This window comes from Polyodon spathula, chromosome 23 (genome assembly GCF_017654505.1).
Source record: "Polyodon spathula isolate WHYD16114869_AA chromosome 23, ASM1765450v1, whole genome shotgun sequence".
Lineage (NCBI taxonomy): Eukaryota > Metazoa > Chordata > Actinopteri > Acipenseriformes > Polyodontidae > Polyodon > Polyodon spathula.
Window position 1 is genome coordinate 19,635,486 of NC_054556.1, and position 144,179 is coordinate 19,779,664.

The window sequence follows — 144,179 nt, forward strand, 5'->3', positions numbered from 1 at the left end:
TAGCCTCTGAATGAAAATCAATAGGAATGTCTACTGGCTTCTTCTCTTATACACTCACACTTGTACAGCAGTCTGGACTTCGTTGCCATGGCGGCGTAGTGAACACACGATTTCAAAGGCCAAAATTGTAAACCACAACCATTCATAAATAACCCAGAAATCTGCAGAGCATAGCAGCAAGCTGGATTGCATCTGCCGGCAGGCAATTTATATTAAGTCAGTACATTAACCAGTAAAGCAATGGAAGGAGACCCCCCCCCCCCCCCTCCAGTACAACTGGTTTAATATTACTTATTTATCAAGCACTGAGCATTCAAGCATTTCATTAACATTACTGAAGGGATGCTTATAGAAGTGAACTTCGTTTTTCTACTGTACTTATTCACTTTAGTTGCCCCCTAACACTCTATGGATTTGTGTTAAATAATCCTGGAATACCTACAATGTTAATTAAAACTAAAAAAAAAAATGTTCAAATGAAACTGGTATGCAAGCAGCCCACCAAAACCAGCTCAGTCTCCACCCCTGTCTCTCTCCTGTCCCAGGCTGACTAACCCCAGGAAACTGACTCATGTCTCAGAGGAACCCGATTTCAGATTTAGACGGCATGTCTGGTCCTTAGAAGTGAAACTTTCTTCTTTATTGTTGGTTTGTGTTTGGGTATTTCTTGTTTATTTTATGCTCACATCCACTAGAGATTTCCTACAAGAAGGTTTGTATTGTCCTACCTCTGAGGTACAACCTCATTCTCCCATCGATCTATATCCCATCCTAGAGGTGGCCACCAAACACTCAGAAACATACAGGAAGGTAAAGCATATCAAGAAACACGAGAAACCATGGTAAAATATGACAAATGCATAGTATTACCATGGACAACTACAAAATGACTGTGCACATTTACCATAGTGAACTTATATAAGGGAATAGTTTAAAGAGGAGCTTTGTAAAGGAGTATGCACTTTTTACAACTGACCTGAAATGAAAAATAGAAATTAAGATATGTTCCATGTTATTGGCCCTTCAGTTGTGGTTACTGTTGAACTACAGTATAAAAGAGTCCTGTTATGCATGTATTCCTGAGCGATTGCTCTAAATATACCTCTTGTTATTATTATTATTATTATTATTATTATTATTATTATTATTATTATCAATTGCGTGAAAAATTTGACTACATTTCCAAATCTTTTGCAACGTTTGATGAAAAAAATAGCTTTTTGTTTCAGTTACAGATATGAACAGTTCAGGATGTTTTTGTTACCAGGGTTGGAAATGTAACTGTTTTTAATTCCACTTAGCTTTTTTTAACAAATCTCACCCACTGCTGTGAACATTTTACTATGAAACAAAAGGTTACATTATACGTGATACAGGATGTACATATGTTGGTGTACATTACTATCTTTGTACTACTGAAAATCTGGTATAATCATATTTACTGAAAAAGGGCTGCGTTTGACTCACAATGTATCTACATACACATGAAGAAAAAAGCAAGTCTAAGTAGACTTATTCTTTTCTTTATAGAGAGTGATGTAATAATGAGGGACTTCCTTAACACAGGGTTCATTCAGAAATTACTCGTCGCGCCACAAGAGTTGGGATCCAAACATGTGGTTGCCTAACAACGGGGAAGCACTACAGCCTCCTTGTTGTTATTTGTTTGAGGAAAATTGCTGCCTCTGGCCCTGGTGGTGACACAAACGTTTTTGTGTTTTTTCAAACGTGAATGTCTCCAGCTGCACTGCTTCCCCAGACTGAGGGCACTGGGGAGCAAACTGACTCACAGGCTCCGATGTCAGCTAGGCCTGTTTTCCTAAACACACACACAAAAAGCCATGAGCGCTTTCAAGCGAGCAGCTATTTCTCTGAAGGCGGGCACACTGCCATTCCTCAGAAGACATCACTGACATATTTAAGAACTACAAACACTGGTTCCCATAGAAATATTTAATGCATTACAAATATGTGCAGGCCTCTCAGATGCGAGCAGGCCTCTCTCTGTGTTGGTCTGAAAGTGTTATGGCCTGCTGATGCTCCCTGTGCAGGAGAGCGTCTCTTTTGCTGAGGAAATATTTAACTCTTTCCCCTGTGGTTTCAGCAATGAATCAGAAGGTCACACCATCTGTTAAATATTCTCTATGGGTTTGGGACTCTTTAGACAGAAAAGAAACCACTGAGGACTCTAATGTGTGCAAACAAATATGAATTATAAGGGTGCTCTTTTGGAGGAGGGGTAGGGTCTCCTAACTCTCCCAGAAGACCTTTCCTGCTCTACCGGCTTTCAGCCTGGAAGAGGTCTTCAGCTCAATGTGTCGTCAGTTGCCATGGTGCTGGCTACAAGTGTAACCCCCTTCTGAGCATTTCTTTGGGGAGCCTTGGCTGGAAGCAGCAGCACTTTGCCCGTGCAGGCAAAGGAATAGCCCCGAAGTCAGCTCCCTTTTACAGTTACATTAACTAGGGCCAGAGTGTTGCAGGGGGACAGATTAATGGTTACACTTCTGAGTTTTAAAAGGTCACCAGGATGAGATAACTGAACCATATACAAGGTGGACCTAAAATCTTTTCAATGTAATACATTAGCACATAATATCCATATGGAGTTAAAAGGGATCCTTACTGCCAGTAGCATTGAATATGAAAAACAGTTGTGTAAATTAAAGAAAACAGTTGACAGACACATTGCAAATGCATTTTTTTTTCTTTTATTGCCAAATGATATAGATACAAGGTTTTTAAATTTGTATTACAGAAATAAATGCATTCCAAAATTAGCAGTAGCTGTATAGTTTGCACAGGAAAATTAAAAAAACAAAAACAAAGCATGGCTTATATTTCAACCTCCTCAAGATATTATTAAAAATGCTTTTTTTTTAATTTTGTATAAAAACAATAACAACAACAATGTGAATCTGTGTGCCAGATGACAGAATGACATTGAAGTGGCCAGGAAGAGGGCAGACAAATTGCTTTAAACAACTGATGCAGTTTGTAAAAAATATAACTTTTCTATACTTTTAATAACATGCTTTTCAAATAGGACATTTGAGAACTTTTTGTACAAAGTGAAGCTGCAAACATATATACAATAGAAAATATAGATACATTCAGAGAACCTATTGCTTCTATAGAATATTATCTGGTACATACATCACAGATACAAACACACAGTGCTTTGCTCATTAGAGCAAACCAGTTCCCTTTTACTTTGAAGATCTGAATGTCACTATGTATTTTTGTCATGGCACCAAAGACAGTAAAATATACTAATTTACTTTTCTGCCTAATAATTTCATTTTTAACATTTTGATATAAAGTTTTTTATAGTACAATTAACACCTCGTTAAACTGTTTGAAAAAAAAAAAAAAAAGATTAATGAAGGACCCCAAATTTAGCTAACATTCTGCTAATCAGCAAACTTAATACTGTGACTGAGTTTACACATTTGAAAATGTGAAATTAATTTCTAATCCCACCCATTTAAATTTCAAACAAGTTTTGGAATTTCTAATCCAAACACTAAAATACCTGACAGGCTCAAGTGCAATGGACGGCCGGTTTGAAAAGCAGAAAAATTAAAGGACAATCTGAACAATCCATTTCTCACATTACAGGATTGCTATGGGTAGCTGCTTTTCAGAATATGACACTTGGCTGTGAATGATACAACTTTTTATTTTCTTTGGATGTCGATGGAAACATTCAACACCGAAGCATGTCCGGCGATGGATTTGGGGATCTTTGGTACAATGGCAGGAAAGCACTGAGCAAAATATTTAGATTTGTGAGGAAAGACATCGTTTCCTCAAGTGCAATCATGGCTTCTGCCCAAATGAAGCGAGAAGCACTTCACACATTGACAGCACTTTTCACTAGAACAGATCATCTTCTTTTTAAATATTGAGCCCCCCCCCCCCCAATTCTGCATTCTCACTGTCAGTAATAGATGTGATTACTGCACATGCTTTGGTACTTAGACATTTTTCTACAGTTACATATTTATTGAGTTTCCTAGGACTGTGGCAATCTCAAATTCAAAAGTGCCCTGGCAAAAAGTGGGTTCAGATTTTTTTTTCAGGTTAAAAAATCTGGTTACATAATTTTAAGAAACACGATTAATCAGGATTTTAGGGAGATTGGGTTAAAAACAAGTAATCCATTTTTAAATAGTTTCAATTAATGCAGTTTAACTCCTATCCAGTTCAGTCTATCTATGTATAGCACACATATGTGATATATTCTGTTAAAAGCAGGCAGAGTAGGTGTTGCGCACTGCAGAACAAATACTGTACACCATTTGCGAAAAATATATATATATAAAAAAACAAGTCTCTAGAAAACTTTAATGAAAGGACCCTGTTACAATCTTTGGATTTTTTTTCTCACATAATATAATTACACAAAGCCATTTAAAAAATCATAGAACTTAAAACATATTATGTAAGCTATAATTTAATGCGCTACATTCAATGCCTTAACATGTTAAATTTATTCAAAAAGAGCATTTTAATGATATATTGCTCGTCACGAAGCTGCTAAATTATGGTTTCATTTCCACAGTTGCTACACACAGCTTTTTTGTTTTATTAGCAGGAGCAAAAATATCTAAAACAGTCACTTTAGATTCTTACAATAAAATAAGTACAAAATAGGACTGTTATTGTAGCAAAAAGAAACACCTAAAATATTCATGAGCTTCCAGGCCACGTTTCGTGACAGGTGTACACGTGGTAGGGAAATGTTATTGCATATTTTATTGGTAAGACGTTATAATTAGTGGCAATATAATACCCATTTTGTATGTCATTGAAATACTGCCACGACTGTAATGTGCCAGCTGTTTTATTTTACAGTTACTGAAATGGCAATATTCGGAAACCAATATGAAATAAAGCTGAAATAATAACTATACTGTATATCTCAAAGCTACTGTACTGTATGCGTGTGTGGTTATGAGTTGTTGCATGAATCTTTAACATGCATACGAACAATATAAAAAAACAAATCTAGACTTTATTAAAAGGTAAGTGATCTGTTTTTCTTTCTTTTTCTTTTAAGTACAGCAAAGCAAATAATTCTTTAAGAAGATACTCTATTTTATAGCATTTGTATATATCACCTTCTCTGAGAAGAAAAACAGTTCTTAATGAAGTGAAATGCATGCAGACATTTAGCTCTGCTGGTAATCGGCTGGTCATGTAATTGCTATTTCAATTCTACAGCGAAAGCATTAATAAACACACAGTATCACCTTTTTTTTTTTTTTTTTTTTTTTGCTAAGTGCAAGTCATTTTTCGCATTATCATAACATTTGCTTTCTGTTTTATTTACATAATAGTCTGCTTCAGCTAACAAACCTAAAGCTTTTTGAATACAGTGGTTGCACGTCTCCTAAACAAACCAAACAGGAGTCCTCTTGTTATTCATTCTAACCACTGAAAACCACCAGCATTTCTTCAGCAACTGTTAAGCATGTTACTCGGTCCCCACAGGGTTAACTCTAAAGGTGAATTCAAGAGACAAGACAATGGGAAGCTTAGCCTGGATGACTTCAGACACCAGGCCCGGGCCCGGGCCCAGCTGTCTTTGAAAAGTACCCTTTTGGGTTGAGGCCTGACACCACTGGCTGGAAGTCATGGTGGCAGACTGTGGGTCATTATCCTGGCTCTTAATCACAAGTAGCTTAAACACAAAGGGACTGACATCATTGTGTAAATGATCGAAAACAAGGCAGCATTAAATGGAAAAACAATAACAGCTTCAATTGGCAAAAAGCTTTTGTGTACCAGTACAGGTGATGGACAAAGACCAATGATGAAAATGTCTGTATTTAGCAGATTTCATAATAAATGTAATTTAAATGCAGTTTGTTTTCAACTGTAATTCAGATTCTTTTTGGAACATTAATTCAAGGAGCAGTGCACACTTGCTCATACAGGTGACACTTAACAATAACCGGTCATATAGAATGAATTTTTTTTTGGGTTAAAGGTTAAATATGTACCTAAAGGCTTTCAATGCATTAGCTTTCAAAGTCTGATATCAGTTTTGGGTGACATTGTTTTTCCTAGACTACTATACAGGTCTACTGCATTGAAAGAGGCACTCTTTACCTGGATGAATGTCACATAAATTCAATACAAAATCATATTATAGCTGATATGAAATTTCAAGGCAAAAAAAGTCTACTAGAAAAATGTATTAATAAAATCTACTAGGCCTCGATACCAATGTGATATAGCCATGTTGCTTTGTATCAAACGGAGGGAAATGATATCATGTTAAAATTAGCGATACTGTATAATTATTCTTATTCACCTTTATATATTACAGTGTGCCGTTGAAGATACATGCTGATTTTCATCTGCTCAAGGTCCGAGCAGCCAGTAAGCCCACTCTTAGCAAAGTGGATATGCAGCACCCTATATATATACCTACCAGGCTAATGAATAAACAGCTATTTAATGTCTGTTGAAATAAATACAGTTTGATATCCATGAATCTATGAAAATATATTTTAGTTAACACAATCTGTTACTATAACCTATCCTGTAGAGATTTTGGTCTTTATCCATCATGTATATGTACACAAAGGTGTGACAAATTTCCTGCTGTACAGAGGACAGTTCTTCCTAACAGTGAAGTGCTCAGGCCCTGCACTGGGAATGCTGTAAGGAACATCACTACATGATAACTGCAGGAAAGAGGTCAACAGCCCGGAGATTCTTGCCAATGCATTGTTGTGAGTCCAAAGCGTGGCGGCAGGGGGAAGATGGGGCGCTGCCTTGGTGCAGGGAGTGTCCTGGGCGAGGGGTGGAAAAGTACTTTGAGAAGAATTTCTTCACAGATCCAGGGCCTAGGTTTGGCCCCTGCCCTGGACTGCAGTCAAATCCTTCCTTATGATTTCGTTGACTGAAAAAAAAAAAATACAACCGAGTTAAAGAGATGGTAACCGACTTCTCATTAGCAATGGTACCCTGATCACTGTTTCATGAGCTTATCACGTGAATTACTTTCATATTGGGAACTGTACCCTTATCCTCTTTTGCTGTTTCTGTGATATTCTGGGTTTTCACTGATGTAAACAGCTTCATTTGTTCAGCTTTCCCCTTACTTTATGATGCTTGTAATCCTTCTAAACAATAATCTTGGATTACCTTATTTTTCCTAGATTAGTGCTACCCAGGGTCACATATATTTAGAAAGTTGCTGCAGACTTCCAGGACCTTTCAATTCCTGTGCGACAGCTCACTCTAACCTGCATGACAACAGACTCATATAAAGGGTTAAAAGAAAGAATATTTTTGAGGTCTTGAAAAATACATTTGTGTTGAAATGTCTACAAGACTAGAAATGTACCACTTTGGTTTTCAGTTTTATCTTAAAAAAAAAAGGGATAGTGTTGCTAATGGACCTTCACTCTAAAAGGGAAAGTGCATGATGACTGCAGTCATTTTTCTTTGTTACTTCATGCAGTAGCTACAGTTGTCCATGGAGAGGCGGAGTTATTTCCTGACACATTCGCCAGCCCCATTTGATTTTGTAACCCTTCCTGTTGTTTCAACAGGGGAAATGACAAGAGGGTATAAATGGAAACTTTTACCGCCTCATCATTCTAAAAACAGATGTTAGACAAACGGGTGTGTGTGTGTGTGTGTGTGTGTGTGTGTGTGTGTGTGTGCGTTTGTGTGTTTCTCCTAAACATGAGGGAACAGCTAAACCACAAACTTCACTAGTCCTTTTAGCTAATGTTGAGTTTTACTGACCGACAAATGTCAACAGTTTCAAGACACAAGCTTATCTACAATGTGCACTTGATTAAAAGGGAGCAAGTAAGAAAAAAAATAAGTTAAAATCTAGATTGTAAATGTGGTTGACACAAACCAAACATATACATTAATAAAAAAAAAATGCAATTACTGATATCATGTATCAGTGGTTTACTTAAGCATTCATACAAATAACCAGTTACCTGTGTTTTATTCATCTTATAGTCTGTGCACGGTTTAATCAAAGTCAGACAATTGGGGAGTACAGATGGTTAACTTTATATTGAGTACAGGGGTGTCTTTAATATGATGGTGACTTCATGTTACCATCAAAAGGAGGAAATCGAGACTGTAAAAATAACTAAGGTGCACATTTTATTCCAAATCAAGGATTTACTGTAACATTCACTAGATTAAAAAATCAGAGGCTTAAACTAATGCAAAATTGTTCACCATGCAGGAAACCAATGCCTCCCTCAAAATGCACAGGAATGCACAGACTATGCTTTAGCACTCTGAGCGGTTCTCAAGATGCAGCTAATAATAAAAGTGTAATGTTTGCACGTATTCTAAACACTTATCTTTATGCTTATTAGCAATTCCTTTCCCATCTATGTTTTTCTGATTCATAGTAAGTTAATCTGTTTTGTGTTAATACAGTAATAGAGTTGAATTGTTATTATTCAGTAATTCCCCACTAATCTAATACAGATACAGCTGTTTTCTTTGAGTCTGTGCTCTGATGAAATCTACGGAAGCAGCGAAGAATGCCTTGAATGTTTAACGTTCTTTCACTCTTTATCCAGCCCAACACTATGCACTTCCTGATGCACGTTTCCGGTCCTGAGCTATTCATCATGCAGTTATCCACCCAGGCACTAAATGATTTAGCTATCTCATCGTATACACTGGCACACGGACACAATTCTCTGGCGCCACTGGTTTGTTATGGATGGCACATCTGAATTCATTCAGGCAAGAGGAAGTGTTTTGCGAGTGACAGAAAACAATAGCTCACAAAGTACATCACCAATTAAACAAAGAGTTTGCCTAGAAGTGCAGTATCCCTTTAAAACAGACTAAAGAGAAGAACGAAACCTAGAACCAGAGGCCAATAAGAGTTTCCTCCATTCCTCCTTTAATGAACTCCTATTTTTTGAAAGGAGAAACAAATCACGTAAATGTTACAAAAAAAAAAAAAAACCTTGAGAGAGCTTAAAAGAACTTGAAATACATATCTTGGTGGTTTTGTTCTAGTTTTGTAGAAATAACAATAATGTTTTACCTCTTTCAACAAAGTAAGAGTTAATTAAAGACTGGAGTACATGCGCCAATGTATCTGGATGGCAGAAATCCTTTCCACTGCAAAGTGTTGAGTTAATATGAGTTAATTTGTGTAAATTACTTTTATAAAAAAAATCTATATATATTTGGTATATAGATTTTAAGAGCAGTGGTATCCCAAATATGATCCATTCACAATGCAGAACTACTGGAAAGATTTCTTTCCAGTGGTGACTGCCAAGACTGGTACTGCATTCATAGATCTATTAATATAATATGGAATGAGTGGTAATATTGGCACAACAGAACCCTTGGAATGACTGCAAACAAAATCAGCAATATAAAAAAGAAATTCAAATGACATTGGCAGCTGCTTCCTATTCAAAGCCAGCTAGAACAGTTGAATTTGTCTTTGTTAATTGCTCTAGCCCACCACATCTCAGGACCAGCTTGCTTTCAACAGCCTATTAAAAGCTCTGACCTAAATTCAGTGAGAAGTGAAAGACCACAAGCACCCACTAGCTGAGGAGAGAGGGCTAGATTCACAATGTGTGTGCTCTGGTGCTGAGTGGAATAGAATATCTTAATAAACAGGTGGTGATTGCAGGTTAGTGGCCTGCATAATATTCTTTCATTCACTTGTTTTGGAAAATGAACATTATACGTAGGTGTTTTTTTTAAATTTAAAGTTAAACAAACGAGAGTAAGTACATAACAACGCTGAAGGAGAATTTTATATATATATATAAATTTATATATAAACAGACACACATTACTGTGCAAATTTATTAGAACACCCCATTATTTCTATAGTTTTGATTTATTGTGCATATTGTGCCTTTTGAAACCTCTGTCATAAAGAAAAGAAGAATACAGGGTTAATTTGGGAACTGCGTGTGACTTCCTGTTCTGCTGCCTGGTATTAGTACTTTTACCACTTGGTTCTTATCTGAAGATGTTAAGATATGCAGGAGCACTGCCTACGCCAGGCTTACAAATGAGTGTCAGCCAACTGGTGAGCATGCTTTTTCAGTACAAAAGCCCTTCTGTACTTTCCCAGGGGAGATGCGAGAGGCCCCACTTATAACACCATTTGTGTATAGAAATGTTATACATTAAAACGAATCCCTGCATATATAGCACACGCTTTTGTTTAAATTAGCTCACATGACTATGTGATCATTATTTTTTATGCAAACAGCACCTCTGATATCTGTTCTGTATTATATGAAAAGTGGAGTCTCTCACTTTCATTAGGATCCTGTCAGTGTCAGCAAGATAATCCACTGACATATTACATACTGTACACATGGTTGTGTATTGTGTTCATTTGTATGTAAAAACAATACTGCAAAGCTACTGTCTTATCCCAAAGTGATATAAGCTGGTATGGAAAGTTGTGTAATTGTATCCCTCTAGAACAATTTCCCTGAGCGCTGTCCTGTCTCGAATACAGCAGTTGTTGCGGGTTTCCGGATGTTTACGAGTTAGTTGGGGACACACTTATTCACTGTACAGCGCTACACATTGACCACTCACCTCGTTTGGCTTGTAAAAAAAAAAAAAAAAGACTCAAAAATAGCAACACCAGACAGACAGTAAAAACCACACAGGGTTCACTTCTCTTCTCTTAATACAATTTCATCAGACTGTAAGGAAAGTTTATGAGAAGGAGGGTGAGGAGGAAACAGAAACACACGCTTGCAAAAGTCAAGGCTGCTCAAGCACAGTACTCATCTGGGCAAGTTCTCAGCACCAGCGTGTTAGATGCATGTTATCTGTACCTTACTGAACATGCTTTGCCTGGTTTTATAATTAGGGTAAGCAAGTGAGTTGTTAGTATCATTGTAAAGAATTTACAGTACGTGGAATAACTTCTATGTCCTAAGATACATATACAAAGTGTGACATACAGACGGATGAATGTACAGACACAATGACATTTATACGTATCCCCACAATCTGATAATCCCAATAATTTATATAATGTTAATACCACATTTCATCAGAGTTTAACAAGGTTTTCCAGATATACGACCGTCTCTTTCTCAATCGCCATTCCATAGTGAGCTTCTATCATGCTTGATGCGCAATACGGTTGACATTACCTGTATAACAAAACCAACTTTTCATCACCTTAACTGCAAAGTCAGTTATAGAACATTGGTTCATTAAAATGATAGAATTTGCAACTTGAATTTTACATACAAGTTTTATTTTATTTTGCGGGTTGCACAACTACTGCAGGTTTTAATGTCATTTTGCGGGTCACTTGGGGGGTCTGTTATGGGAATACTGGCAGGAGCAAAAGTGAAGGGATGAGGTTGAAAACATGATTTGGATTTGGTTCAGACTGAAGGTGTTCAGAGTAGAGAGGGTCTGCTGTAATACAGAACTGGAGTAGGAATTGGGGGTTCATCGAATAGTCCAATAATACAGTGATGAGCCCACTTCAGAAACTAGTAATCTACTAATTGCACATCACGTGATTGTGATGCTTGCGGTTTTACATGGACAGAACTTCAGCGGGGTTAGAACACTGATAAATAGGTTTAAAAATCCCAAGCAGTTTTAAAATATAGTGCACTTACAGGAACGTGTTTTACGAAACAGTATGTTCACAAGTACCAGACAAATACATGATTTATTCATATTGTTTTTCAGGTGTCGACTACTCAACCTGTTTCACTGTTTTTACCTCAGCTATTCAACTGTCAAACCAGTACTTATTCTACGTGGAAATGACACATTTACATGAGCCCTTATTTCCGATCATGTATCTAATTTAGCAGCTCCCTCATTTCTTGTTAATTATTTCTTTCAGATCTACAGAAAAAGGGATTGAACCGAAACGAACAACCCCGAGTCGTTCTCTTTATAGTCTGCTGGTAGTTTTGTGTGCTTTATCTCAGTCAAGGGGTGCTAGCTGGAATAATCCTACCCTTAATTTAACTGTATATTCTTTCACGGTCTGTATTTACCATACGTACAGTAACAAACTGGTTGTTGAACTCCAGAGTACAGTCATTGGACTTTGTACAAATCAGCTGCTAACATTGTTATTTACTATTTTACACCTTCTTTACTGCACAGCATCCTATGAGAAGCAACTGCACCTACACATTTCTTAAGAGCACACATGTTGAGGTTACAATGGATGTACAGAACGTGACTCCATTTGCAATATGTATTCCTAATCCACACAAAATTAATGCTTAGAATACAGTAGAAGGAGGCATTAAACTTAGATACATTATCAAACTTGAAACTGTAACAAAAAAAATACTTGCAACTAAAAGTAGGGTATGAAAGCAGCTAGAACAGGAGTGCTTGAATCTGGGGTTTCAAGAACCAAAAAAAAATGTAATCCTGTTCCTGTTAAACCAAAAGATTTTCACTTTGAATAAGTATCAATAAATACCAGTCATTTAATAATGCAATTTCTGTGAAACCTGAAGGCCACACCTCCATTTTAACCACAAGCAGGGGCTGTGGGTGTAACTGTACGCTTTGCTTACAAACTTGGAAGAGATAAGAGTTTTAACAGTTTTAAATTAGCTCATCAGCTAGGGTGGTCCATGTTTGAACTGTGAAGTCAAAGTAAAGTAGAAAAGGGTAATGAATGAGGGGATTACCATTCTAATAACACTACATGGTATAAAGCATGGTATTTTGCCGTCCGTCATGAAATAATTGCTGTAAGCCACCATTCTTTTTTTTTTATTATTTAGTCATCGCCAAAGATTTTTACCCTGGTTTTCTCCCCAATTTGCAATGCCCAATTATTATTTTTATCCCGGTTCTCCGCTGAAACTCCCGCGCCGACTTGGAAAACGGCAGCAGAAACATGTGTCCTACGAACCGTGTCTTGCCAAGCTGTCTTTTTTCGTGCTACAGGTCTACTGCGAAGCCACCAGACCCATAGTGTCAGAGGACAACATAGATCTGAGGTGTCCTATCAGCCACAGGGGTCTCTGGTGCGCGGTGAACCGAGAAATACCCTGCCGACCTGATCCCTCCCCACCCGGGTGGCACTCGGCCAATTGTGCGCCACCCCCTGGGAACACCTGGCCACGATCGGCGTTGACATAACCTGGACTTGAACCAGCGATCTCCAGGCTACAGGGCGCATCCAGCACTCCACGTGGAGCACCTTTACTGGTAAACCATCATTCTGGTAAAAATAAATACATTATTCGATTATTTAAAATCAACTGCTCTTACCAGCCAGTAGCATACCAGAATGGTTTTTCTCCAGAACTCCTTATTCCTGTACTATTAATCTTTTAAGCCACGTTTACATGTGATACTAGTCTAAATGTAAGCCTAATCGTATCGTAGAAATAAAACATGTCTAAATGTCTAAATGTTTTGTATTTGTACTTTATAAATCACACTAGAATCACTACTGACAGTGACAGTTGCTGTGGTGAGGAAGAAACAGGAGACCCAGTCTCCCAAAGAAGTGATGTGCCCGATCAGGAAACAGAATTGCATAAAGGGATCCGTTTATGTTTATGTTCTTGCAAATCTGACAGGATTTGTTAAAGATCAACCAGAAGTGTCACCCTCAGTGAGCAGACGAAGGAGGTTTAGAAGAGGATAGTATGCAACCTACTCGTTACATGAATATAGTCCCGCACTGGTGAACCATTTCATTTACCATGTCGTTTATTTGGTGTAGGTGGGTGCACAGAGGAAACGCTTTGTATAAAAGGCTTTGCAAATATGAAAAATACAACCGAAGAAAGTAGTGATCACCAAAAAGGTTTCGTTAGTTGTGAATTTTTTGATTGCATCCCACCTATGGTAAAATGTTAACTCCCACACATTGCAACAATGCATATTCTATATAGGGGTTGGAACAAATGAGGAAAAGAAAAACACACCATCTGTAGCACACACTTTTGTATAAACGGATTGTCCCTTGCATAACTGATAGAATCTGTTCCAACTTTATTCTCTTTCTTCGAGAAAAAATGTATCAGTCTGTAAAAAAAAAAAAAAAAAAAAAAAAAAAATCATTTTCAAATCAAATCTCTTAAAAGTCTGAAGCTGTGGGATCTGAATCAAGCAGAAACTCTAACAACATGAATAGTTCTTTCAGAAATGTGTTTTATGTTTAAGATTTCTCAGATGAAATCAAGCCTCATACTGCTAGCTCCAAACTGACAGTCCTCTGAGAACAGACTGGAGAGCTGGGAAGTGAAATGCTTTTATCCTCAGCTTCAAGTGGATGCAGCAAACAAAATGGATTCCATGAACATAATTTCTCGTGCACTTCCATGAACTACTGTATATAGGTCTCAAATCCATGACTTATACCATTCTACATTTTAAAACATGATATCTGGTTAAAGAAATCTGTTTTCAAGCCATTCAAGACCTTTCCTCTGAAGAAAATGGTTTTGTTGTTTGTTGTTCATGAAATGGTTCTAGACGAGTCTCAAAGAGTTTCTTGCATTAAAAAAAAACAAAAATAAAAAAAAAAAAAAACCCTTATTTAATCCAATTTAATTAAAACAAAAAAACAACATAATTTGAATCTTTGTGAAAAGGTCCCCAACAATAATTTCCAATGTTGAATGAAATAAAAAATATGTTACAGATTGAAGATTAAAGGGGATCGCCCCCAGTACACAGGTGTAGATTAAAAAAAAAAAAAAATATATATATATATATATATATATATATATATATATATATATATATATATATATATACATATATATTATAAAACAAAACAACCACCTTTGTAATTCGGAAATCATATATTATGTGCCTGTTTTGTGTGCTGTTGCCTGTTTATTAAGCAGTGCAGGTCGTCTACTTTCTTCTTTGTGCGTTCCTAGGAAAAACAGACGGTCCACGTTTCTTTGAAGCTGGTGTGGGGGATTCGAAGAATCTGATTTGATTTCCTTGAACACATCAAATTACAAATAAACAGAAGCAGCACAAGAAAATAACGAAACATATATTACCGCATATAGGAAAACCCTTGCTTATTGTTTTAATAAAAAGATCAACAGAGTTCAACAGGACATGCAACCCTGGTAACTGGATGTTAATTTGTTAACAGCACAGTAGCTGAAAAACACAGTTGCTGTTTTTAGAGGGAAACCCTAGTAAATGATCCAAGCGAAATCCAGTGCAAGCCCATTTTGGTGTTTCAATGTTTCCATCCCTTGCTATCTATAGAAGATCAGACAAGTTTGGAGAGGGAACAGCTGCAAATAGAAGGGATGGTCTGTGCCAGATTGGCAGAATTGCTGGTATGGAAAATCAAATTTTCTCACTGGGTCCCCCTCCCGCTGTATCCAGGAGTACGAGGCCAAGGGACCCCCAGCCAAAAATAACAAACAAAGCGGCTTTCCCCAACTCTCCTGGCCCGGCCGTTCCACTGTTTGACAATGGTTGCCATAGAACTTGTTTTCATATCATAACAGTGTTGACATATCCAGGCAAAAAGGTGAAAACTCAGTTTTGCAGATAAGAAATTGAATTTCCTGGTTTGTCACCGCACCAAGGTCTGTCTGTATGGGTACCACGTAAGGGGACTCCGAACTTTAACTGCTACCTTACCAGTATTGAGCAAGAGGTTTAGAACGGCTCCCACATTCATATTCCTGAGAATTAAAAAAAAGCAATAAGATCTCGAGGGTCTGGTAGTTGATCAAATCGAAAAGGTCAACAACCAAGGTTATGCCCGATAATGAGGGTTTACTGCCTTTACAGTTTTAAACATTTTAAATATTTAATTTAAAAGAGGGGTTGGGCAGCTCAGGCCACTGCAGACCCATTCTTTGTTCCATCTATCCCCGTTCCACCTTGTGTGGAATGGCTCTCCAGGGATTGGCTTCCCTTTGGTTTTTTAAAGCTAGCCATTTGATCTGAATGTTCCTCGTTTCTCTGCTGTGTGAGTGCCCTAGAATGGAGCTCCCTGATTGGTGGACAAGTTAATCTGCTGTGTGGAAGTGCCCTGGATTGGAGCTCTCTGATTGGTGGACAGGTTTCTGATGTTCATGAAAGGTGAAGGACTACAAGTCAGGTGCCAGCAAGGTGAAAGCTTCTCAATCACAATACAAGGAGCTTCCAGCTTTACCTACAGCTAATGATACAAGAGCCCATGTCACTAACAGCACAAGCAAAACTCCAGACCGTGTCAACCAGTAATCCACCAGCAATCACATGAGTTGAGTGGATTGCACAATTTAGGTATAGTAGTCTAGACAGGGTGCAGAAGAGTAGGAAACTAGAGGCAGTTTAAAAGTTTTGTTCTCACTTCATAAGGCGCTTTGAGACTTGGATTCCCAATGAGGCTGCACTGTGCTGCTATGGATTCCTTCAGATCGAGTGCCATTGCTCTGCAAGGTCTGTCACAACCATTTACGTGCCTGCACTGAAGACCACTTAAACAATTAAGGTCAAGCAGAGTTTTGCAATAGGCTGCAAGAGTCAATGTTGCCTACCCTGCTGCACAGACTTTGATAAGGAACGTACCCCACAACCTTGGTGCCACTTTAAACAACCAGCTACAAAGAAAAGGCTGTGCTTTTTACAAACATGGCAGTTTACTCCCAAAAGATACCCATCTATTATGAATTGAGGTTCCATATTTAAAACCAAACAGAAGGCATACAGTGCTCCTAACTAGATTACTCCTACTCCTAGATTGCTCCTAACTAAACTACTTTAACATTAACAGTTTGATTTTCCTTTCACAGTACAAATATACAATATTTAACTTCAACCTTATGCCCTATGGTCTATTACAACCACCATACAGTACAGTACGTCCCCTACCTTACTCGAAATGTAAGTTGCTGTGAGACTCCGATGTTCACACGCCCCTAAACTGTGTCTGTAAAATGAGCACCATCCTCTCTGTCTCTGAGAAACAGAATGCTACAAACACTGGTGCACTTCAGCAAGCTTCACCAGACTTTTGTAACCTTTGTGCCTTCATCATTCAGATAGATTATGACATATCAGGGTTACAACGACCACTAATTTGAACAGTTGAGGTAAAAATAGTAGAAAAGATCGACTAGTCCCCACTTTAAATAAATAAATACATTAATAATAATAATAATAATAATAATAATAATAATAATAATAATAATAATAATAATAATAAAAACATACTATTAAATCATGTATTTGATACATGATGCTGTATTTGTGAACGTACTGTTCTGTAACACCTTTCTGTGTGCACACTATGTTTTAAAACTAACTGGAGTTGCGGTTGCAATCTTACCTGCAGAGACAGGCTTATTAATGACTTTTTCTGCCACCCAAGCTGCCTTCTCGAACAGCCTTGTTCAGTTACGCTGTTGCTTTACCTTACTACAGAAGCATATAAAAAGGGCCCTGTCCCCGCTCCTGTGCTTACTGGAAACGCACGACTTTGAAGCCACTTTAAACAACCAGCTTACAAAGAAGAGGCTGTGCTCTTCACAAACATGGCAGCTTTCCTTACTCCCAAACGGTCTGTTATGAGGTTCCACATTTAAACAAACAAAAGTGGCTTTTCCGAGCAGTTGCTTTAGAATGTCAGAAATTGGTACCCATTTATTGATCATTATTATTATTATTATTATTATTATCATTATTATTATTATTATTATTATTATTTAGAAATTCAGAAATAACCCTTTTTATGGGGTGCAATCTTGAGCCTAGAGTCAAAAATTTTCTTGCTATTTCAAAAAAGGAAAATTGCTGCTAAATGCCAAAAGGGATTGTAAGGTTTTTAAAAAGGTTTTCAAAAGTCCCTATCTGCTCAACTCTCCTAGAAGCTGTGGGTAAAACCTTAAGGGCAGTAAGCCACTATTATTAGCTGTGCTTACAGAAAAGCACAACAATATACAACAGTCAAGCATGTTTAAAATTACTCCTGCTAATGCCCTTGCCCATTGCTTCACTCTCACACTCCGTTTAGTTATCAATGGTACAACTGTTGGCCTGTTGCAGAGAATAGGTTTATAGCTACTCTCTGGTGTTTCTGCTGTAATAGGAGACACTTGAGAGCTGTACTGAGGCCATAGGGGTTAAAAAGTCACCAGAATGTCATGACTGAAGCAGAACAATGACATACAAAGAAGAAGACTACAGTTGATATAACTGATATTTCAGACCCAGGTTGTTCTTTAAGGTCTTAGAGCAGAGGTGATGGAATACAATGCAGATTGAGATCTCATTTATATGAAAGAAAGGGGACACCTGAGGTTAGAATTAGGTTGCTCATAAAATTTTCTACAAATGAATGACTGGCCACAAAATTCAATCCAGCTAGGGATGACTAGGCTCTGTTGGAAAGGAAATTCGTAAGACGAGGCCAGACATTCACTACGTCAATAGCCATGGCCTGGAACAGTGGTATTAAGTTGGAAACAATTCCTAAAATGACTGACAGCATGTTGAAAACATCAAATGCCTTGGCTGCAATAAACCAAATTTAACTTTTATTTAAAAAAAAAAAAAAAAAAAAAAAAAACGAGCTAGGACCCAAAACGTTATAGTGCACTGTATCTGTTTTAATTATACTGCTCGGAACAGAACTGGCAGGCTTCCAAACCATTCTGATAAACAATACTATTTATATAGAGTTTATATGCAATATGGTTTTAATAACATTTAATGAGGTGTTGAATATACTACTGAGAACTGGCCTGACTCATTTCTGTTTAGCCAGCACTCTGGAATATTTAGTATCGGTGAAGGAAATGTTTTGTAAGCCTAACTAAGCAAAGTTTGAATATGATACCCAACACTGCATTTTAACCCTATTGTTTAACTAATGGATCATGCTTAACTTTAAAAACTCAACACAAGGACAAACTGTGTCATTCACACTATTGCTGGTGACAATATAAGTAAAAGGGTTTATAGATGTAAATATTAAAATTACACAGAAGCATAAACGCCTGCTTTGGCTACCTAAACCTAAACTTATAACACTAGGAACCGAATCAGTTTTAAGGATCCTCTGTCTTGGATAAAGGGAACCCTTACACCCTGATTGCGTCCTTCCATTTGTCTGTCTGTCACACTCTGAAAGGTGAAATCAATAACACCAACCTTCTCATACACTCCTAGCCTCCTGCAGAGGTTTCAAATTGCACTGGGCTACAATGCAATTACCTCTCAATTGTATACAAATATGTATAACCTTTTTGTCTGGCGCACGGAATCTTTCAAGACTGGCTCTGCTTTGATACACACGAAAATAGCCCTAAAAAAACCCCTCAAAAACAAAGACAGTCTGTAACTAGAGCAGGAGACACAGACACACACCTAGACTACAGCACTAAGTAGCCACACAACACAATGTACACATCATCACTTGGATGAGTGCCCAAACACTTCACTTACATTTCTTATTGGTCAATTACATGCTACCACCAACCCTCAGCAATCAGAGAAACCACAGAAATGTAGCCGACACAATGCAGTCACAGCTAGAACTGTGGACTCATTCATAGAACAGAGTGTGAGCTTCCAGTGCGTTGGAACTTATTCATTTTTTTCTACCTGCGGATGACTTTGCTTCAGTAGACAGAGTATGCTGCTGCAATATTGTACTGTGCAATATCTGTTCCAAACCCAGTGTGTTGCAATTACTGTTATTTTTCAAATGTGTCTGTAAACTACTACAGGAAAGGACTTCAAAGTGCTCTGGAAATCCATGCAGTTTATTGAAAACTTTAACCATAATTAATAAACACGCAATAGTGTTGAATTTAAAAATACTAAAATAAAAGAAGTGGAAACGATTGTAATGAGTAATGGTTACCTTTCTTGAATAATAATGCAGTGTCTATTATACAAAGACCCCCCAGTAGAGTACAATGAGACTTAAAATAAAAATCCAGCTTGCTCACCATCATCCAGATACAACTGGTCCAAGTTCTCCTCTTTGACGGTGACTCTCGAAGCCCCAGACCTATCCTTTGGATTGTCAGAAGACCTCTGTTCTTCTAGTTGGCTGGGAGAAGACCTGTTTTTTAGCATCTTCTGAACATAGGGCTGCTGCTGAATCACCGTTGGGTAGTGACTGGGGCTCATCCTCTGAGCCTGGCTGGCCGGCGGAGCTGGAGAGCAAGCGGGAGATGTCTGGTAGTTTTCACAATATATGATGCGTTGGTGCTCCTGCAGGACCCCTCCCCTCAGTTGGTGATTGGTGGGGGAGAACTGGATGATGGACGAGGTGGGGTGATGGTTGGGTGAGGATGACTGCTGCTGGTGGATTATGGTGGACTGCACTGGAGAGCTGGCGTGGACCAACACTGAGCGCTGGCCGTCTGCCATCGGAGGGACCGGGGAAGCCATCAGGCTACCCTGCTGGTAGAGCAGTGGGCTGGTGCTCAGGCTTTTGCTCCGGGAATAGATGACTGCTGAGGTCTGCTGCTGGTAACTGGAATCTGGGGGAGACAGCCCCGAGCGGAGCTGCTGACATGAAGCCATGCTAGCTATCAGGCAGCTGTCTGGAGTCATCATTCCCTGGGGGTGGTAATAGGGCTGCGGCAGTGTTCCCAGACTGTGGGACATTTTAGCTGTCATCAGGTTGGGTTCATACTCGTCAATAGGTTCTGTTTTAATGGCTGGACCTGCAACATATACATGAGAGAGAATTAGTTTTTGCTCCTAGGGTAGTATTTTATTAAGCTGAGCTGGTTTAAAGACCAGGACTTTCTGGTCTCTGCTGATTGTAGTTGACATTACTATCATTTTTGTTTTCTCCAGCAGAAAGAAAAAATAAGCTAACCTGATATTTAAAGGGTTAAGATATGGCCACTGTTACAAACCACTCCATGGTTATAATGTTAAAAGTTACAAAGCCTTGTTATTCCATGATTCAGTGATCCTTTAATTTGGCTTATTCACAGTTAATCAACATTGACAGCACTTTTTCATGTATGGTAATATGCTAATTTACACACAAAGTGTCTGCCATATCTTGCAGGTGTGTCCAGTGTTTTGACCACCTCCCACATTGCAAGCAACCCTGTGGTAAATCCGTACCTGGCAGTGGCATGAAGGTGAAGTGCTGAGGCTGGCTTCGTTTTCTCTTTCCATTGATCACGTAGAAGTTCACTTTGACTGCATGGCGCATTGACAGGTCACGATATGGAGGAACTTCCACAAACAGCATGTTCTGGAAATATGGATCAATTCCGCTTTATTAATCTAATCACTCCAACAGTTATACCTAATATCATCTACAGATGAAAAACATATTTTTATGCCTGACATTATGTGTTATGTTTGATTCTCCAGGTCCTGGAAAGACTCCTCAATGCTGATTTTCTGAACTGAAGAGGGGGAAGCATATTAGCTTTGCACAAGCTTCAGTGCACAATGCTTCACTTTTTGCCTTTAGTGCAATACTAATATACCTTCCCATCGAACTGCCCCCACTTAGCTTTAACGGGAACTTTGTCAGCTGAACAAATTGAATCCAACTTTAATCTATCAAGCTACGGATACTGAGAGGGCAACTGTCTGAATATTACTACCAGAAATCAAGTGATGAAGCAGAGGTCAGAGAATGACATCTCTAAAGCTTATGATGAATATACAGGACACAGTATCTTTCGTCAACCTACTGTACAGAATAAGCATCCTTCCTACACTAGATCCTATAATGGAGTCTGGTGGGTGAGCAAGATGCATGAATGAATAAGGGTTCTACTGTACAAGACGCTTTACAATTTGGATAGCTCAGTGTAGTTGGGTTGTTTATGTGTGCGAATAGGCTACTGCTATGTCGACTTACAGCCTGACTCTTATCTTTGTCCACACTGGCCTCTGATTCCCAAATCTGCTGCCCATCTGGGAAACAAACCAAAAAAACAGTTAGAATGACATATACAGGACAAGACAAAGTTTCAATGCAATGTTTGTGTGATGTTACAACAAACAGTTCTGAAGTTATTACCACAGCTATATAGTGTCCAGAAAACAAGACCTTTAATAGCATGTACTGAGGAATGCCCATCACAAGTTCAATCCCAAATGGATGAGCAGTTCTCAAGATACAGCTAATAATATGAAGATGACATAATAATCACATTACACCATTGCATGGGTAAATATGATTAAGAATCAGTAAATATCCCATTTACAGAGTATATTATTATCATTAACTATTAAAACATCAAACACTTTTAAAATCTTAATTAAATAATTGCTGCTTAAAAAATAAATGATGCAAGTTTTAGTTTCTCAAATTATACTGTATATATTTTTTGGTGTGCAACATTTTTTTTTGCATTTTCTAGCATGTGAGAATACATGGGTACATGTTTCCAGTTTCTCTGGTAGAATCTGTGTACAATCCCCATAGGTGTCATAGAGTTTATTCACTTTCTTAGCTCTTATTTACAGTAGATTATTCCTTGTAAAACATTTGTGATGTGTGTTGCTTTGGCTATGGAAGCCGAGAGCCCTTTTTCAAAGACTGCCATATCTGCTGTGTGGCCCAGCGTGGCTAAAATTGACATACCACAGGGAGATAAGCTTTCTTATTATAGAATACAGGACGTTACTGGGCTCCCTAACAACAAAATATAATAAATACCAAACTTGATTTAATTAACAAAAAAAACAGATTCTTCAAACAACTTGTGAAACCTCACTAGACACATATCAATACATCCATTCCATTGTGGGGTAGTTAGAGGCTAAAAGGTCAAGGCAGAGACAAGTCTGTACTGCCAGTTACAGATCCAGTAGGCAGCTTTTTTAACAGTCAAAGGATGAAAAAAAACAGCGCTAGAGAATTAATTTAATATGAGCTGACATTACTGGGCTTGATCAGTTTTCTGTAAATAAAATGTCAGGCAACTACTTAGCCAAAAAAAAAAAAAAAAAAATACTAAATTCTAGTCTAGGGTTCAGCCCTATGTGTGAGGAGTCCCGCAATGACTAGGAGCTGTGGGGCCAGTGTCCATGCCCATGCCCATGCCCAGCAAGCAAACACACCAGCACTGAGAGAAGAAAGCTGTGCCCTGTCCAATTATAACAAAGAGGGGGCACCAAGGGATGCCCTATTCCACTGACCAGTGTCAGGGTGTGTAGAGAGCCTAAAGGGAGTGTCTGTTTAAAAATTATAAAGGAGACGGTTATGATAGACACGCTTTTCTTCCTGTTTTTCTGTGAAATTATAGGAAACAGACAAACCCAGTGATGTTGGCAGACCAAATATAAAATCTACTATAAACTATCGTTTTATTTAATACATATTTAAAAACACAAATAAGTTATTATAACACCGTGTTTGATTTTGTAAAAAAAAAAAAACCTAACCATTCATTGTATATCAAACTAAGCAGAATAAATCCCTTTGCAGCAGCTACAATGGTACTCTATCTGTGAGACTGCCAATGGTAGTGGAAACCTTTTCATATTTTCAGATACTACAACAGTATGAATTTTTTTCAGCGTTATACGCTGGCGGTCGTAATATTACATTGTGAGAATATTGACTTTACACACACATTACAATCATTAACCTCTTTCAGTATAAACCCACTCCGCATAAATATTTGGTATAGGCCATCTGTTTGCAGGGTTCACTGTATTTGTCAAACTCATGCAATTGTAAATATTTACAAAGAAAACAAAAGACTTAGAAGCAGACATCAGGAAGCATGGCAACAAGGCTAGGTGTTCGGTGTGTTTAATCTGTTCTCAGGCTCAGGGTCAGTACTGCCGGGGTCTGCTAGGTGGTGTGTCTGCGAGGCTTCACTGCATCTGGGAAACAGTTCTGAGGATGTAGGGTGCATATTTTGAAGAGGCAGATGCAACAGAAACTAGTCAAGAAAATATTTTACTGCTCCTCATTTATACTGTTGCATCAGCTGTACTTTATAAAGGTTACAGCACTTTTAATTCAACGTGTTTCTAGCTGGTTTTATTATCAGTCCTTCAAGGTTTATAGAAAGGAGAGGCTCACTGAACACAGTAAAGGCAGTCTGCAGTGTTTATCTTTAAGGAGCGCACACACTTTGTATTAAAAGTATTTGTTCTTTGTTGAAACCTGCATGCTGTCAGATTTCATCACCTGGTGCAACAATGACTTAGCGCCGCAAAGTAAACACATCACTCCAAAAGATGAACGCTCCTTACAGTATTTTGTGTGCTCCTTAAAAATAAACACTGCAATTGTGTATGCAATAGTCCTGATGGTCTATAATGATATCTGCAGAAAACAGGGAAAAGTGAAATGAGAGGCAGAACATCTATAAATCAAATGTATCCATCATTCAAGAGCCATTGAGAGGACTATAGGTAGTTATGTAGTGTCTTAGGTATCTGTCAGTAAATGACTTCAACAGAAGGCATAGAGCTGGACATAAGAACATGCGTCAAGTCAAGAAAACAACCCCCCCCTGTGCAGTTTACCATCAGAAGACAAAGTAAGACCTTGTCACTTATTTAAACTACCTTAGAACATTTTAAACCATTGTTGTCCTTTTTTTTAAAAGTGGGAGTTATCAAGTAATTGCACTGAGTGGCTTGATTGTTAACCCCCTTTGTACAAATCTAGTGGCATAATCAAAGACTCCCTGTTCAGCTGGTTCAGATCTGGAGGGGAGGGAGGCTCTGAAAATTGAACAGCATTAATAGACTAGCTTTGAAGCCCAGATTAAATCACAAACACATGTAACTATAAACATTACGCACAATATTTCATGGCATATATACTCATGAGATGTAAAGGTTCCAGTCACCACAATAGATTATGCGGGAACTCCCCTGTTATGAAGAGAATGAATGGCATATGGATGCAATGAGTCATGCAGGCGAAAGGGAAATTTCACAACCATTGCCAGCTTTTATTGTTTTGTTTTTATGATCAATTTACTCCCCTTTTGTAGCAACAGGTGATTGTTTAATTGCTTTATTCTAGAACGACTGAAAACCTCTTAAAGTAATTAGCCATTAAAGCCTGTTGATTGAATCCAGGCTCTGCTCCATTTTTGCCCCCGTATAGAGAGGAGAGCCAATGAACTTCAGCCAAAAGAAGCTGCCTGAAAACTGTGTGTCATCCAGGGAAACCTTCCAAAACAATGGTTGTCCCTCTTTTATTATGAGCTTTTGCAGAGGTTTTATAAGTTAACTATATAATGGACAACTAATTTAAGATTGCTTAAACCAGGTCTGCACTGGGGCAATTTTTGTTGGCCAGCATTGTAGACTAACCAAATTGTGAATGTGTTGGGCTGTCTTTAGTTTGTTGGCCAATCAAGATGGCAAAGTAGACCAGTGTCTGTTGGCATACTATTTTCATTCTACAGCAGATATATACTTTTTCTTTTTTTTTTTTTTAACAAATATTATTCATATTTTGTTGTTTTGCAAAACATCTTACAGGATTAGTTCTAGTTTCTTTTTATGAGTTGGGATATATGCTTGTTTGGTGTGGATGCATAAAGTTGACAGATTTTTGCAGTAGTGTAACAGGACCCAACCAGACTCTCTTGAACAAAGGAAACTACTGTTATGTGTGGCCGGGCGAGGTGGAACACAGGGAACGAATGGGGAGAGAAACAGACTTGCATGACACATAAATTCAAATAATCTCAATGGGGAGAGATCTAAATATCACCATCATTTAAATATACCAACATTTGATCTGAATAGGACCCTGAGTATATATATATATAATAGGGATATATATATATATATATATATATATATATATATATATATTATATATATATATCACACCACCGTGTGTGTGTGTGTGTTAAAAAGGTTCACACAAAGTTTTTGCTCAAAAGAAATGCAAAAAAGAGAACGTTAGATGTAATTTAATTGCAATTAGCATTACAGTCCATCTGTATTTAGGTTCGTCCACCCAATACCATTGGAACAGGATAAAGAGACACTACACTAGCTCTATAAACTATATAGAGGATACAGCTCGACCGCTCAAGGAGTCCTGCAGCTCCATCACTGTCCATACCCATGAGTGAAACACCATATACATCATTTTGTAATGTACATGGTACAAAAAATCATGTATGTTTAAACCTACATTAAAACATCTGAATTTAGAGAATGGCTTTCCTTAGATCAAGCTCTGTAACTGCTTCGCAATGTGGCGTCACTTGGAACAGTGCGATTCGCCAGGTCAATCTGCTGTTGAACTTAAATGAATACAAGATTCCAAAATGAGATCTGGTAAAAGATCTCTTAACATAACTCTTTATTATCCCAAAATCCAATTCTAACAAATACCATGCCTACTTACAGCAGGGTTGCTAACTGTCCAGTTTTGGATCGGACATCCGGTTTTAAGGGAATTTGTGCCATGTACGGGCAGAAACACTGACGGGATAGCAGAAGTCTGTTACTCACCGTCGTTACTCACCATTCGTTACCATTTGGGTATTTCCATTCTCGCCGAGTCAGTCTACTGTGCTAACTTTTTAAATTATTATTGTTATCGGTTCATTCAGTTTGAGAACTACAGTGAAATGTATTGTGAAAAATTGAAAGGTGGCAACCCTAAGTTACAGTATAGTATAATCTGTTCAGTATAACGAGAAGTACTTTTTATTTCTTAAGTTTTCATTTATTTTAAAATTATTATTATTTATTTTTTGATTAAAATTATTTCTTTTTTTTTACCTGTCTTAATTTTCATTTTGAATGGTTACTCTTCTTCAGACGAGAAGTGAAAATTGAAGGTGAAGAAACTTTCTTTCTCCTGAAGAACAAACCTTTATGGTCTTCAAAGCCTCTCTCATTTTTTTTTATGTACATATTCAACTGATCCTAGTAAATGGTATAACCCCAAAACTTTGTTATGCTGTCTTATACAAACGTATACAGTGTAAGTATATTCAATGCAACCTCAATTATCTGAAATCTGAACACAATGAGTACTGCCAGATGAACTGTGAAAACAAACAGTACCAGCTTTGTAGGAGTTTCTTTTAAACTGACATCAATAATAATAATTTTTTAAAAATCTGTTTTGCTTTTTTATCTATAATAGATCAATTTGTTCACAGAGTTGCAAGCAGGTTTTATAGTTGGAATGTAAACCAACTCGGCTGTCTTTGTTTCTGATAAAGAGCACACAGATATGTGGTGTGATACATTTAAAAAAAGACACAAAATAATTTTATTTTAATGTGAACATGAATTGCGAGACATGTTTATTTTAAGGAAGAGATATGCAAACTTTATGCACTTGAAAAATGCTATTAAATAGAAGGGGTCGTATTAATCTGATAACTTCAGATGAAATTCAAACAGAGTTGTAGATGGACATTCCTTTAGCATATGAAAAACAACACTCAGTGATAATCTGGCATTGAGGGGAGGATACAGTGTGATAAATGGACTGTGAGGTTAGTTAAATGCCAAGGTTGCATACCAAGCATTCACTTTACTTTATTTATTTAATAAGATATGATTCCTGGTCGACTGTTAAATTCTTACCATCATCCCTAACTTTACTAAATATGTTGTAAACAAGACCCTTGTTTAAATGCTTCTTCTGTGTACTTAATGCGAACTCAGACCTGGTTGGCATTCCAGTTTGTTTACATCCCCTAAATGTATTTTCAGCTGCCGACGAACAAGCCCTCTTTGATGCCTTGTCACTCTGCGAACTAAACACACACGTTCCTGCTATCACTTTCAGCAGCAGGAGGTTATGAGGGGAATCTGCAAGCTCCGTTCTAGCTCAGAAAGCATACATCTATGCATTAAAAATGGATACAGGTCCTTAAGAGAAGCTTGGTATGAATATGAAATGTCACATTTGTCTTCACTGATGTATACTTCTTTCATTAGATAACTTTCAACATCACTGTGGCTTGGAGAGTTCTGCCAGGCCGCAATCTTAACTGGGGTTGACATAGTCTTAATTAAAATAAACTGGATCTCAATCTGCTGTTGCTGACGTATTTGGACAAGCCTCATTTCAGATAAAGTCAGTCCCAGTGTCAGATAAGGCATTTCATTCTGTCTCTTGCTATTGGAGCCAAAGCAAGAAGGATGAGGGGTTTAAAAGGGTTTGAACTCAGTAGATTACAGATCTGAGTTGTAGAAGGCACATTAAATAATTTCTCCTACTGTGCATGTGCGCATGTGTGTGGTAGATTTTCTGCTTTGTGATTTGCTGGTGATAGCTTAATGTCACGGTGTTTATCTCGCATCTCAACTTCATGCAAACTAAATGCTTCCCTGATTAGTATAAAGGCCAGAATGCAAATGCAAACCAGTCCTGTGCTTCTCTACTCAGATAATAATTTGAGATACAGGACACACGGGGCTGCTGTTTTATTGTGTGATTTTTTTCATGACGTAATTAAAGCTGCAGTGCCCAAAAAACGTGTCCAGTGGTCCTTATTTGAACTGTGTTGTCATGGTAAGGCATATGCTGCATTATAAGAAGCATTTTCTGACTATTTCATAGTTTATTTTTTAATCTTAGATTACTTTATTTTCATATTTTGGGTTACTTAAACTAGCATTAAACAAAAGAACATCTTTAACTTGTATTAATAAGAGAAAATGGAAAATCTAGCTCAAGCTATTCATTTAAACTTCTTTATCATGCTGAAAACATTTAAACTAAAACATAGCACTGCAACGGATTAACAGTGTGTATTGTACCATTATAGATATCAATATGCCACTACATACAACAATTACTGATCATTGTAATGGTGGTTACTTTTACTTTTTCCTGCCCTGAAGTAAAAGCACAGCATGCTGGCTCCTTGCTTCAAGACTGAAAGACCGTGGCAGATATGAATCTAGCACTCAATAACTTTGACGGGAATCTACAGACCACATTTTTGTTTTAATGGATTTTCCCTGGCATGTCTGATTATCATGCGAATGGTATCCCACACATAAGAAGTTCTAGAATGAGAAAAGGCCATTCAGCCCACCTATGCTCACTCGTTTAATGCAAGCGTGGTCCGAGAGGAAAAACAAAAAAACCCTAACCACTCTATAATGTAAAAATAATTGTCTGTCACCAGTCAGACAACACCTCTAACCCTCTGATTGATAACTGATGTTTCACAAGGAACAGTGTGAAAAAGCGGTGACAACAGACCATGCTCCATTCAAGAGAACAGATTTGCTTTGCCTTGCTCTGATATCACTTGATAGATCTCTCATACTATAATAGCCTATCTTACAATATTACATGTTATATCTGAGCTTGTTATAACATGCTTACCATGTGTCTTCTCTGTGAACACCACCTTGGAGTCGGAAGTGAAGTTCTGTCCGGTCAGGATCATCTGCTGGCCTCCCAGCACGGAGCAGCCTTCCACATCCTGCTTCTCCACCATTGGCAACTCGTGGGCTGATCTCTGAGCTGTGGATCAAACAGGAGACAGCTTACATTTTTAGCACCTTCACCAATGTGGAAGCTATCTTGCTAACCAAGTTTTTAAAACCCACGTTCTTACCTGTAGCTCTAACAGCGCTATTGCTGCTCACATTTTCCCAAGATCTTTTGGCTTTTTAAATGTTCTTATTTGGGATATATGCATTTATTTGAAATACAACCCTATAGGTTAAATATACATTAGTACTTTATGTGTTGTTGTTTAAGCTAATTATTTAGCTTTAATAAAACTACGTGACCTGCAGTGGGGGTACCAGGATGCAGCACTTTATCTATAGTTTTGTATTTTAAATATTTTCATATCCTGAATTAATATAAAAAAGAGTTATAAGCTTATTTTTACCAGTATATTTTCATCTGATTTCACAGACCCAGATTAGCACTAATATTAGACTACCTAATGTTATTTCAAGTAAGGTGATCAAAGATTAGGGACTGTGAAAACTTAAAAGAATGTACCAGTGCATTTGCACTGTAAATTTGTAGTTTACCATACTTGTACTGTGCATTTACTGAGCTTAACCACTTGCCCTTTTCTCCATATTTTCTCCATGCAACTTTTTTAACAGGCTAAAACTGGAACTGAATAACTGCCTCTGTTTATTTGGAATAAATAAAGCAAACATGCATTCATAACTAGTTACATAAACAAACAAGCTGTGAGTCATTAACAGCTTTCTTCTCAATTCTGCTGTGTGCTTCTGCAGCATCTTTCTATTTACATCCCACTTGCATGGGCAGGTGTGTCTGTGTGTGCATGACCACTATGACTTGTTTGGTGGTTCGCATGACCTTATATTATCTCGACGTTTCCCACGGAAAGTCTTCCTGTCCCAGAGAGCTTCATGTAATAAGAGACTGTAAAGGACAGGGGGAGAACATAGCCTTGTCTGTGTCACACCAGTGGGCATGTTGTTTGGGGAAAATACCAGTGAGTCAGTATGATGGATTGAAAACCCTTAAAAATGAATAACTGCTGATCAGGGACCAACCCTTTCTCTTAAGGGCTGAGGGGGGATTTCAGTCACCAAGCACATCCATTTCTAGCCTCTCTGCAAGAAATGTAATTATCTTTTTTCTAAGCACTATTTAGCCTAAGAGAATGTTCAAAAAATGGGCCTTAAAAATGATTTCAAACACTCCTTGTCTAGCGCCTGGGAGCTGTTATCGTGGGGGAATAAGACATTCTACATTGTGGCAGGGTAAAAAGGATCTACCCAAATCTTTTGTATTTAGGACGGCAATTCTAGATCACAGAAGCTAATTTATGCAATGCGTTGGTTAAATACTTGATGAAGCCAATTGTTGTGCAGTGTACATGTGTCTATGAGCAGAGACTTTGTGGAAAGTATGGTGCATATAACCATAATGAGTGGTGACAGCTTAACGTGCTAGAACTGTGTTTATTGTCTATCTCTAGGGGAGAAAACCTGGCAGGTACCACTGTGGCCTTTTTGCCAAACCACTGGGAACAAAATTGTAGCTCTCCAATCAATGAAGGATAATACCAATAATTCAATTCATGCTTTGGACTGGGCTGTACAATATGTACAGTGCCGAGCAAAAGTTTGTGAACCCCAATAATAATTATGGAAATTCCATAGTTTTACCATGATAGCATTCTTGAATCAAAACCAGTCTTTTCTTAAATATCCAATAGGGTTTATATTAACCAATTCCATGTCTTTTGAAACAAAATGATGTATGAATTAAAAAAAAACAATGAGTAATTAAGATTCAGGGTATGTGAAAAAGTAAGTGAACCCCTGGTTTTACCAGCTCAATTAAGGGGATAATTAGAATCTGGTGTTTAAACAATTAAGTAGATCTTCAGGGGTGAGTGGGAGGCCCTACCCTATATAAAGATCAGAAACTTTGTGAGTTTATTCTTCACCATACAGGTGTGTGGAAACACTTCATGCCACGATCAAAAGAAATCTCTGAGGACCTCAGAAAAACAGTTATTGATGCTTTCTAAGGATTTGGGGCTCCATCAATCCACTGTCAGACAGTCTACAAATGGAGAAGATTCAAGACCACAGTCACTCTACCCAGGAGTGGTTGTCCTACCAAAATCTCTCCAAGAACAAACCGGAAAATCATCAAGGAAGTCACAAAGAACCCCAGAGCAACATTCAAGGATCTGCAGGCCAATCTCGCCTTGGCTAATAGAAGTGTTCATGACTCAACTATCAGAAAAAGACTGAACAAGAATGGTGGTCATGGAAGGATAGCCAGGAGGAAACCACTGCTCTCTAAAGAGAACATTGCTGCCTGTCTGAAGTTCGCCAAGGAGCACTAAATGTTCTCTAGACAGACGAGTCAAAGGTAGAACTTTTTGGCCTCAATGAGAAACGTTATGTTTGGCGAAAACCAAACACTGCGTTCGAACAGAAAAACCTCTTTCTACCAGTCAAGGATGGTGGTGGGAGTGTGATGGTTTGGGGCTGCTTTGCTGCCATTACGTTTTTTAACCCGTGACCCATTTGAAAATGACATCAATCGTCGAAGGAGTTCAAAGAACTTTATTTATTTCCATACAGGACTCATTTATAACCAACACACATAATCTGTCACCCAAAGAAAGCACCCTTGAAAAAAAATAAAAATTGAGTAGTAATTTATGCAGATTTTATACAAAATCTTACAACCAACAAATAATTCCAGGGGAAACATCTGGACAAATCATGAATTTGTGCAGACGGTGTTTTATTTCTTTTCATGCTCTTACTGTATGTTTTAAAACACTTTTTTTTTTTTTTTAATGACCTGGTAAGTATTAGGGGTTTGATCCATTTTTGACCAAGTTTGCTGTTTTGAAGAATGCATTTTAAAAATACATAATAAACTTTTTTTTTTCATCCAAATTGATAAGTGCACCCTATGCATCTAAATGTGGGATGAAACCAGAATTGAACCCAGGTCTCTAGGGGTTTTACAAGGCTAGTGAATTAGCCTGCTTTATCTCCCTGCAATATAACTTATATTTAGATAGGTTACTGCTTAAAAAACAGATTTTAACTTTTTAAAATCACTTTTATTGTGTGGGACCAAAACATGATTGCGTGTAATTTGACATAAAATGTGACTAGTTTCTGATTTCACTTCAGAACAGTTCTGGTATCAGTAACAATCAGTGGAGGCTCCCGTATAGTCTAACAGTGTGAATGTCACCTATCCATCCATAAGAGGATGGTGCGTCACTTTCAACGGTTACATCATCACCATGCAGACACAACAATCCTTTATGAGAAAATGAGTTGTATTACTAGAAATGAGGAAGGAGTGGGTTTTTAAAGTGCTTTAAATGTACGTATGCACACAATGCAAAGCTATTTTTTTTTTGTATCTGACCTTTACTGAACAGTTTCTTTATATATAGTACAGTGTAACAGTTATTATGGGAAAACAGCATACAGCAGTAGTTCTTAGCAATGACTTTAATTTCAGACAAAAAACAAAACAAAAAAAAACTTGGTGTTTACCATATTCCTAGTTTAGAATTTTTTTTTGTGGACATTCGCACAAAGGTAGAGTCATTCACGCCAGTTTTAACTTGCCTTATTTTCTTGTTGCATAGAATCAGTGGTATTCTTTATTGGATTTGGGTTTGTGTTGCTGGGCAGATTCCAGCTGCTCATCTGTACATTTATTTATTTTTTTTTCTGCTTTAATTTGAAATTTGATTTTTCCACGCCATACGACTAAGCAATACCACAGAACCAATTGCATGTACAGAGAGTGGATAAAATCCGAGATAAGGGAGGGAGAAAATTGTTTGTTGAAACACTAGGTGAAACGCTTGACTACTTTACGTGTGTTGGTAAAAAGGACTAGCACTGGTTACAGTCTATGCTCTCAGGATTCTTTTCATACGGCTGTTTCAAGGGTTTGTACACACTTGGGAGAATTATCTTTTTGCTGTAAGTATCGGATTTGGGATTGCTTACAACCTTTGCTTTACCTTCAGTCCACATTAGAAAACAGTCATGTCTGACTTAGTTCTATCATATCTGTGCTCTGCTGACTGAGTGTTAACCACAGATGTATTTATTGTGTTTGTCTTGTATTTATCCTTTATTGTTTTCTAGGACTCCCTTGTAAATGAGGCCTCAATGGGTAAATCTCCTAGTTAAATAAACAAACAAATAAATAAGTTACGCAGGTTTTAGCTTAATTTTTGATTGGGTGTTTTTGAAGTTATAGATGAAGTGTCTACACGTGAGGCATGGTAGACACTTAGAGATACCTCAAATTAATCTGTAGATATCTCTAAATATTTTAAGATATCTCTAAATCATTTTAAGATATCTAAAATACATTTAGAGATATCTTTAAATCATTTTCAGATATCTTTAAATCACTGAGACATCTCTAAAAAACGTCCTGTTCATTTAGAGCTATCTATGAATAAGTTAGAGATATCCCTAAATAACTTCCTGTTCATTTAAAGATGTCTTGAAATAGCTTCTTGTTCATTTAGCGATATCTTTAAATGGGCAGGAAGTCCATTGAAAACATAGACCATTTTCACAGGAAGTCGTTTAGAGATATCTTGATATTTAAAGATAAAGTAAACCTGTTAATCTGTGTTTCAATAATTCGAGCTTCGATAATCTGTGCGGTTTAATACAGTACATCATCAAAATGCATTAGTACAGAAATCATCTGATCTATGTGGAGGCGGGTATTCACACGCTTTATTAGCGCAGAAATCATCTGATTTATGTGGAGGCAGGTATTCACATGTTTTATTAGTACAGAAGTCATCTGATCTATGCGATGGCGGGTATTCACACGCTTTATTAGTGCAGAAATCATCTGATCTATGTGGAGGCAGCTATTCACACGCTTTATTAGTGCAGAAATCATCTGATCTATGTGGAGGCAGCTATTCACACGCTTTATTAGTGCAGAAATCATCTGATCTATGTAGAGGCAGGTATTCACATGTTTTATTAGTACAGAAGTCATCTGATCTATGCGATGGCGGGTATTCACACGCTTTATTAGTGCAGAAATCATCTGATCTATGTGGAGGCAGCTATTCACATGCTTTATTAGTGCAGAAATCATCTGATCTATGTGGAGGCAGCTATTCACATGCTTTATTAGTGCAGAAATCATCTGATTTATGTGGAGGCAGGTATTCACACGCTTTATTAGTGCAGAAATCTGCATATCTGTGCAGAAGCGGACGGTCATTGTTTAATTGAATTCAATTAAATTGAGTACAGTCTAGTGCAAGCCAACGGATAGTACTGTCTTGTAGCTACTGAAACCAGTGACAAGCGAGTAGAAAGCAGGCTTAAGACTCTTTTAGTCTGGCAGCCTGAATATGAAGAGCAGTTAAGACAATTAAAGACTCAGAGCAAGATCAGTGATTTTTTTAAACCAGCTCTCTCTGCCTCTGAACAACGCTGATTATGTACATAATATATTTTGACTAACATCGTATTTTATTTGTATTATTGCATTTTTCGAGTTTTAAATTAATAGCGCAAGGATTTCCCAAGCAGTAAACTCAATTTCAGCTAATCGGTGTTTTTCACTAATTTGATTCCACTGTCTCCAGTTACAGCTGTTATGTTAAAAGTGCTGTGGACTTTTCTTTTATAAGGTCCTACTACACAATGATGCAGTATAAATATGAAATGGGTATATAGTGAACAAATGTCATCAGATAACACTGCACTGTATAGCACAATTACTGTACCATGCAGTGCACGTGTGCTGATCACAACTCACTTTTATTAAGATGTAGCATGCAGAAAAGAAAATTGAACTTTGTACAGTTAAAGCCTACACCGTTCTGACTATGTCAACAACCCATGATATGCAGTATGTGCTTACAGGTCTCTTTAAATACTATATAACACCAATAATCCACGCACTAGCTGTTCATGTTGGATGATGTAAACAACTTGCTCAAAAACAGCAACACAAATGTTGCAGAAGCACACGGCTGCAAGGAAATCAGTTTTGTATAATGATTCAATCTGTATATCAAATGTGTGGGAACAATGCAAGGAACAAGATCTTATCAAACCCCCCAGAAACACAATGGCCAACACTTCTTCACTATAACTGTAAAGCTGAAGCTGGGCTTGGCCTTACTCCAAGGGCAGTTTTAAAAGCAGCCTGTGCTGTTGGGCTGAGAACTGAAAGGAACTGAGCTTTCAAGTTTTATGGTTGCAGACTCACTTTTTAAGGACATATGTAGAGCCCTGTGAAATTATTTTTAATTTTCATTTAATTTTTCATAAATGTTGTTTTATTACAGATGCAAATTAAAAAAAAAAAAAAAATACTGAAATAGATTTATATCAAAAACAGTACAGTATACATCCTGTTTTAACTACATACATAAATTTTATTAAACATGATCCGTTTTTTTTTACCCATTAAAAAAAAAACAAAAAAAACCTGATAGGATTTGTATTGCAATCCCATTGCATTGAAGCTTTATGCGCATTTTAGACATTTGAGAAACAAACGTCTCTTCTCTTCCATCACAATTTTAATTCCCAAACGACTCACTTCAAATTATGCATCTGCGCAAGTGCTGCTCAGAGCTTCCGTTTCCCTTCAGACCGTGTCCATGGTAACGGCTGAGCCTTGACAACTACGATTCCAAGTATTTATTTAAAGTATTTTCTGTATAAACCTCCCAATTTAAAACTGCCACTCTATGTTTGTTTTATAACGATTATTCATGTTATTTCTTTTTATATTTGCATTTCATTTTATATGCTACATTTTGTGTTATTTTGTATGTGTGAAAAACATGGGGCTGTGGATATATGCAATGTCAGCTCACTCCCACAGTTAAGTTGTTTGGGTTTCGGAGATGTTTATATAAAAAGCGAGTATTGCACAGACACAGCTTCAGTGTGTTTGTGCTCATTACATATAGTGTAGCCCTTTTCAAGCCCATTAGGAGTCTTGAATGGGATACTTCACCTTCTAATCAAGAGAGCAATATTTGGGAGCTCAGCTCTGGGCAACACTGGCTTACATCAGTTACTAATAACGTTCTAAACAAAAACAGCCACAGAGAATGAAGGAAACACACATAATGGGATATTACACATACAAAGCGAAATACTAAGACAATGCAGATGGTGTTAACATATCCCTTTTCAAATAGCCGTGTAAAATGCTACTTACAGCACTCAATAGGAGTGGATGCAACCTGCAGTGACACCACCCCACCTCCTGGTTGTGGTATATGAACCCGGAATACCATCCGCACTCTGGTGTTCTTCCTCCCAATGTCAGTCTCCCCTTTCCTGAGCTCAATGTCAGCATTCCTTAGCTTCAGGATTCCAGCACAGTCAATACTGCAGGGAACATAATGGAAGTAGCTAAGGTGCTATAGACATAGCTACCATGGTTTTCTATTAGTATTCTAGGGATATCGTACAATAGTTACTCCAGCCACGTTAGGAAAAGAGGAGTAAACACAGGATCAAACTTTATAGCAAATCTAGAATATTGCCACAGCTTTTCCAAATGTCCTAAAAGGCTGGGGTCTAGTAACTGGTTGTGAAAATGATGAATACAAATGAAATCTGGTGATAATACATCTGGATATGATTTTAAATGCCCCTACCGCACAGGTGTACAAACTTTTTCTACTGTACGTGAGACCACTCAGACACAGCATGTATCATTTGATTCAGCTTGATTCAGTTAAATATCCCAATCTTAAGGGCAGTCAAAGTGCAAATAAATGTTACCAAAAAGAAGTAAAAGGAAATATTACAGAAAGTGTGATTATAGCATCACTAAATTGATGCTTACTAAATTGAATCATTGCAGAACGTGTGAAACTAAATGGACTAGGTCTAATGGGCTTGGTCTAATAGACTAGGTCTAATGGGCTTGGTCTAAAAGACTAGGTCTAATAGACTAGCTCTAATGGGCTAGATCAAGCCTCGCTTGGGTGTGGTGGAAGCAATGGCTGGTTCTAGTCTTTCTTACATGGCTTTCATGTTGTTTTTGGGCTCCAGTGGGATTTCCAGGACCTTTGAGCTCCCAATGACTTTCTCGTAACTGGTGGTGGTGACAGTTTTGCCGGTGATGCGGTGGACCTGGTAGAAAGCATGGGGTTTGAGGATTCGCTCGTCTGCCGTGCCGATGAAGATGTGCAGGCTCAGAGGCTCCTTCCCCCTGTAGCCATGGAGCTGACAAAAGAGAAGGCATGTAGTTACAAAATATGCAAACAGTAACGTTTCCTAACTGGCTTAGGCAAATGAATGCAGTCCCATGTACTGTAACAGAGAGAAAGCAGGTGATCATGCATGCATACCTTCATTTTGATCAGATAAAGGAGGTGGATTTTGTATCGGGTGAATAGCAATGGGAACCTTTTGATTGTTATATAATTAGCAAACGATTCTATTAAGCTTTTTTTTTTTTTTTTTTTTTTTTTTTTTAAATGCACTGCTGATAGTTCATTCCTGAAGCACACGGCTGTGGTTTTTAATGGCAATTCTGCACTGCACTTAGTATAGAGGGGCTGTACAGGAAATTAGAAACACAAATGTTGCACAGTTTTGTGTACAGTTTAAGTTTACACGAAAATGCCAACATATAAAAATGAATCCATACACAGTCTATGGGAATCTTTAATCCTCAGATGTCATAATGAACAAAGAAAGGCCTATTCAATACAATTCGACCACAGACAAGCACAAAGGTAGTGATAAAACTTTACGGCGTCTAGTGCCAAAGCAGGCGGACTGTTTAAAACATTAGCATCCCTCTTAAACCTTGAAACACTAATGACTCCTACGAGTCTTCTGGTAGGAGGAGACAGTCTGGGGTCCCATTGTGAAGCACGCTATCGATATGCCCCCAGCCAAATGCTCCAGGAAAATCTAAAATCAGGCATCTTTACAGAAACCTCATTCCTCAATCACAGTTTCGCCCAAAACCTTCATCCTAACTTTAAACTGACAGTCAGTTTTCAGGATTGATTTTCAGTCCCCCAGCTGGAGGATTGAATATTTTTCCCTGTACTCCAGATAGCTATTCAAAGTGTAGATGACCACGGAGCATTCAGAACTGCACAATTTGTAAAGAGATCTTATATAAAATAACAGGAGACTGGTCGGGGACCATCATAATGGTTGCTGGAGATCGAATCCTGGAATCCTCTTAAAAGCCCTGCTAACAACAGAAAGTACTATACATAGGCCAACTTTCTGAAGTGCCTTCAATGGCAATTTGAAATGCAGAGCTCAACATTATCGCCATTACCTTTTTTTCCTGTGCTGAGACTCTTTCACTTCTTTATTTGTTTTATGGTCTGCCAATATTTAAAATTGAATACTATACATAAGCTGCTGAATGTTGGTACCTCACTGGAGTGAATTTTTACCCGTTTTTGAAATAATAGATACAAAAAAAAGAAAAAGGATTCCACTGCTGCCAGAGCTATGGGTATTCATCTATTGATTTGCTGGTGGCACAGTGGTTTAGAGCACTAGCCTTTCATCTAGAAAAATTAAGATCCGGGTTCAAATCTGTTTTGTGCACAAGGACAGACAGACAATTCTACAAAATAACTGACAAGTTGGAGAGGCCCAGGACTGAGTTATCTAGGGTGGTGCATTTGAAATATCTGCAGAGTTAAGAAGAAGCTTACAGTATATGGGCCTCGCTGGCACGGTGCCTGTCTATATCTTTTAGCAGGGTTCACAGTAGCGTTGCCTCCTGTCGCTGTTTTCCCTGGATCCTGGATCATCCTGATTTTGGGGAAGGTGTGCCAGGATTCCAATGCCTTCCTGGGACACTGAAAGATCCTGTTTTTTAAGCCTATACCAGTTTTTTTTTATTATGCTTCCACATCCATGTAGTGGAAATCTAATATTAAACTACAGCAACCCTGCAATGCCAGCATTGTGAATTGAGCACAGGTTAGATAAATCAAGATGCAATATTACTGCAACTGACACACAATATGAATCGTTTGTCAATTTAAAGCAGCCAGCGGGTGCTCTTTGGTTTCACTCTGGTGACTAGGTGTGGTAAGAGCAAGAAGAAAAAATGCAAAGCATATGGAAAAAAGCCAGGCTTATTTTTAACTGTCCACAGAATGAATAATGCACAACACATGTACTACGAGCCAGAAAGGAAACAGCACAGTGGTGGGTTTGTTAAAAAAAATGAAGTTACATTAGTAAATATCACATGACCAGCAATTCTCTTAATAGGAGGATATAGATAGATAGATACCTGTGGTGTCTATATATATATATATATATATATATATATATATATATATATATATATATATATATATATATATATATATATATCAGTTACATCAGGTTTCCAACCCCAAAACACTTCTACTTTCCCCATACTAGACAGGCTTCAAGAAAAAGCAAACTCTGCTAGATCCAGGCTAGAATAGTCCAGGTGTATCAAGGTCTAAAACCTGTCAGTGTTTTTATTAAAAATGGTTTAAACATCCAAAACATTTAAGCAGTTGAATGATTAAAGTGCCATTTTATTTTTTCTATTTTACAAATAGCTAAGTAAAAGGTGATCATGTATGGACCAAACTACCAACATCTATTTGACAAACATAATCGGCGAGTTCAGAAGTTCAGTACATTTTGGACACTGCATAGAGATAAGAGTCTGTGCTGTGTTTATGAATGAGGACTGCCACTTTCACCCTTGTGTGTTGTGGTAGAAGACTATTAAAACAGGCTGGGCTTGAAGCACTGAAGGCAGCTTGCTCATGCATATTGTGCTCACTGAGGATCATAGATCATCTGGACTACAGGTGTCACGATTCCCTCTCAGCCACTGACACAGTAAGCTCTTCACACTACAGAAATAGCGGTTTCTGCCTGCTGGCTTGAAGAAGACACCAGGCAAAAACAAGACAGGTTCACTGGCCTTCACAGGGAGGTAAGGCTCTAGATTATAAGGCTTTTCCTAATCAATCTGCACAGGCATACAACTGCACAGCAAGCGTGCAGCATGCCAGTATTCTAACAAGCCAGCTATTCTTCTCTCGTCACACAGCACAAACACAGGCTGTTTGCAGAGCGCTCTGCTCAACCCTGGCCAGCAGCCCCAGCGAAAGGAAGCATGCACAAACCGCAAGGTCTGAACCAAAGGATATGAGCACAATATGTGTGTGTGTGTCTGTATCGGTTTGAATGCAGACAGCAAACAAATAGCATGCACAAATATAGGGCAGACAGAACAATATATTACCAAATGTTTGAAGAACATTTAGGAGTGTTACAGTACCAGTGACAAATATGGTAATAGGGTAACAAGCATACCTGTGTATAGTGGTTCTTGACACTGTGAAACCATTGGTATGTCAAAAATGTGTCCATATATATGCAGTTTACAATATGTGTGATCCTAATCACGTGCATGTATTCAACCCAGTATGAACTGCTGCTGCAGCCTACTCCCTGCATCGTTAAACTCAAAAGCCCTTAATCCTCCTCAGTTGTTAATAGGTGTGCCCTCTTCAGATCTAAGCTCAGAGGCTGTAACTAAAAGCTTGCTGATCTCTAACATGCTGTGCAACACACACAGACCCCCAGGAAGACAACGTATGTTAAAATTAAACGGACAAATTCTGAGAATTCACTTCCTGAGATCAAGTTCAGCCTCTGCTTTGGAACACAGTGTAATTCGGAACCATGCGATCTGATCCAAGTTCAATGTGGTAAATGTGCAAAGTTAATTATGGTACATTTCAGTAACCAGTTTGGTGTCCATGAGTTCTGACATAGTGTATAGCCTGCAGTGTATTATTCCACACTTACAATCAAACCTGTTTAATAATCTCTCCTGCAACTTGTCCTCTGCTTATTATCACCACATTGTCCAAGAGAAGACAGGGTCCTGGTAGTATCACTTTGTTTAGCATCACATTCTGCTTACTATCACATGTTTATAAGTGTTCTGTGGCTACAGTATCTCTAATCAAATTGAGAGTGTATTTATCACCCACTCTTTGCTTTGTCAGATTGCTCTGTTATATAGAGAACCAGAGAAAGTGAACTCTCAGCTCTCAAAACATATTGTAAGTCATTAATTCTAAATAAAAAAAAAAAAAAACCCTGACATTAATGTTTATATAGACCTCTTTGAGGTATAAACGTTTTGAGTGCTTTGTCATTGACATTCTAAGTGCGAAATCTACTCTCTCAGCGGTATTATAAGCATAGAGATTGCTAAAACAGTAGCTTCCAATGGGGGGGCATGACTTATAAATTACATTTATCATGTATGGCTTGCTCAGAATTGTGAATGTTTTTTTTACTGTGTTCTGGAGGGAATTGATTATTAATATAGTTTTTCTTACATGTCCCCAGAGAATAATTTGTTCCACATGTGGCAGCATGTGAGACACAGAACTAAACCACTTCAGTCTTTGATGGGGTAGAAAGTCTTTGTAGGGCGGCAGTAACACAGAGCACAACTCTGGGGAAGGCAGGGGCAAGACAATGGCAATGGTTCTGTACTGAGAGGCGAGGGGGCTATAGTTACAGTTGGCGAATTGTTGAATAACACCTTGGTATAATGTATGCGATTGTGAATAAAGTGAATCAGAAGTCAAGCAGACAAAGTCTGTTTCTTCATTAGTATGCAGATTAACATGTGGGGGTGTTGGTGATAGGAAGGGCTGGCACTTTCCTGTGATAACTAGGTGTAAACGGTACCAATGATTATGATCAGGAGTGGGTTAGAGATGTGAAAGATGTGAAAAATTGGGAGGGGTAGAAATGACGGGTGACTTTTCAACAGAATAAAAAAAAAGCGAAAAAAGGAAAGAAAGCAAAGCAAGAGGAAAAAAGAGTTTTAAGAGAAAAATAAAAATGAAAGGTTAGACAGATTTTTTTTTTTTTTTTTGCAAAGCAGTTTGATTCAATTCATTAACGCAATTCATCCTCATGCAGGACTTCACCATAAAAAAGCTCAGAATAAAAGGAATGGCCTATAAGAAACGAAATAAGTAGACATGTGTTTCAGCTCCTGCTTACATCAGTGTGACATCACGACAAGAACCCCCTTGTGAAAGAGATGATGCATAGCAATTTTTACATTGGCTCATTGAGGACATGGGGAAAACATGTCAAGATCACAAGATCTTTTTATAAGGGTTTGAAATGCGATCCCAAGATAATGTGCACAATGAGTGAAATGTGAAGATTCTGAGATAACAATCTTGTGCTCGCAAAAACAAATCTGAATTGAATCTCCCTTAATTAGCCCCTTTAGTTAGCATCCTGAAGAGCAAGACGCTCCACCATTGCCATGCTGTACACAGCTGATGCAAGGCCTAGCTTATATGATCGAAGAAAACAAATTCTAACAAACCAGATACTTTCCTTGCTAATGTCACAATAAGAAAGTATTATCGTCGTGGTACCAGTACAAAATATCAGAACAAAGTCTATCTCTTTAATCAGAATTGTCACGAACTTTTAGAATGGAAAAACAACACATCCTGTAAAGGTGCTGACTGACTGCTTGTATGTCCAATATGCCACACTTCCTTTTCAAATACAACTGGAGAACCGCTTGTGTGATTGTGATGAAACCTGAAAAGGACTTCCTTGAGTATCACAATCTGAAAGTACTGTACTGCATATAGAGGCTCCTTGTCTGTCTGTATGTCAGTACACAGAGTTGATATAGGGCAGTGACCAAAAACTATGAAAGGTTAATCTGAAGCTAATTACTCTCATGGCTGGTTTCACAGACCCCCCATAGCACTAATCTGGGAATACCTAATGTTACTTTAGATAAGGCAGTCCAAGACTAGTGCTAATCAGGGCCTGTGAAACCAGCCGTTCATTTTTAAGTATTTAGTGTAGCTTCCAACTAGTGTACTGAGATTTCAGATTTTTAAGGTGTAGTATCCCGTCTAAAAACAAAGCTTCTTGCTGCAGCTAGGACACAGCGATGACACTCACAGGTAAATTTCCATAGCACTAACACGGAAGCTAAACCAATACGAGATATGACTCAATTAAATTTTTGCAATTGCAGTTGCATGCATTTTTGGGGACAGCATCTGTACTTTGCAAGCGAAAGCGTCACACAAACACCCATTTTAAAAAGCGGCAAAAAATGTGTGAAAAAAATAAAGATTTTTTTTTTTTTGGGTTTTAAAAGTAAAATTGCTTTATATAATATATTACATGAAGCTTTATATAACACGGTATATTAACTGTATTTAGAGTTTTCCATTGTATTGTGTGGTCTATATATTTTAAAAGTGTTTTTTATAAAGTTACATTGATTAGACAACAGTGGAAGCCAACATACATGATATGTAAGAACTAAACTGGATCCTATTTATGAACAGAAATCTAAAAACTCCACGCAAATTCAACACTACCACAAAAGGGCAAAGCAGCTTGAATTAATCTTCAGAATTAACGCAGTCGAGAGCAAAATCAGGATTCAAATACTCCTGGAATAATCAATTTGCCTGCTGAAAATACACCTGTTAACTTTAGCCAGTTCCTTAAGCACAGCACAGAAACCAGGTCTAGAAGACACAGTTGGAAACGAAATGGAGACAGAGGGTAGAATGAGGGTATGAAATGAGTTACCAAGCCACAACGTTGATGCAGAATCATTAGGATTCTTTAAGACCAAATTAGGAACAGGATGGCCAGTGGAGATCCAAAAAGCCTCCTCTTGTTTGTAGATTTTTTCATGTTCAAATAGAGGGAACACTATTTACCTACAGAGAAAACTACCTTTGGGAAATGTATGCAAAACCTAATCTGCTTTTTGATAAAAGCAGACAGCACAGATGATCCAAGTACACAATAATTTTGGAAACAGACACAAACTCATTGTATTTCAACATTTAATATTAAGATCTTGAACAGTAGGTCAGTTGTACGTTACCAGGCAAACAGCAGAGAGCAGTTAGGAGAGTTTTCTGATATCAACTGTGCACATGGTTGCCTTAGTGATAGGGTGAGTGGCAAAGGAAAAAAACAGAATACAGCCAAATGGCTTGCCGCTGTCCTGCTATGCACTGTACTTGCTGTTGGCACTATATTGACGGCAACAATGTTATAGAAACTCTCAAATACTACAGTCTTGGACCCTGCCAGTCAAGCCATCAGTGGAAGTGGAACTTAAACAAGGAACAGACAGACAAGACCCAGGAAATACGACTCTGCTATATAAAACCAGGGATCATCAGAGAAAGAAAGCCACCAGAGCTATTTGTTTTCCTATTTGGCTGATGATGAAGGCATTTGCCAAAACTCCCCTTAACTTTATTCTCATGGTCTTTCATTTCCACATTTCGATCATCTCAATGGATTTCTCCCTCAGAGGAAAGGTCAAATCTGTCTGGCATCAGCAGGTAATGATAACCACTAAAATCTGCAGTTCATAGAAAAATAAAAGTTCTCCAGGTATTACAATAATAGAAATAATAACCATCAGTATTCTTTGTAAAATTAATTTTTTTTTCTTAAACAATTAAAAAAACACAATGACGTTCCTAAATACAGCTCCATCTTCTAACTATAGAAGAACAACAGATGCCCAGAGTTCTGGAGCCAAGCTGGATTATTTCCTAAAACTGCAAACCTCTATCATATTAAACATTACATAACAACGTGAAGTAGTTAATGTTTGGAGGAGCACACGTAATGGCTGCACCACAAGATGTGACTCAATGTTGGCCTCACTTGCTAGGAAACAATGCGGTTTCACTACTAATGCTGGGGTGAAACTCTGTTCCCTCTCCCAGCATCCAGTGTGTATTGACTGAGCATTAAACATCCTCTGCAGCTCTTGCCACCGCCTGTGCTAAGCCCTTTCAGAGTAGTTAGCCATGCCTTTCAATCTACTTGACCAATGAACAGTTCAGTGCTCTCTAGGGCTTATATAACTGATTAACTCTGCCTCATAGTTTGCCTCATGTATTCCTATCAGATCCTAACAAGTAGACATACAAGGTATTTTACTTTCTCGTTTCTATGACACCATTTATATTTAGTGAAGAGGCTGTCCTAAGGCTGTTGAAAGGACATGTCACCCCCCGCCACAATGTATTTTCACAGCCTGCACACAGGACTTTAGGTACAATTGTAATAGCTGCTGAACAGAGAGTGCCTCTAGAAGGTTCTGGGAATATAAATGGGATTTTCAAAGTTAAAATAGAGCATTCAATTCAATGTTAAAATACAGCAAAAACTTAAAAGACAGGTGTTACACTAATGAGAGGGAATCTGTTTTTTAAAGTTTAGGTAAAGCAAACAACTCATACATTAACAATCTCTAAGTTTTTGAAATTGCACAATAATAACAACTGATAAGCCTTTTTTTAAATCTGCGTACAAAACCCAGCACTGCCATGTCATCAATTTTTAGAAAAGCACCTGCTTCCTATTGTGTCTAAAAAGCAGAACTGGCTGCATGTTTCTCTCTATGTACAGAAACAAACCCTTTGTTATATACCTAACTACATTAATACTTATTATTATCCCTGCATATATGAAGGATCAACATGAAACATTTTATAGAAAAACACTTCTTTTTAGTGTCATTTATTTTGAACGATATGATTTTTTTGTGCACTTGGACACCCAAATAATAGGGTTAAGTTATTCAAAAACTACCAAAAATAAAAACTTACAACGAGACCCGTAGCCTCATACTTTGACACTATGAAATAAAAACCTGCTCCAATATCTTACTGGTAGTACAAGCACTGCTTTGTTAAAAGCAAACACCCAGACAGAGATGCACATGACATTTCCATAGCACCAGCCTGGCTGTGACATTGCTGCATATTACATAAGAGCAAGATGCTGTCTCTTGCATGGCAGCTAATAATGAAATGAGTTACCTGTATGATGGGATGCCCTCCTGTGGAAGCTTTCACTGCCCCTCGACTTCCTTCGGTTTCGTAGTGAGCTCGATGGTGAGGTTTGGGCTGAACCTCAATTTGAAGATGGTACTGGTCCACTTTGCTTGGCACAGGCCACTCAAGGGAAGGAAGAGAGGCAACTGGTATACTGCACAGAAAAGAAAGAGAGCACCATATTTACCTTAGCCCTCTAAGTGTGTGTAGTAACTTTGTCAACCAAGCTCAGCTTTAGCATACTTCTCTGTTCTTTTACAACTGTATTTGTCTAATAGACCTAGATGCTTGTTTAGTTTTTGTATGATGATTATGGTGTTCTTCATATGTCCCGAATATGCATTTGCCTGTCTTGTTGTGTGTTTTGTATGATTCTGTATTGCTGTTTCTACTTTATTTGCCATGCTTACTAAATATTTATTTAGTAATGAGTTTTACTTTCACTAAGGACTGGGAAGACCGGTTACATTTTTTCAAACAGCAATATTAAAGATCTTTAAGAAAACCGGCACTGTATTGATATCTTGGTTTTCTGATTGCGAGGTTAAGCTTCCTGTTGAGATAGAAAGACCATATTCTTGAAGTATGTTTTTTTTTTTTTTTTTTGTACACAGTAAAGTAGTAGTTTGTTTGCCTGGCAATCTAATTAGCTAACAGAAACACACACATGCACACGGAAACACATAACACCACACGCACACACACATACACGCACGCACGGACACACAGACACTATAACACTACACACAACAAACGCATGTACATAACACATAACACCACACACACACACACACACACATGCATATAACACAACATGCATAAACACACATACACATATCGATACAACAAAGTGATGCATCCTGAACTTATTACCATGGGGTAATACCAGCAGAACCATTCTGCAATCAACAGCTTTGACCTCTGAATACCTTGTTGGATTGATCTGAACATGTGCTTATGGGGTTATTATAATGGTGAGGAATGAAACATGTACAGCTACAAATTATTATAGTTGGATGAAACTAAAGATTCATCCAAAGAATAATAAAATGCCGATTAACAGATCTACAAGCTTAATAGGCAAACACTTTAAATTTATTATTATTATTATTATTATTATTATTATTATTATTATTAGTTGTAGTAGTAGTAGTATTATTAATAATCGTAATAGTAGTATAAGTAAACTAGTATTAGTATTATGATTATTAATACACCATTTTAAAATGGATTGTATTCAGTGTTTTGTCTGAGCTTTAGCATTGTATTTTCATGTCTGACAAAGTGCAACAGATCATGAAAAACATGATCAGAAGTTTTCATTTTTGCAGGAGGCACATTTATTTGCATATATTCAAATTATTAGCGGACAGTAAACATAGCTGTATGGAAAGTGGGGCCAGCACTGGGGGCGGTGCAATCAGAAGCACACTGGAAGATAATAACTAAGATATGTAGTGCAAATGTAGACCAAACCTTTCACTATCTTTTTTCAATAGTAGAAGGATGTCTGTTGAATGACTCACATACTGGTGGATCTATATACCACACTAGGTTAAAGAAAGCTCTGTCTGAATGCCTTACGTTCATGTAGTCTTGCACTTCCTTGGTCATTTCACCTGGAGAGTGAAACTGTCCCCTTTCAATGCCATCTTTCCTGTCATTGACCAGTCAGCTGTTTCCTCTAATGACTGTCATGCTTGGCAGCCAGGTGCAGCCAGCTGCATGCTTCACCCCAGAGGCACCAGTGAAGTGACCAAAGAAGTGAAACTGTACCAAACTTTCCCTAACCATTATAGATGTTATTTCGTTAGACCAGACAGAGCTGAACTATCTGATTCCATTCCACTTTCCTTTACTGATACCTGCTGAACAGCCCAGTCTGCTCAAGGAGCCGTTCCAAAAACCTGCTCCTGGTGACATCAAACAAAGGGAACACGTCCTGGTCTGTGCGTATCACAAAATTACATCGATATTTTTGTAAACAGCTACAACCAGGATGTTGTTATTAAGGGTGATGGTTGTTTTTTTTGTTTTTTTTAAAGAACAAAAAAACATTACCTGTACAATGGTATCCCAGGCACCAGCTGTTTACTCCAGTTTGGAGGCACGAGAAAGACTTGCTCCGATCCAGGTTTCTTCTTCACATCCTGCTCGCCAGAACCCAGGTAGTTCTCCTGGTGTAGCTCCACAGATGTGTAGAGTGGATACGATGTGTTGGTTTTGACAATCTTGGACGGGACGCTGCAGGAAGATCCGGTGTTGAGGCTATTCATGGCGTCAGCGAGGCTAGACGAGTAGGGAGACTGATGAAGGTTGAAAGCATTGGGGGTGCTGTTATCTCTGAACCTCTGGGGAGAAGGGCTTCGTGAACGGTGTTTGGCGACCGGCGTGTTCTGATTGGTGTGTTCATCGTAGGTCCTTTTCCCCACTGGAGACGTGGACCGGGAGTTGGGGCATGGGGAAGAGGAGCTAAAACCCAAGCAGCTCTCCTCTGTGACACTCGTCCTAGGGGAAGTGCCGGGGGAGGTCCTGGGGGATGTGAGGGTCTGGATGTGCTGGAACCGTGGGCACAAGTCATCCGCTTGGCCATTGTTAGGAGACACGCAGGGTGAAGCCCAGGGAGAATAGGTTTCGGAATGCCAGCTAGTGGAGGAGTTGCTGCTAGCTGGACTGAGGCAAGTTGGTTCCCGATAGGCGCTCTCGTAGCCAGGCACCGGCAGTGTCGACCGGGGGCTGGTGTTAGCTGGATTCATGGAGTGCCCCAGATTAAGCTCTCTGCCGTACGAGTGAATCAGTTCGTGAGAAGGGGTGATCTCGATTCGTGGGCTCATGGCAGAGGGACCTGCTTGTCTGGCGGGGTCCAGGTAGTATCTGTCTCCCAAATGTTCATATCCACCGATGCCATCTGGAGGCTCTGCATAGGTGGACGAGTTGCATGATTTGGGGCCATAATGGGACACCTCCCCATGTCCGTATGGGACTCCAGATGGGTTGAGGACTTTGTGAGCTATATCTAGTTCTTCTGAGGGAGAAAAAAGAACACACTCATTCCACATGGTAAACAAGAAAAAAAACGCTTTTGCATAGCTATTTGAAAACCAACTCTATTCTAATTGAAACAAATTGTAACGTTAGTTACATGTGTAAACTGTTAGTAGTTTTAATAAACCCATTATATGTGTTAGGTGACTGAAATAAAAAAAAAAAAAAAAAAAAAAAAAACCCGACTGATGTGGCTTTCTCTGCATTTAAAAAGTCGTCATTTTGTTCATGTCACAAGGTATTTTGTGTCGTATTCACAGCTCTAACTTCAGGATTAAGCATTTGTCTTGCTTTTTCTCTACAGACATAAACGCGGCTTTCTCTGGGACGTGTCACGGCACACGGCAGTTGAAACTGTCACTCTGATTGGCAGAAAGATTCTCAGCCATCTGTAATGATGTACTCACACTTAAAAACACAGAACTTCCCTCAGTTTGGATTGTATTTCACTTACCAAAACCTTGGTCGCATCCTGTGACATTATAAAATCCAGCTACAAATGAGCAAAGAAAGGGTCAATATAGATAGATCTATTCTATACACGGGTACCCAAAGCAAAACAAACAGTTTTTAATCAAAAAACCCAATAAGATAAACATGCAGCCTGCTCTGCCAGCTGCTACAAACCTTGTGCAAATAGTGCTGCTTAATGAAGCCACAATCTATAGATAAATGAAGTAATAGGTGAATTAGGCCACTACTACGGACACAACAAGCACACTTCGGTTTGCAACGACCTACTGGGTTTGGACAAAAAAATAGAAACATCTGCATTGTGTAGCAGACACTTTTGTGCACAGTATTCTTTATATGACAGACTCATTTGTTGTTATTTGTTATGATCCCTGTAATATCTAAAAGCTGCAACTCCCTAGGTATGTAAGACTTTGCTGGCAGGTGCTTCCGTGTCCGGCACAAAATAAGTGATACTTCATTTCAGAAATTAGAGACAACAGTCACAGAGGATAGAGAAAAACCCTGCGTACTGAAAGTGACTGTAGCTAACTGATTGCACTCTTTCATTAGCTACACAGGTCTCTGTTGTGCAGTTTTGAAAGACATACACATCTATTTTCATTTTGAAACATGATATCTGGTAGACTAAAGAACATTTCCAGTTTCCATGCCTTATTCTCAGTAAACCTGTTATACTTGCACTTCCTAGGTTATTTGACCTCAGCAAGGTTTCTTCAGTTGCTGGCAAAACAAGCGTTGAAAGATGCTGTTGATTGGGTGGGGATGATTTCAAACTCCAGGTAAAATGACAGTGAAAATGTAACAGTACCTGGAAGCAAGGCTTGCAAGCTGATTTTTAAAAAAAATGTATTCTAGTGTAGTACCAGATCAGGTTTTAAAATAAAAAAAAAATACATGTTTACTATTTTTTGTGACAGGGGTTTGTAGTTTTCGGTCCATTTACAAAATCGCATCTATCCAGCAATCCTGGGACTCCTTGGTGTCCTGTGGCAGGATGCCTGTGTAACTCAAGCCAAGCAAGCAAGAGCTCTTTATTGAGATCAGCACTGGAACTACAGTAACTGGTATTATTATTTAATGCCTCGCTCTGCCTTCTTATATATGTGTGTGTGTGTGTGTGTGTGTGTGTGTGTGTGTGTGTGTGTGTGTGTGTGTGTGTATCTGAACCTTGCACTGGCCTTATTTAGGGTTATTTGGCAGTGGTTTATGTTTAAAGTTGTAGTGGCACTCGCAGTTTAAAAAAGGAGAAAAACTAATTTTAAGGTTGATAGACCACTGAACTAACCAAAAACCAAAAGTGACCCCCCTACACTTTTTTTTTTTTTTTTTTTTTTTTTAAATAGCCAGATAGAAAATGAATGATGTAGGCCTACTTGTATTACAGCAAGTAGTGTACTGTGACTATTGAGGCCACTAAGACGTTTCAAATTCAGTTATGTCACCACCATTGTTATGGCGACTTCGAAAAAACCAACAAAAAAAACAAAAAAAAAAAAAAAAAAAAACAAGTAACAGCACCTACAAGGAAAATGGTAACTGCAGTTTTGTGGTAAGCATTTGTTGCATTAAATAATCGCACACAGCTGCCACCGTTTTAGGGTTTTTTGGTACTTTTTAAAAGGATGGTAGTCACATTAAATTAAGATTTCATTTAAGGGTCCTTACAAAACTATGCAAACAAGCTAGACAATCAACAAAGACTACTTGCTGATAGCAGAGGTTCACATAACAAACAAACAAGAAGGACGCGGTGTGGACAGGCACCAATAAACAGTTCTAGAGCACACTTGAAAACGTGTTTGGGAAACTTCAGCTTTAACGAAAGGTGCACTGCGCTTCAAATAGTTTGCCCCGCCTGGTATGTAGAGAAAATAGTTATCTGAAAGAATATAAAACTAAAAATGTAATTAGCAACACTTTTTTTTATTCATTCCATTATATTTTTTCTTTAGGTCAAAGTATTAAGATAATTTCATTTGGTTTTATTAGAGCCACAATTGTTTTTTATCAGCTTCAGCGGTATAGTTGCCCCATGTTTTGTCTGCGTGTCTTTACAAGTGCTTGGTATTTACATATTTCACGCTTCTGTTAGCAAATGGTTCCGTTCGGGCTATAATTGCACACCCTGGAAGCATATAGGACGACCCCCGACAATTATTACACTGTGTAACACAATTTCTGTTCCTGGGTAGTAAGTGTTATTTCCTAATTGCTAATGCCTCAGAAAAAGTAGTTTTTCGAGATTTACGATTATACTGTAAATACAGTATAATCGTAAATCTTGAAAAACTACTCACTTCTAAATCTTTTGTATTCATTTTTGTATTACTTTAGTATAAATACATGTTAATTTGCATTCATATGTTGTTTTTTTCTGACTTTATGTGAACGAAAAGACACACATTTGCCAGTTTTCCCATTGGAAATAGTGGTATTTTGAAACATCACTGTCCTGGTCACAAAAGCAAAGTTTGTGGGGAATAATAGCCATTTTCTATACTTTTGAGGCACAAGCAATTAGAAAATAACACTTACTACCCAGGAACAAAAATAAATAAATAAATAAATTGTTACACGGTGATCAGTTCAGTACTGTTTAAACACCTGACACACCTACTCTACTTAGGGTTAAGATGCAATGCAATGTGGCTTAAAGTTTCAGCCTAACTACAAAAACAGGAAAAGAAACGATTTAAAATTAAACTAGGCGTGTATAGTGTATATTTAAACCATAGTGACGTCAATTAAGAAAATATAACTTAATACGAGACTGACAGTTAATTGCACGCATTATTATATATATATATATTATATATATATATATATATATATATATATATATATATATATATATATATATATATATATATATAAAACTATAGCACCGCTCAAAAACAAAACAAAAATATTACAAATCCTAAATATTAGTATGTACTACAGTATACTAGGAAACTATAGGGAGTGCTGGCAACGCTGTAGTATTTTCTTTTTCATATGGGACGGCATGTGGTTAGGACAAGTAGCAAACTCATGCAGACTAGGTGTATGCGGTATATAACTGTGCACATGTGGTATACTAGCTTTGATAAGACACACACACACACACACACACACACACACAAAGAAAGCTGTACAAGAGCATCGTGTAAATCAAAGTTAGTAACGGTGTGTCACTGTGTAACGCTCACAAACCTTGCTCAGAAGTCTGATAATCATTGCAGAGGGGATATTCAAAGAGAATTGAGAAATCTAACTCCTCATCTGGACAGCTCCCTTGGTTCAGCTCCCCGCTAATCCCTACGGTGTTAGGGTCCTTGTCTGTGTAAACGGAGGTCATCTGTTCTGGTGTATAATTATTATTTCCTACGCAGCCAGGTTAATAAAAAAAAAAAGGGATTTTCTTTTCAAAATGTATCAAGCAGTGTGCTTCATTCAAAGAAATCCAAGCCAGCTTGTGTACGGTGGTACATTAGAAGTTGTCTCATCCAAAATAAACGGTTAGAAAATAACAATAATAAAAAAAAAATAATAATAATAATAATAATAATAATAATAATAATAATAATAATAATAATAAAAGTGTTGTGCTTATAGTCGCCAGATAGAAGTCTCGTGACATGCACTTTCCAGCCGGTCTCTACAGTGACAAAAGAGTGTGAAATTGACAAGCAGCACTATGGCAACTTCCTGTTCAAAATAAACCACGTAAAAGCAGGCGTGCCCTTTTCATAAAGTAAATTAAGTATATACAGGCTATAAAAAGCAGCATAAACACGCCTCCTAATGTCCATATGCAGAAAGGCTTTCGGATCTTTTGTATGGTTACACACGAATGCCTGTATTTAACAAATAAAAGGCAACCGATAATGAGTCAAATATTGGACAAACAACATAAAGTTTGTAGAAGTCAAATCCCCGTGCAACATGTGTATTTAGTTGGCCAACAGGTGACTGGTAGACAGTTATTATAGTCTGCGTACCAACCTTGATTATTTTCAATTATACATGGTACTGTAACCCAAGGACAGGGCTGGAACACGAGCATAACCAGAGCCTGAACAGAATTCCTAGGAAATCGCGGAATTTACAGGGTCCCACAGATTCCCATATTCTGCAGCTACATCGTCATCATACTTATCACAAACTAAAGTGACATGAAATATATCACTTGGTTGTCCGGTTCTACTTTTATTAATTTATCAGATGTTATGTCTCCTTCAAAAAGTAGGAGTTAATTGGAGTTAAGGCTTTGAAAATGTGGCGCAATATGAAGTCTCGCGATGTGATGTTTTTGTTTGACAATTTCTTAAGATTTTACTGACAAAATGCAGGCTATATATTAAATTGGAAGTACTTAGCCCATTCCTTTTTAAAATATGATTATGTTTACTTGATTTAGATTTTTCCAAGCCATTATAATACACATACTAAACAAATAAGATACTCTGCAGAACACTCCACAGATATCTACTTTACATTTCCACAGTTCTTTGCATATTTTCCTGCAGATTTGGACTGTCTCTCCAGATAAGCCAAGTGGCTGCATTCCCTGTGTAAGAATCATCTAGGAGAGTCTCTGCAATACTTAGAATTGGGTTTTTTTTTCACAGTAACGTTGCCACCAGGTGTCAGTGATAGATCATGCAAAGCTGGAAGTGTTTCAGGAAAGCTGTTCAATTACCCGTTTAGTCTCTGTGAAGTTAGCTCATGTAGGATATCATGCAATTTAACGGACTTACTTCAAGTACATGTGATTCAGAAACAATTATATTATACTGCCCTGCATTAAAAACAATATCATTTGTTTAATGTATTTTTAAACCTACATTTTAATTTAGTTAGTGGCTGGAGTTACATTTTAAGTAAATCACACGATTATATGCTATATATATATATATATATATATATATATATATATATATATATACACACACACACACACACACACACACACACACACACACACACACACACACACACACACACACAGTAATTTTGCAGTTTTCCGATGGTTTCCCTATGGTTATACTATGCATTTACTATAGTTTACCCTGGTTTGTCATGTTTATTAATATTTACCTGTCTGGGCTTTACAATGCTTAATTACACCTCGCCATGCTTTTACTGTGGTGATCCTTTATGAGGGTAAACAGACCTGACAGCATTTGGTAAGCCTTGTTACTACTATTATATTGCACATTTAGTCAGGACAACGCTTGCATTACAGATGAAAATCAACGGGCACAAACATGTATTAGAGCATTTTGACTCGCTTGGTTTTAGCGCTCGGTCGTGTCTTTTGGGGCATTTGGTGCTGCCTCGAAATTTTAATTGGCAAGAGAGTCGACCGTTCCTCCGGCAAGGAAGTCTTAATGCCAGCCCCCCCCCCCCCCCCCCCCCCCCCCTCCTGGCGCTCCGGTCTTCACTCCACCTCAAAGTTTCGGGGAGGAGGAAGTCACCTCCTTAATTCAGTGTCTGCTTGCTTTTCGGTGGTGGTTAGAGGATTGTCCTGTCAATCAATAATCCTCTTTGCAGGTGTGTTCGTTTTTCTGCCTGAAACATTTCATAGCATGTTAGCTTTTTTTGCCCTGTTTTAAAATACAGTCAGTGTTTTTTTAAAAACAGTCAGTGTTCTTTGTAAGAGGTGTCATCCCAAACAAGTTCTGCGATAGGAGCAGTTCAAACAATGTTACACTTTTCCACTCTTTTCACCTGTATTTTCTACATCATTAGTATTATGGTTCTGAACCTAATATATATGGATCTTGAAAACAGTTATTTAAAAAGGAACAGGGGTCTATTGGCCAATAACATGCAAATGTCATAATTTCTAAACTTCTGATTGATATTAATGAATGACACACTGGCTAAAAATAGTCAAATGTTGAAGGTTGTGTAACAAAAGCAACTGTACTTCTTCCAGTGTTCACAAAAGAGTAGAATTTGCAATCTACAAAGGGTTAAAATCACAAAACTGCAAATTTCACTATCTGAGTAATTAAGAACCACTCAGATTAAAAATGGAAAAGATAAAACTTTAAAAACTTTTCAAGTGTTAGTACTGAATAAAATATAATTATTGTGACATCATTACTCTCAGTATAACTGTGTCCATGGAGTTAGAGTGTGACATCACAATGGACTTCTAAAGCAGTTCTCAAGATATTGCAAAAAGTATGATGTATTTTTCAATGACAGTGAACTATAAATTGCATTCTTATATGGAATCTTATATGGCTACATAATTTATCACAATGATAAATGTAATTATTGGTCAAACAGCACATAACTCACCTGAAACGACCACACCATACCAAATTATCCTATGGCTTAAATACGTTGTGTTACTTCCAGTTAAATGTATTCATACATTGCGATTGCTTTTAAAACTGCCAAAGTAATGTTTACAAACCAGTCCAGAACCAGTAGAAATTAGACTTTGCAGGAAGCCTCATATTCATGAGATGTGTCACAAAGAAGGACCTGCCAAGACAGGCCTTCTGGTCTTAACTCTATATCTGCAGTATAGTTTAACTCACAAGCTGGATGATGAATAAGTGTCGGGGAAAACATGCCGAAATCTGTAAACTATTATAAATGTGTGTTATTATAAGCTTAGACTGTAAGCAAAAAAAAAAAAAAAAAAGTTAAAAAAGTTTAATATAAGAGACAATATACGTAGAAACATGCTTAATAATAATAATAATAATAATAATAATAATAATAATAATAATAATAAATAATAAGCTATAAAGTCAGTATGCAAGTCTAAAATCTAAATCATAGAAAAGCAGAAATAATTGAAAAAAATGGTACGGCAAAACTTTTAAATATGTAATCAATGAATTAAAGACACAATTCAATTTTTTTTTTTTTTTTATCATACCTTGATTCGTGGACCTCATGATGCGATAAGGTACAAACCTCCAAGCGGATTCTCTGTACATTTGAAGAAAACAAAACAAAAAAAACAACTCAGTAACAAAATAAAAATCTTCGAATGAAACCTATTAAACTCATAATTAAATTATATGACTCTTATAAAACTTTTTTTTTTTCTCTCAAAGCAGAAACAGACAGGCGTTAGAAACAGACTAGAACATCAGTTTGCAATGGTATGAGTCCCTTTCCTTGCGCTGCAGATTAGCAGAGTAGGACAACTTCCTTCCCTGCTTTGAATGTTTATAGTGGACGAATGCTGTAAAATAACGGGATTCCCTCAGTGTTTCCTCCTGTTTATTCGTTTCACCATGGCAACCCTGGAGCGGCTCCATCTCCGAGACGCAGGGCTTTCCTGCAAGCTCCACTCTCAGGAATCCATGACAACTGCAATCGCAGAGCCAAGGCATTTCTGCGGCTTCTCGCGGACACAAGAACTTCATTGTAGCCGTGTAGTTACTGAAAAAAGGGACTGCTGTTGAAATATATATAAAAAACATTTTATTGATACTGCTGCGTTTTAATAAACAGACAGTTACGGTTAACTTTAAAAGATAACGGGCTGTACTTTCTGTTTACCTTTAAAATGACACGGCGAGACGACGAGAATCGTCTGCTTTTGAAAATACATCCACTCAATCTATGTAACATTGTCTTCGATGGCTTTTTAAAATTATTCGTGTATGTAAAATCTCTATATTAAACGGTTTCTAAAGATGCTACCCCCAGCAACTATTTTAAAAAGTCACACTTTTTATTTTCTTCAGATACCCCAATGTTCATGATTAACACATTAAAAAAAAAAAACAAACAAACAAAAAAAAAAGTAGCATTTAAAAAGCATTTAACACATAGCCCTGGTCTATTTCAGACCAGTGTCATGCTTGAAATGTATTTCAAATATCAAAGTGCTCAAAAATTTTACCCATATAATTTTATACACTGCCATCCAAGAAGTAGCAGCATGTAATGAATTTATGTTGCCCCCATACACTTTTGCACAAAGTCTGTATAAACTAACATCAGTTAGCTACAATGCTTGTGTTGTTTTTACACAGGGCAATGATAAAATAAAGTGACTATGTCAAATACACAATAATACAGGGTTATAGTCCTGCAACATTGCTAGCATTAGGTGCATACTTCAATCCCCAGGAAATCTCTCCAGCATTTTACCATTGGAATGTCGGGACATGCCATTTTGTACAAGTCAACAAACCAGTAGGTATGCAGTTTTACAGTAGGCCAGAAAAGGAAACAGAATTTCTTTAAACAGCATCCTGTGATTGAAGTTTCATTTTTCTTACCACTATGTCACTTCCCAAAGCTTGTTACCCATGGGCGGAAATACCAGCAACAGTAAAAAATAAAACTCTATTGTAAACGTGCACAAATCCGATTATGTGATTAAAAAGACTCAGAGATTGATAACTAGAGCAAAAATTCTGGAGTGGCCTCTAGGACCAAATGTGGCCCCTGACAGACTTGTGAGTGGCCCCAATGCAAACCCTACAATTGACAGAAAGATGTGTATTAAAGGAATGGTAGCCAAGGTTTAAAATCTTACCTCTTTTTGTTAAGAACACGTTTTTGCTCATTTTATACTTGTGACTGGCAGATATTTGAAATGCAACGGTATAAAGTTGCTGTTGTTTTTCAAACTCCCTCTAATGGACAAGCTGCAATAAGACAAGACTACAGATAAGAGTTTATAGTGTTATATTTAAAATATTTTCAGCATTATAAAGAGAGACCAGTAATAATGTTAATCAAGCTGTTAGAAGACATGAAAATTGATGTCAATGCATCACTTAGCAATCCTTTAATGGACTTTATATCCATTATAAACTAATATCCAAATGGCTTGTGTGCAAATGTATTTGAATCATCAGTTTGTTGTAGTTAGCATGTGAATAAACCTATTGCTTGAATCTGTTTAATTATTAAAAAAAAATAAAATATTGCCCTGATAGTAAAAATGAATACATACAAGCTGAACATTTTGAGCAACTATATTTTAAGTACTGAAATATGAAGGATTTAATTAATAACAGTATTTAAATGTGCCTCTGTTTAGATCACTTGAACATACTCCACTCTATGCTACACAGGACTGGGAAATTCATATTCTGACCCCACACAATTTCCTCTTGTATTTCCCTGGTACTAATTAGCAATGATGTCCCATGGGTGCTGATCTACTCTGATTTGAAGATTGACCACTAAATAATGTACATTAGGAGTGTAGCTTGCAGTTGGGTATATTTCATGTATCAATGTTTAAAACTGAGAGTTCATGACTGACATGATTATACAGAGGAGCCATAAATATGATATAACTTCAGCTGCTTAACTATTGCATGTGACCTCATTCCTTGTGATCACTATCAGTGAACAAAGGGCATATTCAAGCAGAAATTATCCAATCAACTGTTACATAACCAAACTGCAAACTGAAATGAAGAATGATTTGTTATTCCTTTTTTATGGGATGAAAACCAAAACAAACAAACAAAGAAATGACGATATTTTGGCTTTTTTATTGCAACCATCCATAAATCACCAATATGGTTTTCTCAAAAGTCCAGTACATCTTCTCCACATAGATGTGACCCTCTACATAGAACACACAGCACACATTAAAACTCCTTTTTATGGTTAACAGTAGTTCCTGAGTCTGAACTTTCCTTCTGTGATTCATAATATGTTTCTGTGTAGGATGTGTTGTTGACTAATTTAGCACAGTTTGAGAAGCCAGAACTGATCAAAACGAGCAATAAGGCAGGCTATACATAGAAGCTTTAAGTAGACCTAGCGAAACAAACATTGCATATGCTCAATGTACTGAAACACTGAACACCCCGAGCATCCTGTTCTCCAGAGGTGAACCCAGTGAATTCGCTTTCTGCTCCAGCTAATGATAAAAACTGCTGCCCTTTACCTCTATATAAATGCTAATGGCGTTCACATTCAGGTTAGATTTAATAGATCCATTTATTAACATCGCAAACTACAACAGAAGTAAAGAGAAAAGAGGGTCATGTTAAAGCAAGTTTATTAGAGGAATTTAGTTCATAATCTCTATGTATGTACCTGCTATTGCACTACATTAATCCATTAAACACTAGTTAATTTATGGAGAAAACACAGTGGAAATAGCAGAGTTTTAAGCCCATCCAAATTATTTAAAAATTTATATAATCCATGTATTTATCATGCTTTACCATAGTTACATATGAATAGTCATACCTGTTTGTGCTGTACCATGATTTTTATACAGATTTACTCCACTTTACTAGACTTTTACCACAGTACACTGCTGTTTTCTAAAGAGAATTAGCCACACTGCATCACCTGGTTACCCATTTTGACCAGGTAGGCCTAACCTTACATGTTGTCAGTTTTTTGCCATTAGAAAGCTCTGCATGTCAAGACACATGTTTGCACCTCGGTTTTATGAGGAGGGCTTTCTTTATTTTCTTCCATAGCTTTAAAGCTAATTGAAGAACACGTCTGGGTTATTGCGGGCACTTTTTCCAAGGACACTGCTTGCTCCCTAGTGGCAGTGCTTTGATGCTGAAGCACAGCCATATTCTTTGGTTACATTTCCAAATTTGAAGGAGGTGAGGGTATGGAGAGCGCTACAAGCAACTTCCTTTTTTAGACTCCAGACCAATTAGATTCACTTTCATTCACAGTGAAGCATCAGTAGTAGACTCCACTTACATGCCCTTGAAGATGTCACTGCTGCTTGAACCAGAAGGGTAGCAGTCAAAATACAGCAGTTACAGTAAGACCCTTTTATTTCCCTTCAAAGGGACTGCACAAGAAGCGTTACAACACATGATACAATAAACATGCCTGCTTTGCTGTGGAAGTGGAAAGCTCTAGTCATTTTAAAGACTGTTTTAAGGAATGTTTCTTTGGGACGGTTTGTTTTTATACATTCCCTTATGTTAAACATGAAATCAAATGCATGTCTGATAAATGTGATTAATATTAAAGAATGTTTTAATAATCCAAAAAATCCCAACAGTAGCAGATCTAAATACCGTAATTTATTAACTCTATATAATAATCCTGCTGGGTCCTTTATCAATAACATCCCCTAATTCAAAAAATACATTCTATAAAAAAATCAGGTTTTAAAATGGTAGGATGGCAGTATTAATTGTTTAGATTGCTACATTAAACTCCATTATGAAGAACTGCTTCCCATTGACTCCCATTATCTTTTGGCCAGGGACATTTCAATCTGGTGACAATAAAATGATGATAATAATAATAATAATAATAATCTTTGTTTTTATATAGTGCCTTTCATGGACCACCACCACACAGCGCTTGCAAGATACGAGACTAGGGTGTGCACTATGCATCAGTTGCAGAGTTACTTATAACAACATCTCAGCTGAAAGATGGAGCACAAGGAGGTTAAGTGATTTGCTCAGGGTCACACAATGAGTCCATGGCTGAGCTAAGATTTGAAACAAGGACCTTCTGGTTACAAGCCCTTTTTTTAACCACTAGACCACACAGCCTCTTTGGATTATATTCAGAGCAGCATGTCTTGTAGAAAGAGAAAGTCTGCTGTATATGAAAAGAAAATATCCACTGCCTGGCCATTTTAGAAGCACCTGTTCCTCATATCAGATTGGGCCATTGTTTGCCCTGATTGCAGTCTTGAAAACAATGCGGTATAGTTCACAAGTTGCTGGAAGGTGCTAATCCTGTCCTTCATATTTCAGGCAAGAGAGGTATGCAGAATTGAAATCTTGGAAAAATGAGACTCGGTTGAGCTAAGTTGGCACCCACGGACGTAAGGAGTTGAGCAAAGTTAAGAAGTAAAAAGCAAACTGTGAAATGTAATGATCCCTATGTGATTGTGTCAGTACTGTAAAGCATCCTCTAGAATCTCGCTGCACATTCTGTCGTGTCTACCTGCTGAGTTTCACTGCTGTTTTTTTCCATAGCTGCATTCTGAAGTGGCTACCTGGCTTCATACCTCCCTTGTGCACCCAGGTCAGGGAAATCCAGAATCGAGGAGAACCCTGTTTAATGAAAGTTTGGAGGCTGACGGAAACGAGGACCTTTACAGCTTGACTTAATTGTCATGGAGCTCGTTCATAGAAAACAGAGGCTGAAAAGGGGGAAGAGATGGGAAAACTGCATTAGCGGCTAAACTTTTCCACATCGGAAATGGGTCAGCATTTTAAGATCATATGAAACAATAATAGTTCAACGTGTTTGAATTGCTTAAAAAAAGCTAACCCCCCAGAAATAGAAAGCTTCCCTATGTTTCCACACGAATCCTGCACCTAGTAATTATTCTCAAAATAGGTAGCAGGTACACAATGTATAAATATAGGCAACTGGTGGAAATTGCTTCAAAAAAGACTTAATCGGCATGGAAACACTGAAAACAAAAACAAGCGCTTTAATCTGATGATTTTTGTCTTCTCATTGCAGCGCTCAAAGTTGCCCAACAGGCAAACATCACAGATGAAGCAAGACTATAAATAGAACCCACCCACGGTGCAGCAGCCAGGTACTGAGTACAAGGTATGTAAGCATTTATTTAAAGATTACAATAAGGAAAACGGTTTGCAGCCTGCCCCTGCATAGCCAAGCTTGCATTATGTATAATTAAAGGCTTAGTAATGCTGCAAGGCTAAAATAGAAGTGAAAGGGTAGATGTGTACATATACAAAGTGAATAAACACTTAACAAATCCCTTAGAGGACAGGATACTGGTTACACCTACACAGACAAGTTAGATACACTGTTACATGGGAAGTTTAAATCACAAATGGCCAGGTTCTCGGTGCACACACTGTTTTAAGAAGCCTATTACAGTACGTTCAGACTTTGGTTCCATTGGCTATGCTTGCACGAATAATCAGTCTAAGGAAATACCAAACATGGTCGTTGTGATTTTCTGTGGATTGGTTCATCACATCAAGTTAATAAAAGTCATAAAATGTCATGATGGAAAAAAAAATAATCATTGCAAAACAGGGGAACCTCCACTGGGTCAAAAAGACATGGCTGCATGGTTAGTCTAGATCAGGGCTGGGGACCCCCTTGTCTGCTGGTTTTCATTCCAGCTGAGCTCTCAATTACTTAACTATACCCTTAATTGAACTGATAATTTGCTTAATTAGATCTTTTAACTTGTTTTCAGCTCTTAACAGTTGCAGAGTTCAAGTTAGCGATAACATTTTATAAGTAACTTGAACTATGCCCGGCTCTCTTGCATTGTGGTTAAGATGCTCTCTTGTGGTGTGCAGGGTCGCTGGTTCACACCCAGCTACTGCTCTGTTACAAATGCACAATCACAGAATCACAAAAAAAAAGACATAATACATAATCAATGGTATTATCCATGTCTAGAATGTCAGTCAGTAGTCTAATGCAAGAGATGACATGGTCAAAAAAAATGATGACTGACTGTTTTTTTTTACAGTAGATATTAGTAAATACCTACATATAGTTAATGTACCTGTATTTTGATGCGTATTTGTTCATTATGATGACTATTTGATTCAAGGTTTTTTCTGTAAGGAATCATGCAGATTTGAACCAGTTCAAGCCAGTTTGTGGGGCTGGGTAGGGTTTTGGCTGTGTTCTCTCTGTGATACAGTTGGGTTGTTGACTGTAGCACAGCTCTGACTGCTGGAATTCTGAGGGAGGGAGAGAGCCTGTCCAGTATGGCCCTTGTTTATAAAACAGAACCCATAGGCACGGCTTGAGGAAAGCTGCCAACGCAATATTTAAAATGGCAGAGATTCACAACAGTGAACACAACCTAACTAGAGTCTCGCAGTCATTTAAAATTTTATACTAAATAAAATAGATGAATTGGTGCCTGTTTACTACATTCCTCTGCTGTTCACAATCCAGTTTTGAAGCTGAAGAGACATGAAACCGAATATCTTCTACAAGCTATGTTGTTCCTTATAGAAGCTTCCCATAGTAAAAACATTGCAAAGTGTAATAAAGCACAGTGAAAGCATCAAAGCTTAGTATAACCATAAGGAAACTGGATATGTACAGTCAGAAAATGACAAGGAAAAGGAGATCATTTTCAGAGGTGGCTTATAACATAAATACACACACAATAATAGCTCCCTTTAAACCAACCTCATTAAAAAGACCACTTTTTTGCCCCCACAGTCCAGATTGGCTCCTATTGATGGCACTATTAGCAGTTCCAAGCACATCAGACCATTCTCAAATGTGGCAATAGACAAGTCAATTTCCATATCCTTTGTGTGAGCGATTCCCAACACACAGACTGCAGTAACCCAGCTGAGTCTGGTAGAACACAGGACAAGTATTTTACTATGATCTTACTTCTAAAATTCTCACTTTTACTTTACTGAAGCTAAAATATTGTAATGAATCACCCACAAATGTTACCATGCTGACTTGTATTTCTTAGCCTACCTATAGGTTCCTTGAAAGCACTGCAGGAGAACCTAGGCAGATATTTCAGCTAATGCTTTCATCAGGGTTATAAGCATCAGCCGAAACTTTTGTCTACTTCGTATGCTCGTATTCCTCAAAGCATTTACTCCAGTCTTTAATGAACGTCTGTTTTTTGAAGAAGAGGTCTGATAATTTCATAAAACTAGAACCAAACCACTAAATAACGTAATCCAAGTTCTAAGCACTTCTAATGTGTTTTGCGTCTCATTTTGTAACATTCATCATTTTTCCTCCTTTGAAAATATAGCCCGTATTGTCTTATAGTTCATGTCAGAGGCGCCATTTGTTCATTTCAAGCAGAGGTCGTTTTATGGTTTGGATTATTCTTCATATACGTCCCCCTTTGAGAATTCAACATTTTTAAGTGTCTGTTACATCATTTGGTGTGAAGCCACAAATGTGCATCTGTTTTATAATCAGAAAGGCCTGTCATTATACCATAATTGAAATACTTGCTCACGATTCCCAATTGATATGGTAGGCACACATGCTGATGCCACTGTGTACCGAGCAATATCAATTTAATACCAAGCTTCAAACTTCCAGTACTCTGACTTGAAAGGAAATACAATTATCTAGCACTGTGTAGTATTAGCTTTCATTTCCAAATGTCCTTTAATGTCGATCCAGTTGTGTTACAATGTCAAAGCAATGGTTCTGCACGGAGGAGCTACCACAGGCAGCTGCAGTGCGATCAGATATTGGTAGAAAGTTCACAATATGATATGCATCATTGATGTTATGGTCCTGTGGGCTACTTTATATAAAATTATCATTAATGATCTATTTAGATACACCCTCTCTTAAACAGTTGAAAGTTTCAAAATGGGATTAAAAAAAATAATAATAAAGAAAAAATAAAAGAAGAAAACACCAAGTTCTTTAAAAGCAGCAAAATGAAAGGCTGAACTAAAGCAGAATGCAGAAAACAAAAAAAGACTTCTAAAATGGAAATTCAATTTGACATGGCAGAAAAAAGGGAATGAGCCATGAAATCCTGTTTATAACGATTTAATTGTTTTGCCTATTGTTTTTAAAACTTTGATTACTGACCAAAAATAATATGCAGGTAGGTATTTAAAATTACAAATATTGAGGTGTTCTAATACATTTGCACACTACTGTATATTACAGGAAAATTTCACATATAGGGCCTTGCCTATAGCTACGTTATAGAGGTATATTTGAGACTTGAATATGAATATCAAACAAATCTAAAACTCAATATTTCAGGCGAAACAATACTTTTTACCTGTAATGTGAGGAAATGTATTTTTTTTTTGTTTTGTTTTTGTTTTTTGGAATTGAGAAGTCAGTCTGTTCTAACTTTCACTAAATTAATTTGGAAAAAGAATGAACCAGTGCTGTAGTGCCATCTACTGGACACATATGCAACATGTTCAGCAGATTCCAGTGTACTGTACCTGGAAAATAAGAGTTGATAGAATCTTCCCTTTGTTGAAACATTACCATTCCCACTTTTACTGTGCTGAGAGTCTTGTGCATCGCTATAAATAAGCTCAGACATCCTGGTGCTTTTGCTGTTAGTCACAATGTTGATTTGTAGCGAGACCCACTGGAGTGTCACAAGGAAGACGCAGCTTTTCATCAATATCACTGTCTTTGAAATATCTGTAAATTGATGTATAAAGCAGAAGCAAAAAAAAAAAAAAGATCTTCAACAGAAGAAAAGGGGAACCATTGATAGTCTTGCTGGTGCTAATAAGAGGAAAGACATGGGTGTTACAGCGTGGGCTAGCCCTCCTTTATTAACTGCGATTCTAACAATACATACCAAATAACCGAGATATACAGTACTGTATATATGTTAACTACATGCTGTCAATCCTTGATACCTACAATAATAATAATGCTAGATGATACCGTAAATGTTACTGTAGGTGTAGCTGACATTACTTCTGAAGTATATAGGAGTAGAGCTTTATGCCAATCTGCACCAAAGAATCTGTTAAAATTAAAAGAAAACAGGAACACACATGACAAGTTATTGATATCGTTCGCAATTACAAATGACATAAAAATAACATACGATGAAATATACAACGCGTTAATAAAGAGGCAGATCATATTGCAAGAAACAACATTTATTTATTAGAATTTTTATTTATTAATACAACTTTGCCCTTTTTTTTAGTTCTTAAAACATTTGGTGTGGAACATACATCAACACAAGGAGAAACATTAACCAAGCTTTGAAAAGAATATATACACCTGGTCTGATCACTTCACAGTGGGGTACAAAAAAAAAAAACTGGGCATCACAAGAAACAGAGTCATTCAGACAAATGCAACTTTTGAGCTTTAGACTTCAGTACAACATTTCTGAACACACACACCCAATCAATGAACAACATATGGACAAGGATTACAGTATGCCCCTTACTGGTACACCTCTAGGATGCCTCCCCTTTCTGAACCAAGCCCTGCATCTTTTAAAAAATGGGGTTGTTATGAAGCTCATTTATATTGTGTTTATCTGTTGAGAAGTTGTTCAGTTTGGTTGTTGAGTTTCCACTCGCACTCAGTACTGTGTTTTTCATGTGCTTTATTCACATTTAGAGGATGGGCAATTGGAACCCCTTTTCCAAGAACATTTGTTTCCCCCCCTTTCGCATAAACACCACTGTGTTGGTCAAAGTGGACCAGCAATACGCAGAAAAATAAGGGCCAACAAGTGTTAGAAAAAGTGTTTAAAACAAGTGCTCAGAAATACCTGAAAGAATAGGAAAATAAAAAATACCAGATCAAATTTGGCTAAAAGCATTTCCCTTTTATGGATCACTCTTAAGTTATGATGGCATTTAAAATGTACCGCATGTTTATTCTACATGCTCTGTACATGAATTCTGGAATTATTCCATGCTTTGATCACTATCTGACTCAGATACAGGGTAAGCTATGGTGCCAGTATTGACTATGGTTGTTTCACAGTCACGCATCATAAAGCAATACCTGCAATAAGCGAGTTTGCCCCACATACCAAACATAGTCTGGAAGTTATAAACCACAGTAGATCGAGATTGACAGTGTTAATAGTTCAGTTTAATAGAGATTGACCATGTTAATAGTTCAGTTTAATAGAGATTGACAATGTTAATAGTTCAGTTTAATAGTTTGTGGTACATGGTTTTAACACAATACAAATATATGGGAGTGTCTGTTCATTGTAAACTATTGTGACTTGACAATCAACCAAACCGGAAAGTGGCACTGAGATGGATTGTTCATCCACAATATTCAAGCACTAACAGTGAGGTAACAGTGGAGGTGTTCTCTAAACTATTCTAGTGCAGTCTCATTATACAAAAAGTGTCCTGATCCAAAGTTGATTCTGTTTAGACCTTTGAGACAGATCAAAGCACACAGTGTATTTTTACGACAGACCCACTGCTGCTGTCTACGGACATATATGGTGGGTGTCACTGCTGTAGTTTTGTTTTAAAAGATTTATAAAATGTTTCTCCCAGACTTTCAGCTTGCTTGAAGAATCCTAGTCACTTGGCCATTGCGTTTGCTATAGTGCTACCTTTAACCTGGCTCCGCCTGTTCTGTGGTAGGTGGAGCCAAGAGAGTCAAAAGGTCACAAAGTTGCACAGGACTGCTCTGGAATCAGGAAGTAAAGACAATGGCTGTGCGCATATACTTCTTCTAGTAAGGTCAAAGCAAGGCACTGTAGAAAATAATGAAATCTCAATACAGAACTCAAGAACCACTCTTTATTGTTATTGAAAATTCCATACAAGGTAAAACAAGGAATAGCAATTTATTTGATCTAAAAGCAATATATGGAAATAACTTAGCAACTGAATTCTTATGAAATAAATATGCATTGAGTACGCTCCAGTTACTCATGAACAACAAGTTGAATTCAAGCAGTTTACTTGTAACTGTATTGTTATTAATGGAACATAAAATAAATCGATACCAAAACAAATAAATAAATATTAAAATGACATGTACCATTTAGCTTAACCGTGCTTACATCATGAAAGAAGGCTTCAGGCTGCCTGAAGAAAATAAATAAATAAATAAATAAAATCACAGGAAACTGTGCAGCTTCTGCCCCGACATTCCAATTTTCAGAACTAGACAACTGTATTACTTTGTTTAGTGTTAAGGTTTGTTACATAATGCAATACACCAGCATTTGGTTTTAAAATCAGATTAAATTGTGACATATCATGACGCTCGTCTGTCTACATAGCAACCAATTCTTCAGCGGAACGGGTTCTGCTGGCCCCTGGACAATCACATTCAATATAATTCATAGTGTGGAGAGAGGGGATCCGTTTAATCTGTTCTGTATGTAAACTAAGTACTGCTGAGCTGACCAACCTACTGTACATCAGTGTATTGAATGCGACAGCTGTAAAGATCTCTTAAAGAGCAACTTGGTAGGGTCCCAGCTGTCTTAACTAGGCTGGTTAATGGTTACAGTTAGAGAGAAGGCACGTGTGAGGGCTCTGCTGAGGCCAAGACTAAACACAATGAAACTTCTGAGCTGCAATGACTGAAACGGAAATGATACACAAAGGGAATCAAAACAAAAAAACAGAACACAGCACGATATTCATCTCCACACCAAGCTGCTCTTTAGGTGATAACCAAGGCTTTAAAATCCATTTTCTTGCCACTTATTGGCTGTCAAATCCCCATGAGCAGTACCTCCACTTACAATATCACTATGTCAACCACAAAGCGTTGAAAATGTTTAAACCCCAACAGCTTCTATACAAAACCCAGATGAAGTATGTTAATATCAGGGGTTCTCCTGTTTTTTATTTAGATTGAATGACTTGTAATAAATATGCTTTGAAATACGTTCACTGGCTGCCTCTAATCAAGTTGCATGACAGACAGCGAACAGTGTGCGAGAAATATTGAATATTGAAATATCCATAAGTGGATGAGAGGTAGCCACTGAACACTTCTAAACATACAAGATAGATAGAAATATACTTAAGTAAATCACAACAGATCAGTGAGATGGGACCAGTGATAAGGGAATGCTAACCAGAAGCATGACAATGTATTTACAGCATATTTGTATGCATTACATTGGTCACACAGGCGTGTATAAAACTGCACAAGACATCATATAGCTGTCATACATTATTCTGATGCAGCAGGGCCATACAGTAGTGTGTTTGCACCTCCTGCTCCATTTACTGTAAATCTGAAACCACACTTTGAAGATCACCAATGCATGATTATTATAGCACTGTTGGTAGTAGTCAAGCACAGCTTTCACATGTTAAATCTGATCCAACAAGACCATGGGCTTTCCCTTCTCGTAAAATCAGAACTCAGTGCTGGGTCAGTGTTTATGAGGTAAGCTTGGAGTAGCTCGGAGGAGAGAATCTTCTTCGCAGGTATTTCAGGATGTAAAGAGGTAGACAGCTCACAAGTGTGATGACAGTCACCTTCCAGAGAAACGACAATGTGGCGAGAAAGTAGACATCTGTGACGAGAGGAAACAGAAATCCATGTGAAATACAAGGAATCAGACACTAATCTGTCACGAAGAGAGGAAACAGGAGAAATTCATGTGAAATGCAAGGAATCTGGAGGCGGTTCTACACTGGAGGCGAACAACTTTTGTATCTACATCAAAGGTGAACGTTTTAAGCCCAGAAACTTTCACATGACCCTACCCGTATATATTTCCCATATTATTTATTGACAGCTAGTACAAACATGGACATTGACAGACACAGAACTGCTGCAATACTTCTCCTGCTTTATATTTCCAGGGTAAAAGCCACCCCAGTATATTCATTAAATTCATTCACCAGACATACTAGTAATAATGTCCTAAATGTTCTGCCAGGCATTGTCATTTTTACTGTTGTCTTTGAATGAATTTAATAAACAATCGTAGAGCTTCTCGCTTCACCCAGGCTGGCTGCTCACTTTTTGGTATGGCCTGGACTGTTTTGAAATGCCCAGCTCCTTATCCAAGTTGCCTTGGCGTCAAATTTCTCTTGCTCTTCCTCAATCATGTAGACAGTACTATATCTCCATAACAACCAGAAACAAATCTTTAAACTCAATATTTGAGCAATGTCATGCTGCAAACGTTATAAAAAGGATTCACTTTTTTTTTTGTAAGATGTAATTACAAATACATACGATTTTTACATTAGATATAAGGATGTCTGCAACGATACTATGTTCAATACAAAAATATATATATATATATTTTTTTTTTTTAAATGTGGGTGAGCCTTGGGTATTAAGCGACTGCTCCACCTCACCTCCCCTGGCTGTGTCTCTATTTCTAATTCCTAGAATACCCTGCGCAAGACCCGCAGACACTGGAGCACAGAAGGAACTTCCTCTTAGATATTACTCTCCGGCTGTCTGTTCAATCATATTCAAAAGCTGATGGCAAACTGTAAATGTGATTCAACTTGGAGTAGTCTCCCCACACAATTTTAAAAATAGTTTTACAGTGTTTCAATGTGGAGAAAAGGTGATCCCTTTTTTCAATGTCTGATATTGTACAGCAGCGTTCATCATTTGCATAACGATCCAGTACAAGTGTTAAGATAACTATGACATCACTCGCCCATACCAAGTTCTTTAAGCAATGTTGACATCCTATATTCTTTTATATAATATTGATACAACCAGGCTGAAATGAAGATATATGGGTTACACTAACCAGAAATTCCTCTGAATTCCGGGGCACTAGCTACTATTCGTGTGGTGTTCCACTTGAATTCATTAGGAATTTGTAGCCTTTTTCTACATTATCCTCAGGACTAGAGAAATCCTTACAGAATAATAAAACATTTGCTACTCTGATGTTACTCCTACACAATCATGTGAAACTCTATTGAAATCCGTATGAGTTTGCGGCCAAAGATTTTAAAATGTCAGCACCATGGGTGAATGTCCATCAGATGTATCCTGTTGTGTGTTGCATTCATTAAAAGTTGCCTAACCATGAAGAAATTATCCAATGAAATATCACTGTTGTGGAGCATCTGATTCTAACATATGCTTTTGATTTTGGTTGCTTGTGCTTCTTGTTTAGGGAGCCTTACCAATGAATTCGTGCAAGAAGACGAGGGAGGCGACGTAGCAGGCCAGGCTGAGCAGCTCTGCCACGATCATGAGCCAGTGCCAGGTCTGGATGGTGAGAGCCACCATCAGCAGCTCCGTGAGGATCAGAGAGGTGAAGGAGATGGCAACGATGTGGACAAACTCAGACTCAAACAGGAGCAGCGCTCCATACATTATAATACTGCCTGCAAAGAAGCACAGACAGAGCACCGTCCCAGATGTCAGGGGCTGAAAGAGCAGGCAGCAACACACCACATGGTTTACTGACGCCTTACCTTTTACTAACGTTTTCAATCCTTCGGAGTGGCTCCAATTATAATTACGCACATTTGTTTTCATGTAGTCTGTGTTGCTTGGAGTTTAGGAGCAGCTCACTTCTAGCTGCCTGCCATAGACATGTGTAACTTTATCAGCTGAAGAGCTATCAGAATCTTTTTAACAGGTCCTGAGGAGAAAGCTTCCTTTTGATTTTTCTGGCAATACAGAGCTGTGCACTAGACTGCTCTTACTTCTGTAAAGACACACTGGCCGATCTAGCCTGCGTTCCATATATCTGTGGCAGACAACTAGAACTGAAGACTTGCTCCTGAACACAGAGTCAAAGCACATTAGCAAAGAAAACATTACAAAATGTCAAAGAAAAAAGGGGGTTTGGTTCATTTACACATATGGCTCATTAGTTTATCATTCTGACATACAGGCAAGCGTGTCTGGGTGATTTCTCGCTTTAAAACAAAGCAGTTTTAATAAAACACAAAGAATGACGGAATGGAGGTTTTTTCTTTAATAACTATAACATTGTTTTTTTTTGCTTTTTTTTTTTTAAATTGCACACTAAAATGTTAAAACGTTTATAAAAGATACACTTGTATACTGTACTTGTGTACGCTCAATCTTGTGTATTAAACACACATCAATACAGCCACCTACCTTGATAGATGCTTATTAGAACCCACAGTAAAAATGTCTTGAAAGAAAGAGGACGACCCTGGAAGAACCAAAAGAAAGAAAATGACTTATTACACAAAGTGAGTATCCCTAGAATTAGATTTTAACTATAATACCACTATACTGATAAGAGCTTTGAAAACATACCAAACAATACAAACTTTTACAGCTGCCTCTGTATGTGGGGGTCTCAGACAGCCCCAAAACATTGTCTGCTCATTAAGCCCAGCATACACAAGGTCAACCATGTATTAAAATAGTGATGTCCTTTGTATGGGTTCCACTGTCCACTGTATTTACATATCTGTTCATTACATTCACATTCTGTTAAATATTAAGGAGTTTGTCCTGAAATAGTTTTTGAGCATGTTTTTTAAATTGTTAAAATAAAAGATCAAAGTATTTTCTTAGTTTTTAATTTAATTTAGTGCTGTATTGCAATTTTTTTAAACTATTTTCCTAATACACTGAGGTAATCAGCAGAACATGTTTAGTGATGGCTTGGGTAAATGCTTGAATATCTGTGATGCAAGAGCACCCAGTTCTTGTACTTTTCAGTGATAAAGTCGTGTTTCAGAACAGCTACAATGACTGAGACATACAATCCTTCCACAAGCAGGCCCCCCTGCCACGGGAATCCAAACCTACCTTGAGAAGGTCCTTGTAGAGCTCAGGATACAACATGGCCACCTCTGACTTGACATCCTTGTCTAAAACCAGGGAGAATACTGGGAACATGGTGTACAGAGTGGAGTACCTGGGGGAGGGGAAGCAAGGAGAACACATTTGTTTACCAGGCTTATTTGTTTTTTCATTTTTCAATCTAGTACTCTACAGCCCAAAGCACGGTTCTGGACTGTTCTGGACTGTTGTCCAGATAAAGCAAATCAAATAACAGCAGAGACGGAAATCACAAAGCAAGCTGTACAGATATTGCTTGTCAGAGTAACACTGGTATAATTTTATTTTAAACAGTTTGCTTCAAATTCAGTATTAGAGCAACTGAGCTCACTCAGAATGACTAAAAATTTCATAAAAAGCCAAGTGAAAGACCAAATAAACTAAATGCATTTGCAGCACTTGGCACTGTGAGAGAAAGCTCTCATGGGGCCTGACTGCAGCCAGTAACACTGTCTCTCACCTTTTTACGAGTATTACATTCACAATAAATCCAATTAGAACACACTTTGAAACACTCACCCTATAATGAGGAAACCTTGGTACAGAGGAATTGAGGCGAAGTAGAAGACTGAAGAAAAGACAGCCTGAGGGAGGAACACAGTGCTTTATTACACACGGCCACCGCAGCAGCTTCATTGCTCAGCCTGGAATTATTATGATAACAAATACTTGGAGTGGAGGCAAAATTCAAGCCAGGCAAGAAAAATGATGGCCGATGTTGAATTGATAAAGGTTAAATTGCCCGTTTTATTTATATACCAAGGTTTTGAATTTCAAGTTATGATACGACTGAGTTTTTCATGAACACACCCCACAGAAATATTTAAAAAATGTTCAGCTTGCGTGTTAACAAAAACTATAAAGCAAAACTATAAAACTATATTAAAACTATTTGCAATTCTTGCATCTGTACAAGAGAACATAATTATCTAGGCCCTGGTTATTTTAAATAAAACTGCATGTAATCAAGTGTCTTAAGACAGAAGGCCCACGTGCTTATATAAACTCAGAAGGCCTTGTGTTGCTAACGAAAAAAGATTACACGAAACAATGTGTAGCAGTTCCTATGATTAATAGACACGTGTAAATGTGGAAAGTAACATTAATTATTGGTTTTATTTCTCGACTAAACCTTTTTTTTTTAAAAAAAGACCATTTTATAAATAAAATAACCACACATAAGTAGGCAGTTGGGCATCTTTGTACACTGGGTTTTCAAATTTGAGGCCTTCAGTCATGCAAAGCCTGGGGGATCAATTTCAGGTCTAGCTGTCTCTAGAGTGGTGAGCAAACTTCCATGAGCCTTGGAAAATAACTGCAACCACAATCCTGCTATCCCAATCCCTGGACTAACAGACCTATAGCTCAAGGCTGGCCCTGCTTTCCCAGGAATATAGAGAAGCTCTCAACAACGTCTCCACACACATTAGGACTGTATTCACACATCTTCAAGTTGTTTCACAACTGTTTTAATGAATACAATATTGAGCTATAAAACCTCCTCCACTGTGCAGTGTTTTGCAATGCAGTTACAGATTTGGACTCCTAGCCTTCTATATGCTTGCCACCTGGGATTTCATCCCTTGTGGAGGCAAATAAGAGCTAAGAAAATACATTTAAAGCATTGGTTAGAACTACTGGTATAAATCTACATATAAAAGATTAAACATTTAGACCTGTGCAAACTATCATACATACTATCAGACAAATATTCAACTTCATTTTGTATTTTAAGAGTTATTGTTATTTATTTCCACACATTATTCAATTACAGTGGTTTACATACTTTAAATTATTACACTTTTTAAAATGTGAAAATCAACGTAAGATCCCCATAAAATATTTTCGGTATTGTACTATGCTATTAAAAACAGATGTAGCCTAGCTTCCCTTGTAAAGCACCTCCACAAATACTGTGGTTGTAAGGCCCTGTACATTAAGTCCTGAAGTCGTCTATTAGAATAACAGACCACGCTTCAGTTAATAAATGTTACTTCATCTTGGCAGCAAACCTGAGCCATATGGTGGTCGTGTGACTGAGTTCTTAGCAAGCGACTGAGAGCCCGCTCAAGCCTACCAGCTGAATTGGATTGGTTACCTGCATTGTACTGATGCAGAGACTCCTGTGAATCACAAACTGACTGAGGGCGGCTGACCTCTTGTAGCTGTTTCTCCCGTGGACCATCAGCAACCTGCCCAAGTGTTTGAACTCAGTGACAGAAAAATCAGCAGCCAAGGACGCCTGCTTTCCTTCCTACAACAGCAGAAACAAATACAGGGCATTTCTTATTATTTACCATTCAAACACAAAAGCCCCCAAAACTGAATACTATGCTGTTGGTCAGCTTTGACTAAACTGAAATGACACTCAGTGAATTTAAGGATTTATGCTTAATTATATTGTATATAAATGTGACACACTAAACTGAGCATTTCTTCATCCCCTCTGAAACTGAGTTTGTCAAATATTCCCTGACAAGCTGTTTCACGGGGGAAAAAAATTACTGATGCACAACCCAAGTGTGCCCTCTAGTGGTCCTTTTTATAGCGGCCTCATTAGAGAGATATTGTTCATTTGTGGTCAGAGACAAAATAGGTATCAAATATTCATGAGTACTGAATAAGTAATACATGACAATTAAGAACACAGATTAATGGATATGAAGTATAAAAGTATGCATATGCAGGGGTATTCCTTTAACATGGAAACGGTTTCTCAATGAAACAGAAGTCTTACTTTGCCTTCCACTCCAACTCCACAGTCTGCTTCCTGGATCATACTGACATCATTTCCTCCATCCCCTGCATCAATAATAAAACACAATCAATTGCACAGTCTTTGTAATAAGAGTAAAGGCTAGTTGTTTAACACATAATCCTGTACATCTTTGGAAACCAGGCACTGTTGACTTTCCAGTTTGTTTACTTTCTGTAAAGGAAGATTCGGTAGTCCACGTACAAGCTTTCCCTTTGTAATTTACACAAACAGCTGTGAATCTAAACCCAGCCAGCTTTTCTTTTCACATTATATTAATCGTGCTGTGTTTACACAATGAACTAAATTCTTCTAATGACTTCAGTCAACAACAGCTACAGTATTACTCACAGTAAAACACCTTAGTGATTCAAGCATCCTTCTGCCATCGCAAGGCAGACATGCAAGCATGAGACAGCACTCTTAATCCTGCAGCGTGTACAAAGATATGAAACGAACGCTGCAGAGTGAATACTCACCGACTGCACAGGTGAGCTTGCCAGTGCGCTGCTTTAGCAGTCTGACAATCTGGGCCTTCTGAGTGGGGGCACAGCGGCAGCAAACCACAGTGGGGCACTGACAGGCCAGTTCCATGAATTCATATTCGTAGAACTTCAGACAAATCTGTTGCAAGCAAAACACAGCTGAGGCGCGCATTAAAACGTCCACTGGTCTGATTAAATTAAATATTATTTCCATTCAAATCCCATTCAGGTCTGTAACCTTACAAATTACCATATGAAAAACATGCATTGTTTCTTACCCTAAAAAACAAAACAAGTGTGAACTTTTGTTAGCTTCAGGATTTTTTTAAATTTATTTTTTTAATATTTTAATTGTGTATTTTAATCCCTAACCAACTTCCCTTGGACTTGCTTTGTGCTAGGAGCAGTAGGTGCAGATGAAGCACAGGGAAGTTCTTATAATATACTAGTTAAAAAGGCTTTCATTTATGCTATACTGTATGAAATTGGTGTTTTTGGTTACTTTCCAAAATGCTTCAGCATTTTTTTTTTCCAGTCAAAATATGTATAGTAGTAACTCGACAGTACTGGCACACTTAAGTTGTACCTTCTTCCACAATGAAATCCCTCTGGTCACAGGCACATTATTCTGGGGTTTTTGTGTGTAGGCATGTTTGTACATTTCGCCACAATTCTACTTTAAATCCTCTGTATTTTAACTGTAAAGCTTTAAATCCCGCTAACCAGCCTCCATCTTGATTGTAATCTCGCTTTAAATCTCGCAAGCGGAGTCTCCAATAGAAATGTAGGAATGTGCTGTCACTCAGTAGTTGGGGCGGGTTTAAAGTATTCAGAACAAATCAATGATAAACACAAGTCAGGAAGGCGGGACATTGCCCAGCAGCACTGAGAAATGTATTTATTATTATTTTTGTAGTCAGTTTTATTTTTTAATGGAAAAAGGGTAAAGTCAACGTGAATTGATTAGCCATTTCCGCAGTTTTTCCAGTGTTTTCCGGGGTCTATTGGCTATCCACCAATTTCATTTTTTTGTATCGGGAGTGTTTTATCGGTTAAAACCGTAAATCAGAAGCATGTCAGACAATAAAGGAAGCACCTGATTGGTTAATCATCAAGTAGTGCAATGCTACTGAAAAACAATACTTGCAAATATAAATGTCTTGTGTTCAAAATAAAGTTTGCTGTAAAATGGGTTTCATTCAAAGATGTACATCAGAGATGTATATAGTGCAGGAAGTGCATAACATATACAGCCTGCCTCACCTCTAGAGAGTCACCCGATATAACCAGGGCACAGTCATGCTTTCTTCGGAAGGCATTCAGCTCCAAATGGGCTTCACCTCGCGTGGTCACCTGATGTAAAACAAACAAACAAAAGATTTAAGAGATTCAATTTAAGTTTGACACACAGTACTTTAGGTGTAACAGTGCCCCCTGCTGCTTGCACACATGAAATACACAACCAGATACTTCTCAGTTGTTTTGTTTTTTTTCAAATCTGATTTTAAAATGTGCATTTTGCTGCACACTATATACAGCTTTAAAGAATACCAGAGTCAGAAAAAATAAATTAACAAAAAGCCTTGGACTATAAAAGTCCTTGACCATCCCATTATTATATGTGAACACACACACACACACACACATCTGCTAGCTAGATAGCCATACCCTATGGAGTTCAGTATCTGGTTTCATGCCGTGCCAGTCATTGTTATCCATTTCCAGGAACCTTCGACTCTTCCTACGCAAACTGTAACCTTTCATGGCATTTCACTTTGGAAATGGAAGGCATCCAAAGGCAAGTGGACCAAGTATCAAAAGTGATTTTGCAGGTAGAGCCTGGTAAAGTCATCAGGGAGCCTCTCTTTTGTTTGTCGGACTCCAAGCTCTGTGATTTCTTCAGGTTGTGTCAAAACACATTTCTAAGTATAAAATCGTATCCTTACATACTTTAAAAGTGGAATTTCAAATTGTGTATTTTATATATATATATTATAATTTTTGTGTGTGTGCGTTTTGAGATGTTTGCAGTTACTCGGAGAGGTTCTTTTTGCATTTACTCGTATTGTTTGTATGTGTTTTTTTGTAGTACGTTAAGGTGGCTAGGAATTCAGGAGCCACTCTTTAGTTCCAGCCTGCCAATGACATAGTGGACTACATCAAAGAGTCTTGATAGAAGTACACCTTCTGGTGCACAGGAGTATATTGCCAGGAACTTCAATCCAAAGAGGCAGTTTGTTTGGACACTGGCTGGTCTTGCCTAGGCTACATGACAGGCAGCTAGAACTGAAGAACAGCTCCTGAACTCCAGGGAAAGCCCCTGAAACAGAATAATAATAATAATAATAATAATAATAATAATAATAATAATAATAATAATAATAATAAAAAAATAGCCATCTTAAGGATTTTAGTCAATAGTATCAAGACAAAAATCAGTATGGAGGTAGGTTAAACTCCAACTTGACCTTTGAAATTTTTGCGTGGAGCCACAACAGAAATCTGTCGAGAGTTTTACACAGGAAGAAGATCTTGTTGACCATGTGGTCTCACCTTGGGGTTGTGACAGGGGGTGACGTTTGGACGGGGTCACGAACTTTATTAGTGTCGTGAACAAGGTAAGGGTGGCACCATACAAAATTGGGTCTTTCCCCGTTTTAAGGTACAACATGTTTAGTGGTAAAACAGAGTGGTGACAAAATCACCAGGATGTGATGACAAACAGAAGATGACATACAAAGTTCATGTAAAGAAGAACCAAGATATTTCAAACCCGTACCAAAGCTGAAGTAACCAAGACTTGTAAAAAACAAAACCTTCCCTCTAATTAGTATCATGACACTCTCAAGCATTATGCTGACCAAGTATTAAACTGTAATGCTAAGAATATCGCTATCTTTTTGACAGTCACAGGTTTATTACACTTACCTGTCTGAATAGATGAATATCTTGGGTCCTGGTAACAAGATGAGCATTCTTTGCAGTACAGGTTGCCGTTTCAAGTTTGTCCCCTGTCAGCATCCATACCTGAGGAATACATAGGGGGAGAGTGGAAGATTTGAAAAGTTTTTGATACAGAACAAGCTACGCAGCACGGTATCTTGGTATGATTTAAAACACATAACCGATAATTCCGTAAGAGAAAGCAGTTCCTGTCTCGCGGAATGTTTCATTGGTTTTTATGTGAGCTTGCATATCATGGTTTTGATGATCTAGCATTTCACTGGATGACGGGCGAATGTTAATGTATGTACCACCTTCCTGTCCCAAGTTTCTGTCACCTTGATGCCAGCGTTGCGCAGTATCTCCAGAGTGGGTCTCACGTCTGTCTGTAGCTGGTCCTCCACCCCAGTAAGACACAGCAGCTCCATCTCCATCTCCAGGCTCTCGATCACCGTGGCAACCTTCAGAGAGCGGTCGTGCACACTCAGCTTGGCCTGAACATACCGGGCCTGAACCAATGTACCAAGGAAGGGGGCATTAATTCAAATACTGATTCAAATAACTCCCAAAAGCTTCATGCATTGGTTGTCTTTGAGTACCAATCACTACTTTTCCTGTGACTGATATGTTTTCAAATTCACCTTTAGCACAAAGTGTGCACTTGTCACATTAGGTAAGATTTACTGGAATTATTTTGATAGCACCAGGTACTTTAATGTGTTTTACGACCTACAATACATATAAGCTGCAGCTCTCTGTAGTCAGTTTCAGTCTCGATGGACAAGACAGCAGATCTGACAGACTTTGATAAAGGGCTTGTATTAGGAGCTTGGTTGGAAGGTGCTTCCAAGACTGAACAGAGGATTCAAAGGACCAGGAACAGTCTGAGGGTCATTCTGGAAAACAATTTCTACCACTAACTTCCCTGCAGGAATTAGAGGTAGTAATCTTTGAGGAATGGCCAGGTATCCCTCCAGAACATTTAAAATCATGTCGCGTAAGTGCGGTCCAGACTGCACGTAGTAAACTCTACATTCAGCTTAAATAATTTCTTTTAAACTTCAAACTTAAAAAGTCAACTGAAGTACGTTAAACTGAGATGGCTTTTTTTTTTTTTATGAATAAACCACCGCTGCAAAAGTGAGATTTAAAAAACAACCCCCTTTTTCAATGATTCATGGCATCTGTGACTCAGACTGAGCCAAAGTTACCCACATTATACACAATGTATCATTAGGGTCTGGGATGTCAGGGACGAGGCGGGTAGCTGAAACGAGTCACAGTTGTGTTTATTTTTTAAACTGAGACTTCTGTAGCATCTCTCAGAACTTCCAAGGCATTTAACTGTAAGGCCAAGAAAACAAGGCAGGGCTGGGTTTCAATGTGAGCAGTCTGAATCACCAGTACTCAGGACAGGAAATCCTCTCCATCATGTTGTTTGAGGTATACATGAATCCAAAATTAATTCAAAGTAGTTCTCTTAATAAACATGTCTTTGCACAAATATTTGGTACTGAAGGACCCACAGACGTTTACTGCAAGTCTCTGATGAAAATGCATGGTTAACACACGATTTAAAGAGGTCTTTCCTTTGTGCATTACCCACACATAATCATAACAGTTTCTATAGTACAGTTATATAACTGTCTGTATAGCGTATAGCCTGACAGCTTTACACTGCCCTTGACTCAATGCCATTGACTCTTGTCATGAAACTTGAAGGTACTGTAAGACATGCCAACACTTTTTCAGTCAGGCTTCTTTGTAAACAGATGAATATTGCTTATAATACAACAGACTGGGCAAAGTAGATTTTGAATGACAGTTTTTTTTAACCTGGGAAATATCCTTACCTCAAAATCCTGATACTGCTCCTCAGATAGAGATTTCTTCGCCACCACCAAAACTCTGAGTCCTTCTCTCGCCATGTTGCCACACTGTAATAACAATGGTAAATTCCACAAATACAATGTATACATTTCCATTTCGTTTTATCTTTCTTTGAAACATGGAAATGATAGTGACATTTGAAGTGTATGACATTCTGAGAGATGGGTAATATGACACTAGTAATGACAATCAAAAGCAAGATGTACTCATGAATTCTTCTTCTTGTCTCTCTTTGTATCATGGTGACTTCGAAGTTTAAAGTAGACGCCTATACATTCAAGAGAGTATTACACATTTATAAATGTTATACATACTGTTTGAAGTATGATCGTGGGAAGATTGTTATAAAATACTGGATGCAGTTAGCCTGCAAAACTCAAGAGATTTCAACAATACCTGTCTTTAAAGAGGCCGCACTGTTACACCCTTTATGCTTAACAATACTTCTACAATGAGACCTCTTGTCTGGTTCTGCGGTAGTTTTGTAACACTTAAATATAGCCATTAATGTGTGTGGTGTGTTCTAGGCCTACTAGAAGTCACTCCCCACCTCCTCTTCCAGCCAGTCGTTGTACTGGACAATGCCAGCCATGACAACGTCAGCCCCCTTCATGTAAAAAGCGATCTCTCCGCTGGAGTCATCCTGAAGAAAACATCAAAGAGTTTAGTAGAGAACAAAGAATCAAGTACAATCTCAACTGCTCTGTTATCATTAACTACAAAAAACGTATAGTATCTAGGACTTGAAAACACAGGGATGGATGGATAGACAAAACAAACAAAAAACCTTTCCTGATCCAAAGTTGGAGTTTGGATTCAAATCTCTGTTCCGCACATTCAAAGACGTCCCTAACCTTAAAGAACAATGTATTTCTAGCATATCCAACCACAGCTGACCTTGTATTTCTTATGATATCTGTCACAGAAAAGATGTGTTTGTTAATTGTTTTCTGTTGTATAACTTTGGGGGATGTCCCTTCTTACATATACTGCACATACTGTATTCAACCAACTAAAGCATACGCTTCAATTCACACATGGCATGTTTATATGTACAAATCTTGTGGGGTCTGTTGTTTTTATACTGACTGATCTTTAAAAGGTGTCATTTTGGGAAGCCAAGAGCAAACTTTGTCTATTCAGTGCTTCAAAATGCAAAATGAAGGACTCAGCTGAGAATTGGAGTTAGTCAATTCCTTTCTCAAAAGTTCAAAGCAGGGTTAGCACTCTCTCAGATACCACACCTGTGCTTGATTACGCTGCAGAGGAATCCAATGGGGTTTTTCTTTCTCAGCCAAATTCAGGATTCAGAATCCAAAAATGCAGTGATACCTCTCTCTGACAATGGGCATTGCATGTCATAGAAATCTCATTTGTAAAAACACAAATAGTGTTTAGGGGCTTGGTCACGCTAATGAGGACAATTTGAGCTCTAGTATTCAAATTATTTTAATTATTTCAAGTCTGATACTGCACATATTGGATTATTGGAGCCTGATTGGGACACTATCCAAGCATGGTTAATACACTTTAAAGATGTAAATCAAAAGAGATCCACATTTTTATATCATCATTATAAGTAATTATGAGCCTACCAGTGATCATACGAGTTCAGAATTAAACAAAAGTGTTTGTGGCAGAGCAAAGCTCTGCCCTTTAAAAATTGGCAAGGATGGGGTTAATTTCCCCTACCTGCCTGGGTTTATTATGTTCAGGTGGCTGGGGTTGATTAGTTGATTAGGTTAATTAACGATGAATCAGCGCCCAGCCACCTGACATAAAAGGAGGCCTCTGCTTCTCATTTGGGAGGAGGGAGCTGAGGAAGCGTGTTGGTGTTGGTGTTGGTGTTGGTGTTGGTGTTGGTGTTGGTGTTGGTGTTGGTGTTGGTGTTGGTGTTGGTGTTGGTGTTGGTGTTTCCAGTGAAGGCATTGCCCAGCCTGGAAACCTTGTTTTTGTAAGTTTGTTTTTGTATTGGTTTTTTTTGTGTTTAAATCCCTTTATTTTGCCATTGTGCACTTTTGTTTTGTGTTATTTATAATAAATTAGGTTTTTTTTTACCTGCAGATTGTCTCTGGGCCTCTACCACTCGCCAGCCTGCCACAGTTGGTGTCAACTGTGGGATAGTGCCACCTAGAGGCTCAGAGCAGTATTTATTTTTTTTGGAATTTTTGGGATAATTTTTTTTTTTTTTTTTTTTTTGAAAAAAAAAATGGGAAAGAAGAGCAGACAGTGGCAAAGGCAGGACACGCAGCAGCTGAAGAAATGTAAGCTGCTGCAGCCACCGCTGGAGGACCCGGCCAGCCTCTTCCCTTGGTGTTCCTGGTGTGGGAAGGAGGACCATCGTTGGCGGTCCTGCCCAGATGTGCCACCGGCAAACTGGTGTGGTCGGTGTGAGGAGGACGGCCACAACTGAGCAGGATGCCCCTACAACCAGGCCCAGGAAGAGGTGCAGTATTCATCCCGGGCATCAGGGGCCACCCCACTACCTCCAGCACCACCACCTTCACCACCGTCCCAGGAGATCTGGGACTGGTTGATGCACCCTGAGGCAGACCTCGTCCACGATCTCCCCATAGTTATCAACACGCTGTGGCGTTGAGATGGGGAGAGGTGGGAACAGTGGGAGGAACACCACCCAGCGTCCTTCCCAGAGGTTGCCCTCATGGTGGTTAATTACCTGGCGGTAAGACATGGGAGATGCTGCCGCCGCTCCCAGAGCCAGAGAGGGAGGAGGAGCTGCCGCCGCTCCCAGAGCCAGAGAGGGAGGAGGAGCTGCCGCTGCTACCAGAGCCAGAGAGGGAGGAGCTATGGCCCAAGGATGCCTGCTTTGCACCGCCCAGGGATGACACATTCGCATTGCCTGGGGTTGCCTGCTGCTCCGCATCGCTTGGGACTGCTGGTGTCTCCTTTTTGTTTTCTAGGGTTGCCGAGGGTCCATCTCCGCCACTAGAGGGAGCCGGGCCGCCTCCGCCACTAGAGGGAGCCGGGCCGCCGTCGCCGTACTACCTTGGAGATCCGGGGCCCCCTCAACCAAAGAAGGCTTGGGGGCTCCGCCCACCACCAACTACCATAACAGCCCACCCAAGGGACATAATTGGACTCGAGGGGGGTGGGGGGGTGTTGGCAGATTGCGGCCGGTGTACGTTGTACATGGGGGGAGGTGTGTGGCAGAGCAAAGCTCTGCCCTTTTTAAATTGGCAAGGATGGGGTTAATTTCCCCTACCTGCCTGGGTTTATTATGTTCAGGTGGCTGGGGTTGATTAGTTGATTAGGTTAATTAACAATCAATCAGCGCCCAGCCACCTGACATAAAAGGAGGCCTCTGCTTCTCATTTGGGAGGAGGGAGTTGAGGAAGCAGGTTGGTGTTTTGTTGGTTTTGGTTTGGTAAATTTGAATCCAGTGAAGGCATTGCCCAGCCTGGAAACCTTGTTTTTGTAAGTTTGTTTTTGTATTGGTTTTTTTTGTGTTTAAATCCCTTTATGTTGCCATTATGCACTTTTGTTTTGTGTTATTTATAATAAAATTAGTATCTTTAACTGCAGACTGTCTCTGGGCCTCTATCCACTCGCCAGCCTGCCACAGTGTCATTTCCTCTATTCTCAGAATTGAGTAACTTTGTCTTTGCAAACGCACATTATAATGCACACACATTTACATTTATAGATGTTTCTCAACTCAAACAAATTAGTGCTGCAATCTTTTATCCCTATTATTTCAAAAATACATATATTGTATCTATGTTCAATGAATGCTATGTCATCAGTTTAATTAAAAAAATAAATCCATGACTGATCAATAAGACAAGTGTATCTTTGTTAACAGTCATCAAATCTCTTTCTATTCTGGATTAGAACATTAGCCTGGCTTACTCGAGTCCTGTTGTTTATCTCTGCATTTTTACTGCAGTAGGAGTCACTTTTCTGAATCCCATTTGAAGACACTTACCCTGACAATAACTCCCATGCGCCTGCTTTCATAAGTGAAAGGGAAAATCTGCAGGATGGTGAAATTCAAAATCTGGCCACCAGGGGTCCTCAGCTGCATGGAGGCCTGATCCCGGCCTACAAGTGTTAGACCCACACTCTCAGTCCACTGTACCAGGGCCACCTAAAAACAGGAAGGGTGAGAGGTCAGCTAGACTGCTGGGTTTAAAGGTCATTCAAAATGAACAAAGAAGGGGGAGGGATAGTTTATTAGTTGAAGGAAGCCAACTTTTACTAGGATGGTCACGCTAATATATAGTATAAATCACACCTGTTAAATCACACAGATCAGCTGTTTATCGAAATAAAATTAAGACCAACTTAAAAAGCTAACTTGGCTGGTGGCACTGGCAAGATACCATTTTAAAAAGCTAGACACGGTCCAGGAAGTTAAGAATATGAATTAAAAGCATAATTATAATTACTACATACAAGATCTGGAAGATTGTTTATTTTTGTTTTTGAAAGGTGATAACACAACCTAATAAATTACTTGCTGAGCACACTGCTACAGTTTCATAATTGAGTACAATAGCAAAACCAGGACAAATTAACAATGTTACGGTTTCTGACTGGGACAAAGAAAAAAAAAAAAACGATGGCTGAAAACTGGGACAATCCCAGTTTTTCCAGGACATCTGCTAACCCTAGCTGGCATGGGAACAGGCCAAAACTCATACTTCATATTTCTGAAAACAGAACATGAAAAGCACATGGTGATGGCTAAACTACTGCATACTTCAGCATGGTGTAAGGGGGCGCTGTGTTGTAGAAGGTGCTTTCCATAAGTGAGAAGTTAAACCAGATCCCTGTTTTAAAGAAGTACAACACAACTGGGAGGTGAAGTGTGGAGGTTTACAAGCACGTACGTTTCTGTACAATTCTGAAATGCTCTAAAGCATCACAATGCAGCACACTATAGGTTTCAAAACACTGCAACGTATTCTTATGTGGTGTACATGTATGATATAGATGATGTGATGACACTGAAGGAACACTGTTGTAATCAATGCAGTACCTAGTATTATACACCAAGTTCCACAGCAAAACAGGAGTGATGGGGTTTAAAAGCTGATTTTGCCAACTTCTGCTAAAGTGAGCTCTGCTTACCGCTCTTTTGAAGTGACATTAAAAGGATCTGGACTGATTCTCTGTAGTTCCTAGTCTTTACTGCTAACTACTAAAAGGTCTGCCTGCTAATGTACAGAAAGCAATTTCAAAAGACCTTTAAAAAACAAAAGCAGTGTACAGTGCTTGGAAAAATCTTAGATCATTTCCTGAAACCTTCGTCCCTTTAAAATGTGCCTCTGTACTCCCAGTCCAGCCGTCTGCAGTCTGCACTCAACATCTCCAAATCTCCTTGTCTTCATGATGACAAGCAATACCCTGCATTCATGAACACAATATTTCACAAGGAACCGACGGCGCCCTGGCATTAAATGGGGACGGACAGACGGGGGACTGGACTTTCTAAATGTAAGTGTTTTTTTTTTTTTTGAGGCACTGAGAGTTTGTAACTCATACCTCGTATGCTCTGTTCTGAATCCAGGATGGCATTAGTTATAATTAATGTTTTTTTTTTTTTTAACCTAGTGTATTTTTGGATTGTATTCAAACCCATGTAGAAAGTAAACACATCTAAGTAGGATGTACCAATTATAGTTACAGATGGGCCCAATTCGAGCTTAACTCGTTTTTTTTAATAACGTAAAAAAAAAAAACCTAGGACATGAACTGTCAGTGTGAATAACTCGAAGCTTTACATCTTTATCATCAGAAAAACAAAAACCCAAATGACCCCATTGTGGTGGTCATCTTAAGTCACAGGTCAAAAAGTGAAGGGTGCCATTATATTCTACTCAAAACACAAACAATACGAAGTTGCCAGTTTGAATGGTTATGAAGATATTAGCAGTAGTAGGTCGGCTACAAGGGCGTCTCAATATATATATATATATATATATATATGTGTGTATACACCTATATATAATCATATATATATATATATATATATATATATATATATATATATATATATATATATATATATCAACTACCTTTTTTGGAAAAATATTTTTATTACAATAGATCTCCAACTGCTGTCAACTTTTTATTTTTTTTAGGTGAAGCGTCTGGCATTTTTAAAAGATACTGGGAAGCAGGTTTTATGTTCTATAATGTTGGGAGAACATTTTGTTGCCGTTTATAGCCCAATCACTCTCTGAGGTTGTGGAGAGATCAAAGAGCTTGCCCACTTATCCTTCGGTCTCAAACTCTTTAAAGCCATTTCTTAAAACATCCAGATGTCGATGCGAGGGGATCAATTCCATCTAGCCAGCCTCCCTCCAGTCCAGAGAACAAGCAGCTTTGACCTTTGCTCTTAGCCCTGACCGCAAGCCTGTCCCAGGATACCACAATGAAAGGTCAAGTCAACAGAGGCTATCTTAAATCTTTACACTGTCAGTTCTGCCCCTTTACTGGAAGTGAGTTTACACTTTAAGGGTGTGTACTGTATCACAACTGCCTCTGACTTGTTACATCCCTGCATATGGCCAGTCACCCACCAATGACAATCCTTCAAGATACAGCGCATGTCTACTTGAAACAAAACTGGGCCTATGTGATAGCATACAAGTCAACCGTCCTTACCAGGACAATCCCAATTTACCAGTATAGTAAATAGCTTACTGAATGATTACCCATTTTAAAAACACACAGCGTCAGTATGTGCTCAATAAACATGTGTTATGCTTAAACACAAATCAATTTTACTTTGTTTTGACTGGACTGAACTTCTACTGATTGCAGTTGTAGTCTTTTCAACCTCATTGGGAGAACTGAATGGGATACCATGTATGACTCGAGCAATCTGTGGACCTGGTTTAATATGATTGGTATAAAAAAATACTCCTTACTTCCTTGTAGATTTAGTTGAAAAAACAAAACAAAAAGGAGTTAGTGTCTCTAAGCTGATATTTTCAATCATGGATCCATTAATGATGACAGATATATTGAAGTCAAATCTAATAGCGAAAACCAGGACCTCTGTGGTGAGCATTACAATATCAAATCCAAAAACTACATCTTGTAATCTGAATTCAACTCGTATAACCAGATTCTAAAAATGTCAGAGCCACCATTTAAATCAGTACACAGCTGTCAAGACATGTGAACATGGCACAGACAAGCACACGTTCGCACAGGATTTTTCTGATTAGCAATTTAACTAGTTATGTTTAAAGATAAGATCATATATACATATATTTTTATTTCCTTTAATCTTGAATAATTGAATAATTCATCAGTCATTGTATGTTTATTTTAGCTTGTACTTGATTAGGAAGATACCTACGATATCAATAAAAAAACGTTTATGACTGACATTCCCCATTTTCTTCCTTACTTGACCAACTATGGCACACAGTTTCACTTGATCCCTTAAGACGCGTTACAAATATGTGTCTGGATCCACTTAGGTTTAGTGAGAGTTACTGTAAGCCTAATTAACCCTTCAAGAAAGCCAGAGGCGGTAAACTGATATGCAGACAGTTTTTTTTTTTTTAAGCTGGAACTGGCACCAAAATAAACTTAGGAAATCCTACTTTGTGCAATCGCTTTGTGAAACTAAAGTGGGTCTCATTCAAAATTGGATTTATCCAAGCTGAATTTTGCTACACTTCTAAACTATTCTATCTACAGTAGGTATGCCCATTGCGGTTTCAGTTTGTGTGAATGAATGCACCGTACAGCCCCCAGTGAACCCCTGCTGGCTGCCATGAGAAACAGCCGACTGCTTCTCCTTCTCAGAATCCCACTGAGCAATGACGCTGTAGTGCGGTCGAGAGCTCATCATCAAACACAGCTGAAACCGTCCAATCCGATTTCATTGGCTCCAAGGGACCAAAAACTATGGATATGTGAAAATAGTGTATCTCAGAGAGCGAGCCGTAGTTGTTTAAAATCTTATGTACATCAGCGTGTCAAACTCCAAAGAATGCTACTCTATGTATACTACAGAAAGAGAAGCAGTGACAATGACTGCAAAACAAAGAATTGTAAAGCAGCATTACAAAAACTGTTCTTACCGTGCCTTCTCAGCCCAAGCCAAAGTAATCCACACTGTAAGAGTATGTTAACCCAAGAGAAATAGGGTTTAAAACAACAACAAAGCGAGCACACAAACTGGGTTTGGAGGTATAAAAATATCTCATTTCAGCTTTTTAACAGTTCAGCAATCATGAATCCCTTGCTTTACTTTCTTGAATATGGATAAACTGGGCAGTTCATTTTACAGGAAGTGACAGCGTGTAAAAAGTGCAACTGAATTGCAAAACGCACCTTCATTTTATCTGTAACTGCATCCATTCTGTCCTGCTAAGAGCTGAATTTATTGTTTTAGTCTTGTAATAAAATGTGTATCAATCAGATTCCATCAGTAGTGTTCAGCTGGCAGCAGAATGTGTAAATGATGGTTAATGGGGTGTATCGTATCTTACAGGACTGGATAGGACAGCTTCTACTGTATATGTATCTGTACCTCACAATCGGGCCGACCACTGGACGGACCTGAGAGAGGGATACTATAACTACACAAAACAAGCCCATTGAAAAGCATTGGCTCCCCACTCAAACCAACACAAAACACTGCGAAAAAACATCGATTTAAAAATCGTCTGCAATCATTCAAAATGCTTCCAGGAATCCTTTGCTGACATATAATTGACTTAGAATGGCTATACCCTAGCTCTATTCTTTACTGACAAAACAAATGGAAAAAAGCAACCACAATCAAGATAAGAAAAACACGTCTGTAATTGTGGAAGCTGGTATGAGATCTTTTCAAACAGGACAGCGACACATGCTGGGGTTCAAACTACAAATTATCATTCCAGTCTGTTTAGCATTCATGCCCAACAGATGTCCTTGTCACACTTTTAAATTTTTTTTTTTTTTTTTTTTTTTTTTAAAGTACAGTTTCTTGCATTAAATTATCATCAAAGACAAAACAATCTCACTGACCTTAAGACACCCGGTGCCTAAACACTAAAAAAAACGCGTCTCCAAGCACAGGAACGTCTTCTCCACTCCGGCCCCTAGCCTCTGACCTCTGAACCCCCACTGACCATGCTGCAAATTAGCCTGGCCTGCTCCCCTCCTCTCCACACGCACGCATTGAAGTCTTCACGATAGACACTAGCTAATGTCAAGCTTACTTTATGATATCACTGTAATCTGCCTTGAAGACACTGGGGACGTACTGCATTTCCGACACACTGATTGTAGAAGACGACTGAACAGTCAATGAGGCCCTTCTGCTTTTCCAAAGGTGCCGCGATTCATTTCCTGACAGCGGTCAGGTGATTCAAAGCCTGTTTGAAAACACTCTCTCCTCCACTCTCCTTTTTAAAAGGTATGCCAACAACTTGTCGATAAAGACACGAATGATGCAGTATTTGCCACTTTATTTCACATGCAAAGGATACAGCATGCATGTAGTGTAGGTATTCAAAGAGGGTGAGCATAATCAATTGAATAATCAATGAGCCCCCACAGTTCTCATGAATGAAATAGCCACTGCACTCCATGGACTATTGTGGAGTATTCTGTTTATATAACAAGTACAGTGTATGGAAAAAAAAAGTTATGTTTAACGTAAGAGAGACAACAGGATTTGGAGAATTATTTTCTTTGATCAGGCTCTTTATCTGCTTAGCAAGGTGATGTACTTTGGAACTGTGCCATTTGGCCAGTCATTCTGTCATTGGATTTAACCCCATTGCAGCCTTGTGGTTGTTGGGTAGCCAGCATTGGCTATGTTCGATTTTTGTGCTAAGTTTCCCTTTTACGCAGTGTAACGTTCACGACTTGCTTGACAAACAGTACAAAAAATAAACTTTTTTTTTTTTTTTAAATGTTTACAAAAAATGAAATGCTTTTTTAGGAATGCAAATTTAATAAGTTACGATGACAAGGGTTTGGAAAAATGAAATGATAACTCTACTGTCTCTAAGTCTTTTACAGTGCTAACAATCGTCATACAATGCTTGACTGTGGAGTTACACCTACGGCAAAAACGCTGTAAAAAGATTAAACTGGTGCCAGATCTCAAAACACGAAATAAGAGTTATTCAGCCCCTAGTCTTTACATATTTTGTGAATGCCCCACTATAGCGTGGAAAATTATCTACAGTCAGAGACAAGAAGAAAACATTAAAGGCATGCCTTGGAAATTAATAAAACAAAAAAGTTGCTTGAATGTTGGCAAGAAGGACAAGGCTAATATGTGTTAATATACAGCAATACAAATTTACACATACAATTTGCAAGGTGGTGGAGGTTTTGTGAAGCTTGTGTCCACATCTAAGTTCACAGCACGTTAAATGAAGTGCAAGTGAATGCCAGGAACAAAAAACTGCCGAGTCAGTTTTTGAACGGCATGCCAGGCGCACTGCAATCCATTTAAATGCATTGAAGACGAATGCCTTTTTAGACAAACATGGAGTCTCCATTCCAGTTAATGTCATAGCACAGTCCACCTCAAGATACTGCAGGACGGTCTTTTCCTTCAAATGCCAGTCACACTAAATGATGACTGATCACTAGCAGCCTCCAGCAAAACCAGCTAACAGTAGAGATACCTGCCCTGTCATCTTGAAATCCTTTCCATCTGAAACTCGTTTACAGAAGGCTTAAGATACCTTTATTTCATTTTTTATTACTAGCCTCCAGGTATACACAGGCTGAAGAGGAACATTCAGAGGAATTTATAGTCGTGTAACCTATTGGGCTAAACCCGAACACAAATCTTTATTCAGATTCGTAATAAGTAGATCTCGAATATGAGTAAAAACATTGCGTAAACAATTTTGAAAAACAATAGACACACACACATTTAAACATCGTCATCCTGCTGGAAAGAATAGACTGAGACGCTCTGTATTGGTGTCATTTAAGAATGCTTAGTATTCGTTATTGTATTAATTTTGAAATTACACAGTCCGTTTAAAAAGGTGCATCCTGTTTTAAAGCACTTGATTTTGAATTTGCAGTTTCTGCAGCTAAAGATGTCTCCCAGCCCAGAGTTAAAAGAAGGAATTATTTAGATTCAGCCCTGTTTCAATCTTTCAAGTAGACCTAGGAGGTTTCAAACGCTGTCATTTCATCCTGGAGATCTGGTGAGGATTCTTGTTTTTTAATTACTCCATCAGATCACCTCGATGAAATCACACAGCACAATAAACACACTCCTCGCCATCAACCATTCTCTATTCACATGTATGTCAGCAGGCATGCATCATTTCTCTTGAGAAGGCACAGAGAAGAACGACCAGCTAATCTCAGGATTTATGATGTGAGCAACGAGGACAGATTACAATCCATTAAAGACTGCTAACAGGGGACTCAATGGAAGTTTCTCAAATCCTTAATTGTAACAATAAAAACTGAACCAAATTCACTATTTCAAACTGAACACAGAGCGTAGGGCTAAAGGGCTCAAATGGCGTTGAAAACAAAAACAGAACTTACTAGATGAAGCTGTAAAAGCTGAAAAACAAGGAACATTAAAACAGTAAAACGCCTCACTACTGCAGTGCAGTTCAATTGTTTCCTCAATTGTCGCCAGAGCTTACACTTTGTAATGGCCAGGAGAGGGCAGCACTGACGCATCAGTACAGTTTGCACGCCGCACTCTGAGGAGTCATTTGCTCTGTTGGCATCACAACGATAAACAAAGCCTTCCTAAAGTTTGTTCGTATTTAATTAATTTTTTGTCGAAATGTACCATTTATTTTTTGATTGAGAGTGTACCGGACAACCACATGCTTTCACAAAATGCTAAAGTGTTCAGGAGTTTCATTTTGGGAGAGCTAAATGCGTCCCTTGTTTAAACAATTAAAAGAAGGCAACTTTGACAAAACCAACTTCTCCAACAGTATGCAGGAGTCTCTTTAGTGCATGCTCATCTGTAAAATGAATTAGAAACTTCAGAACTTTCATCCACCAATCAGGAAGCCAGCATTGTAGGGTGCTATCACACTGCAGTGGACTGTGGAACTCAGACAGAATGTCTAGCAAAACATTAAAACGATAAATAAATCTGAACATTACAGGTTTAAAAACTAAACAATAAAAGCACTGTTAAATGACAGGATTGGTCCTAATTTAATTTTAAAACAGTGACCACTGTTAATCAATTGATCACACCCATATTAAGGCTTACCACAGAACACAGACACAGAAGTTAAGCAGGTTTCTCATTCTTAATGCTTTATTACACCTCTCTTCGCTTTAAACGGTTACCTATACTTTACCATGCCTTCACGATGCTGCATTAAACTTTCCTAAGCTGTTACTATGGTAACCCTTTATAAAGGCTTTTTTTAAATGGTCAGTCCAACACAGTCCTACCTCGTCTGGGCTGGAGGCCTGGTAGACCCTGCAGGCATCTTCATAGTGCTGCTCTGCTTCAGCCTGGTCAGTGACCCCATTGGATTCGTACACAGGGGTGACGTTGTGGCACAGGGCAATGGCTTTCACCGCATCGTGAACCCGGCTGCTGATGCTTTTACGCACTTTCGTAGCTGCCGGGGCTCTGGAAGCTGGCAGATCATGTGAAGGCTAAGAAAAGAAATACATGTATACTCCTCAATACTGAATGAACTGATATGATATACATCTACAATACAAGAGCTAGGTCGTGAAACAGTAAATCACCACAAACTACATCCACTGTGAGAAGTGTGGCATACAGAGAGACGGATGGACACTTGGTCTCCACATAAATAAAGTGTGATGTCCATATGCATAATACTACTAATAATAATAATCAGAATACTATTACTAGTAATAATCCCCTCCTTGAATTGGGTAATGTACTTGTTGCTTAGCTATATGGATAACAACCTGGTTAATTCCGTTCAAAGCTTACAGAAAGAACTGTAAACACAAACTATTATAAGCTACATTATTGTAAGTCAATTAATTGTGCAACACAAGAGCAATTAAAAACATTTTAGGTTCAATTTTTAAACAGCAGATTCATTTCAGGCAATACTTCAGTGATTAAACTGCTGCTCTATTTACAATTGTGCAACAGACCAAAGGGAATTAAACAAACACCATGTAACAAAAACAGTGTAAGTGAAACGGCATTGAAAATAGATAACCAGATATTTTGAAAGATATTTAAATAAAGTTTTTTTAAAACAGCACTTATATTCATTTTTAAAACCACAGGCTTCCACTACAGTCTTGTTTAGCTATTGCTGGGCCTTTTAAAACACAGCCATCTATAAATTACGCAAATACATAAATTAAAACAGATGTATGAAAGTTATTAGCACTCTGAACTCTCAGAATGGGTTTTCATTTTCCCTAGCTATTTTTAGCATTGCATCCCCAGAGCTAATGATGTTAAATTATTAAATTGTCCGAGTCAGAACCGGGATGCAGGGTAATCCTGTTTCCTGCTCCAGTAACCTCTGGTGTCCTTCCGGGTCAAAGGGCATACACAGGAAGAGTAATTAGGGCTAATTGGTTGGATAACAATATCTTCACTGGTTTTTACAGCACTGCCTGCCAGGCAAACTTTGTTATTACCACTATTCAAAGAAATCTGTGTTTACATGCGTTTTCTGAATCCATCATATTTGGCTGACCACAGTGAAAGATAAATTGACGGGTCAGTGTGCAATTAGGGTTATTTAGTTTGCCAGTCTCTTCTTGCCTGTGTTATTGGTACTGCCTATCCAGTTTTTGCTGGACAGTCAACATTTTTCCTGTATCTGGGCTGGATAGCTGGAGGTTGTGTTTTTCAGTGGCAGTTGGTCATCATTAAATGTTGCCATATTACATGATATTTAATGTTTTTAATTCCGTCTCTATCTTGCCTGTTTGTCTTATTTTTAAAATCATCTTTTACTTTTACAGTTTTAGTTTATATCCGGGGTAGAACTTTGTTTTTTGTTTTACCTCATCTTTTGTCACTTCGGTACCCAGGTTTAGAACTACAGATGGGACTGGTTCAGTGGCTTAGCGGGCTAAGATTGGCGGCAGGGTTTGAATCTGGTTCCTCTAGCTCCAATGTGGCCCAACTGTCATTCTTTCTTTGTAAGGGATATCAGCTTAAAACTTTGGTGCAGGTTTCAATGAAACTGTCAGCCTTACCTGTGTGTACGCACTGAAAACATGGCTTTGCACCTCGTCCATTGAGTCCATTCCATAGGCTACAGTCCCCAGGTGGAGACGTCTAAACACCATCTCGTTCTGAGTGAGGGTCCCTACACAACATCACACACAAGTTAGCTTTATCAATCTTTAATGATCAGTGACACATTTACTTTTACTAAAGACAGTACATTCTGATTAAAATGAACTCAGACAAATTTAGCAGTCGCTTATTGTAAATGACTTTTTATAATATGAATTCGTTTAACACAAATTTCCTGTTAGGGCAAATTATTTCAGAAGGGAAACGAATTGCCCTAGTTCAGACAGCTGAGTGTAAATGTATTAACTTGCATCCAGATCAACGTCTACGTTCTGTGTTTTAGAGCGGTTTTGAGTCTGCCGGCCCTGTGATGCCTTTCGAGTTGCCATAGAGACTCACGCATCAATGCCATTTCCATGAAGCAGCGCAAAAACGGGCACTATCCTTGCAGATAAAAGTGAAGGTGTTGAAAGCGGTGGAAAACACATCACCGTATAAGAGACAGAACCTGCTGCAGATTTCAATTTTCCCGCTGACACTTTGTCAACCATTTCAGATTTGCTCAATAGCCTGATGTTGTGGACACCTTGTTTTTGTGGTTTAAATGCCCGTGATCAGAACTGGGCATGCAGGTTTTAAGTGCAGTTCATTTGCAATGTATAACTGCAATTTCAATACAATGCACAGTACTTTTAAAATGATAACACTTTTTACAGTACTGTAACCAATAAAAACTAACAGGATGCATTTGGCTTAGACTCCTGATAATATGAATTAGAGATAAGACACTTTTTGGGGTGGGTTTCTTGAAATTCAGATTAAAAGAGTTGACTGTATGTAAAACGTGCACAAAGACATTTGGCCATTTTGCAAAGCAAGACCAAAGTTTACCCACACTTAAGGAATATACAGTAGCGGCATTATAACAACTTAAATTGCTCTTATCAAGTTGTCTCTGATAGAGTGGTATCCAGATTACTGGTCTGTTTACATTGTTCCTTTTTCTCCTAATATACACATACAGCAGTGAGCATATTTATTAGAACACCCCATAGCTTCTGTTTTGATTTGTTGTGCATATGAAATCAAACCACTGTCACTGAAAATCTTGGAAACGTGACGGTCTAATATACCCGAGGAGAAGAGAAGCAAGACAAAAGGAGCACAGAGCCACATATGCTAAAATGCAGGAGTCTTTTAAATGGTTGTTAAGATGTCTAATTAAAAGCCCAAAGTGCACCCTATTGACAAGGCCATTGCTGATGTTATAATGTGTTGTGCAAGCCCAGTACATAAACATATCCTGCAATACACACTTCTATAAAGCACATGGATGTCATTCCCTTCCTGACCCTGCAAGTGAGAGAGAGAACACAAAACCTGGCAGGCTCTTAGCAGGGCTAAAAGCTGCTTCTTTCACAGCAGGGTGGGCATAAAACGCTCAGCAACACATACCCAAGGCAACGTTTTTATATGCCTTCTGATTCCCAGCGTCCTGTGTGATTCTTAACACTTGGTTGAAAGCACAAGGTCTATATATTATCAGGATCTAAAAGGACTGTGATTAAAGGCTTTGATCTCTGTTCAGTGACATTTAACCTGTAAACCTTTCTAATTCCAATAAAGCAACAAAATAAACCCAAAAAGGTCATCAAGTCAGACCGTGGATAAATTCAAAGCTTAACAGTAAAGTCAAATATGCTTAATATCACGCCTGTTAATGTGCACTTATTATCACATTGAACTGAACAGTCATAATATCACTTTCGTTACTGGTTAATGTCAATCACATTTATCATCCCTAACACTCAATGGTGCTTTATGTAGGAAAACTAAAACAGCATTTAAAATGCTATGACAAATATGAAGAAATGGAAGACTTCTTGTCAAAATATTCCTCATAGAATTTTGTCTAGTGATCAGTTTTATTCAGTTTGCACTTTCTTCCACTAAGCACCTTACCACCAGACTTATCAGAAACATACAACACAATACTGAAGTTACTGCAACAAAAACCCAGTGGAATGATTGCAAACATCCAAAATTGTTTTTACAAAACTAACAAAATATAATTTGATGCTTTAAATTTACATTTCATGTCCTATGGGCATGAAGTGAATTGAGCCCAGTATATCTGAACCCCAGGTTAGTTAATCCCATTGACACTGGAATAAGGCCGTGCAGAAGCATGGTTTTATACGCGATAATGAGGTTCAGGGAATTGCTTCGTTTGAAATGGTTCCTGCTCTGCAAGGATAATAGGCCTTGGTCAAAATCCAAGCGGTAAACCTCATGCAAAACACCCTGCAACTATCAAAGACAACTACACATGACAACCAAGCAAACAACAACACATACTTTCAACATACGCAGAGATGCAAAAATTTATAAACTTACTGTACTATTTTTACATGAACCTATAGGATTCCTGTACATGCATATAGTCAAATACAATAAATATACTGGAGATTATACATACATATTTTTTAAATACAGTACTACGATTGGCTTTTCATCATGTAGTATACTTAAACAGCCAAATTAGAAAAAATGTCTCAGCGATATAGTGAAATCTACAAAAAAAGAACACATTACAAATGAAAAGTTAAACATGAGCTACACAGACTTTAAAATGTAACTCTGATACTTCGATACAGTACAGTGGTTTTCAATACTGGGGAATACACAGAAGAACTGAATGCATTTCAACTTTCTCCTGTTTCTGGTGGAAATGTTGTTCTATCTTAATAGCTGTACAGTACTTAGTATATCCCAAATTTATTTTTATGCCCTAATATTAAATTGCCACGTTTTATCACAAATGTATTTATTATCGTCCATACAGAATGCTTAACACCAGTAGCACATAGAACTCAAAATGATCATTTTCTCTCTTTTGGTTTAAATCTATGAAGCCCATAGTAAGAAATTATAAGTTAAACAGTTCTTCCTTAAGCTTAACCTTAGGGGATCGCTAATGACCTAATGTGCTGCACGATTACAGACTTCAAAGAAACCTTCACTTGATCCTTTAATAGAACGGCAGGAAATGGCAGGGCTTAGACACTGGGGTATCACAGGTGAACCACATTCAAACCCTTTCAAACCTTACCTCTCTTCTATTAGACACTGGGGTATCATAGGTGAAGCCACATTCAAACCCTTTCACTGCCTTACCTACCTTCTGTGAGACACTGGGATATCACAGGTGACGCCACATTCAAACCCTTTCAAACCTTACCTCTCTTCTATTAGACACTGGGGTATCACAGGTGAACCACATTCAAACCCTTTCAAACCTTACCTCTCTTCTATTAGACACTGGGGTATCACAGGTGAACCACATTCAAACCTTACCTCTCTTCTATTAGACACTGGGATATCATAGGTGAAGCTACATTCAAACCCTATCACTGCCTTACCTCTCTTCTGAAAACCTGTGGTAAACAAAACAAGTAGATGGCCATAGGTAGTACCCATGTAGATACTGGCATTGTAAAGTCCCCACTGAACAACTGTGTAATCGTGTTGCTGTTTTAACACAAAGTGCACAGAGCACCATGGTTTCCCACAACTGCAGCTGTCATATGCCCCCTTGTGGTGAAACTGAAAACATGATTACCTGACTTCCTTGCTCTCACCACCTTTAAAAATGTTCCCACTACCTCGAACTCTGACAGGCCATGTAATAAACTGGATATTGCTTCCGTCATGGGCTGTTACCCATTAGGCTGGCTTGTTCAAGCTGGACCGGCTAGCCCTTTTAAAATCCTGTTATACACTTCATTAGTGATATCGATTTTCACTCCTCCCTCAACACCTAAGGAATATGACAGTATATTATAAATAGCCCTTTGATGAAAAGAGGCAACATGCTCATAAAGAATGCACCAAAGTGATTTAACTGTAACGGGCTGTAGCTGTTATGTTGACTTAAACATGCATACCAATTTTAATGGTACCCCTGTGGTATTATTCTGCAAGGGTTTGGACAAGCGAAAGAGCCCTTTGGCCATTACTATGTGATCATTTCCCTGGGGTGCTGCGAGTGGGAGTGTTAATATTCCTACCTGTTTTATCTGTTAGGAGATAGGAAATCCTCCCCAGCTGCTCAGGAATGGTGCTGGCTTTCACCACGGTCCCGGGAATCTTGGAATCCCGACGGATCATCCAGCTGTAGACCATCTTTCCCATGTCCAGGTTCACTCGTAAACTGCAGGCAAAAGTCAGGAATGCATCAAGCGATAAAGTGGATGGGCCAGAGACATGAAAAAACAGGTCCCATTGCGCTAGGTTCACAACATGCAAAACAGCACAGAATGAACTATACTGAGGCAAAACGTATGTATATTAGCGGGTTCTTAAACATTTATCATAAAAAAAAAGAAAAGAATCTCATTAACAGACACAAACACAGATAATACAATTCTACTGTAACTTAAAGAGCAACTTGTTATAGGTATAAATATCCGAGTCATCTGAATAATGTTTTCTTCTTGTCTAGTCATATAATTTTCTGTTTCAGTTATCAGATCCTAGGGAGTTTTTAAACTCAGAGCTCAATAGAGCTCTCGGAATCAAGTCTAACCTCCATGTACACATAGTATTCCAGGGTGGAACCATTAAAGTGTCCTCCTGTTTCAGGGGGACTGGTTAATGGTTACACTTTGGTGTACCAGCTGTACTAAGAGATTAGACGTGTTTGAGAACTCTGCTGAGACCACATTACAATTCTAAAGTCACCACCAGGATGTGACGACTGAAACACAAAATGACACAAAGTGAATTTAACAAAATAGATTAGGTGAAGCATACTGGTATTTCACACCCACACACAGTTGCTCTTAAAAGTCCTTCAATATGACAGCTAGGTAATATCAGTGAGCAAGTCTTAAAATAATTGAACAATTTGTATTGTTCAGTTTATCACCCATGGAAATTGTGAATGACACAGATGTCAGCCTTGCTGGTAGAATGAATGTCTTTTCTGTGACAGACATAGCACTGGTAATGGGCTCTGACAGTCTGGCGGTGGAAGCTCAGTGGAAAGCTGAAGGGAGTGCGCTCACTCTGTTCATGCCCATTAGAAGAGCTATATATCACGCTTGTAAAAACCAACGGCAGACACTTCTGAGCTGTGCTGAATCAGAGGCTGCAAACTGCATCTCACCTCCAAATTACCAAACAACCATATCTATTCTGACTTGCATGTCTATTGATCAGTTCTGAGTAGGCACTTTTCCGTTGTTCCAATAAAATCTTTGTTTAAGCGTTTTTCAAATACACATCCCAAAATTGTTAGTATAATCTATGAGAAAATACTAGTGTGAGTGTTGCCATTTTTATTAAGAAGATCACACCAAAAATTCACCTGATGGGAACAATGTTTGAGAAGAGGAGAATGAAGCGAAGGATCTGGAGATACCAACGTCCAGCAAAGTGCTGCAGGGCCACCATGACCAGAGAGACCACCACCAGCGCGCCGAACAGGATCTTCGTCAAGCAGTTCACTTCCAGGTCAAACAGGCCAATCTATTGGTAGAAGCACATCAACATGTATCTTCAAGTTGTTATAAACAGGCCAAAAGTGAAGCACTTCTGTACTGTAAGATTACTGGTCGTACTTTTCAATCTTACACGAAACACTGAATACAAAAAAAAAAATCAGCCTTAGGCAGATATCTGGCTAAGACTGGAATCTGCGCTATCCACCACCATTAAGATTATTAAAATAGACAGACTGATCTCCTACAATACGCGCTTATTGAAACAGTTCTGTAAACATGCTGTAGTATTTGGTATTTGTTCATCAACAAACTGTCCTCAACAATGTACAGCTGTACTGTTAGAGATAACAAGTAAACTGGAAGCCTGCAGAGGGGACTGAAAACAAAGGAGAAGCACACCTTGTTTCTGGGGTTTGACGTGTTCATAACACTACGCAGCTCCTTGCCTGTGTAAATCACCACTCCCACAACCGTACCTAGAACAGATCAAATAAAGAAACGAACGAGTGTACAGGAAGAAAGAGCAGCATTAGCTTTCATCTACAGGCGTGTGCAGCTTTATTACAACACCACAGTGCTTCTGTTTTGACTTGCTGTCAAGTCTTAAAAGCTCCAAGCTATTATTGCACAGTTTATATTTTTTTATTTATTTATTTTTTGTTATGTTTTACCAGGTAAACCTGAGATAAAACAACATAAACTCAACACCAGGGAACAGAATTTATTTTGTGTTTGCTCGCAATGCAATGGTAAAGTCTCACAAATTAAAATATTTATCTAAATGAAGACGCTTTATGAAGCAATGGGTTTCTATATGACCAGATGTCTTTACCAGAGGCAATCACTGTGCTGGCCCACAGAGCGTTCTCAATACTGAGGCTCTCATTCACTGGAGGGTCCCCATCCTCCTGTAACAAAACAAGAAGTCACTAATTAGTTATTCATGCCAGGCACCTTCTTATGATCCCTACTGGAACCCAAAGCAACACGCTTATTATGTGAAGACTTCTGGTTGGGTTTTTCAAGATTTAGTTGATAAAGCACTTCTACTATACACTCTCTGGTTTGGTAGTATCAGAGGCTGGGAAATTGCATGGAATGAAACTGGTGTGAAAATGAAAATGTTGCCGGTTCCAGAAAGCAAGTTGCTGTTTTTGGGAATAGCAGGGATAAATAAGTGTATGGATTCTATTGTCATACTGCAGTTCTAGGGTTACAATACTACAAATGCATTGGTTTTGGGGGAACAAAATGGCCTTAGACATTCAAATTGGCATTTCATAAGAATTTATCCAGAATTTCAAAAAAGGTGGGACTTTAATAGTTTTGCCTCTGACTTTTATTAGAATAACAGCACAATAGCTCAATTTCCTCCTAAATTCACAATGAATTCAATGTAAAATTGGGTTAATAATAACAGCTACTCCATTGTTCTACCTTTTTTATTTATATAACTAACTGCTTGCATATTTAACTGTCCATTCTGTGTGCAGAGAGTGGTCAAACCAGAACTGCAGTAAAGACCACTCCAGTTACAATCACTCACATACAATTGTCATTATATAATGAATTACTGAACATAACACTATAGTGAATATCCTAACAGCAGGCCTGATTTTATTTTGCTTAAGAAAATCTGTGTTAAAAACTAAGAAACAATGCAGGATGCTACTGCAATTAGCATGTCACGAAGTTGCGTCTTGTTTTGCTCCTTCCAGAATAAATGGGGAACAAACAGAAAGAAAACCCAGTTAATGGTCTGCAAGGCTTCTGTTTTGTCTGCCACGCCACAGCACCTAAATTGGCCAGCAGAAAGCGGTGTTATGAATTTAAAGATTGTGACAAGCAAAGGGGAAATGTGCCCACACAGCAATACAAATAACAATGACAGAGTACACAGTGAGGCTTCTCTCGGTTTGTCAGTTAAACCCACAGTGACTCACACCTAAAGCCCTTTGGGACAGAGGCCCTCCACATTTAATTACCAGGTCCCTGGGCTTACTGAGAACCCCAAATCACTTTTAAATCAACCTCATTTTCAGAGCAATCATGTTCAATTTCAAACCAAAATCCCAGCCCCGGCCATGGGTCTCTGTCAAGCATAGACTGCCATTGCACTGAATTGTGTGGCGCTCTTGTGATGGGGAGACCACCAATACACTTCGCTCGTGTCCTGGGCTTCATTTTAACCCAGGCCTATACAGGTGAAAGGCACTGCCTGCTAAAGAATGTCCTGACCAAGTTTCTCTAGCTATATGCCAAAATGTGTATTAAAACACAGACCTACCGTCCCCAGACTAAGAATGCCCTAAGCAGTTTTCACACTTGGATAAGCAGTTCTCTCTATATATGTAAAGCTCAGTAGTAGAACACATGTAGGTATATAGTAGAGGTGAAATCTGCATCGCACAGCACTTACTCTGGTGAAGGTCCCAATGAAATTGTGAATGTCGATATTTGGCTCCTCTGCATAAACAAACGAGCGGATCTGGAGAAGGTCCTGAGGATAACATTTAAAAGAAAAATAGAAATTAGGAGTATCTGCTATAAAAGAAACTGAACATTGTTCGTTTCAAAAGTATATAAACAGTGCTAAAATTTAAAATCCCCAAATATCAAGGAGAATCTTGTGAATGTTTTTAATTCTCCTCACCATTTCACTACCTTGCTTTACAGGGACGTCACAATAGGATTGTTGGTCCTGTATTGTCCTTAGTACCACACTATATCGATTTGGTTATTTTTCTCTGACATATGTGCGCTAACATTACAACTGTACATCTGGCAACCTACAATGGAACTATTGCTTTCAAATAAAAACTGACAGGCATGAACTGGCTAAACTTGTTGTACACCCAACTATTTGTTAGGTACACACGCCCATTGGTTTTCATTTTGGAAAAATACCTTGGGAAATGAGATGCAAGATAAATCCTGTGTCTGTGTGTGTGTGTGTGGAGTTGTGTTTCTGTATGCCTGGTACACGTGACAGAAAGATCCCCTGTGTGTGTGGAGTTGTGTTTCTGTATGCCTGGTACACGTGTTGGAAAGATCCCCTGTGTGTGTGGAGTTGTGTTTCTGTATGCCTGGTACACGTGTTGGAAAGCTGAACTCACCGCTGCTGTGGGTAGCCTTTGAGTGCAAGCCACCGGTAACCTCAGCTTCCAGTCAGTCTCACCGTCCAGCTGATCCGTGCGCAAGAAACAAGACCCTGCAGGGGACAGGACAAGGAGACAAGTCTGTCTGTTTCACTTTTCAAACACTTGAGTAAATGTCCAGGAGTGTGCACATGTATTAGAACACCCCATTGCTACTGTATATAATACTGCAGTGTGCACATGTATTATAACACAACATTGCTTCTGCATATAATACAGCAGTGTGCACATGTATTAGAACACCCCACTGCTTCTGTATATAATACAGCAGTGTGTACATGTATTAGAACACCCCATTGTTTGTGTATATAATACAGCAGTGTGCACATGTATTAGAACACCCCACTGCTTCTGTATATAATACAGCAGTGTGTACATGTATTAGAACACCCCATTGTTTGTGTATATAATACAGCAGTGTGCACATGTATTAGAACACCCCACTGCTTCTGTATATAATACAGCAGTGTGCACATGTATTAGAACACCCCATTGTTTGTGTATATAATACAGCAGTGTGCACATGTATTAGAACACCCCACTGCTTGTGTATATAATACAGCAGTGTGCACATGTATTAGAACACCCCATTGCTTCTGTATATAATACAGCAGTGTGCACATGTATTAGAACACCCCATTGCTTGTGTATATAATACAGCAGTGTGCACATGTATTAGAACACCCCATTGCTTGTGTATATAATACAGCAGTGTGCACATGTATTAGAACACCCCATTGCTTGTGTATATAATACAGCAGTGTGCACATGTATTAGAACACTGCATTGCTTCTGAAGGTACTGCAGTCTACCCTGGGTAGAAAGGGGGGTGGGTACTGCACTCTACCATGGGTAGAGAGGGGGGTGGGTACTGCAGTGTACCCTGGGCAGAGAGAGGGATGGGTACTGCAGACCTCAGGCTTTTTCAAATGACCTAATGGCCTCCAGCTGTGCAGTGGCTTGTGATGCAAGAATTCCCGTAAGAATAACTTAACTTAATTTACTAACAACTTAAGAAAGATTATATTTCAGGTATATAATACTGGGAACTGCGGGATTCCCAATAGGAAACTATGATATATGAGCAATATGTGTAAATATGATTATATACTATATATATAATATATATATAAAATATAATATATATATATATATATATATATATATATATATATATATATATATATATATATATGAGAGAGGGAGAGAGAGAGAGTTTTTAATTTATTTTAGTGCTAGTGAAATAAATATTTGTGTTTAAAGGTTTAAAGTCATACATCATAAAAATCACCAATGACTTCTAAAGTGTGAAAAGTAGTAGTTCTCTCCTTTCTATACTAGGGAATGCATTTCTTCTGCTAATTTGTTTATTTCATCTTTTTACAGTTGCACTATTTTTTGAGACACATGCATTGATCACAGACGTTTACCGTTTCTTTCGGACGTCCTCAGAAAGATCATATCAGCAGGAACTCGTTGATTCTGCAAGAGAAACATGACACACTGATTACTCCAGATTTGTTTAATCAACATCACTTTCAGAGCAATCATGTTCAATTTCAAAACAAAACCACAGCCCTGGTCGCGGGTCTCTGCCAAGCACAGACTGCCATTGTATTGAAGTGTGTGGAGCTCTTGTGATGGGGAGACCACCAAAACACTTTTCATTTGCGACCTAGGATTTACTTGAACCCTGACCTATGAAGGTGAAAGGCAGTGATAAAGAATGTCCTGACCAAGTTTCATTGCAATATGATATGCATTTCTCTATATGCCAAAATGTGTATTAAAGACAGACCTACCGTCCCCAGACTAAGAATGCCCTAAGCAGGTTTCACACCTGGATAAGCTGTTCTCTATAAACAATCAGAAGTTGTTTAAGATGCCTATTTAGAGCACATTTTCACACGAGTGCCTATTGTTTCTACATCACTGTTTACTGACTGTAAATTGAAAGTCTCACACCCGGAGATTATCATGCATAAAAGGACACATTTTGAAGTATTTAAATACATTTTTACACTACTGTATGTAAAGCTCTAGTTGGTGTATACTAGAGGTGCAATCAGCAACCAAGTTCCTAATTGAATATGGGACAAGTAACAGGATAACAATGTATTATTAGAGATAAAAAAAAAACTAAAAAAAAAAAAGAAAACAGGTATTATAAAGCAAGAGGCCACTATATAACACTTCAAATACCAATGAAAACATGCATGTACTAGCAATACAATTGTTTACTGTAATTGGCAATTAATAAAACTGATGAATGGACTTCTTGCAGCTCTAGTAAGTCGACTTACTGCTGCACATTCAGGTTCCTCCAGGGGGAGAACAGTCTTTTTGCAAATCCAGTTTGTTTAGTCTATAAAGAAATACTGTGTAGTAACCTTCTACTGACCCATAAGAAGGATTAGCCTTCTTATTTTGAAGGTGCTCCTATAGAATTCTTATCCAAGAGCCTTAGCATACAGCTTATTATATTAGTTTCTATTCTACTAGTGCTTTTTTTTTTTTTTTTTTTTTTAAATGTGACCCCTGCCTGAACATGAAACCTTACCTGGCTCCTCGAACAGTGCCGTTGTTTAACACATACCCCATTAATATAGCATCCTTCTCAAATTTCAGTTTTCCATAGCATTCCCTAGGAGGCCCACTAATGAAGTTTCAGGTTTTACTGCAATATGCATGTGCAAATAATGGGTATAAAACATCAGTTATCTTACCATATGCATTATTCTTAATGTTTAGAGTCTCATATTTATTTTTCAGTCATTACAAAACTCAGTTTGAATCACCACTGTGGCTTCATTAGAGCTCTCAGAATCATGACACACTGGACACCAGAGTATAGCCAACACCCTGCAACACTGCCCCCAGTGGATATAAGAAACACAACTATTTTGTTGTTGAAATTACATATCTAAAACAACACAATAAAAAAGTTGGTTTATAGCTGAGCCTGTTTTTTTTGTGAAAAAGCAACTTAATAAAATTTCACAAAGTTACTGTTAAGTTAGTTAAGGGGTGTGTGCATGTGTCAGTGTTATTTATTTGTAGATAGAAAAATGCACAACGCCGCCTTGCTGCCCTTTGACAGTGTTAAGGAGGCGTTTCTGGTTGCTTTCCAGTTCCCTGTACAATAGCAAGTTTGTTGCCCTCCCCAGACCTCACTGGAAGTTTACACACAAGCTTGCAGAACTATCTTGTGCAAACAGATAAAATCATATAAAACATGATCAACATGATTCCCGCATGAAATACAAACCTTTTCTACAATTATCAGATCTCCAACTTGAATAGCGCTGCTCTTGACCTTCACAGTGCCTGGATTAAAAAAAGAAGTCAAGTTTATTGCATGTGCTACGTGTAGGGTGTTGTACACAGCATGCACATCTACTAGCACTGTATATCACCCACAGTATATCATTTTACCGGACTTAGTTTGTGGTTTTAAGTACCAGCCGAAACGTTTGTCGACTTGACTATTACTTTACACCAGATACTGTATGCTTGTTCATGTTTGCAAACAAGAGTGTTCCCTGTAACTGGTGTGTGAGCATGTCCAGCGTCAAACTAAGCCCTTTCTCTGAGGAATCCTGACTTGCAGAAATGAGTGCGGAACTGCAATAATAAGCTGTCATGCACTACATTTATTAGCAGGCAGGCTGCCAGTTCAAAGGCGAGGATTGTCGGAAACCACAAGGGTTACCAGGACTATTACTTGCAGCACTTCATTTCCACCCCTCACAGGATACACTTTTACATTCATGCTTCAAATTAACCACAACATCCCCCTTCCAGTTCACAGGATCCCTGCGGAGCAAGGGACACAGCTCCTCATCAGCAACCTGGCCATCAAAAACAGGACTCCCTCATTCACAGCCAGCCTGTTCTTATACACAGCCAACCAGCCCATTCTTATAACAGAACTAGGGCTGTCAATTAATTGCAGTTAACTTCTGCAATTAATGTATTAATTTCTTTGGAGATTGATTTTAACGTGTGTTAATAACACTCCTCTGTCTTGACCCTCTTAGCATACTGTAAAGGTTTTTTGCTATCATTTTGTTCCTTAATATGTCTAGACTCAATGCTCACTGCTTAAATACACCTAGTCAGCCCGTAGCTTTCTTATGTAAATAAACTTCAGCTGATTTAGCTTACATTACACATAGGGACATAGGACAACAAGTGCTTATCTGGTGGTCTAGCTGCCAACTAGATCTAAAGAGCAGATTGGGAACTAAACACAGAGAAAAAAATAAAAACCAGTAAAAACACTTTTCAGAACCACTCAAAATGATTGCAAGGCATGATTTGTAAGGGGACAGTAAAACTAAGAAAATGTAGCTTGATGCTGCTTTAATGAATTCAGACCATTGGTGACTACCTACATTCAAAGCAACACACACACAAACACACACACACACCTCTTGCAGAAAGCTTGCTGTAGATCTGGGAGTTTACTTCCTTGTCCCTGATGAAACATCGGATCTCCTCCACGGCCTCACGCCCAATTGTGATGATCAGCACAAAGCCCTAAACAAGAACCATAAAAACATGAAACTGGGACAAGACAAGTCCAGCAAGTGAGCAAATGGCAAATAGCCAGTGGATCAATGCCTATTGATTTATTTATTTACTTTTATTTTATTTATTTTATTTAGTGGTCACCAATTATTTGTATTGTTTTCTCCCCAATTTAGTCATGTCCAATTATTTTTAGGCTCAGCCCACCGCTACAACCCCTGCGCAGACTCCGGTGGGGCAAAGACAAACAGACGCCGTCCTCCGAAGCGTGTGCCGTCAGCCGTCCGCTTCTTTACACCTGCAGACTCACCATGCAGCCACCCAGAGCTACAGTGTCGGAGGACAACGCAGCCCTGGGCAGCTTACAGGCAAGCCAGCAGGTCCCCGGCCAGACCACAGGGGTCGCTGGTGCGCGGTGAGCCGAGGACACCCTGGCCAACCCAAACCCCCCCCCCCCCCCCCGGCCAATTGTGCGCCACCCCCTGGGAGCTCCCATCCTCGGTCAGCAAAGGAATAGCCTGGACCTGAACCGGTAACGTCAGGATTATAGGGCGTATCCTGCACACAGCAGAGCAAATAATTACACATCCTGATTCTCATCTGATGTCTCATTTTAGTTATGGCAGCACTATACTTAGTGGCATTTAGTAAGTATCAAATTACAAAGACTGATCAATCATTTAATGACAACTTTGCCTGAATCCCTGTATTTTATCTGAATCCCTGTATATGTTTATTTTGTTATTTGGAACTTGCAGATTGAACACTGACCAGGAGTTAGGTGATGTCACTGGTCACAGACGGCCAGGTTACTCACCAGAGGAACCCAGTACGTATAGAGCGCTCCCAGTCTCAATTCAGGGACAAACTGGGAGCAAGCCAGTAGGAGGAAGTACAGATTGAAGAAGTACTTGAACTGATTGAACAATACCTGAAACAAACAGAAACAAAATATTAGATCACTTGAGCTTTATACCATGATATAAACTTCAGCAATCATCTCTGTAGCCACTAAATGTCATCAACCAACCCATACTAAATAATTAACACATGGACTCAAATTCCATACAGTGTGTCGGATTTCATTAGCATCAGTACTCTAAACTGCACCACCTGAACGTAACCAGAACTGAAAGAGATTTTACAGAACATTCCTTCTGGACAAAATGAAACCATTTCTGATCAAACGAAACACTCTAACAAATTCTACCACCACCGCACATCCAAATGCAGGGGTGTATATGAACTTATTTACACATTTAGGTTTATTAGGTCTATATGCAATGTTCTGAATCTGAAAGCACGTGTCAATGCCTAATTTGCCAAGAGTCTTGTGAAAATGTATATCAAGTTGTACTGGAGTTTAAAAAATAAAAACAAAGAGAAAGAGGGTAAAAAGGTAGGACTTTGCTAAAAACACATCAGCCAGTAAGTGTCAGTGTGTGTTTGGTGATCTCAGGGAATGGCAGATTTGTGAAGTTATGGTTTCTATCTCAGCCAGGTTTTGGACAAGGCGGTTCCTGTCACTTCCTGCTTTCACAAGACACAGACCTGTATACCTATAAAGTGTCTGTCCCTCAAATTAATCATCATGCAGCACAGTGGTTCCCAGCCTTTTTTCCTTGGAGCCCCCCCGACTTGTATCTAAGAAAAGCTGAGCCCCCCTCTTTATTGGCAAAAACTTACACAATTATAGTTTTTCTTTCCTTTTCTCTTTGGTTCGCCCTGGTTATCTTTGTGTATAATTAACTGTAGGCCTATACACACACTGTTACCAAAAGAATAATAATGATTCATTATCAGCGTAATAAGTGATTAACAGCACCTCTGTCCTAGATCTCCCTCAGACCAATTAACTGAAACGGGGCAGTTTGTTGCATACACACATGCACATCATGTGAACACTGGTTTTGACACAGCTATAATGTATGTGTTATAAAAATAACAATAAGTAACAATAACAAACAGTAAGTTACAATCAATAACTTTTTCCTTCCTTAAAAAAACTAATGGCCACCTTGGGCCTGCATACCTCTGACCAGTGATGGGATATCAGGTGTGATGCTAGTGACAGCCAGTCTAAAGTCCTGGTGCACATCGAGCCTGTTACAGGCTTTTGTTTTTATTGCTACAAGCGCGCTGAAGGCCGTCTCAGACAGGTACGTAGTGCTGAATGGTAGAATAACCCTTGTAGCTGCGTGTTTGGCCAGTCTGGGTGCAACTTAGACAATCCAAAATTTTTTGTATCCGTTCTCGTGGAAATATTTCTTTGACACAGAATCGGCTTGAAGGTCAGCAAGCTCATCTTCACAGCCGAGGTATTCCACGTCCTCGAGACTGCAAATGTAAGGGTCCATCACCCACAATTCCTTTGATAAGTATTCGTCAACATCGGCAAAACAGGATTTAATTTCCTCCCGAAGCATGTTCATGTGCCGGGTAAACTCAGTGTGTAAAGACTCAGGCACAGTGCCATCTGACTGTTTCATCAGCAGTGGAAATTGTTGTAGCTTCCATTTTAACATTTTTCCAACTCTGTACTCCAGTTTCCGCACAAAAGCGTCGAGAGCGTCTTTGCACTGCATGACGTTTGATTCAGGACCATGCATCCGCTTGTCTCATTGTAGATAGCGAGTGGTCGATTGTGATCTTGCAAGAATTCCTTTATTTTTTCCTGCAGTTCCATAAAACGCACAAGCACTTGTCCACACGACAACCAGCGTACCTCTGTGTGTAACAGCAGTGTAACCAGGGTGTTACTAAGGTCTTCCGAAAGTTTTTTACTGGCCAATGCTTGGCGATGTAGCATGCAGTGGAAAATTGCTCACCCCGGGGCTTTTTCCTTCAATCGGCTGTTAAATCCCTTGTTTTTGCCCATCAACGCTGCAGCCACCTCAGTGCAGCATGCAACAATATTCTCGTGGGGCAGAATGTTGGACAAGAGATAAGAGTCCATAGCTATAAAAATATCTTGGCCTGTTGTTGTTGTGGCTAGACTGGTAGACATAAGAATGTCTTGTTTCAAGTCATCACCGTCAATATATTGCACATAAACGATGAGCACGGATTCGTCTGACACCGTTGTTGTTTCATCCAACTGAATGGCAAAGGGAACATTCCTAAGCTTCTCGTGCAGCTAGTTTTGACAATCTCCAGCCATTTTATCAATTCTGTCTTCGACAGTGTTGTCAGAGAGTGGGACGGTTCTCACTTTATCCACCACCTGTGGGCCACACAGCCTCTCTACAATTTCCAGGCAGGCGGGTTTGATTAGCTGCTCTCCAATATTGTGCGGCTTTTTAGCCTTGGCAATTAATAGCGAACACTCAAATGACGCCTCCGTGGCTCTGTGTAAATCACTGCCTGCTCTTTCAAATGCTTTTCTGATGTCTGTGGATCTTTTTGATAATGCCAACTGCTTCTTCCTCGCAAAAAAATCCTGACCTTCACCAATAGTATCCTGGTGTTTTGTTTCCTGGTGTCGTTGCATTTTGCTTGGCTTCATGCTGTCATTAGCTCGCCACAAATGACACATTCTGGCCGAGTCCTGTCCTGTCCTTCAATAAAACCGATATAGCCTTACTTTCTTTTTTGATGATGAGTCATCAGCACTTTTACGTTTCTTAGACATGTTGTTTTATTCATAAAATAGTGATGCTCTGACTGCAGGATAAACGAGGTGCTAGCTGAAACTGACTGAGCGCGGGTCATTGACGTGCACAAATTTTTTTTCGGGGAATTACCGCTTTTATGTTTCTCTGCCATTATTATTATTTTTTAGATTGGCCTTGGCATTGCAAGCATATGATTTTTAATAACATTTTAAAATGTATTAATTTTACAATTAAATTATAGTGGAACATTTTATGCATGTTTGACCTCAAAGCAAATGAGATCACACGCCCCCCCTGTGAACTCTGGCGCCCCCCTAAGGGGAGCGCGAGTTCCAGGTTGGGAACCACTGATGTAGCATATCAATGCCAGTTACAGATCTAAAAAGCACTGATAATTGGGAATGTGTAGGGGCTTGATTGGCAGGTGCTTCCATATCTCAGACTGCACAGATCAAAGCTGGTGCACCTGGAATCAGGTTCATTCTGCAGATTGCTGCTTCAATCTTTCCTGGAGGTATAAAGAGAGTTAGTCACTGAATATTTCACTGTTGTTCAATAGAGCACCTACCCCAGGGAGGAATGTGAAGAAGTTGTACTTCTGATTGTTGATGACATTGCGAGGGTATCTCTGGTCTCTTTTCTCCGGGTGACCCAGCCAGACGGTCCGAGGTTTGAAATCCCCCATCCCACAACATCGCGACCAGGAGCAGCAACTGTAAATACAGGGTATGCAATAGTCACACATGCCTTCAGCGTTCCACTGCAGTGAGCTACTGATGAGATTCACACATACACAAAACAGGTAGGAATGAGTGGATCAGCCATAATAAATAAATAAGTAATCACTAGTTCATATCAATCCCTGCCAGTATGTAAACCTTCATAGACATCCTTAACTGTCTTCACAAGTCATTATCACTGTCAAATAACACCTGAATGGTGATAACAAAAACCGAACAAAACAAAACCAAAAAAAAAAAAACCACAGTAATTCTTAGCGAATATATAGCATGGAAAGGCCTGCTAAAGACTTACCAGTTTTATTGTTTACATAAACACCTTTCACATAAGAAAATGTGAGTTCTACAAAATTATTATATTTACAGGAATTATTTTGTTTGTTGCGTGTACTTTAAGTGTACATTTTTTGGCCTTTTTAAAAAAGTTTTCCGGCCTAAATATTTCTGTTTCAACTAAAAACAAACAGAAACAGAAACAATACACTCCATAAATGCACTGAGTAGCACCACGCTTTGACCACACTGTTAGTTCTGGAATGTTGCCTAGCAACCTCCTTAGAACTATGAAGTCCTTCCTACCAAATATAGAGACACCCACCACAACAGCAAGAATAGACACTAACAAAGACAAGAGAACATGCTTCAACACTATCTAAAACTGATCACGTTCTCCATCACCAAGGCAACAAACAGAGAATGACGTCTTTATACCAATACAACAAATGTGAAAACATTCACACACACACACACACTGCTGTGCAAGTCTTAGACATGTTGCACTTTTCTACTAGTGTTTTCTACTATTATAACAACCTTGACTTGCATAAAGAAGGAAAAACTTTGTATGAAATAGATCGCATCACTTGATTTTCAAGGTGTGGTATCCGAAGCATAATCAACAAGTACAGAGAAACATCATCTGTAATTAAAAAAAACCCAGGACTGGAAGACCCAAAATGCTGTCCAATAAGGATGAGCAATACTTGAAGATAATATCCTTAAGGAATAGAAAGAAGACAAGCGTCGAATTGACAAAACACTTGCAGAAGACACAGGTGTTGTTGTCCATCCATCAACAGTCCAAAGCACCTCTGACCATTGTTCCACAGTTCAATTTGTTTTCGTGTGCACTCCATTTATAAGGATTACTGATCTAAGAATCAACTGCACATAGTGATCAAAACCACTGGGACAAAATCATTCCTATACTAACCATGATAAAATACTCTGCTTAGAAGAATCACGAAATCTGCTTAGAAGAATAATTTCTGGGCAAACTGACAATGCAATACGATACTGTATCAAGTGCGATGACGTGTGCAGCCAACAAATCTTTTAGCGTGAGACGGCAATTCACCCACCATTTAAAGTGGTGCAATGTTTTAGATGCGCACTTCCTATAGTGTGTGAAATGTGGGCAGTATATGCTGCTACGTCACATAAAAAATGTATGCGAGAGAAAAGCGACTTTCTAAGTTGTGTGGAAACTTTATTTAAATTGTTCTTTTTTCATTTGAATCTTATTTTTTCTTCCTTAGTATTTTACTGTTGCTTTTCTGTATATATATATATATATATATATATATATATATATATATATATATATATATATATATATATATATATATATATATATATAAAGTGTGTTGTTGCTCCGAGGGCGTCGCCCTCTGGGAACTCAGCCCACAGTTTGGGAACCCCTGACTGAAGGTGTTAATTAAGAGTGAAACAAATGCATTGTGAAGGGAGGTCTAGATTGTTCAATACAAAATATAACATATGTGCCTCTAGGCCTTTCCTGTTTGCACAACTCTGTGGCAGTAGGGCTGCTGTTTACACAGCCAGCTCACAGTGGTGTCAGGAACACTCAGGAGTATTTGGACAGTGATGTGACATTGCCTTGCTAACATTCCAGGACTGCAATGTGCTTGTGAGGATTTGGGTTAGGTACAAACGTTATTGTACATACGAACAGATGTACATACATACAGAGCCAACAGTATGTCCTTTATACCTGTGCTACAAAGGATTTTAGTAAAGACTGATTCAGAAAATAACAATAATAATAATTATAATAATAATAATAGTAATAATAGCTCCAAATATCTTTTTGTCTTACCTGTTCATGGTTTTTGCAGTCATTCTGACTGGTTCTTATTCTAATCACTCAGACTGTGGTTTTCATTTTTGTCTTGTTAAGATGTCTTGACCTGAATTCAGGAGCTGCTGCTCTAGTTGTCTGCCACAGATAAACATCATATAAGCCAGACCAGCCAAAGTTTTCTTTCTAGGAGTAAGAGCCAGCGCCACCTAGTGATCTTCCACTTACGATTTCTTTTTTGTTTTTTTTGTGTTACAATGCTGTGTGCTAGACAGCACTGTAGCTTTCTTATGTTGTAACAGACACTAGCTGACTGAGCCTACATTACATACAGGAACACAGTACGAATGAGAAGAGCCACTTGGACCAGAATTGCTTGTCCGATACTAGCTGCCTGTCAATGAAACACACAGTACATTTATAAAAGAAAGCCATCACTTCTTTATTCAAGTATTCCATAACCGAAATAAAATGTTTTAAGGAAAAGCTTGAGGCTTCATCCACTACATATTTCAGCAAATTATGGCAAAAAGAAAATACCACTATTTGTGCTAGATCTTTCTAACATGAGGTATGATCAATGAACAAAAGAAAGTGTATAAATGCCACGTCTTATTTTAGCATGCCTTGTTCAAACAAGGTTGAACATCCTCTATTAGCTTTAGTGAGAATAGGGTGTGGTTTATTCTTATATATTCCACAAACAGATGGTTTTTTTTGAGTATCTGAAAGCATGGAAAGAGCTAAATCAAACACCATTAGAGGGATATTAAAGGGATATCCTCTACATGTTCCTTATATTGAATGTCTTACCCGTTTAAAATCTATTATGTGTTCATGCTTGACTGTGGGTGTTTCTGCTTGGGTCAGGCTTACTGACTAAACATTGCTTCTGAAAAGACTTATCAAGGCTGACTGGCGGAAGTGACATGGGGAAGCATACAGTGTTGCACAGAAATCAGTGGACCATGCTTCACCTTCGTAGGGTTACCATACGACTCCGGGCTTTTTAACTCACACCCCAATGCATTCTGGTAAACGTAGTCCTGCTTCTCAAAGAAACAAATGAAAAGGTACCTGGGACAGGTAAAACGTACCAGAATGCATTGTGATGGGAGTTGAAAAGTCTGAACTTTCCAAGTAAACGTGGAGTCATATGGTAACCCTACACCACTGGGCTACTGTGCAACACCTAAATGCTTCCACAACTGTGTTCCTGCACTAGAAGAATCTTTTCAAAAGCAAGTTCCTCTGGAACTGTTAGTAGCACAACAGTTAATGATTAAGAGAGATTCATACAATCATGCAATTACATCTTGTTCCAATATCAGTGTACAGGAGTCTCTGTGTATAGGAACACCTCCAAAGAGAACACTGCGACTAAGAGAACACCCTTGCGGTGAAACATATGTTTCCCATTGTAAATGCTCCACCTTATACAGTACTGTTTCGAAGCCTGATAACTCAAACTTAAATTCAAATGGTTTATTCAATCTTTTCACTTAAGTGACTTGTCATCACTAGTGTCTTGAGGCACACCGATTGGTTTATTCAATCTTTCCAGAACGGCCGTTGTTTATCATTGCCTCGTTTTGTATTAGGATTTTCACGAGTGCACCTCATCACCTCAAAATGGCATATAAGCAAATGGTGAAACGGACCGCTATTTCTCTTGCTATAAAAAGTTGGAAATTGTGATCCTGAAAAATACATGTATATTACTCCTGTACATGTATTCACAATTCATCTAGAGCAGCTGCTGCATTTCCAACCCCCCCCCCCCCCCCCCCCCCCCCAACATGTGCAGGGGTGCTGTGTTAATTTAGTTTGACAGTTTATTAAAGTTAGTTTGTCTGTTACTTCATTGCTATATTTATTAACATACACTTGCATATTGCATTTCTCTTATTCTGTTCATTTCATATGTTGACGTGACAAGTAATAATTACGTATTTATTGACTGATACATGTTGTGTCTGGTGGCTATCCACGTCTCAGAGAACACTTCAGCTATAAGAACACTTTGCTTGCTTCCCGAGGGGTGTTCTTAGCCAAAGACTACTGTATAATCAAAACTACACCTGCAAACTACAGTCCGATCTACAACCAGACATTACACAAAGCTCAGACATCATCTGCATGTCACATTCCTGTACAATGTCCACTTCTAAATCCAGCCCCCTGCCTCTAATACCTCCCCCCACAGTATAGTTACAATAACTGACAGCCATCCTTTCTGTCAGCTGTACATAACTTTTTTCTCAAGGTTTCTTACGTCTTGGCATTACGGGCCTTACATGCAAAGAAAGCATGAGCCAGCACTCTTAAAATGAGACAAGAGACAAGGGTGTGTTATGTATAAAGACAAAGTCTCATTTTATAACATCACCAGATTTTCAATAGGCTCTTTGGGATAAAAAAAAAAAAGCCAAAATCCATATTAACAGCAACCGTAATAATCAAAATGAGAGCAAGGACACACGCATTCACCAGTGGTACTTCCCAAATGTTTCAGCTATTAGAAAAATAATCCTTGTCTACCTTTTTGCTTTATAAAAACCTTTCTTCACATATGAAAATCATTGGCATTAAGGCATCAAAATGTTTCTTTTCATCCAGTTTACTGTGCTCAGTCCTTCTACCTCTGCATCAATCCACAGAGCCGCAAAACATATTACTGAATGTATTTTCTATAGATATGGTCAAATTCCTTTTCTAAGTTCCCATATCATTTTAACAATATCTGTTGACATTTTTCAGAAAGGTGCTATTTTGGGAGACTGTGGTGGAGATATCCAATCCTGTGAAATGTGATCAGTATAATAATAAAAAGCATTCTGATCTGTGTACTATGCCGGTGCTTGCAGATGTCATTCCCAACCTCCATCTGCTAAGGCAGGTATGTGTCACAGAATGACAGAAGCAAGCAGGTTTCAATGGAGAAGGAAGTCTGTGTAAACAGATGACAGTCGGAACAAACAGCTTTCTGGTTCTAAAGTGCACAGAAGGCCAAACGAATCAGGAATTCCTTAACCAAACCTTTTTTAGGAATCTGCAACACTCTTCCTTAGGATAACTTATTCACAAACAAAACATAGACACAGCATAGTATTTTGAAACCGGCCTCTTTGCTTTCTTAAGCTGAGGGAACACAAAGCAACTTTTTCAGGAACACTGGCTTGAAATCTGGTTCCAGAGGACCTGGTTTGAGGCAACTTTGCTGTATCAAACCCCAAGTCTCCCCTGGAGGGCCATGCAGTGGCCTGAAACCTAGTCTCCTGAAGCCAAGTTCCAAGCCACAAAGTGGTTTCATGTTCCCTTGGTTTAAGGGATTCATCAGAAACAAGTGGTCCTGTACATTTTGGTGGTCAAATTCAAACTGCCTTAGGGAACGGAAAACAAACAGGACTGCTTGGGTTCACTCCCCCTACTGCAAAGCTTACAAAAAAATTGAACGATTTAGAATGTTATAGCCTTTTCTAACTGTGTTTTTATCACTGAACAGCAGTCTTTTCTTCCCTTAGCTATAATACTTAACTTGGGTATTCTGCTGTGCTTTATCTGCTGTGCTATATATGGTTGTGACGTCATTGAGGATAGTCCTGCTAATGTTTGGGTATTGAATGCTGCAGGGTTTTGCTAGTGCTTTCGACATTTTAAAATATATACCATATTAACGTTTTATTTTAAGACACCACACTCTGTCCATATAAAACTACCTTCCAAATGCTACTGGATCCTGAAATTGTGACCTTTACGATATAATCACTGGCTTTACAATGCGCTGTATCTTCAGATTTCAGAATGACTAAAGCTGTCCGTCACTTCGCAGTCTGGGTTTTCTCGCAGGGTTTTGGGGTGTGCCAGTGAATCGGGAGAGACCTGTCAGTTTACACCATTGCCAGGCTTTCACTGCCACAACGGGAATGCAATTTATTTTACTTGACGCTAGCTACAATGTAAAATACGCATTTTGTACAGTCTTTTTTAAATGTACCACATTATTAAGCTTGAAAAAACAAAACACGATGGATAATTTTAAATGAACTGATTTGCAAGGCAAAATAAAAAAAATAAAAATCTTTCACTAGAAAAAAAGGCCCACTGGCTAATCATTATTCACTGATTTTAAACCAAACCTGACCAATGTGTCCACAAGTGTACTAATCGAAGATTATGTTAGCTAAGGAAGGCATTGTTCTGATTTCGCACCTGTAAATAATGTGACACAGAACCCGGAACAAGGACTCCATTCAGCTGATGTGAGAAATCTTAGATCTAAAATTTGCCATGTTCTTTTACCGTGTGTCCTTTATAAAACAGATCAAATATATCACAAACATGATATTTAAACAGACAACAAACACGTACACATACGACAACAGTCAATCGATTAGTAAGTGGCACACTATCTCCCCTCTCCTACAATCGCCAGATTTGTATTACATTCATATTTCTATCAATATTACTAAATCTTATTTTGGTGTGCACATTCTTACCTGTTTCTATGCTTATTGTCTTGTCTCTTTTTGTGTCTGACGGGCTGTAATGCGATATTATCCGTCATGTCTTCAGCCGTTGTTTATGTGGAATTCCTGCTTCCCGCAGCTTGCTGGGCGGAGGCTCGTATGATCCCACTCGCCTCGCTTGTTTCATCGCTCGCTGTTCTTCTAATCTCAGCCAGGAGCTGGCGAAAAACGGGAACTGCAGGTCCTCGGGATTTTGTTAGATTTTATAAATTGATAACACCATGTAACAATTTTTTTTTTTTTTTTTGTTCCTGGGTAGTAAGTGTTATTTCCTAATTGCTTATGCCTCAAAAGTATAGAAAATGGCTATTATTCCCCACAAACTTTGCTTTTGTGACCAGGACAGTGATATTTCAAAATATCACTATTTCCAATGGGAAAACGGGCAAATGTGTGTCTTTTCATTCACATAAAGTCAGAAAAAAACAACATATGAATCCAAATTAACATGTATTTATACTAAAGTAATACAAAAATGACTACAAAAGATTTAGAAGTGAGTAGTTTTTCGAGATTTAGGATTATACTGTATTTACAGTATTGTTTGATGGCTTGTGACCACCCATCTTCCTCTTGATCACGTTTCAATGGGGTTCAGGTCTGGAGATTGGGCTGACCATGACAGGGTCTTGATCTGGTGGTCCTCCGTCCACACCTTGATTGTCCTGGCTGTGTGGCATGGAGCATTGTCCTGCTGGAAAAACCAATCCTCAGAGTTGGGGAACATTGTCAGAGCAGAAGGAAGCAAGTTTTCTTCCAGGACAACCTTGTACTTGGCTTGATTCATGCGTCCTTCACAAAGACAAATCTGCCCATTTCCAGCCTTGCTGAAGCACCCCCAGATCATCACCAATACTCCACCACATTTCACAGTGGGTGCGAGACACTGTGGCTTGTAGGCCTCTCCAGGTCTCCGTCTAACCATTAGATGAGCAGGTGTTGGGCAAAGCTGAAAATTGGACTCATCAGAGAAGATGACCTTACTCCAGTCCTCTACGGTCCAATCCTTATGGTCTTTTGCAAACCTAAGCCTGGCTCTTCTTTGCTTCTCATTAATGAAGGGCTTTTTTCTAGCTTTGCATGACTTCAGCCCTGCCCCTAGGAGCCTGTTTCGAACCGTCCTCGCCGTGCACTTCACCCCAGCTGCCGTTGCCATTCTTTTTGTAGGTCACTTGATGTCATCCTACGTTTGCTGAGTGACATTCGAATGAGTTGACGGTCATCCCGGTTAGTGGAGAGTCGTTTTCGCCCTCTGCCGGTCTGTAGCTTTGTTGTCCCCAATGTGTGCTGCTTGACCTTGTTCTTATGAACCTCCATCTTTGAAATTTTAAGGATGGAAGCAACCTGACGCTCACTGTATCCCTCTGCCAGTAAAGCCAGAATTGAACCCTTCTTTTCCTCACTCATTTTCCTTTTCAACTCTCTGGGCATGGTCAATAGTTATTTTTTGATTCCAATTACTTTTGAGGTACTACTAGCACTGTTTTGCCATCCAGCTGGTTCTATTGCAAGAGGATAGTGATGACCACAGGAGTGGTTGTTGTACTTTTCCTTGTTAAATAAGATTTGGTTCAGGTGATCCCCTGATCAGTAACTCATTCAGTAGAATGAGGTTTGCCTATGTTGGAATTCAACAGACACTGGAATGGAATGGCTGCCATACATGTAGAGATGCTGATTTAAGAAAAAAATTACAGTTGTCTCAATTTTTTCCAGAGCTGTATATATATATATACACACACACACACACAATTAGTGTAGTATGCATATAGTTTTCTATATAATGCTATATACTGCAGTGCATACTAGTATACAAAACTGTAATGTTGTGGAAATGGTATTTTTTATATGGCCTCCAAACTGACATATACTGCAGGTTTGCAAATTAAATTATTCATTTATTATTTTATGACAAAAAAACAGTAAGAAACCAATAAAAAAATCAGGAAGAATCAGGATCAATGATTTGAATCATCATAAAAAAGTATCTGCCATTTACATGTTCCTTGAGAAAGGGTATAGCATAAATCCATTTAACACACAGCTCTTTCCTTAGATTAATTTTTCCTTATGTGTTATACAGAACACATTGAATTCTTATTTTATTCAATTGCAGGTCTGAGGTTAAGAAAATTAGTATGTCATTCATGTTAAAAATATTTGTAAAAATTCTTCAGAGGGTTCCTATTTTAATGATTTAAATGACAGCGGTATTTAGATCCACTACTAGATCAATTAAAAAACATCAAGGTGTTTAAAAAAAAAAAAAAAATTCTACAGTAAAAAAAAAATTGGATGATTTTTTTTTCTAAAAAAAAAGATCCGGATATATATATATATATATATATATATATATATATATATATATATATATATATATATATATATATTACTGCTGTATACATTGAACTAACTTATTCACAAACATTTTTATTCGAGCACCTCACCTTGGTCTTATTCGTCAATCTGATCAATTTTTTATTGGCTATTTCGTTCTTGATGTCATTTGTCTCTTTCAGCGGTACAGGCAATTAAGTGGTCCGCAGATGCATCAGCACGTCATTTAAAAAAAAAAAAAAAAAAAAAAAAGAAAACCAACAGTGATGATCTGTCTCACCTCAAATAACGATTCTCACCTCTCAGTTGACCAAATCACTGAAAGGTTAATTCATTATGAGGGAGCCAGTACACCCATTGGGGTTTGAATCTTACAATTTGCCCCAGAAATAAAACCTAGCGGTTAAGGAATTCAAGTTGTTCTTCAACATCACCAGGTGCAAACAAGGAGTGAAAAGCATTGAGAAACAGAAGGCTGAAGTGCATCACTGTGCTTTCTACATCCTTAGGAATCGACAAGGAGCAACATATTTCCACAAACACTCATGTCTTCCAATCTTAATGGGGTTGGAAGTCAAGACATTTCTTTATACAACATTAAACTAGACAGATCTGGTGGGAATGTATCCTGGGTGAGAATTCCTTTGACCTGCACTAGAATTTAACCAGGACTCAAGAGCTGATCCTCTTGCTGTTCTTCTAAATAGCACCATGGCATCATTACTGTGACTTAACAGGGCCAGTGGAGACTAAAGGCTGATCATGCATATTTGAATCAGATGTTTCAATACAAAACAAGCTTTTCAGTAACATCCAGCCCCCATTGCCACAGCTGTAAATTCAAAATTTGAGCTATCACTATGACAAACATGTTGATGACCATGACATATACCAACAGTACATACTGAACAGTGTAGAACAAGACATGGAAAGGATTAGTTTAATGAAAATCTGAGAAGTGGTATTGAAGACCTAGATCTCAAACACATGAGGTGTTAGTATCATAGTGAAGTATATTTGAATGATTTAGAGTATGTAAAATAACTTGTGGTCAAGATACATGTATCTGTCAAACAGACAGACACTTTCATCTATTTGTACTGAACACATAATTTCAGAACAATTCAAAGCCTCCCTCTAATAGGAGTTCTTCAGGTTTAGTAGCCTGTCATGTATTGTTTTACTGGCGGTACAGACCGCATGGCGAATCTAGTCTACATTACATCTGTTAGGCAAACTAGAACCGAAGAGCAGCTCCTGAACTCATACAACTGGTTTCATAGACCTCAATTAGCTCTCGTCTGGGACTACCTTACCTAAATTAACACAGAGTACAAACCAGCCCATTGTCAAACAACACAGACAGTAGTGCTCAAAACCCCCACATTTGTCATTTATATTCTTTATATACCTACCTGCATGAAACCTCAGGGTGCAAAATTTCAGTTTTCAGCTTAGTAATCAGTGCTATAGAAACAATAGGCACCCATGTGTGAACACGTTATTCCACTTTGTGCTTTAATTAGGCATCTTAAAGAACTTCCAAGAAGCCTTGTGCATTCTACCCCTGGCTGTGTGTTCTTTTTCTCTTACTATTTTAAATTACATATGTGGCTTATTAAAGTCATCAATTAAATTAGACAATCACTAATTTGCCTATTTCGGCATTTTCCCAAGATTTTCAGTTCCAGTGGTTTGATTTCATATGCACAACAAATCAAAACAGAAGCAATGGGGTGTTTGAATAAATTTGCACACTACTGTATATAAAAAAAAATAAAACATTGAGTACTTGCAATAAGAGCCTCGAATGTCATAAAAGGCACAGGGACAGTAAAATAATGAAAACATTGAAATTCGAAGCTGCTTACTCTAAATCATTTTAAAAGTTAAAAATCACTGCAAACATCCCCAGGCACACTACACAGAGTACTGCTGCATTAAACTATTAGAAAAAGTCTTAGGACACCATGCTAAGGAACAATAATTATGAAGACAGGTCTTGTTTGTACAATTTTGTTCAATTGATCTTGATGTTTTGGGGGAAAACTGTATCAAAGCCATTTTAAGGCCACTTCAGCAGTAGGTATTATCCCGCCTTACCAAAAATAACCATTGAAATGTTCACAAACATAATAGAATTGTTCTACAACAATTCTTACCATGCATGTTCCAACTAAATATTTCCACCGACGGTACTTCCCAACCCTGCACTTGAGGCCTTAACTCTAATTCATAAATCCGTTTAGTAAGCTTGAGTAACAGCCTTTGAATTTGTGTTTAAAATACATGTCATCATTAGCAAAACAAGTCTTTACATTTCTTCAGTTTCTAAAAGAAAGGTTTCATTACCTACCAGACTGTCACATTGTTTTATACAATAGGTTGATTTGAACAAGGCCACATCTATTTACTATTATTTTCACTAGTTTAGTTGTTGCACAGTGACTAGTGAGGGGATACAATTTGTATCTTTAAGCAGTCAAACACTAAAAGTGCATTATTTCTACAAACTCAAAAGCAGAAAGAGCTAGGTTTATCCATTGCCTAAGTAATGTAAATTCAAATTGTTCATTCTGAACCTTGCTCATGTAGAACAGGAGAAAACATTGAAGTCTCTGCTTTAAATGACAGACTTGTCTTTTTTTACTACTACTCCCAGTGACATGATTTCATTTCCATTATGACATAGCCATCATAATAGCTTCTAAAAAAATTACAAATCACTTAATAATAATGCTGTATAAAATGCAGCGAAGAAGTTATCGTATCAGCTTTGAGGTTGTAGTTCAGTTTGAAGTTATGGCTGAACTGTCACTCAAACAGCACTGCACCAAGCATCAGTCTCCATAAAGAGAAGAATTGTGCCTGCAAGGCCAAGAATAAATGTACCATAGAAGTTTGATATTTAAATAGAACTACAATAAGATATAATTGAACAAATGAACTTGTCTATTGCCAAGTCCTTCAAAAATAACTACAACAGTAAGTTAGACAGGTATAAATATATATAGAAAGTTTAGATTTATCAAATAGACAAAATTGTTTGGAAAAACCAGCTTGTTTTTATTTTCAAATATCAGAAAATAACACGTTAAGCAGATGCTCAAGAAACACATTTAATGAAGTGTACATTGTAAACATGCCAAAACAGGCACAACATTGTGGAAGTGTACCAGGAGATCCAGCTCACCATGTAAACTGATATAGAAGAGTAATGCCTCCATGGACAGAAGCTTGGACACACAGGCTAAAAAAAAAAAAAAAAAAAAAAAAAAAAGGCACAACTTGGCAAAAGTGATTAGATGATGCAAAACACTGAAAACAGACCTGTGGTAGCACTGGACACTCCAAAGAGAATGTCTTGGAGGGCAACACACATTTAAAACAGATTGTTTTGATGCAAAGGACGTGCAAAGTGTCCGAAAATACATTCAATAAAAATCAGCAGGTTATACACACAAAAAAAATAAAACAGGAGTTGTGTATGTCAAGTTACCCGAGGAACTGCATCAGGACTATACTTTGTCAACATAGAGCATCCACTTAAAGCTCAATTTCTATAGATCATATTAGTCAAACAGAAAGAAAAACAAAATTAAACCGTGAGGTAGGAAAGCTAAATATGACAGGTTGCCTTCAAAACAGAGTAGCACATTTTCTTGCACACAACTTTATAAAAAAAAAAAAATTAAAAAAAAATAGTAATACGCCACGATCGTATTCTCATATAAAGAGATTGAAAGGCCCCCCTCTCCCCTTATGGAAATGCTTTAACAGTGGAACCCAATGAACAAACATTTATTTACAAGAGTTCACTGGGATATTTGGCTTCAGGTACTGAAAACGACTGTGCTGCTAGAGGCTGTGTGAACAGTATAAAACTAAAGTAAGCTCCTGCAAAAATCAGCTACCTCAGGTTTAAAATCTCTGGAGGAAGACCAAACAAAAAAGCTAAAATTAAAGTGCAGACATGGAATCAAGTGTTCTGTCCTTCAAGGGCTGTACATTAGCATGGGAGTGTGTAGTAGATGGGCAATTCTACTAGAAGCATGAAGGCAATACTTGACAAAGAAGGGCTACAGAGACGATGAGGTCTGTAGTCTATGGATACCAGTCTATAGCAGGAACAGTGCCGATTTGCAATTGTTTACCTCTCGTTTAAATCATTTAAAGTAACAAGGTCAGTGCGTGGGTTAAAGCCGAGGAGGAGGAGGTCACTGTTAATGTTGGAGTCCGTACCTCAGTTGGAATGCTGCAATCCCAATATGGTGGGCAACTTTTTCCTTTGTAGTAGCAAAATAAGTTTGGTGCCAGCTTACGGGCTCCTCCTAAAACTGCCGTGAACCAATCAATTATTCCAAGAGTACGCAGTGTAGCCCGACACCTAGACCTTTAAATGATAGAGTTCCATGCATCTACTGAAGGGAAATGGTGTAATAACTTGATTTTGCGCCATATTTCTGGATCCTTTCAGCAAGGTAGACAAAACACAAATTCATTTTCTACCATCCAGAGATTGCAGAATTCCAAGTTGGTGTGGGACAACAGAATCTTTAAATTGACAGAAAGGCATCCAAAAGCCAACCTTGTTCTTCAGAACGGATGTTGGCTCATTTAACCCGGTTAGACCATCAGGCAGCCCATGTGTTTTAAGAAAGATACATTCAACATCTGTGGGAGGGGGTGGGAGAAGAGAAAGAAACTAAAAGGATGGCCGACATTCTGGAAAAAAAAAAAAAAAAAAAACAAAAAAACACAAACAGGTACCCGCATATTTGATTTCAAATGTACAAACAGTAAACAATATTCAAACGACCTAACAGTAGTTTATTTCATGTTCTACTCTAAAAAAAACAAACAAATCTAGCATCTAACAGAGGTAAACAGTTCAAACCTTTGGATGTGAAATCATTAAACTTTTAAGGCTGTACACTTAGTTACAAAATAATGCATTTCATAGCTTTGCAAGACCTGCATTTAAACAAGAGAAACTTCCTTCCGAAGACATTAGAGCAAAAAATATTGTACTCAATTTTGAGCAAGTGTTCATTAGAAATATAGCTATCATAAAACCCTTTATACACATCAGTAGGAAAAATATGAGGTCTGTAGTTGAATCTGAAAAAAAACTAAAACAAAACAAAAAAAGCTAAACCTACGACTACAATCTACATTTTTTCTTCTTGCAAAGTCCGGGTCATCTCATTTAATTCACTGCAATTTTGCTTTCTTCCATGAAGTGTGGGAATTGGTGCTTTGGTACACCGTCGCTTCCAGGCTTGTCCATTTCAGCAGCTGATCCAGGGAGGCCAGACTGAGACCCATCCATCTTCATCATCATGCCCCCATTGGAACCCATTGGCGGACTGCCGGCAAGACTTCCAGGCATTGGAATGCCACCGTTTTGGATCACAGAGATCTCATTGGTCTTCATTGCCAAGCCATTGGTAAACACAGCAGCGTACTGACTCCAGACTGCAGGGTCAATGTTAATGGGTGGAGGCACCATATCCCTAGGTGCTGGCACCACCTCCGGCATCATCTTTGGTTCCCCTCCCACCTGTGCCAATGGGTTATCAAGAGAGAGTCTCCTGCCTCCTCTAGCCGAACTGTTCCACATGTGCGTTCCAACATGCACCTAGAGAAGAAATAAAAAGGAGATTTCACAATGTGTAAGAACTTAGCTTGTAAACACATATCACAAGGACATTTGATAGAGATTACTTAAAGCGGTTTAAAATGCAAAGGCCAATATGAGCACAAGCTGTGAATGGCACATCAGTGCTCTTCCAGTGTCTTGTTTAGGTCACGTTCTAGTTTTTATTGAATAAAAACAAGGATCGCAAAAAAAAAAAAAAGCACCTAATTTAACCCCCAGCAACACTCCGCTTCCAACATTGCGAATGACAGGAGTTGCGATGTTACCTTGAGGTTTCCTTTGGTTGTGAAAGCTCTTCCACAGATGGTACAAGCAAAGGGCTTCTCACCAGTGTGAGTGCGTTCATGAATCTGCAGGGCGCTGGCAGAGGAGAAGTTCTTCCCGCAGGTATTGCAGATGTGCTGCTTGGCAGAGCGGCGCGGTGCAGCAGACATGCCGGGTTGCATCCCAGGTGGCGGAGGAACAAACTGATTTGGGAAACCCATCGGCCGCTCAGATGAGATCTGCATTTCCAGTTTAACGAGACTTGGAGGAAATCGTGCAAGCGATGGAATGAGGGCAGCACCTAATTGAGGGGGTAAAAAAAAAAAAAAATTTCCCCCTCACAACCAAAAAGTTAACTATTTGCATGAGGCCATCACATGGCCATTTTGAAGAATCCCTTTATATACAGATAAACAGCATTCAGTGTTACAATGTAAAGAACTTTAGATCAGAAAGTTCAATAAGTGATAACAGACTTTCAGTTGAGTCAAAACATCAACAGTCTTTCTAAATTTCTTTTGGAATATAAACTGCTTTTTCCATACATGAAGTTAAACTGCTAATCAGTAACTCAGAATTGAACTGTGATCAAAGTAAAACAAGTCAAAAACATTATATACTTACTGAAGTCTCCATTTGTGAGATTATGTTCAGGTTCTTCCTTAATTGCTTTTGGCACAAAGTTGCCAGATGTCAGGTCTAAAGCACCATTGTGTTCCGAATCAGTAAGCCCATTATTAGACTCCAATTTTACACCTGCTACGCTGGCGTCTTCGGGAACTGTAGTTTCTGGAGATTTAGACTGGTTACTTCCCATTTGGCTGTTGGCTGGAGAAGAATGGAAAGACCCCATGTCTGAAACACCTGGGCTCCTGCCGTTCTGGTATTCCTGGTCTCCAGGTATAGATGACGTTCCATTAGTCATGCAGTCGTTGGTCAAGCAGTCACTTTCTGATCTTACGCTCGACTGCCGTTGCAGGTTTAAAGCAGAGCTGATGTTCTTCATTTGATTCTCCAGCGCAGCTATGCTTGATAGCATTGGTAGGGGAGAAGCAGACTGCCCTTCAGTCGGAGAAGGCAGAGGCAGCTGGTTCGCATTGCTGGCAGGCTCTTGAGAGTCCTGTTCCATCTCTGCTTCCTCCATGGTCTCCTCGTTGTAGCTGCCATTCATTTCTACACTCTTCTCATCCAGCAGACAGGAGTCCACTTCAGAGCTCTCGTACACACTTCCAGGCAGGGGAGTGTTGGGGATTTGCCCGCCCATGTGCATCCGAATGTGCTGCTGCAATACAACAGCGTTGGTGAACTTCTTCTGGCAGATGGGGCAGGAGTGTTGCATCTTTAAAGGGGTATTGGCTCTATGCACGCCGTAATGGGCTTTCAAGTTGCCCCTTGTAGAGAAAGCCCGGTCACAGATTTTACACTTGTAGGGCCTCTCGCCCGTGTGGGTACGGTAATGCATTTTCAGAGAGCTCTGGCAGCTCAGCACACGATGACAGATGAAGCACTCGTTTGGATCCCCAGTCTTCTTTTCTAGGCTCTCAACCATCCGTTGCAGCTTGGCAGTCTCAGACCCCTGCTCTCCAGGCAGTTCATCCCGGTTTAGGTGGGGCATGCTTGCAAAACTTTCTGGGGATTCCAAGTTCTGGTCCGAACCCATGTCCTGGTTGAACATGCTGGAGGATATTGAAGCACCGTCGCTTCCAGACGATAACGGCCTTTGAGAAGATGGTTCATTCCCTGAAGGAGAATCCTGAGAAGCGGCGAGGCTCTGCAGCATCGGCTGAGGAAAGCCAGAGGTAGGCAGCATGGACGCAGGTTTACTGTCCACAAAGTTGGACTCCTCTGGGGCCATAGACATTCCATAAGGAATGCCACTGCTTGTGGGAATGTTGTCCAGGTGCTCAGGAACAGGATAAGGATTCATGCGAATGTGTGGAAACTTCTCCTTGTGCCTCTGGAAATGCACCTTCAGGTTTCCTTTGGTCGTGAATCTGTTCCCGCAAATATTGCATTTGTACGGCCGCTCTCCAGTGTGAGAGCGAAGGTGAATCTGCAGGGCGCTGTCGTTGCCGAAAACTTTGCCGCAGTACTTGCACTTGTGTTTAAACAAAGACTCCTCAGCACCAGCAGTTTTAGTTTCCACACTTATGTTGGGAGGTTTCCCTTTCTTAGAAGGATCCAGACCAGCTGAAACAGGAGAGAAAGAGTTTTGGAAAGCGGCAGAACCTAGAGGTAGCAAGGTTGGAAGTCGAGTGGCCAAGTTTGGGAGAACTTTCGTAATGTTCGATTTGGAGGACAGCAGTCCGTTGCCTCCGGAAAAGGCAATGCTGGAATGAGGTACCTTTCCTTGTTTTGAGTTCTCTAAAGACAGGCTTTGGTTGCCAGTTTTTTGTCCGATCAAAGCAGCAGCCGCTGAAAGCTGCTGTGATAAGTGAGCCCCCAGAGCTTTCAATGGATCAGCTGCTGCAGCAATAGAGGGGTGCAGACTGTGTGGAGCCATCATTGCCACTTGTATACGAATCTGCTCGGTCAGTTGAATTTGCTGAAGTTGCTGCTGCTGTAGGCTTACTAGCTGCTCAAGAATCATGGGAATAGCATTTAAGCTGCCTACAGATTGAGAGTTTTTGTTGTCAGATGAATGTTGAGTTACAGCAAATTTAGTACTCTGCATAGTCTCCAATGTAACATTAGTGTTTTGCAATTTAGAAGCTTGCATATAGCTTACATTTGGTCTTGCCGACATCGCAGTGGGTTCTCTCTTTTGGCGATATTCAGCATCCATTTCAGCGTCGTTTTCCATCCTTTCAACCAAACCAATGCTGCTTTTTGACCGGGCATCAATGGAGGATGGACCTTCAGCTGGTTCACCAAGGAAGTGGTCTGGAGATCCCTGCGAGAAGTGGTCAGGCATCGTTCCTCCCTCGTGATCTTTCATGATCAGGACAGGTTGGTTTTTAGTGCAAATTTTTTTGTGCTCAAGGAATTGTGACTGATCAAAGAACTCTGCGCAACATTTGTTACAAACACTGGTCTCCTCCATCCTGCTCCTCTTACAGTCATTCGCGTCGTCTTCTGTCCTGCTCTCTTGCACAACCCCTAGAATACAAAAAGAAAAGAATGAACGTGTGTGCCAGTGTTTAAGACATGAATCTCCTTACCCAGTTTAAAACAAACTGAAGCCATAACTCTAGCTTAAAATGTAGAAGATGCTCAGATGAGCAGGTGAAAAGCATGTTAACTAACACCCAATGAACTGAAGACAATTAGCGATGAAGCCAAGTTACAATTAAAATCAGTCCCAACCGTATAGTCACTTGATCAGCGAGTCAACTTAGCAAAATGATACTGCAACTGATCCAAAATGAGCAAGGATTTTAAATAAAAACAGTATCTTCAATTAGTTGAGATTATAGGGAAACAGCAGCCCTTTATGGGACCTCTGTCCCCAAACATTTCAATAGTGAAAACGTTTTACCCCCCACCCTTTCTTGTAAAAATTGTACAAATTAGGACAATTTATGCCACATGCCTAATTGTTAATCTTCAATAAATAAACCACACACTTCACCACATTCTGTCAACAGCTCTGCAGATTAAAACAGAAAACAAGCACCAGCCCCACCATAACCTATTGCTGACCGATTTAACATAAGGGAAGTCGAGATTAAAATAAAAGGCAGTTCAATAAAGACCTGTTATATTCTGCACCACTAGTTTATAAAGGAGTAGCAATTACAACACCAACTGCATGACCAGGCAGGCATCCTCAAAATTAGAACCCCAGCACACCCTGTGTCTGCAACTGCTACATCCACAGTAAGCATCTTGAATTATCAAATTTGAACATGCTGCATGTTGTCATGGGTTATCACTGTTAGCACCATAAAGATTAGAATAACCACAATGACTGAGCGGGTGTTACAATACCACTACACAAGAGACCCTGGAAGGGCTGCACTGCGACTCCCCACCTACTCTTTAGAACAATGGAAAGCACGGTATTATTTTATAGAAGCTTTAACTGTACAGAAGACAATAGGAACCCGTTTCCATGTGTTACTGAAGGACAGACAAGGAAGTGGATTGAGAGAAGTCTCCTTTGTGAGGCAGCAAGCTCCAAGAGCTATCCAGATATCAGTATTGTTGTGGTTCTGCCACAGTGTGAATTAAAACACTTAAACACCGCGCAAATGCAGACGGTTAAGATGAGTCACACAGCTTGGACAGCTCCAGTTCACATCCAGGCTGTGCAAAAAAGCCAAAACATTGCAGGGGACCCTGAGGGGGGCACCACAATGGTGCCGACGCTCTCGGGGTTGGGGAGTCAGCAGGGATAGCTTCTCATCGAGCAACAGCGAACCTGGCTTTACGCTTTTGAGATCAGAGGACGCACACACACACACACACCCACAGAATGTCTGTGCTGTGTGGCGACTCGCTCCGATGTGGAGAAAAAACATAATTGGTAACTAAATTAAGAAAAAAAAAAGCGGCTCATCTAAATACGGCTGGCAGATTCGCCACTTTGTCTACATTGACAAGAAATAAAAGCGTGAACATTTGTCCTGCTGCATTTTGAATTTCAGAATCCTTTAATTTAGCAGAGCCACACATTCGGAACAATTAATTGTATGTGCCCTTAAAATAAAGAGACATTAAAAAGATGCCTATGCAAAAATATAACCCCACCTCGGATCGCATTTGCCATGGCTTTTTTGAACTCAGATCAGCCATTAAAAGATTATTTGCGTCAAGGAGTGCCTCAAGAAGAGTCATTGTTTTTTCACCAAATTCAGAATTCCTGGAATGTAATCTTCGTGCCTTGTAATCCAATAAAAGAGGGGGAATGCGTTTATCCCAGCAGGGGACTGGGATACAACCTCAACCAAATGGCACAGGGACAGAACACACAACAGATCAGAGGGGCTTTTGAAAATTGCAGACAAATTGAAGAGAGGAGTTAGTCAAGACTGCAGCAACAGGTTTGGGCTATTGTCCCTGTAGGCATCAGTATCAAATTGCACATAAACTGTGCCAACAGACTGCAACCTAGATAATTCATATGCTTCATTAGGTTTGTAAATATCTAAATTAGACCACTTATTTGAAAAGATACAAAGTTAACAATTACACAATTTTTAATGCTGAAGCCGTTTAAGGATTCTACATCTTAGACCCTCGCCTTCCCAAAAAACACCAAAAAATTATTGGAATGAGAAAACTATCCTGTAAAAGAATCACTTTAACCACAGAGCAAGAGCTCCATCAACAGGCAGTGCAAATACTCAGTACAAAATTGCTGTGGGTGACATATCACAGCAGGATAGTGTGTGTGTGATAAGTTAAGGCACTTCAGTTTAATTAAATCACAACATTGTTATGACTTCTTACTTTTCTCCAGTACTTAGTTATTTAGAATTCTCAAAAGCTAAATATTACAAAAAAAAAAAAGGGATGAAAAGTTTTGCCAAAATACCATGACAAGTCTCTTAAGTAGATGGCCACAGATACCTGCTGTGGCCCAACGCCACCCAACCCTGCCTTTGATAAGCATCTGTTCTTTATGGAAAGCCAGCTGTGACTGAGGGGATTAACAGAGGAGGGCAATCATGTGCAACACTCATTCACTCGCAGTGGAAAACAGCACTATTGCTCTGGTGAATGGGGAACTATTCAACGTACAGTCGCCCCCAATCAGAAATTCACATTAAAGCTTTTATTGAGCCTGATGTTCTGCAACTGCTTTGAATTTTAGCAAAGATCCTTTCATAAATAGAGGAGAAAGCTATGGGGAGGGGTGTACAATTGCAAGGTTGAATACACACACTATAGGTTTCAGAACTCATCTTGGTAAGTCATTGAAATGACTGGGCAGGCATTGTGAATGAAGGCAATCAGAGTCGTGCTAGATCTGTTCTGAACTGATCATAGCATGAAAAATGTCTGTAGGTTTGCTATTTGAATTGGTTTGTGCAGCAGCTGGACGGTGGGGGGTATTGAAACCCAGGACTGGATGCAGGGCTATTAAGAGTTACTAACTCTGAAATGACAAGAGCAAAACTTAAAAAAAAAAAAAAAAAAAAAAAAAACCACACACACCACACAAAAAAGGTAGCTGGGACATACAAGTTTGCTTTCAAGTCTGCCACACATTATTTTAATTGTCTGTCTCCAACACAGTGAGTCTTGCCTTTAAAATAAAAAAGCTGATCAAAAACAGTGGGTCAAGTCTGCACAGTGTAGTTCTTAAATGCCCCCATCCCCAAACAAAGGAATCCCTGGTTGAAAAATAACCAAACTAGCGAAACACACACAACAGTACGTCTGTGTTCAAGCCCAGGCAAACGCTGCAAGCCCTGCTGCCAAGGTCAATTGCGAAGGCTCCCTAATTGCGGGCTTGACATCCAGCCGCCACCCACAGCAGGCAGCGGGAGGCAAAGGTTAGCTCAGTGGCTTTGTCAAAGTGTCACACAGTAACATTGTTTCAAGAGGGGGGAGCGCTACAGATACAAAGGGGGATCACCGTTCAGAGGCAGGAGTAAAACTTGATACTTTGTTCAGGGGTCTTCAAAATTCAACATGCCTCACTGTTCTTAAAATAAGCATTTATTAAATGATGCAATATGAAGAAAAGTCAGGTTACATAGCCTTGACCTGCACCCTGAAGGCCAGATACACTGTATTCCTCCAAACACTGCTGGCTTGTTATACAATTGTAACCAAGGACTCCTTGGAATTCACAAGTCAGTTTTGATTAACAATATTAACCGACTATGCAAAATTTCAACACTTCAGTTTCTAAAGATGTCAAAGTTTTATGAAACTACTGTAGTGGATTTACTATATTTAATACAATCCTGGTTCGATGATACTGCCTTATTGAGAGCAGATTCCTAGAATGGATGTACTGTATTGAAATGGAATTTGTCTTCAAGATAAAGTGGCAAGTTAAGAGCCCCCATTGTTAAATGCAAAACCATTCATATGCATGAGGCTGGCTAATGACCACCTGTTTGCATTCTTCACAAAAACTGCTTGCCTTGTTAATTGCTCAACAGGCAATCCCCCCTAAAAAAATAAATAAAGAGATTGGGCAAACGACTTTGTTCTCATGGGTGGGTCACACATGGTCAGATAGATTCAAAACAGCAATATGCACAATCTGCTAAACTCTGTCAATATTTAAACGTGACCTTTTACAAAAGCGTCCATAGGCCAATTCTTTAAAAAAAAAAAAAAAGTTAACTTGTCTTTAGACCTTCTCAATTTAAGCAGTACATTAAATAGTGTACAAACATAAGTGCCATTTCACACACTGAACCATATTTAATTCAAATAAATTCCCATTAGACTACATATTCGTCCAAGATTGAAACAAATGCCTTTTAAAAAAAAAAGGAAAATACTGTACCCGTCTAAAACACCATAAAACAGATTTATACAGAGGTTGCATAATATATATTAAGTTGTTTGTACCTTAACCAGATCTACACATGTTACTAGTTAGAAGGCATGCGTCTCCCCACCACTTCGCTAGTATATTCCCCCCCCAGCAGAACTCGCTATGCTCGTGCTCTGTTCGCGGTTCCTAAATGCTGAAAAGCTCAATGTATAGCTAGATTTGAGAGGTACCGAGAATACAGCCTCTCCACCCCTAAAACGTTCTACACACGCCTCTATAGTCAACTCTGGACCACTTCTGCAGATCAAAAACGACCTCTTGCAGTTGCACGCAAGGAAGTAAAGTGTAATGATTTATTGCATCCCCTGGAGGGCGCACAAGATTAAAAAAAAATGTGACAACCTCTAAGAAAATGTAGTTTAATCTTTAGGAACATTTTACTGAATAACGACAAGAAAAGATTCGCGGAACGGCCTGATGTGGAACATGTTTGGCACTTTGCGCTGTTGGACTCGGTCTGAACACTCGGCATAATTGAAATCAAGCTTAGTCTCAAAACCTGGGTTTTAAAAATTAAAACATATGCATTACTAATATAATACAATTGGATTATATGTACTGCATTATAGCACAGCTGTAGCTGCAATTCAAAACGGCACAGGGTAACTTAAAGGGTTGTTTCTGTATGTGGGCAAAGTAAGCAATATTTTGTTAGCAACAAGTCATACATATTTGATGTCAGAAGCTTATGTTCAAAGTATTCGCACATGGAAACGTTGCCACTGCCCTGACCGTTCCACAAACCAACTCCATCCCCCACCGTTCTATATGCACAAAAGGAAACACTCAAGCATTAAAACGAGGGATTTATTGCCTTTTGGCCAGTTTCCTTTTTAATGAGTCACATTTCGTGGCAACCAACATGTTCAAGCACCTTTGTTTAAAGAAAGAGACAAAGTAATAAAGTTACTTTAAAATGTCTGCATTTCTAAATCACTTTATTAAATACCAACTATTAAAAAGAACGAGGATTGTACGCGCAAGACCACCACACAACTCAGTAAAATTTGGCCATATACTGTATTATGCGTAAATATCACAGCCGACCACCGTTGGTATATTACCATCAACAGTAACATTATATATACTGTACAATAAAGGGAACTGATTGCGTTATAGAACCTTCAAACTTCATAAACCAACCTAATCAATATGTTTTTTGCATCCGAAAAAAAATGCAGTCTCAATACCCCCCCCAAACAAGTAAATTGCTTCAATTATTACTAATACCGACTGCAATTTAGCAAGGAAACCGGTTTAAATCAACCTGTGTGATAACCATCATCACACTTACTGGAAGAATTACTATCTAGTCCAAGCGAAACCAAATTAGTTTGATGCACCAAATACATTTAACTTAATACTAGGTGGCTAAAATAGCGAAGATAAAAAAGATATCACAACGACATAAATCGCACTGTACCGACTATTAAGTGGATGTTTACAACAGAAAAAAAAAAAAAAAGTAATAAGGACAAACAAACAAACAAACAAGGCTTTGTTTTATTTATATACACACACGTTATTTTAGGAAGTCAGAAATCAAAGATGGCTGGAGGTCAGTAGGGCCAGTGCAGCCGCGACCTCTCGACCATTATGAAACACTATATAACTTTTTTAAAAGCCACAAAAACAGTGGCAGCTTTTTAATGAAAAAAAAAAAAAAAGAGACAACATGCAACATAAAAAACACACATCTCCGCAGTACCTAGTTTCCCTTTACACGTTTAAGTGTACCTTATGATGAACACTGGCTCACCGTCTACTTTGTTCAACAAGTTATGAGATAACACTAGATCAATACTCAAGCCAAGCGTTCATCACAGAGCGCGTTAAAATTACCAATGGGACAACAGTTTCAGTACAAAATGTGCGTTCCATAAACTACCTTTAAAAGACGGCAAAACATATTTCAGGCATATCTGATGAAAAAATATTCTTTGCATTTGTTTCCAAAACGGACATTCCACCCCGAATAGTCAGCAATGCCAGAGTCCGTTTTTCTCGAGCCATGGGGTAACAAATGACAACCTCCACTATCATTTAAATCTTATAACTTTTGCAATATATACTTATATAATACAAAATACCTTTAGTTATTTAAACCAAAAACGAGTTTAAAAAAAAGAAGGCTTTTAAAAAATATAATAAAATTTAAAAAAGCATGGTCAGTCCCAGGGGTCATGATCCCTACCAAAGTCCAGCAATTTTTTTTTTTTTTTTTTTTTTTGCAATACCACTAGTTTGATTAAAACTCCAAACTCTTGCTATTTGTATTAATTTCTGACTCACCGTTTTCCTCCAAGCTTCCCTCGTCGGAGGTGAGCTGCTGCGGCTTCGCTTGCTTGCGTCTCGACATGGTGCAACATCAGGAGCAAAATACTAACAATATTTTTTCTTCTTTACAACAAATTCTTCGAGTTGGGAAATTAGCCCTTCAAGTAGAAATGCGCATGTCAGAGTAATTATGATTATCAATAATGCATTGCGATTTATCATGGGTTTCTGACAGCTGATTGGCTCGAGTCCAAGTGCTTACAGATTATTCAAATAAGATCCATTGAAGTGAGGCTGGTGCGACAAGGGGAGGGAGGGGGCAGAGAGAGAGAGAGAGAGAGAGAGAGAGAGAGAGAGAGAGAGAGAGAGAGAGAGAGAGAGAGAGAGAAAGAAAACCCCTGGGTGTTCTACAGGCGGTGATTCGCCTACTCATTAGGAAATTGGGAGTTGTAGTTTTGTTAAATCTATTATTTTTGTGGGCGGGCAAACTCTAAACAAATAGCATACCTACCTATTTGTTTAATCTGTAATAGAACAGGAATGTCGCACACACCAAATTAAATAAATAAAACTACTAACAGTTTCATTATTAGTAAACTTCTTTTTATGGTGTTATTGGTATGAATGGGAGATATGATAATACATTTTTATTAGACTATGGGAATAATTACAACAATATCGCTACAAATAAAATATTCACATATAGCTCAACATCAAAACAAGTTTCATACGTGCACAAGTTCTATAAGGTATTTATTTTGAAAATAACATTAATGTTAACAATGAAATGCCGGTAGTTTATGGAAAAGTTTTGCTTGTTTGTTTTACGATAATAATTTACTGCGTGTGGCCATGTATGGGCAGGCTTTTTATTATTTATTTATTTATTTTAAGAAATAGCTTTCTAGATATATTTGTGGAATATATTACATAAATTAAATGAACTAAATGAATATCTAACAAAACCATCAATTCATATGATGACACTTGAAGGTATATGCACTTTTGTTAGATTATAATGACATTAACAGTTGAAAGAATTAACGGGTTTAAACCAGATCAGCGGGAAATTATTTCCAGGAACCATGCAGCTACGTCATAGCACAACTGTATTGAATCAGGCTGTTTGTGTGTTTTAATGACGTGGGTGAAACAAACAAACAAACAAAAAAACGTTTACAATAATGTATTATTGGCATACTGGCCACCACATAAAGCATTCTTCATTTGTTCAATAATTCAAGGTGGAATGTCTGGGGTTTTCGCTAAAGTCAAGCGCTGTATGCTCTTTAGGCATCTGAAGGTTCTTAGTGTTGTCCTGTAACATTTCTTACTCCTATTCTGAATCTTCTGAATCATTGAATATGGATATTTAACATACATTTTACACATAGAGGTACATTCATCTTTGTAAGCAAACACTTTACAAAATAGTACATTTTTACATGCATGCAACAAATGTGTTTTTCTACACACCTTATCCTGATTTAGAAATTCAACCCTATGATCAACAAAGTGGTTACAATTAATTTGTACCCCCCCCCCCCCCCCCCCCCCCCCCCCCCCCCCCCAAAAGCAACTCAAATCTTAGTTCACTTCAGTGAATGACTAATACAATATTTATCACAGGGATTTGAATAGGGCTATCTGAAATATTGATTATTGGAATAATACATATCTGCAACAATGCTTGAAGGACTTCCCTTCACAATGACAATGTCCTTGCTATAAACCTTTTCTTTTGCATTATATAGAAACCTGATCATGCGCTGACATGTATTGCAATCCAGACTATGGGACCGACGGTACACAGTATCACCAGAAAGCAATGCCTCATTTGGAGCTAGAAATAATGCTGTGTTAACACTAAGCACAATTTGCAATCACTGTGCCACTGTGTTTTTTTTAAAATTGATGTTGCCAAAGCAATTCCCTAAATGCCCGAACTGTGCACTTTAAATTGATCAGCAATAGCTCAAATTTAAAAAAAACTGCTAAACAAATGATCCTATTGATTACAGCTTGGTGTATACAGACGAACTGCCTATCTGCATACGCATTTAACACAGTCAGGAAATAATTTATATTTATGCCACTTAGAAAGGGGATAATCAAAATGGTTTGTCTTTTTTTTTCTTTGAGGTTTTTAAATATGACCAAGGCATTCACTGTTAAAGGTTTGATATTAAATAAAATAGCTGGATTCAGAGACCTAGGTTAGTGCTTATTTTGGGACTACCCAATGTTCATTAGGTAAGGTAGTCCAAGATTCGTGCTAGCCTGTGAAACCAACTGACAGGGCTTTAATTGAATCAACAGAAGTTGCTACATATTTGGATCCCTCGTTTACTGCTTTAGAAATATGTGCTTCCTTAGTGTTAGGGACATTTTCATTTAAAATGCATGAAATAGTTTCAGCTTTTTATATTTGGAAAAATCACTCTGCTTTGTTTGCCAACTAAATGGCCCTGTATTGTTATGAATATCAAGTTAACACTTATATTGCTGACCATAAAGGGACTAAATGGATTATTTATCAAAGTTTTTATCACCTTCACAGGTGCCTTCCCTCCAGTTCAGGGAGGGGAACCAAAAGTAAATCACTAAACCATTGTACATCAAATTGTGTAAATACATATATGAGTAACTGAGGTGTAGTAGCAAATAGTTATAAAAAGGTTTATACCTAGCTGAGCATGTTATATTATCAAAACCATCATTTTGAACATATTTGCTGGCCTCAGCTACATCACAGATTGCAGGCGGCATGTATAACCGCCTGCTGCTGAAAGTGGTATCAGGAGAACGCAGAAAAATCCCAGGAAGCTGGCGTGCCTGCAGGAAATGTAAGCACGGGAAGACCAACAAGTTTCTGATGAAACAGACTGCAAAAACTGTGAAACAATATAAACAGGAGGTCCTTTTAATAAGAAGTCACCGATATATCAAAACTATGTGCTTAGTTTGTCTATGCTTTAGTACATTTTGAAACGTTTTCACCCAAATAAGGTCTTTCTTTAAAAAAAAAATCACCAAAATCAAAGTCCACTTACTATAAGGCTGTTTTAATTGGCATTCAGTTAGAAGTTAATAAGCATTGTCATTCAAAGAACAGTACAAAAGGTCAGAGGTGAAGGCTGATGAGGCTTTGGGTCAAGGCTTATTAAAACCTAAAGCACAACAGTGTTTTACAGTAAGTTGCTCAACTCTTATTTGAGGAATAATAACAAATTTGTATTACATGCGTGGTTACAAAAAAAAAACAACGCAATTCAAAATGATATAAAACTAGACGACCTACATATTTTCAGTGTTATATGAATAGCTTTGCGTCTACTGTTTAAAAAAAAAAAAAAAAAAAAATCAGCCATTTTAAAGTCGCACGAATGAAGCTACTAAACTTGAGTTTCTTATAAGTTATAACTAACTTTGAAATCATAGAAAAGCCCCAAACGTATTAATTATGCTTTATCGAGACGCTTCGGGAGATGGAAAAATATCCTGAATACAGGCTGTCCCAATTAAACGAGAGGCAGTTGAGAGATGACCTTAGTCGCACTTTCTGGATTCTTAATGAAAAGAAAAATAAATATTAATACATTTGTGTAATTCAAAATACGATTTTTTAATTTTTTTTTTATTATTATTACTAAAAAAAATTAATCGCACCTGCAATCTTCACACGCCAACTTTCTTTGCTACACCAGCCCGAGAAACCACACGTCAAGGGTTCTACGTGGTTTACGCTATTTACGCAAGTCATAGCGTGGTCACGTAGTCGGTGCATTGTGCTACAGGTCTTGCTCTGAAAAACGATATCCGTTCATCATTTGAAAATACTGTATCCGAATTAAACCAAGTGACGTCCCAATTAAACAACTGTTAAAATGTACAGGTATAGACAGACAGGTAGTCGGACATCCAGACAGACACACAGACAGCCTCCATATACCCCCAGACTGTGACACTTGTGCTCAAGAAGGTCCTTAGCAAGATTCGTCAGAATAGGACAAGCGAGGGGGTGGGATGGTGGTGTATTTAGGACATCTAAGAGATTTCAGGTCACAGACAGAGACACACACACACCCAGACACAAACTTGAGCAATATAATTTTTGTGGTGAGAAAACACATTTTATAAATGAATTGTCAATGGTTGATCCAATATACTACACCATTCAAACATAAAGGATTTCATCCATAAAATAAAAGAAACTTCATAAATTCAACGGCAAATGTTTCAATGGAATATGTCTTTTTCAATGTGTTCAAAATTAAAGACATTGAAAAAGACTTCTAGTCAAAACATTTCTTATTTAATTTATTTCTTTTGAGTATTTATAAACAATGCCATTTCATGCCAAATCGCTTTACAAAAGCATACAAAATAACTGCTAGACCAGCTGAGGACAGAAAGCTTGGGAACATAGTTCATTTTTTTAGTTTAATGTAGTCTTCTGTAAGAAATATGCAGCTTGGCTGAACGAAAATCATCCAAGATCGAGCACCTCATTTCCACAACGGTCATGCTGCCAGTATAACATCATTATGTGTTCCCAGTTAAAACAATGCTTCTTATAAATACAGACAATACTGCTTTAGGCATGAAATTCCACAATGATCAAAGAATCTTTTCTTGAACTAATCAGGCAACTCATTCTAGATGTGATTAGCTAAAGTCTGAAATTACAGGAATATTTGGAGTTTCAATGGGGGGAGCCGCTAAAATAATACAATAAGTTGGATTTGTTATTACTTTTTGGAATGAAACAAAACTTGTACTGAGCAAATGTACATTAAAATACATGGGCTACACTGTAGCTACACTATACACTTGTATTACATTACTTCAACATGCCATGATCATGAAAATAACGCTGTTTTTGTATGGAGTTCCATCCTCATAATCCTATAATTACGTGTTACGTGTAGTAAATATCAGTAAATGTTAACTACAATTAGTTCATGTAACTAATATAAAGCTCCTGCTGGCAACTCTTCAGAGGGATACAAATGTTGATGTTACACTGGCATGGAAATATTAAGGACAGCTGGGTAAGTCAACAGGAGCATCTAGAAATACAAAAACGACATCTTAATGAAACAGCACTAGGTACAGCTATTACCAGCAATTCAGAAACATTCCAGAAAAAAAAACAAAACAAAAAACTACCAACCCCCTCCTGATTAGTTTATTATTTGTGAGGCATTAGCAACCACAACACCATTGACTTCTTTTTTGTTTTTTCAGGTACTATTGCTTGCATTTTAACTTGATCTCAATTTTATAATCCTCTGACATAAACTTTATACTCTCTATGACCTTTACCCCAATGCCACGAGGTCAGTATTTTAAATTCTGTATCTCTGTGACAAAGTGTCTTTATTTGTTCAATATATTTGAATGATTAGCAATATTTTCAGCTTCGTCCTTCTTCAGATAGCAAGGATGGAATGCAACTTACTGTAGTTTCAGTAGGTAGGGGTTTAGGAGAGTTGATAACATGCAAAAGACTATACATTTACAGGAGTGGACATACATGTCATTTTATTTCTTGAACTCGCTTAACTAGCTTTTCAATCAGCATTGGCCCTAACTAATGTTTCCCATAGTAAAAGCACAGCAAAGTGTAATAAAGCGAAGTGAAAGCCTGGTCTAGCATAGGTAAGCATTATAAAGCATAGACAGGTATGATAAAGCATTTTAAAAAACATGGCAAACCAGGATAAATTATGTTAAATTAATAATACAACCATGTTAAAAGCAAAGGGAAACTGCAAAATGAGCATGCAAAAATCCAGTGCTAAACTTTTATAAGGGAAGTCTAAACCAGCATGACCAGCTGAAACCAGCAAATTCCAGTTCTGACAAGAACAGACCGGTGCTGGTCAAGTTGGGATTTCCAACAAGGTGAATATGACAATGGTGATAATATGACAAAGTTATAAGTCAATGACGCTATGCTTTCAGCAATAGTGGCCCTACTGCACAACTGTAAATGTCTACTCAGCTTGTTTCTAAAGCTGCAAACAGGTCAGTGGTCAAGGAATGGATATGATGAGCCTGTGAGAGGAACAGGTCTAATTTGTTGGGAGATCTCAAGAGGCACTTTTATCCACGCATATGTATGTTACAGGACATCCAATTATCCATCCTAATCCATCTTTATCATCTTCATTCAGAGATTTTGAACTGGAGCTCTGAAAATGTTTGGTTTCCTGTGAGTACCTCGCTCAGCACCAATGAAAGGCTCAATGAAAACGTTAAAACAAAATACAAAAAGGTGAGACTCACACTAGAATCATTTAGTACAGGAACACTAACATTTTATTGTTTTGGTTAATAATGGTTAAAATATGTAGACACAAAAAAGAACAATCTGTCACCCAACCCCCCCACCCCCCCGGAAGGCATTTACCTGCTTCAGTCATGTTGGGCAAGACAGCACACACATCTGGCAGACTTTGAAGGCTGATATTAGCAGGTGTTTTCCAAATCCAAGACTGGGAGATTTGATGTTTTAGGAAGAACAGGCTTCACTTCAGATTTTGAACCCCAAATTCCCTAAAAGAGTTCAAAGCATATTGTCACTTCTTCTTCCTAAACAATTTTTTTTAAACGTCGTGCAGACTCATTGAGTCAGTGCCTTCCTGGCTGCCCATGCAGGCCCGTGCACCTCATTGACAATGCCATGTTTCCT

The 144,179-nt window shown here is 38.5% G+C and overlaps 3 protein-coding genes across 5 annotated transcripts; all 3 read right to left on the bottom strand.

Moving 5' to 3' along the window:
- Positions 1–5,285: 5,285 nt before the first annotated feature.
- On the bottom strand, positions 5,286–57,014 carry LOC121298029 (nuclear factor of activated T-cells, cytoplasmic 2-like). 3 transcript variants are annotated; one of them, XM_041224758.1, is made up of 10 exons: positions 56,761–57,014; positions 48,414–49,374; positions 46,338–46,506; positions 37,442–37,644; positions 36,626–36,798; positions 29,282–29,422; positions 21,839–21,894; positions 21,085–21,217; positions 19,944–20,669; positions 5,286–6,916 (listed from the first exon to the last, which is right to left on the bottom strand). In XM_041224758.1, the coding sequence occupies exons 1-10, from the start codon at positions 56,819–56,821 to the stop codon at positions 6,861–6,863; spliced, it is 2,679 nt and encodes an 892-aa protein (XP_041080692.1). In that variant the 5' UTR covers positions 56,822–57,014; the 3' UTR covers positions 5,286–6,860. The 3 variants fall into 3 exon arrangements, with proteins under 3 accessions (XP_041080692.1, XP_041080691.1, XP_041080689.1); XM_041224757.1 differs by having other exon boundaries at positions 48,414–49,377; XM_041224755.1 differs by lacking the exon at positions 56,761–57,014 and adding an exon at positions 53,067–53,526 and having other exon boundaries at positions 48,414–49,377.
- An 11,013-nt stretch (positions 57,015–68,027) lies between these two features.
- On the bottom strand, positions 68,028–119,621 carry LOC121298014 (probable phospholipid-transporting ATPase IIA). The gene is made up of 28 exons (XM_041224698.1): positions 119,445–119,621; positions 112,673–112,817; positions 109,308–109,421; positions 108,391–108,499; positions 107,226–107,284; positions 105,388–105,439; positions 103,916–104,010; positions 103,219–103,299; positions 101,632–101,707; positions 101,199–101,275; positions 100,664–100,824; positions 99,363–99,505; positions 95,250–95,362; positions 93,492–93,701; positions 85,045–85,206; positions 81,649–81,741; positions 81,062–81,145; positions 79,547–79,717; positions 79,194–79,292; positions 77,529–77,618; positions 76,260–76,404; positions 75,763–75,827; positions 75,124–75,279; positions 73,545–73,609; positions 72,993–73,101; positions 72,327–72,384; positions 71,378–71,581; positions 68,028–69,786 (listed from the first exon to the last, which is right to left on the bottom strand). Exons 1-28 carry the CDS (start codon positions 119,510–119,512, stop codon positions 69,650–69,652), a joined length of 3,141 nt encoding a protein of 1,046 aa, XP_041080632.1. The 5' UTR covers positions 119,513–119,621; the 3' UTR covers positions 68,028–69,649.
- Positions 119,622–126,582: 6,961 nt separating this feature from the next.
- LOC121298434 (sal-like protein 4) lies at positions 126,583–137,561 on the bottom strand. Its single transcript, XM_041225558.1, has 4 exons — positions 137,495–137,561; positions 128,362–130,836; positions 127,740–128,038; positions 126,583–127,452 (listed from the first exon to the last, which is right to left on the bottom strand). Exons 1-4 carry the CDS (start codon positions 137,559–137,561, stop codon positions 127,021–127,023), a joined length of 3,273 nt encoding a protein of 1,090 aa, XP_041081492.1. The 3' UTR covers positions 126,583–127,020.
- Between the last annotated feature and the right edge of the window lie 6,618 nt (positions 137,562–144,179).

Bases quoted from the DNA above. Each gene is read 5' to 3' on its own strand.
- LOC121298029 (XM_041224755.1), bottom strand. From the start codon at position 53,211: ATGACCTCCGTTTACACAGACAAGGACCCTAACACCGTAGGGATTAGC. The intron at 49,378-53,066 runs GTTTGTGAGCGT...TTTCTCCCTCAG, and splicing joins TTATCAGACTTCTGAGCAAG to AAGAACTAGATATAGCTCAC. The intron at 36,799-37,441 runs GTAAGAAAGACT...TGTTCCCTGCAG, and splicing joins AAAAACAACATGAAAGCCAT to TATTGACTGTGCTGGAATCC.
- LOC121298014 (XM_041224698.1), bottom strand. From the start codon at position 119,512: ATGACGGATAATATCGCATTACAGCCCGTCAGACACAAAAAGAGACAA. The intron at 76,405-77,528 runs GTGAGGCAGGCT...TGCTTGCAACAG, and splicing joins TATCGGGTGACTCTCTAGAG to ATTTGTCTGAAGTTCTACGA. The intron at 72,385-72,992 runs GTAGGTTTGGAT...TGGTTCTTCCAG, and splicing joins TCTACAAGGACCTTCTCAAG to GGTCGTCCTCTTTCTTTCAA.
- LOC121298434 (XM_041225558.1), bottom strand. From the start codon at position 137,561: ATGTCGAGACGCAAGCAAGCGAAGCCGCAGCAGCTCACCTCCGACGAG. The intron at 130,837-137,494 runs GTGAGTCAGAAA...TTTGTATTCTAG, and splicing joins GGGAAGCTTGGAGGAAAACG to GGGTTGTGCAAGAGAGCAGG. The intron at 128,039-128,361 runs GTAAGTATATAA...CCCCTCAATTAG, and splicing joins TCTCACAAATGGAGACTTCA to GTGCTGCCCTCATTCCATCG.